This window comes from Nicotiana tomentosiformis, chromosome 9, assembly GCF_000390325.3.
Source record: "Nicotiana tomentosiformis chromosome 9, ASM39032v3, whole genome shotgun sequence".
NCBI classification, from domain to species: Eukaryota; Viridiplantae; Streptophyta; class Magnoliopsida; order Solanales; family Solanaceae; genus Nicotiana; species Nicotiana tomentosiformis.
In genome coordinates, this window is record NC_090820.1 from 13,235,118 (window position 1) to 13,369,427 (window position 134,310).

General features: G+C 37.8%; 8 protein-coding genes and 2 long non-coding RNA genes across 12 annotated transcripts; 3 read left to right on the forward strand and 7 right to left on the reverse strand.

Annotated features, from left to right (window-relative positions):
* Nucleotides 1-17,036: 17,036 nt before the first annotated feature.
* On the reverse strand, nucleotides 17,037-17,543 carry LOC138898404 (PRA1 family protein D-like). The gene has a single exon (XM_070184467.1). It carries the CDS (start codon nucleotides 17,541-17,543, stop codon nucleotides 17,037-17,039), a length of 507 nt encoding a protein of 168 aa, XP_070040568.1.
* Nucleotides 17,544-19,586: 2,043 nt separating this feature from the next.
* Nucleotides 19,587-29,812, reverse strand: LOC104107763 (phosphatidate cytidylyltransferase 1-like). Its single transcript, XM_009616647.4, has 12 exons — nucleotides 29,598-29,812; nucleotides 28,969-29,091; nucleotides 27,988-28,241; nucleotides 23,490-23,641; nucleotides 23,135-23,276; nucleotides 22,635-22,791; nucleotides 21,829-21,876; nucleotides 21,651-21,737; nucleotides 20,331-20,459; nucleotides 20,173-20,229; nucleotides 19,917-20,000; nucleotides 19,587-19,826 (listed from the first exon to the last, which is right to left on the reverse strand). Exons 2-12 carry the CDS (start codon nucleotides 29,035-29,037, stop codon nucleotides 19,737-19,739), a joined length of 1,269 nt encoding a protein of 422 aa, XP_009614942.1. The 5' UTR covers nucleotides 29,038-29,091; nucleotides 29,598-29,812; the 3' UTR covers nucleotides 19,587-19,736.
* Nucleotides 29,813-31,299: 1,487 nt separating this feature from the next.
* Nucleotides 31,300-35,438, reverse strand: LOC104107762 (uncharacterized). The gene is made up of 2 exons (XR_011411171.1): nucleotides 35,216-35,438; nucleotides 31,300-32,217 (listed from the first exon to the last, which is right to left on the reverse strand). It is a non-coding gene; the product is annotated as an uncharacterized lncRNA (long non-coding RNA).
* Nucleotides 35,439-38,148: 2,710 nt separating this feature from the next.
* LOC138891449 (DNA-directed RNA polymerase V subunit 7-like) lies at nucleotides 38,149-38,826 on the reverse strand. The gene has a single exon (XM_070184468.1). The coding sequence runs from the start codon at nucleotides 38,824-38,826 to the stop codon at nucleotides 38,149-38,151; it is 678 nt and encodes a 225-aa protein (XP_070040569.1).
* Nucleotides 38,827-44,796: 5,970 nt separating this feature from the next.
* On the forward strand, nucleotides 44,797-50,680 carry LOC104107761 (CRM-domain containing factor CFM3A, chloroplastic/mitochondrial). The gene is made up of 9 exons (XM_009616644.4): nucleotides 44,797-45,813; nucleotides 46,440-46,932; nucleotides 47,012-47,142; nucleotides 47,730-48,080; nucleotides 48,212-48,368; nucleotides 48,444-48,736; nucleotides 48,954-49,013; nucleotides 49,150-49,239; nucleotides 50,322-50,680. Exons 1-9 carry the CDS (start codon nucleotides 44,953-44,955, stop codon nucleotides 50,454-50,456), a joined length of 2,571 nt encoding a protein of 856 aa, XP_009614939.1. The 5' UTR covers nucleotides 44,797-44,952; the 3' UTR covers nucleotides 50,457-50,680.
* A 1,020-nt stretch (nucleotides 50,681-51,700) lies between these two features.
* Nucleotides 51,701-52,691, forward strand: LOC104107760 (uncharacterized). Its single transcript, XR_688854.4, has 4 exons — nucleotides 51,701-51,775; nucleotides 51,868-51,916; nucleotides 52,335-52,388; nucleotides 52,519-52,691. It is a non-coding gene; the product is annotated as an uncharacterized lncRNA (long non-coding RNA).
* Nucleotides 52,692-53,966: 1,275 nt separating this feature from the next.
* LOC104107759 (transcription factor bHLH92) lies at nucleotides 53,967-55,894 on the forward strand. Of its 2 annotated transcripts, none has more exons than XM_070186178.1 (3): nucleotides 53,967-54,328; nucleotides 54,863-55,160; nucleotides 55,206-55,747. In XM_070186178.1, exons 1-3 carry the CDS (start codon nucleotides 53,990-53,992, stop codon nucleotides 55,211-55,213), a joined length of 645 nt encoding a protein of 214 aa, XP_070042279.1. In that variant the 5' UTR covers nucleotides 53,967-53,989; the 3' UTR covers nucleotides 55,214-55,747. The 2 variants fall into 2 exon arrangements, with proteins under 2 accessions (XP_070042279.1, XP_009614938.1); XM_009616643.4 differs by having other exon boundaries at nucleotides 53,968-54,328; nucleotides 54,863-55,153; nucleotides 55,693-55,894.
* Nucleotides 55,895-56,653: 759 nt separating this feature from the next.
* LOC104107758 (small ribosomal subunit protein uS19) lies at nucleotides 56,654-59,548 on the reverse strand. The gene is made up of 4 exons (XM_070186180.1): nucleotides 59,349-59,548; nucleotides 59,084-59,229; nucleotides 58,361-58,418; nucleotides 56,654-57,171 (listed from the first exon to the last, which is right to left on the reverse strand). The coding sequence occupies exons 1-4, from the start codon at nucleotides 59,349-59,351 to the stop codon at nucleotides 56,923-56,925; spliced, it is 456 nt and encodes a 151-aa protein (XP_070042281.1). The 5' UTR covers nucleotides 59,352-59,548; the 3' UTR covers nucleotides 56,654-56,922.
* A 1,996-nt stretch (nucleotides 59,549-61,544) lies between these two features.
* On the reverse strand, nucleotides 61,545-62,503 carry LOC104107757 (histone H1-like). The gene is made up of 2 exons (XM_009616641.4): nucleotides 62,344-62,503; nucleotides 61,545-62,255 (listed from the first exon to the last, which is right to left on the reverse strand). Exons 1-2 carry the CDS (start codon nucleotides 62,410-62,412, stop codon nucleotides 61,746-61,748), a joined length of 579 nt encoding a protein of 192 aa, XP_009614936.1. The 5' UTR covers nucleotides 62,413-62,503; the 3' UTR covers nucleotides 61,545-61,745.
* A 60,563-nt stretch (nucleotides 62,504-123,066) lies between these two features.
* LOC104096366 (uncharacterized) lies at nucleotides 123,067-129,876 on the reverse strand. Of its 2 annotated transcripts, XM_009602730.4 has the most exons (7): nucleotides 129,622-129,875; nucleotides 127,445-127,905; nucleotides 127,018-127,176; nucleotides 124,671-126,648; nucleotides 124,233-124,348; nucleotides 124,004-124,116; nucleotides 123,067-123,422 (listed from the first exon to the last, which is right to left on the reverse strand). In XM_009602730.4, the coding sequence occupies exons 2-7, from the start codon at nucleotides 127,872-127,874 to the stop codon at nucleotides 123,315-123,317; spliced, it is 2,904 nt and encodes a 967-aa protein (XP_009601025.1). In that variant the 5' UTR covers nucleotides 127,875-127,905; nucleotides 129,622-129,875; the 3' UTR covers nucleotides 123,067-123,314. The 2 variants fall into 2 exon arrangements, with proteins under 2 accessions (XP_009601025.1, XP_070042335.1); XM_070186234.1 differs by lacking the exon at nucleotides 124,004-124,116 and having other exon boundaries at nucleotides 129,622-129,876.
* Nucleotides 129,877-134,310: the final 4,434 nt, after the last annotated feature.

The following is a 134,310-nucleotide window of genomic DNA, read 5'->3' on the forward strand; positions in this document are numbered from 1 at the left end:
AGGATAGTAAGAAAAGGCCCCTAAGGGTCCAAACAGCACTGGCACAAGGCCCAAAACATGGCATTCAGCCCAATTTACAGAAACTCTTTCTAAAACATATAAGTATCATATAGTTTCAACAAAATATGCAACTTTACAGTTGCTACGGGACGGACCAAGTCACAATCCCCAATAATGCACGCCCACACGCCTATCACCTAACACATGCGTAACCTCAAAATAGTAGAATAATACGAAATCCGGGGTTTCATACCCTCAGGACTAGATTTACAATCGTTACTTACCTCAAACCGGTCAAATCTCTACCCCGCAATGCTCTTGCCTATCGACTCGGCCTCCAAATGCTCCAAATCTATTCACAATCAGTACAATACCATCAGTATACGCTAATGGAATGACTTGCACAAGAAAGACTACCAATTTAGACCAAAAATCCGAAATTGGCTCAAACACGGCCCCCGGGTCCATGGGCCTACGTATCAAAATCCGACAAAATTTACAAAACTTGAAAGCCCATTCACTCGCGAGTCTAGTCATACCAAATTTACCAAAATCCAAAAATAAAATCCCCTTCAAAACCTCAAAATTCCATCTCAAGAACTCTAGTCATGCCAAATTTTCCCCAATTTTTCACCCCAAATCATAATTTAGATGATAAAAATCAAGATATAATCATGAAATTTAACCAAAACCAAGTGAGAAACACTTACCCCAATCAACTCCCTGAAAATCCCTTCAAAATCGCCTAAATCCGTGGTCTCTAGCTCAAAATATGAAAAATGAGTCCAAACCCTCGATTTTGGAATTTAACACTCCTGCCCAGATTTTCCTTAATCGCGATCGCGGAAATATCCTCACTATCGCTAAGCACAAAACGGCTGCTCCAAATATTTACTCTATGCGAACGCGGAATCTCCCATGCGAACGGGTGTAACTGCTTCCCAAACCTGCACGATCGCATCCTAACTCACACGATCGCGTAGAGCAATCACCTTGCCTCTTCACCAGCTCGATACCTCTACGCGAACGCGGCACTGTCCACGCGTTCGCGAAGCACAACTGCACACACGCATGCGATCGCGTCCCAAACCCTGCGATCGCATAGAACAACTCGCCTCTGCCCCCAAATACGCCTACGCGATCGCGGACCTACCCATGCGATCGCGTATAAGGAAACCAGAAAGTTCATACCACCAGATCAACCATTTTGCAAAGTCCAAAAACTATCGTTAACCATCTGAAACTCACCCGAGGCCCTCGAGACCTCAACCAAAAATACCAACAAGTCATATATCAACATAAAAACTTAGTCGAACCTTTGAATTACTCAAAACAATATCAAATTACCAAATTACCCTCGGATTCAAGCCTAAGAACTTCTAAACTTCCAAATTTGACATCCGATGCTGAAACCAACCAAACCACGTCCGAATGACCTCAAATTTTGCACACACGTCACAAAATGACACTACGAACCTACTCCAACTTCCGGAATTCCATTCCAAACCCGATATCAAATTTTTCACTGCCGACCGAAAATCGCCAAATTTCTAATTTCGCCAATTCAAGCCTAATTCTACCACGGACATCCAAATCACATTCCGAATGCACTCCTAAGTCCAAAATCACCTAACGGAGCTAACAGAACCATCATAATTCAAATCCGAGATCGTTTACACATAGGTCAACATCCGATTGACTTTTCCAACTTAAGGTTCTAAATAAGAGACTAAGTGTCTCATTCCACTCTGAAACTACTCCGGACCCGAACCAACTAACCCGGTATATCATAATATAACTTAAGAGCATAAAGGAAACAGAAATGGGGAAAACGGGGCAATAACTCCCGAAATGACCGGCCTGGTCGTTACATCCTCCCTCTCTTAAACAACAGTTCATCCTCGAACGGGCCTAGAAACATACCTGGAGTCTCGAATAGGCATGGATATCTGCTCCGCATCTCCCGCCCGGTCTCCCAGATGGCCTCCTCCACAGGCTGACCTCTCCACTGCACCTTCACCGAAGCTATATCCTTTGACCTCAACCTTCGAACCTGTCAATCCAAAATAGCCATCGGCTCCACATCATAAGTCATATCACCCTCCAACTGAACCGTGCTGAAATCCAAAACATGGGACGAATCTCCATTATACTTCCGGAGCATGAAAACATGAAACACTGGATTCACACACGACAAGCTGGGTGGAAAGGCAAGCTTATAAGCCACATCCCCTAACCTCTGAAGTACCTCAAAAGGCCCAATGAACCGAGGGCTCAACTTGCCCCTCTTCCCAAACCTCATAACACCCTTCATGGGTGATACCTTCAGCAAAACCTTCTCCCCAACCATGAAAGATACATCACGGACCTTCCTATCCGCATAAATCTTCTGCCTAGACTGCGCCGTGCGAAGCCGCTCCTGAATCAATTTCACCTTATCTAATGAATCAAGTCCATGGTGATCCGCTCCCATTTCCACTCTGGGATTTCTAATCTCTGAAGTAAGCCATCCGGTCTCTAATATTCGTACTTAACTTGATGACAGTTGAGATATCGAGCCACAAACCCAACTATATCCTTCTTCATCTACCTCCACCAATAATGCTGCCTCAAATCCTGGTACATCTTCGCGGCACCCAGATAGATGGAATACCGTGAGCTGTGGGCCTCCTCAAGAATCAACTCTCATAACCCATCTACATTAGGCACACATATACGACCATGCATCCTCAACACGCCGTCATCACCAATAGTCGCATCCCTAGCATCACCTCTATGAACCCTGTCTTGAAGAACGAGCAAGTGGGGGTGATCATACTAACGCTCCTTAATACGGTCAAAAAGAGAAGACTTGGAGACCACGCAAGCCAACACCTGACTCGGCTCTAAAATATCCAATCTCACAAGCTGGCCCGCTAAGGCCTGAACATCCAATGCCAAATGTCTCTCTACTACCGGAAGATATGCTAAACTCCCCAAAACTCTCTGCCCGGCGACTCAAAGCATCGGCCACCACATTGGCCTTTCACGGATGGTACAAAATAGTGATCTCATAGTCCTTAAGAAGCTCCAACCATCTTCGCTGACGCAAATTAAGATCCTTCTGCTTGAATAGATGTTGCAGACTCCGGTAATCAGTATAGATGTCACAATGAACCCCATACAAATAATGATGCCAAATCTTCAAGGCGTGAACAATGGTTGCCAACTCAAGATCATGGATATGATGGTTCTTCTCATGGGTCTTCAACTGGCGCGAGGCATAGGCAATCACCTTACCCTCTTACATCAAAACACAACCAATGCCTATTCTCGAGGCATCACAATACACGGTGTAAGAACCTGAAGCTGATGGCAGAACTAACACTGGAGTTATGATCAAAGCAATCTTGAGCTTCTGAAAGCTCTCCTCATACTCGTCCGACCACCTGAATGGAGTACCTTTTTGGGTCAATTTGGTCAAAGGCGATGCAATAGATGAAAATCCCCTCACAAAGCGACGGTAATAACCCGCCAAACCAAGGAAGCTCCTAATCTCCATGGCTGAGGATGGTCTAGGCAAACTCTGCACTGCCTCTATCTTCTTTGGATCCACCTGAATACCCTCACTGGACACCACGTGTCCTAAGAATGCAACTGAACTGAGCCAAAACTCACACTTGGAGAACTTTGCATAAAGCTTCTCCTCCCTCAATCTCTGTAATACAATCCTCAAATGCTGAGTGTGCTCCTCCTAGCTACAAGAGTACACCAGGATGTCATCAATGAATACAACAACGAATGAGTTCAGATAGGGCTGAAATACACTCTTCATCAAATGCATGAATACTGCTGGGGCATTGGTCATCCCAAAAGACATCACTAAGAACTCATAATGGCCATATCGGGTCCTGGAAGCTGTCTTAAGAATATCCGAATCCCGAATCTTCAGCTGGCGATAACCGGACCTCAAATCAATCTTGGAGAACACCCTCGCTCCCTGAAGCTTGTCAAATAAATCATCAATACGAGGCAAAGGATACTTGTTCTTGACTGTGACCTTGTTCAACTGCCTGTAATTAATACACATTCTCATGGAACCATCTTTTTTCTTCATAAATAGAACTAGTGCACCTCAAGGTGACACACTTGGCCGAATAAACCCCTTATCAAGGAGTTCCTGAAGTTTGTTCTTTCAATTCCTTCAACTCCACCGGTGCCATACGATACGGTGGAATAGAAATGGGCTGATTGCTCAGCACCAAATCGATACCGAAGTTAATATCCCTGTCGGGCGGCATGCCCGATAGGTCTGCAGGAAACATATCCGGAAAATCACGTACCACCGGAACAGAATCAATGTCAGGAGTCTCTACACTAACATCACTCAGAAAAGCCAAATAAGATAGGCAACCCTTCCCAACCATACGCTGAGCCTTCAAATATGAAATCACCCTACTTGGTACATAATCTACAGAACCGCTCCACTCAACCCTCGGAAATCCCGGCATAGCCAAAGTCACCGTCTTAGCATGACAATCTAGAACAACATGACATGGAGATAACTAATCCATACCCAATATCACATGAAAGTCAACTATACTAAGCAGCAAAAGGTCCACTTGGGTCTCCAGACCCCCAATAGTCACCACACATGACCGATATACGCGGTCCATAATAATAGTATCGCCCACAGGAGTAGATACATGAACAGATAAAACTAAAGACTCACGAGGCATATCCAAAAAATGGGCGAAATACGAGAAAACATATGAATACGTGGAACCAGGGTCGAATAATACTGAGGCATCTTTGTGACAAACTGAGACAATACCTATAATCACAGCATCTGAAGCAATAGCATCTGGTCTGGAAGGGAGGGCATAGAAACGGGCATGGCCACCCCCTGATCTGCCTCCCCCTCTAGGGCGACCCCTAGCTGACTGATCTCACCCCGAACTGGCTGGGCGGGTGGTGAAGTAACTGGTGCTGAAGTCGAAGGCTGACTCCTCTACTTAGATAGACCTCCATGACGACAAGGACACTGCCTCCACATATGCCCAAACTCCCCACACTCAAAATAACTCCCCGATAGTGGTGGTGAGAACTGAAGGGAGCCCCGAGCACCGGGATAACCAGTAGAAGAACCTGGCATAGAGGAGCCTTGAACTGGTGGAGCACGGGACAAACTCTGAACTGGAAGGGCACTAAGTGATGAGTGGCCCTGATGAGAACTGTGAGAACCATGGCCAGATAATGCACCACGGTGAAATGGCCGAGCTGACTGAGACAGTCTAAAATGACGACCTCTACCGTGCTGGAACTGACCCCCAAAAGGAGCACCGCTGAATCCATCTTGACCACGAGGCCTCTTGGCCTCCCTCTCAACCCTCTACTGACCGCGAACTATCTCAATCTGTCGAGCGATGTCGACAACCTCATCAAAAGTATCACCCAAAACCCCCTCTCTGATCATGAGCAATTGTAGCTGATAAATGAGACTATCAATAAACCTCATGATCCTCTCCCTGTCCGTGGGAACCAACCAGATAGCATGACGGGCCAACTCAGAGAATCGCATATCATACTGTGTCACAGACATATCACCCTGGCGAAGCCGCTCAAACTGTCTGCGCAGCTTCTCTCTGCGGGATTGAGGCACGAACTTCTCCAAAAAGACCACGGAGAACTGTTGCCAAGTAAGGGGTGTTGCGCCAACATGCCTACGCCTCTCGTAAGTCTCCCACAATCTGAGTGCAGCCCCGGAGAACTAAAAAGTAGTGAATGAGACCTCACAAGTCTCTAGAATACCAATAGTACGGAGTATCCTCTGACACCTGTCCAAGAAGTACTGAGCATCCTATCTCTCTTTTCCATTGAAAGGTGGTGACTAGAGTCTCCCAAACCTCTCCAACCTATGCTGATCATCCTCAGGCATAGCATGAACCACATAATCCTGTGCAACTGTAACCGGCTGGGCTGGTGGTGCCTCCGATGTCTGAAGTCCCTGAACAACCTGCTTGAGTGTGCGAACGACGGGAGTCTGAGTGCCTCCCCCGGCCTGAGATGTGGCTGCGGCCGTCGAGATAAAGACCGCCTGAGCAAGGCCGGTACACGATGTCAGAATCTGAGCTAGGGCCTCCTGAAGGCCTCGAATCACAATAGGCACAAGTGGTGCCTGAGCTGGTGCATCAACAACTGGAATCTAGTCCTGACCTGGGACAACTTGTGGATCTGCAGGTACTATCCCAGCTGATGTACGGGCTGCACCGCTGCCCCTACCACGGTCTCTACCGCGGCCTCGGCCTCTCGCGGCACTGACTGGTGGTATTGGTGGCTGGCCCTCCTGATCGGTAGCACGAGTCCTCACCATCTATGAGAGAATTAAATAACAGATGTTAAGTTACTAGAATCAACAGATTCGCACGACAATAATTCAAGAATGTGGAGTTTCCTAAAGGTTCTGCAGCCTCTCGAAGATAAGTACAGACGTCTCCTTACCGATCCGCAAGACTCTAATAAACTGCTCATGACTCGTGAGACCTATGTAACCTAGGCTCTGATACCAATCTGTCACGACCCAAACTAACCCATGTCGTGATGGCGCCTATCGTGGAACTAGGCAAGCCGACTCATTTCCAAAACAAACCGATATTTTTATTTCAAAGATAATTTCAATGTTATTTAACATAAAAACCTTCGTAAAGGAGTTCAAATCAAAACAAAAGTGCGAAAAAGAAAAGCCCGATATCGGGGTGTCACTAGTCATGAGAAGCTACTACTATTTGTCTGACAATGTCAAGACTAACATAGTATGAAAAATAGCTAAATACAACTAAAGGAAGATAAGAGGGAGAAGAGCAGGGACTGCGATTGCCAAGCAGCTACCTTGCTATTCCCGAAAAAAATTACAACCAGAATAATCAACAACTGCTACCGTGCACAGCTACACCTGGATGTGCACACAAGGTGCAGGGAGTAACGTGAGTACGCCAACTCAGTAAGTAATAACAATAAATAAAGACCGAGCAGTAGTGACGAACAATAAAGCATATCAAGTTCATATCACAAAAATTCAGTAAAGTACAGCATGCTTTAAAAATCAGTGTTTGAATCAAATCATCTCGTTTAAACCCGATTCCAGTAAAAATCATTTAAAGATAATTTCCAACAATTTTTCAAACAAAGGCTCAATGCAAAGGTGAGCAAAAATGATGAAATCATAAACAGTCCCTCGGACAAAACATCACTCATATACAGCCCCCCGGGCAAACCTCACAGTCACTCATGCCTCTCGGGCATACCTCACAATCACTCTTGCCACTCGGGCATACCTCACAATCACTCTTGCCACTCGGGCATACCTCACAATCACTCTTGCCACTCAGGCATACCTCATAATCACTCATGCCTCTCAGTCACTCAGAACTCGGTACTCGGCACTCGCACTCAGTAGGTACCTGCGCTCACTGGGGGGTGTACAGACTCCGGAGGGGCTCCTTTAGCCTAAGTGTTATATCAAGCCAAATCATGGCATAAATCACTCAGGCCCTCGGCCTATATCAAACATGTTACAGCGTGCAACCCAATCCTATAAATATCCTCACAAATCAGGCCCTCGGCCTCACTCTGTCATAAACCTCTCAAGCCACTCAGGCATTTCAGTAAAAACAGGGCATTCAGCCCAAAACAATATTTATGTGCATCAAAACAGAGTCATAAAACTGAGTTATACAGTAAACAAGTATAAACATGACTGAGTATAGATTTTCAATCGAAAACAGTGAGAGGATAGTAAGAAAAGGCCCCTAAGGGTCCAAACAGCACTGGCACAAGGCCCAAAACATGGCATTCAGCCCAATTTACAGAAACTCTTTCTAAAACATATAAGTATCATATAGTTTCAACAAAATATACAATTTTATAGTTGCTACGGGACGGACCAAGTCACAATCCCCAACAGTGCACGCCCACACGCCTGTCACCTAGCATGCGCGTTACCTCAAAGTAGTAGAATGATACGAAATCCGGTCAAATCTCTACCCCGCAATGCTCTTGCCTCTCGACTCGGCCTCCAAATGCTCCGAATCTATTCACAATCAGTACAATACCATAAGTATACGCTAATGGAATGACTTCCAAAGAAAGACTACCAATTGAGACCAAAAACCCAAAATTGGTTCAAACCCGGCCCCCGGGCCCACGTCTCGAAATCTGACAAAATTTACAAAACTTGAAAGCCCATTCACTCACGAGTCTAGTCATACCAAATTTACCAAAATCCAACAATAAAATCCCCTTCAAAACCTCAAAATTCCATCTCAAGAACTCTTTCACTTTTTCCCCAATTTTTCAACCCAAATCACAATTTAGATGATAAAAATCAAGATATAATCATGGAATTTAACCAAAACCAAGTGAGAAACACTTACCCCAATCAACTCCCTGAAAATCCCTTCAAATATCGCCTAAATCCGTGGTCTCTAGCTCAAAATATGAAAAATGAGTCCAAATCCTCGATTTTGGAATTTAACACTACTGTCCAGATTTCCCTTAATCGCGATCGCAGAAATATCCTCGCGATCGCGAAGCACAAACAGGCTGCTCCACATATTTACTCTATGAGAACGCGGAATCTCCCACGCGAACGCATATAACTGCTTCCCAAACCTACGCGATCGTATCCTAACTCACGCGATCGCGTAGAGCAATCACCTCGCCTCTTCACCAGCTCGATACCTCTACGCGAACGCGGTACTGTCCACGCGTTCGCGAAGCACAACTGCACACACACACGCGATTGCATCCCAAACCCTGCGATCACATAGAACAACTCGCCTCTACCCCCAAATAAGCCTACACGATCGCGGACCTACCCACGCGATCGTGTATAAGGAAACCAGAAAGTTCATACCAGCAGATCAACTATTTTGCAAAGTCCAAAAACTATCCGTTAACTATCTGAAACTCACCCGAGGCCCTCGGAACCTCAACCAAAAATACCAACAAGTTATATATCAACATACAAACTTAAACAAACCTTTGAATCTCTCAAAACAACATCAAATCACCAAATTACCCTCGGATTCAAGCCTAAGAACTTCTAAACTTCCAAATTCGACATTCGATGTCGAAACCAACCAAACCACGTCCGAATGATCTCAAATTTTGCACACAAATCACAAATGATACTACAAACCTACTCCAACTTTCGGAATTCCATTCCGACCCCGATATCAAATTTTTCACTGCCGACCGAAAATCGTCAAATTTTCAATTTCGCCAATTCAAGCCTAATTCTACCACGGACCTCCAAATCACATTCCGGATGCACTCCTAAGTCCAAAATCACCTAACGGAGCTAACGAAACCATCAGAATTAAAATCTGAGATTGTTTACACATAGGTCAACATCCGGTTGACTTTTCTAACTTAAGATTCTAAATAAGAGACTAAGTGTCTCATTTCACTCTGAAACCATTCCGGACCCGAACCAACTAACCCGGTATATCATAATATAGCTTAAAAGAATAAAGGAAATAGAAATGGGGGAAGCGGGGCTATAACTCCCGAAATGACCGGCCGGGTCGTTACACAAGGCAACAAGAATATCATAATTATTGCTCAGACGAATAAGAAAACACAAGTACAACCAATTAATCAAGTCCTTTAAATATAAATTCTTTCATCTATATATTTTTCAAATAAAAATTCTCAGGTTATAATACTTTTCAATAAATATATTTTCAAGTAAAAGTCACCATGTGGCACCTCATTTCACAATCATAAAAATTACGGGTCTCAACCCACTTTTATATTTTTTACGGTACCTCGTACCCATATTTCTATCACCATCACACGGATAACTCAGGTGTCAATAATAAAATCATCATTGTATATAAGATCCACATGATTAATTTATTTTCAATAAAGTAAGGTAAAAATCTTTAAATCAAGTAAGAAATCAACAAAAAGGTAAGTTTATTTTAGAAATTGTTTGAGTGAAGAAAATGACATTTTCATTAAAATAAAGCATCAAATAAACTACTGATTTGTATATAAAATTTATTAAATTAAAACATACTAAAAATTTTCTTTCACTTAAAACAACTCAATCATCAAAACAAGTACAACCCAAAAATACAATCCTCAAAGTCTCGTACAAAAAATTCAAGGTCAACACAATACATCAAGAAATACAAAACACTTAATATTAAATAAAATAATATATCACGGAGAACACAAGAATTTATAAATTACGAAAAAACAAAATAACCAAAGGCAAGTGCAGCCATAGAGAAATATCAACAAAAGGGCACTCCCGAGGTACCGCCTGGTAGTCTCAAATCATAAATAAATTCGCAAATATTTTATTTACTTATATCACCGCGGGAGCCTTTACATTAAATTTTAAAAAATATATTTTTTTCTCCCGAAATAGCATTCCGCGTTTTAGCCACCCTTATCACACCGCATGACTTCTAGTAGTTCCCCTACTAGCCACGCGTTTCAAGCCATCCTTATCTCATCGCATACGTTTCAACACCCTGACCTTATATCACCGCATGCCTTCTAGTAGTTCCCCTACTAGCTACGCGTTTCAATCTACCATTTTCTCACCGTATGCGTATCAATATCACGATATTTCACAAATCGCACCTCAAGTGCCCAAATATCATAGCATAATACAACTTGCACCTCAAGTGCCCAACTATTACAACATATCACAATTGCACATTAACTGCTCAAATATTACAATATATCACAAATTGCACATCAATTGCTCAAATATTATAACATATCACAAATTGTACATCAAGTGCTCGAATATTACAACATAAAAAAAATTCACAATAAGGAGCCACGACTCGATCATAATGTGTAGAATATCTTAACAAAATGTTCGGGAATGAACAAATCAACCGGATAATATTTTACAATTTGGCACTTTTTCTCAATATGATTCATGGCCTTTATAATTCAATACCAAATTTTCAACAATGTGAACTAAAAAGTAATTCATCTTATTAACTAAAATTTTCATTTAAATTATCTGTAGATAAAATCAATAATGAAAGTATTTTCCATAAAAATGGCAACTCAAACAAACACAGAGTTCACATAAAAGTCAAGTAGCAATCACACCAAATTATCATATAAAAACAACCTCGGCAAACAAGGAATGAGGCATGACAAATAAGGGATTTAATAAGTTACAACAATTTTCCAACTCAATACTTAAGGGCGTCTATGAATTTCAACCGATATAATTTGCACATATAAACCAAGTACGTATTTGTCACTTCGCGTACATGATTTTCAATTACACAATATGGCACACAAGACTCGATGCCTAAGGGGTAATTCCCCCACTCGAAGTTAGGCAAGACACTTACCTTTTTGAAGTTATGCCGATATTCCAAAATCGCCTTCTTGCTTGAATTGACCTCCGGACCGCTCAAATCTATCCAAATTAATTGTGTAACTTCATTAACATTCATCGGAAATAATTCCAGATAATAAAACGTCGACTTAAAAATTTATTCCAAAAAGTCAACGCATGGCCCGCCTCTCGGAACCCGACATAATTTTCATGAAATTCGAACGTCCATTCCGATACGAGTTCAACCATACCAATTTTATAGAATTCCAATAACAATTCGACCTCCAAATCTTAAATTTAAACCAAGAGGGTTTTCACAATTTTTCCAACTAAATTCACCGATTAAATGTTAAAAACAACCATGGATTCGGGTAATTTAACCAATATTGAGTTTAGAACACTTAACCCGTTGTTTTCTCTGAAAAACTCCCGAAAATCGCATCTTCCCGAGCTCCAATCTGTCAAAAATGGAAAATGGGACGAAGTCCCATTTTTAAAACATAATGTTTCTGCCCAGGCATCAAAGCATCGCGATCGCGGAAGAACGAATGCAATCGCGTAGAAGGAAAGTGGCTACTGCCCAAAAGGTGCTACGCGATCGCATACAGAGTTGTGCGATCGCGAAGAAGGAAAATCGGGTGCCCACGAACTGAGCTACACGGACGCGTGAAGAACCAGGCGAACGCGAATGAGGGAAAGGCATACTTACGCGTTCGCGGACAGAAGAATGCGAACGCGTAGAGGAAATGATCACCCGTCCCCAGCTCACAGTTTTTACTACGCGAACGCGAATGTGGAGCTGCGAACGCGAAGAAGGGAAAGGCAGACCTTCGCGATCTCGGATGGAGGCTCGCGAACGCGTAGAACAAATAATTCCTCCTCCCCAATAACACTTCATGAACGCGAAGGAGATGACGCGAACGCGATTAAGGAAACCATATGATAGATTCAACAGTTCAAAATAGAAGAAAATGACTTGTAGCCCATCCGAAACACACTCGAGGCCCTCGGGACCCCATCTAAACATACCAATAAGTTTCATAACCTAACACGGACTCGCTCGAGGCCTCAAATCACATCAAACATCATCAAAACGACGAATCGCACTTTAAATCAAAATCTATGAACTTCAACTTTCAAATTCTATATCTTGTGCCGAAACACATCAAATCAATCCGGAATGACTTCAAATTTTGCAGACAAGTCATGAATGACATAACGAAGCTATTCAAATTTTCAGAATCGGATTCTGACCCCGGTATCAAAAAGTCAACCCCGGTCAAACTTCCCAAAAAAATCATCTTTCGCCATTTCAAGCCAAATTCCTCTACAAACCTTCGAATAATTTTCCAGACACGCTCCTAAGTCCATAATCATCATACGGAGCTATTGACATCATCAAAATTCTATTCCGGAGTTGTTTGCTCAAAAGTCAACTCTCCGGTCAACTATTTCCATTTAAGCTTCTAAATAAGGATTGTTCTTTTCCTTAAATTCCGAATCTTCAGTAAATCAAACTCGACCACTCTCACGGGTCATAATACATATTGCGAAGCTACTCGAGACCTTAAGTTACTGAACGGGGCGTTAATTTTTAAAACGACAAGTCGGGTCGTTACACTTGATTTACCTTCGTATATTGTTTTTTATATTTTATGTTTTAAATAAAGACAAGGATTTAGACACTACACATGTGTTTAAAGGTGAAAAAGACTAAAACCTCAACCGTTTATGATTTATAAAATATCCTTTTAGATAGATATTTAGTTCTCAAATTACATTGCCAAGATCGTAAAATAAATTAAAAGCAGAATTTATTGCATATATTAGACAATCATGAATTTTCCATATCCCCATACACGTCATAATTAGATAGGATGACCAAAATTTTCCTAAAGTATATACACAGCTTAAATTACATACTTAAAGTATCAACAATGAACATCTTTAATGTTTTTAGAGGTGAACAACTCTCGTACGTGTGTTAACCACTATTACAAAACTAATGTCCCTTCTAATAACACGAAACAATTACAAGGTTAATTATCTTGTAATTGTTCACGTGGTTCACGTACCCTTCTTATTTTTTGCTCTCTTGTGGTTTAATCAAAGACGAGAATTTAGGCAAGTAACACGTGTGGTAAGATGAAAAAGAATATAGTCACAACGATTTATAAAATAACTTTTTAATAGATGTTTTTCATTTTTTCTTAACTACCTTGGCAAAGTGAAGAGAGTTAGTTGGCACTTACTAATTATGAATAATCGAGTCATAAGATATTTAAGTTATGAATTACATTATTAACATTGAGTATGAAATAAATAAATTAGTAACACATTTTATTGTGTGTGATGAACCAACCAAGAATTGACACGTCGACTATTTTGTGTCATAAGCGCTTTGAGTGGCTTACGTGATAAAATTTTGGTACGTATACATATCATTGCTTGTATATATTTTTCTCTTTCGCATATGCATTATTCTTGTATCAATCAAAATGGGATTGTAGTAATCAAGGATCATGATATATTTATTTTCAAATTACAATGCTAAGAACATGAATAAATTAATTAATAACAGTATACTTTGCATATATACCAACCAATAAAAAAATCCCATGTCAGCACTATTTTGTGTCATATGCGTCATAATTATTGGCTATATTAATGACAACAATTGCAAAGCATATACGAGTTTTTGACGGCAACATCTCTAAAGTATATATACAACTTAAGTTACATCCTTTAAGTATCCCATAAACAATAACCATAATTAATATTTTTAGAAGTGAACAACTCTCATACATTAGTTTAGTCAACCACTCTCACAAAATCAACGTCATATTTTGAAAATCAGAAAACTTGCACATGAAAATTCAAAATTAAACGTCCCTCCAAACATCATTATTCTTTATATTTTGGTGGTGAACGGGAGGATGAAGCTTGATCACTTCTAAAATCCATTACGAATGATTTTTTCTCTAGAGATACTTCATGTGCACATTCAAAAAGGATGTTTTTGGACAAGAATTCAAAGATCAATACTTGTAAATTTTTGTTCCCACCCGATGTTTATACCAAACGAAGCAATTTAACCATAATAGTTAAAAGCTAAAATGAAGTTTTATCATGGTTAACACTATAACACTAAAAAAAAGTTACAAAATAAGCTAGTATAACGAAAAACATTTAGTACATACACGCAAGAATGCTTGTATATAAATTTTTTGATATTTCTCTTTTCATACTAATCAAGTAGTTTAACAAAGACGTGCAGTGCATGTATTGTTCCTTAGTCGAATCAAAACTAGATTATTAGCCTGTTCAACCAAACTTTTGAAAAGTCAGTTAGTCTTGATTAATGACTAATATTGTTGAAAATTCTTGTATAATCCGTCAAATTAACTCTAAAAACATGTCGCAATCACCAAGTTTTTACGTTTGTCTTTACCCATTTTCAGCAAATAATATAACAGCGTACAATTTAGCAAATCAGACTTGGTTTTCTGTTATTTTGACTTTGCTCTTTATTCAGAAATCAAATTCATGGTGATAAAGCATAATCAGACTATAGTTCAGAAGGAAGTAACACAGTAATTTGATTCCATTTGCACGTAACTAAGTTACCAGCTAGAGGCTCAGCAAGTTAACAAACTCACAGTTCCAACTTCCAAGAAAAATCTCAAAACTACTCTCAGACAACTACCTTCATTCTAACGGCAATTTCCATTTCAAAATCACATTTTTCTCATAGTTAAGTTTCTGCTCAAAAAGAAAGTAATAAAGGATCAAGTCTAGGAGTCATTGCAGCCTAACGAGTTCAAGAAAAATCTTTATCTAATCAATCCAACAGTAGAAAGATGCGAATTAGCAACTGAAAGAAGCAATCTGAACACAAATCAGGCGTATTGGAAGACCAAATGTAGATCCAAAACCAGTGCATTTAACCTGGGAAAGTTTTTAGCAACAAGCTATCAAATAAAGAGAGAATTTATCAGTACCCTACAGAAGAAGGCTACCTTTAACCATGGATGATGGAAAACTTCAGATTAAGGTAAAAAGGTCCTCAACACCAGACAATTTTCGTATAAGAATTACCTTACCCAACAGAGCAAGTGAAGATGGGTCGACAAAGAAAGGGATATAAGAGCTCCATTGAGATAGAAGGGGTTTTCAAGCAATAAAAGCTAATATGTACTTTTGTACCAAAATTTACTTCAAGACTGCAGTGTCTTTTAATCAAAATGCTAGAAACACTTCCAAGTAAGTCACCAATTATTTGCAGTCTTTGACGTTCCAAACCAGGTGGGAATGGAAATAGATGCAGAACAGGTCCTTGAGGTTCCCAAACCAAACTTAAATCAGTTCACGCTTTGGCACTATAAAAACTGAGTTATCAAATAAAAAAGCAATAGGAAAATAGAAACCAAGCAGAATCACACCACGCATATACCTTTTTTAAAACAAGAAACAAACTATCCCACATTGCCTTCATCTTCATTCTGTACTCCCTCTCTAAACACAAGTCTTGATACCTACTATTTCTTTAACACAACTAGAGAAGAGTAAAAAATAAAGGGTTACGAACTAGTATAACATTGAAACAAATATACTACTCCTATAATTAACCCACTACCAAGAAAAAGCTAGAAAAAAACATGAACAGACCAAGCTTGTAGAACCAGTGAAACATAATACAGACAATATACGGCAATCAGACTTTATATAGAACTGGAAACCTAAACCTATACTACAAATCAACCAACTCTTAAATTGATAATCAACCAAGCTTTGATCACCAAACAATCATTCACGTCCACATCATGCACAAGAAAAAGCACAGAAACAGTTTTCATTGGCAATTCAACAATTCCAGTCCAAACTAACTCAATCTCACAATTGATCTCATTGAAGTATGTGAACCACCTCATCTAAAGATTAAGTTACTAGTAGAAAGAAGACACTTTAGATATTCATTTTAAATTTGCAATACACCTACTCAAGTGCAGGCATAATTGGTTACTTGGACCAAGCACATGCAAACATTTTTGTGGCAGTGAGACTTGAAACCAAAAACAATCACTATGCAGAATATGAAAAACAGCACCAGTTTATTTCCCAACATAGAATCCAACAAGAGACAAAAGGCCTCAGTCTTCAACAACCCGCATCTGGAAAGTGTCAACAAAACCAATTTCAACGGTTAAATAATACTAATTACACTACCAACTCATTTTTGGCTATACTCAACCATATCCCAATGAAAAAGAAAAGCCTAAATCGACATTGAAATTCAACAAATAGTACCATTCCCTCTTGGACTGGTATTGACCATCAAATCATCATTAATGGCAATGCAGCTACCACTTTAAATCCGAAAAAACACACTGTTTACCTCTAGCACAACAATAACAACAACAGTACGAGCTTTGCTCACATTGCCATTCCCAAGCCTGCGGTAGACTGACAGCCAGGTTAAAACTAGTTTACCTCTAGCACATAACAAGGAAATTCAACTACATCAAAGAAGTAAAATCCGCAATTGTTTCACAAATTCAACTCTCCACATTTCTAACGAATTCACCAAAACCAATTCCATCAATTTAACAATACTAGTTACATTACCCAACTCAAGTTTTCCCCTAAAATTCAAACAATATTGAATCATGAAAGTTCAAACAATAGTATAATCCCCTCTGGGACTTTCTGACAGCAAAGCACCATAAGGTGAATCTTCCTGATCTTCCGGAGCCCGAAGTGCACCATGAACACACAGAATCACAATCCCAAAGCCAATTGAAACGACAACATTCGTCCAAATCTTAAAAACCAGAAGCGCAACGACAGTCACCAAACTCAGAAACCCTAACACGAACCTATCATCAACATCGAAGCCAAAAAGATCCAACGGCTCATTACGGGAGAAGTAGAGGTAAATCCAACCGGCGAATATGGTTAGGAACAACACGAGTGAAATTGGACGGAGAATTAGGGTGATTAATAGGATAAAGAGGATGATTAGCACGTAATTACCGGCGAAATAACGGAGGTTTTTGTTGATCCGATATGTTGCGTCGGAGAAGGAGATTGGGAGGCTGAGGGCAGCGGTATCGATGAATAACGGCCACGGTCGAACGGTGACGGCGGCAATTGGTCCAGCGTCCGGCGGAGGAGAAGACATCGGGAAGTTTGATCTTCTTTTTTTCCGGGTCGGAAAATTCGAAGCTGATTCGGTAAATGAGGAATATAAGGTGAAGTAATTGGGTTTATAGGTGGAACCGTGGAAGTGGGGAACCAAGATTTATAGTTTTTCTACTGCCTTTCAGTTGTACCCCAAATATATTGCTAAATATCGATTTGACCCAAACATTCATTTGCTTCATACCCATTGTGCTCCTATATAGTTTGACGGGTATTTGAGTCAGTTTGCATGCATCTCGACTAATTTCGTGGGTTACTTATTTTACGGTATACTTACTACCTTCCAGGCAGGGGCGGAACTACAGTAGTGGGTGCGGGTTCGAGCGAACCCAGTGACTTTTTTTGGAACCCTATATTTGTATTAAAATATTTACTAAATCTATATAAATATATACTGCCGAACCTAGTAACAAAAGGGGTCTTGGTTCAACGGTAAGGGTTATGGGTTTGTTGGAAAAGATGGGAGTTCGATTCTCACTGAAAATAATATTTTATTTTAAAATTTAGAACCCAGACACTTCAAATCTTAGCTCCGCCTCTGCTTCCAGGGTTACTTATTTCACGGTATACTTACTATCTTCCACTAGCAAATGTACTGAGTAATTCTTGCCTATCATTTTTGCCTTCATTGGAATTCAAACCCGAGAGCTCGTAATTCTTGACCCACTTCATTGATCAGTATGCCATATGCTTGAGGTTAATGTGTTCGCTACTATAGTGTACTCTACGAGGGTAATAAAATACATTTGTTAAAGGATTACATTTCTCATGAAACTATTTTGATTAAATCATTTGTTTCTAAAGTGTATGCTCTATCATTTTGCAAGACTTCATCATATATGTCTACTAAGTTTAATTTTAGAACAGTTACCACAATTTTGAAAGCCTTCTTGTTCTTGTAAAACGAAATCAAAGTACTTTATCCACTCATTTGCTATCTTTCAACTCTTTAACATGACGTTGAACAACTTGGTTAGTCATACAATAACAGGTGTATTAGTTCACTTAGGGAACGTTTGGTTGGGAAGCAAGTTATTAATTATGCCGCGATTAGTTATTCAGGGATTGTTATCCCACTCTCGCATAGGAATAAAAATAACACTAAATATACCATAATTTTATTCCAACCAAACGAAGGATAAACTCATCTCAAATTTAATCTAGAAATTAATTATCCCTTATCCCTCATACCAAACGAACCCTTAGGAGATGAGACTACTAATTGCCAAATGTCAATCACTAAGCTGCAAATAATAGGTATATTTGTAGCTTGAATTGACTAAGTGCAGAATTAATGGCATGCTCTCTTAAGAAAAGGATGGATAAGTAAATTAATGAACTAATCTCCAATTATTTGAACCAGAACATGGTGAAGTGACAAAGATAGAACCTGCAAAGTTGAATATCTATAGGCACAACCATGGGCGGATCTAGAATTTTTATAATATGGGTGTACCACTAAATAAAGGAGAAAAAATAAAGTATACTATGTGAATTGATCTCTTTAAAGCATGAGTGTCAGCAGATAATATTATATCAATTCTAAAAAATATGTACATAAAATATCTAATTAGACGGAAAGACTATGGGTTCACGTACCCCATAAAATGGGCTATAAATCCGCCCCTGGGCACAACGCGAATTAAGAAGAGTTTTCTTAAGCTAAAAGAAGCATAACTTGGGAGCCTGAATGCAATCTTTTGAATCAATCAGTTATTAGTCTCAACTCCCAAGTATATGCCATAACATTATCTAGCTTTCTGCAGTTTTATAACAACAACAACCCAGTATAATCCCACTAGTGGGGTCTGGGGAGGGTAATATGTACGCAGACCTTACCCCTACCCTGGGATAGAGAGGCTGTTTCCAATAGACCCTCGGCTCCCTCCCTCCAAGAACTATCCACCTTGCTCTTGGGGTGACTCGAACTCACAACGTCTTGGTTGGAAGTGGAGGGTGCTCACCACTAGAGCAACCCACTCTTGCAGTTTCATAATCATGCCCTATAATTTGATCAATATAGTAGTCTGAACTACTAAATAATATAAGGAGAAAAACAAACCAAAAATACAAAGAGATATAGAGAGTGACAGAGGCACTGTACAGTGTGCAAAATGTCAACAGCAGCGACGCTAAACAAAAAAAAAAAAAAAAAAACATATACAATATGTGCTCAGGATTCTCCAAACATTTTCTCCTGGATGATTTGCCCAAGTTTCGAGTACAGATCTCGCTGCTCCTCAAAGCTCAGGTTCATTATTATCTGTATCATATAGAGTTCTAAGTATATCAGCTCAAACAGAAATACTTCTACAAGAAATTTACCGGACTTCATGTAACTTGAGCCACGTACCTGATCCAAGACCATCTCAATTGACAAATTCTGAGGCGCCACAAAAGACTGATGATAGATATATGCGAAAACAGCCATCACCATCTGCATGATCATACACATAAGAAGACACTCACTAACTCGATAATTCAGATCGCAACAAGAAAGCACTACTAACAGGCCAGAGTAGGAGGAGAAGTGAAGGAGAAATCTATCGGTCTATGGAAATTCTAATCGTACTAACAAGGTATAGAGAGCCATATTTCATTTAGCTCACCTGACAATCCATTCTATCTGTGATGCCACCATGTCCAGGTATACTATCACCAAAATCCTACAGCACAGAGAGAGAGAGAGGGAGATTAGATGACTGCAACATATTAGTAACGATCCCACGAGGGTAACTAAAAACAAGACGAAGTAATAACTTTGAACCTTAATCTTGAAGGCTCTCTTAAAGCCGCTAGCGAAAAAGCCTCCAAAAGGCGCTATGATTGATGCAAACAAGCCAAGCCACAAGGCATGCCATTGCACAGGCAAAACAGAGATCTCTCTCCAAGGGAACTGCAATAGTAAGAATTAGTGAAGTTGTTATGCCAATGATGGATTAACTAAAAAAGGATTTAAATTGACTTCAGAAAGGTTAATAATAACACAAGCATAACGAAGAAGAGGCAAATAACTTGAAATCAACTTTTTTTCAAAAGGATGAATCACCGGATAATCTCATGTTGAGTGTTAGGACAATCGAAATGAACCACTTGCAGTTTTATCTCATGAACCGCATTATTCAACGCTCAATATTTTAAGAAATTTTAAATCATTATGGTTGACATAAAACTAATCTACAGACTAAAGGCAGTTTCACAAATATTATACTTAAAGTTCATATATAATGTTAGTTATCACACACAACATCAAATTAACTTACGCTAAACGATAACTTGTACCCACTTTTATATTCAAAGCATGTCCAAAAAATTTGACCACCAGTGAGGACGTTCGTTGTGGTCAAAATCGTCTAAACAAGTTTTTGCTTCTAAAAATATGACACAAGTATAATACTCATATACCTCAAAGGATTTTTTAAGTAACAATGTCACATGATTAACAATGTGCACACCACCAACCTTGTTTCAAGCCCCAAACTGATAAAATTTTAGATCGCAACCTCTTCTGGTTTTTCTGTTAGCCTCTTATTTTATCTTCTTCTTTTTTTACATTGTTACCGGCTTTCTAGATTGTTAGGAAATGATTAGAAGTTTCATGTCGCCAAAATAATTAGCCATCTGCTACACTCTATCAAAGAAATGAACTATCTGCAAAGCACCACTCACATTTTTCTCCTTTCCCTTTTTTTTGGGGGGGCAGGAATGCACCAACCACAATTAATTAAAGCTAGTTCGCCTCCAAGAAATCCACAATCAATTACTGGCATTCAGTTTGATATTCCTGTGTTCGATTCTATGATTTGCCAATGGTAGTAGTTTTATGGTCTTCCGGACATTTAATTTAATTTTCATACCCTTCCAGATGGAGTAGCAGTTAAAAAGTAAAACCATTAGATCCATTTTTATAATAAAAGAATCACACTTTTCAGGTTGCCAAAGGAATGGCCTAATGGTTGAGGCATGGGAGTAACAACATGAAGATACAAGGTTTTACCAAAGTCACTAGAATAGTAAATATGCAAGTAGTAACAAAGCAACCAAAAAAAAACTTGAAATGTCGAAGTTTTGACGGAATTTCACTCACCCATGCAGGAAACCACTCAGGTACAGTAAAATAATCTGGTTTAAACAGTAGACCAGGATCACAATCAAGCCACCCAGCTGATAAATCCTGCATTAAACAATTTGGAATTTTAAGGTTTCCAAAACAGAGGAGCAAATCTCTCAAGCCAATTTGGAGAGACGTTACCCTAAAACATTACCTTCCTAGGGCATGTTAGCCACCTGAAGCGACCAAATATATTGGCAAGCTGCAAATTAGCACATAACAGAAAGTAATTAGCAAATTATTGCAAAAGGCATACACCCTTCTCAAATCATTGTTTTGAAGACAAATCTTTAGTAGGTGCGGGAAAAACACGAGAAGGGGAGAGAGTACATAGATAATTTGATGACAACACAATACAAGACATACAATCCATATGTTATATTTATGAGAGACTAACTAAACACTAACACGTAACACTATTGCTAATATTGTAACTCATTCACACTAACACGACCCCTGAAGTCAAGGTGAGAAATCCAACTTGAGTTAGCTTATTCTAAACATAAAAAGCAAATAGCTGTCTGAATGGTTGCGGGAAAACTTGCCCGAAAATTCTTAAAAATGTTCTAATCACAAGAATTTCACAGGGAAGTTAGGTCATAAAAATCTCTGTGGAAAAGTTGTTGCCATAACAATAGCCGAAGGGGCAATATAGAGGCTGTCTCGCCAGAACTGTTACTGAAAAGAGACGCGGTGCCAGAACAATCATAATTAATTAATTCTAACATTACAACAACCATCACTTTACCTTCTAACATTTGTATAGATACATATTTTGCAGAACCTAGAACAAATTTGAGCACAAGAAGTAAGTAGCATATTGTAAAAGATAGCGTTTATCTTAATAAGCTGACATAACAACATGCGAATAGGACCAATGTGCACCGTCATCAATTCATAAATTCCAAACTAGAGACAAGTCCATGAAATTTTTTTTTCCTGAAATACACAACAACTTACCAGAAATGCGGAGATAATGGTTGATACTGATGCCCCAATAAAGCCCTCCCAAGTTTTCTTGGGGGACAACTTGATCAAAGGAGTTCTTCCAAAGAAGAATCCAAAAATATAAGCAGTTATATCATTGATGACAATGAGTGATGCTGGAAGAAGGAACCTGCATTATAATAAACCTTTGTTTGAAGTTCTATATCCATGTCCAATTTTGTTGATCTTGTCAAAATGGCCAAAACATGTGGTATAATGTGGCAGTTCCAAAAACATAAAAGAAGCCCTCTATCTTTCGACTAGACATATGCACGCTGAGGAAAGAAATTAAAACCTGAAGTTGGTCCAAATGATTACTTCCCAAAGAGAACAAAAACAATTAGAAGAAGCGGAGGGCAGGGTAGTCTTCAAAGAATAGTTTCAGCAGTAAAATAACATAAAACCGGCAAGTGAAAGACTACTGAAACAGAAAATCCATTCAAAATGGAAGAAATAGATTTAAGCGGTCTTACCAGAAAATTCCCTCGAAAATATTGGCTACAGTGAAAGAGGACTGAGTAAATACTACAATCAGAATCATATGAGTCCAAGCGTACTGGCCAAATTGATACTTGTACCTCTTCTTCTTCAATGTCAAAATGAACCACATAAAACCTGATTTCAAATGAGAGGGAAAACAGTAAAACTCAACCAGCGGAAAAGGTAGTAATCCAGCAGTCAGTATCACAAAGTCATTCATATTATGAAAAAATAAGGAACAGTATACAGAACAATTTGTGATTTGATATGCCTTGGGTGTTGTTAAATGGAAAAGTGATTGTCGACATTGCAACATTGAGTGAGTACTATAAAATAGCCCGTACAAACCTGTGATATACAAGAAATAACACGTGACCATGTGATACTTGATAAATCTGCTAACAAGCTTGTATAAAAATTTGTCTGATGTAACCGTGTTGACTAGCCTCTGGCTCAGGATGCGTCCGTATACAAACAGCATTGCTGTAAAGAAAAAGTGCCTGGAAAGAATAATATAATAAGCAAAAACAGAAAAGAGAACCTGTAAACACTAAGATACTGCATCAATCTTGTAATATAAATACCCAAGCTTCTCAAACTACATTCTGCAGATATATATCACTAGTGAAGGGACTCAACAGAGGCAACCGTGAGCTCAAGTGATGCAAAGGCAACAGTAGATTTGCTTATCTAGTTTCCATAGCCTGACAGCTTGGAGGTTTCAGTCTGTGTATCACAGGCCAACTAAAATAGTCCCAAGTCCACATATGAACCAGATTAGCTAAACCAATATCAAGTAATTTCGAGAATTCCCTCTTTGTTCAAAATATACCTAACCTAGACCAGATACGAGTTCATTTCCACTTGTACCGGGTCCATCACGTGCAAGTCTGCACTTTGGACCTCACCACAGCTGGAAGCATATAATGTGGGTGACTTACTATTCAAGATAGCCATTCCGCGTGCTTCACCAAAGTTAGGCTTCATGTGCTTCACCCCTAAGGGGTCGTTTTGTATGATGTATAAGGAAAATAACCATGGTATAACTTTATCCAATGTTTGGTTTATATTTTGAATCATGTATAACTAATCCTTGTATAACTAATACACCAATTGGTTTACTATTTTATACCACCAACAGCATGGAATAACTAATCTATGTATAACTTATACATGGATAAACACCAAAAGGACAAAATTATCCTTGCCTTTTTCCTAGAAGCCAATGAAGGCCAAGCATCCAAGGGTATAATTGTAAACTACAACAACAACAACAAACGCAGTGCAATCCCACAAGGGTATAATTGCAAACTCATTGCTATTTTATTCAAATAAATAAATAAATATTTTAAATGATATCTTCTATATCCACTGTTAGTGCAATGAATAGAACACCCGTCAAGAAATAGTCCATGTATTACTAATCCCTACATAACTAATCCATGCACTATAATCCATGTATAACTTCTCTTTGTACCAAATGATCGCAGTATAGGATGAGCTTGGCTCTGAACCTGGCTTTGGACATCCCATACTGACCACTTTGTACTCCGATTAAGATTTTCTTTTTCCAAGTGCTCTCATTGGGAAGCTGCTACTCAATTTTTGAATTTTTTGACCCGTTAAACACGTCTCCCCTCCCCCTCTATTTTGTAATAACCAATGTGGAAAAGAGAATTGGCCTACAGCTATTCATCATCTTCAAGGGTACGGTGTTATGTCATAGATGCCAGACTTCCCGACATTCTGGCTGCATAGTGAAAATCTCCGACAACAACTTAGCAATGTTGTTAATCAACCCAAATTGGAACCTCGAAAATCAATTCCACAACTTCTATTTCAAATCTTGCCGGGCTCCAGTTGTATATCCACCGAACACATATCTTTGCCCATCTTAGATGCAACCGATGTCTAGATGCAGCATCCAACTCCAACATCCACCAGAAGAGTCACCAGTTGCTCTAAAACTTCATCGAACCAAAGATGAAGAGGTAGTTCCTAAGAGTCTAATCCAGGTGTAGTAGGAGTTCATCTCTTCCCCTAATATCCTACAACGGGACGAGGAAATAGCTGTCACAGAAGAGGAGGGCATGGATATTTGACTTTGATGGCACAATTAATCAAAATGGGAACAGAGTAGAGGCAGAACCAGTTCACTGATAGCTTGTGTTCTCCCAAGTGGCATTCACACACCTTAATATTTTCCGCTTTTAGTCTTAACGAAATTCGAACAGAAGAACATTCTGTTCTTATCTGACACTTAAACTCCTACTGAAAAACTTTCATGTCTGTTAGGCTCGTTTCCTAATTTCCGAGCAAGCTGGAATATCTGATGTAACATCACCAAATACTCCATCGGGCACCTTCGAAAGAAGAATTCACTTGTTTTAGAGAATCCTCCTCGACATTTCTCCATCTTTGCCACTTTAGGATAGCTTTCAGATGCAGAGATTTTGTTGGAAGGAAGATCAGCCAGACGTATCCTTCTTCAAGAACTTTTGAACATCCAAATTCAAGAAAGCTGCATTAAGGAAAATTTGGGATGATAGTCACAATTCTCATTTTCCCTTCAGTCGCAACTATTCGAAGGGATCTATCGAACTTATTGAAGCTTTAGAATGAGCAGTACTTCTATAGCTGGTCTTATTTCCTCCACCTTCTGCATAACTCTCCTGTGGCCTCAAGTTCTCAGACTGACTATACTGTATTTCAAATAATTGACAGACTTCGCCAATTGACCTCCCAAACAATCCATATGATTCCTTTCTAGCTCAAGTAAGTTCCATTCTCCATTCTGAAATTTGTGTTTAGTTTCAATTCAATCACCTTTCACACCACTATCTACTAGTTTTAAATTATAGGACGATTAAGTTCACTACTAGAAATCCGGTAAAAACCGACCAAAAAAACCACCAACGTTGGTCGGTAATGGCCAATAACCGACCAAAACGCGACCATTTACGTGTGGATGGTATTTTAGGGGTCGGAAAGGCATACCGACCAAACTTGGTCGGAAATTACCGACCAACTTTGGTCGGTCAATTAAATTCAAAAAAAAAACATTGCAAAAAAAACCGACCAAAGTTGGTCCGTATTTTAATTATGTAATCAAAAGATTTACTATCTGGGAATCGAACCGGAGTTTGTACTGTGGCAGGATACTATTCTACCACTAGACCATTGGTGCATTGTGTTTTAAGACTGTCTTTTATTTGATTTATACTCTTTAATTGTATTTTCGCACGAAATTAACCGACCAAAGTTGGTCGGTTTTATTAAAAAGTAAAATTACCGACCAAAGTTGGTCGGTTTTTTAAAATGACCAGCCGATTGGTCAGTTTTTTTAATATTAATTTTTATTTATTTTAATTGAAAAACCGACCAAAGTTGGTCGGTTTCTTGAAAAATAAATTTCGCGGGACTCAAAAATAGTTTCCCGCACTTTTGCGCCAAAGAAAACCGACCAAAGTTGGTCGGTTTCGTAAAAAAAAATTAAAAACAAATATTTTGTAAAACCGACCAACTTTGGTCGGTTTTTTGGTCGGTTTTTTGACCGACCAAAGTTGGTCGGTCGACCTTGGTCGGTTTTTGCCGAATTTCTAGTAGTGGTTGAAACAGAACCTTTCGCGGCCTTCCCCGAACTTCACATCGACTTCTCAAAAAGTTCACTCTTTCCGTTAATTTAAGTTTCAAATATTCACCAACTAGCTATCATCCTACAATACAACATTGGTTCTCGGCCAACAATACATCTGAAGCACAAATCCATCAATATCTTGAATGGAGTTCTCGAGAAGACGGATAAAATTTGGCAAACTAGAAACAGCAGTATATATCTATAGGGGGAAGAGCCACTCTTAAATAGTGTTCCTGGTGCTCTTCAAACCAGCAGCATGTTCCTCTTTCAAGCATTGGTGTCAATCTTAACGTGTATTCACAAGATGAGAAGAGATATCCTATGGAATAGAGCAAACAGGGCAACTCTCGATGGCCGGGGAAAATGCTATCAGAAACAGGAAGAACGGGGGTCTTGGGATTAAGAACTTGAAGTCCCATAATGAAAGTCTTCTTTTAAAATGGTATTGGAGATTCAAAAAGGATGAGAACGTATGGGGAAGATTATTGGCTGAAAAGCTCACTTTGGGTAATCCTCGGCTCACCAAAGAATCAACCGAACCTCATGGAATTTGGAAGCATATGCATTCTTATGGAGGCAAATTCACTGAAAATTATGGTTTTCTACTTGGCAATGGCAGGAAATTTAGATTTTGAGAGGATGCTTGGTTGAGTCTCTCATCTCTCAAAGCACAGTTTTCATGATATCTATAGTATTTCTTCTCTTCACAACACCATGATAGCTTATTTTTCCACTTCACTAGGATTATCTTTTCTTCCAAAGGAACTTAAGTGATTAGGAAGTTAAAAGGACATGTGATTTGTTAACATTGATCAGCAACTTCGCTCTAGATCAACCGAAATCAGATTCCTTCATTTGAAGAGGACAGACAAACGGTCTTTTTTCTGTGAGATCTTGTTACATACTCTTGATTTCTCACGACAAGAGTGGTACTTTTCCATCACAGAATGACTCGCATAATGCCCCTCTGAAAGTCTCCTGTTTCTCTTGGCCAGCGGCTAGGGAGGCATGCCTCACCCAGAACAACCTCCAAAAGAGGCTTTCAGATTTGCAGTCAATGTCCTTTATATGAAAACCACTCTGAAGATGTTATTCGCCTTTTTCTTCAATGCAAACTCACTTTTCAGTAAAATACATGGCCTTTAGAAGAAGTCCAATGGCAAAAGAAAATTTATCAGGAAAGCAAAATACAAGAATGATATTGCTCACCAATTTAATAGCCTGAAACCAGGAAGTTGCTTGTCTTCATGCGCTTTTCTAAGTAGATTGAACAACTCTTTTGCCATAAAGATTTGTATTACTACTACCATGGCCCAAATATAAAGATGCCCCATGTAAATGATGAAAGCAAAACCACCAATCATCCAGAGCGTTGAATATAGACGGATCAACATTGACCTATACTTGCTCCGATCGTCAACAAGCAAATGGGCTCCATTTGCTTTGGTAACCTCCTGAGGATCCTGAAATTTCAGGAAGAGGGAGAAAAAGAACTTCAGCAACAACTTCAGACACGTAGCATCTACAAGATTCCGAAAACCAAAATCTAGCATTTTCTAGTCGCAGAATTGAATAAGCAATAAATAATAGGAGTACTACTTATCCAAAAAAATAAGGAATCCCCCCTTTCCATTTTATATGACAAGACATTCCAAATTGTTTCACACCATCATACTGATAATGTTATTCTGCCGTCGATACCACTTTCACAATCTTCAAGAGTTGAAACATATTTAATTATTCAAATTTTAAATGTTAATGTGATGTTTTCCTATCAAACAACTTTTTTTTTATGACCGAGAAATCTGTCTGGAGCTGACCCTTTGGTCCGAGCCTACGAAACTCGGGAATGATGGACCTGCCCCTCTACCTGTCTCCACTTAAATACCTGAGTTAGTTCCCTTACTGCGGGGCTCGAACCTGACTATCAAACAAATTTTGAACCGCTACTTCATTAATTTTTTTCACTACCACTAATACAATACAAAAATCAAATTAACATCTTAAACTGTATATTCAGTCCATACCACTGCTTTTGTCAAAAGGCACATTAACTCTCAATGTCATTCCGTTATTCATCTACACTCTTTCATTCTTAAATTTAAGCGATTAAAACCGACTAAGAGCAACCAGAAAAAAAAATAGAAATGCATCCAGTCACTAAAAACACTGAAACAAAAGGAAAGTCACCTCATTTGATCCTCTGCGACGACGTAGTCGTGGTGTTCCTGGGGCACCCGAATTACTATCCTTTTGCATTACTTCAATATCAAATCTTTACTCCACTACTAATGCATGAATACTTACAGCCACCTAGAAAATTTCAAAAATAAATAATAAGAAGCTAATGTAGCTAGAAATAGCCAAAATCATGGAATTTAACAGAGAATATTACTATTCATATAGATTTATGATACACATAAAACTCAAAGATACAAATACATACAACATAATTTCAGTAACACCATTTCAGTAAGCATTGCCATCTTATGAAAACTGAAAAGTTCAAACCTTTATAAACCCCACATAATAAACTCAACTAAAAATTGCAATAACTCATAACCCTAATCAAGAAAAGTGGGGGAAAAAACTCAAACATAACAAAAAAATTGTATCTTGATTAAAAAAAGCTAACAATTTAGACAGTTTCAATCAAGAAATAACAACAAAATACTATTTTGCTAAAAGAGTCTTCTTCAATAAACGAAACAAACTTAACTTCTTTCAAATAAATAAGTTCAAAAATCATAAACAGACAGTGGAAAAAATAGCACAGCCAATTAAAATTTAAACATAATGAGAAATTAAAGAGAATATACCTGTGTTTGTGGGAGCAAAAATATGAAGTTTCTGAGTTATGGCTTTGTTTTTTGGTTAAATTTGGAGGGTAAATTTTTTGGAGTTATAACAGGAGAACTGAAATTTAGATTTTCGATAATTATAGAACAAGCTCTTGAATTTTCCTGATTATATGGGGCTTATAAAAACTATACTCCGTACTTAACAATAATTAAAAGATAAATAAATACCAAAAATATAAGTCCAAGAGTAGTGGCATCACTGTCTTTATTCTCATGCGTTCGATAAAAACAAAAAAGAAATTTAAAAAGCTTATGGTATTATATTGCACTCTTTGGCTTTTGTTTGCCAAAAGATATTCCTTAATAGAAACATAAACTATTTTTATTTCCTTTAAAAAAAAAAAGGGTCAAGGAACTGAAGAGTTTATTTATGTAAAATTTATGTAATTTCAAGCTAAATTTCAGATTTTCAGGAATACCCAATAGTTAAATCAAGAATATGCCTAAATCTAGAATATCTAAGTTAATTAATAGTAAATGTGTGATTAAGTATTAATGAGTCATTTGTTTAATATGCCAAAATTAATAATAGAAGCATCAGGGGGCAGAAATGTCAACATAAATACATAATATCTATCTGGAGCAATGAGTTAATGATAAACACTTGTCACTTTAGGAGCTTTTGGTTGCTAAAATTTCCAGCTAAACCAAATAACCAATAATAGAGGGATGTGCATTTTTATTTTATTTTTTTGGCATTCTATTTCTTTCCCTATCCTCTCTTTTCTATTTCCTTCTTATTTGTATTCATTACTTTCTCTTGTTTTTTTTCCCATCTTTTTTGGTTCCTTTCTTTTTTAGTGGTTTGTCATAGAAAAATGCCTTTAAAGCTTCTTCTAAAAGCTTCATTTTGAAAAGCTTTTACAGCTTGTTTGGATGGTTGTTACATATTGTGTTGTATCGTATTGTTACTTTAAATATAATGTTTGTTTTGATTGTTACTTAGATTTTATTGTATCGTATCGTTAAATCTATCGTTACGTAATGACTAAAAGTATCACTTTATGGAACGACGGATTTGGTGTGGCGGCATCGTTATCTTGCTTTTTCCTCTCATTTTGTCATTCTTTATTATTAAATAATCATATTTATCTTTTATCATACTTTTTTATATAATAATTCTACTACGTATCCTATTTTTCCTTAGTAGTATTGCAATTTTATTCTTCATATTATTGGTGTGTGACATCATGAAACAATGGCAAACAATACAAGCTATCCAAACATTGTATTTATTAAATAATACAATACAGTACAATATAGATTATGAAACGATATGTAACACCAATCCAAACAAGTTGTTAGAATAAGGTTATTAGCTCTTTTAGATGGCAATGGCATCTACCTTTCTCCATGGCAAAGAAAAGCATAAATTTCATAGTTGAAGTAGTCCACTAAATATGACTAAAATAGCACTAAAAGAAGAGGGAAAGCTCAGTTTTCAGTTATTTTACTCCAAATGCATTAGATGTTTTCACTTGATAATATTATCAACTTTTAAGACTTCACATTGTCAATGATTCCTTTATGCTTTTTAAAGGCTATGCTCTGCCATAAACACAAGTTTAGAATCTTGTAAAGGAAAGGAAAACAAAAGATGCTGGTGTGGCACTTCACATGCAAAAATATATATATATATATATATATATATATATATATATATATATATATATATATATATATATATATTAATAATTCATTAAGTTACAGCCAAAAATAGAAAATAATATGCTTCTAAGAGACATAAATACTTCCAAGATATCATTCTTTTGTTATGGTATCTCAGCCATTTTCATTTTTCCAACACATTCTCACCAAAAGCTGTAACTCTACCATTTACAATTATAATCTCACTGATAACTCATTCACCTCTAATAAGTAAATCAAACTATACAAAGTTTCCTCGTTTTCCTATTTTGATGTGGTAAGAGAAACTACTCTAACAATGCACTTTTCTCTTTTCCTTTACTATAAAGAAATTTACAGCTCTAAACCATCTAATCCATTCAGTGAAATTGGCCCAAGGCAATCACCTTCTATGCTTGCAAGAATGTTGAAATCCCTAGCAACAGCTCCATTGTTCCATCTCACAGCAAACACAACAAATCGGACAGCCACTTCGTTTTCAATCCTCGAGTGATCATCACATAAGAAGAATGGTTTCTCACCCGAAACATAGTTGTAATTTGGCATCTTTCGAACACTGAGATAAACAAACTTCATAGGTCCGCATTTCAGAAAGACTCCGTTGCTGACAACCTTGATAACAATACCAACCAAGACTTCCCCAGTTTTTGGTAAGAAGGAATGAAAACAGAAGGTTACTGGGAAAATGATGTACTCTGATAACTCCAACTTTCCATTGCCTATTTTTTCTTGGTACATCTTTCCATTGCCTATGCTCTTCACTTTTGTTATTCTGAGAAAGTATCCGCAATCTTCTGTAACTCTCGCACAAGCGAGGTGGTCCAAAAGATGCTTGATGACAACACTTCCCGGGACTTGTCCACTTTCTTTTATATCTTTCATCGGAACTACCACATAGAAGAGAATTTCGAGGTCGCACAGCATTGAGTCCCTACATTTCAAACACAAAATAAGATAACTAGGACAGAGAACAATGCTACAATAAATCAGCCACATTCCCTTGCCATTTCCCCTTTTTATTCTGCTGTAAGCATTTTGTGGGCGCACCAAACAGAATCATAATGTACAATGATGTAAATGGCCAGAGGCACAGGGAAGAGATCATGCCGCCTAGAGCAAAATGAGTCGCAACAAAGATTAAGTAAAGTTTATCGATATCTGTAAGCCCGAATCAATAAGTGCACCACACCTGGCTATTAAAATTTAAAAATAATATAAAGAATGACAAAATGCAGATATACAACAGCTAATAGACAGAAGGGAAATGCAAGACCAACAGATAGAGTTGTCTACTGCATAACCAATGCCTTAATCATGTAATCTGAATAATCAACAAGTACCTAAGTTGACACCCTAGTTAACTAATACTATGAGAACAACTATTATTAAAATGAAACAAAACAGCTATAGAGGAAAACAAGCAAATTGATAGGATAATTTGGCGTGTGGAAAGTAGAAGGAGCAGCCTTAAGGCCATCTACCATTCACAACAAGATTGGCATCTACCTTGGGGTAGGGAGTGAGTGGTAACCCTATGTAGAAAAAAACACATTTAGGAGATATAGTCATATAGAACTGTAAATTGCAAATAGGGGTGGCAAATTGCAAATAGGGGTGGCAAGCGGCCGGGGCAGGCTGGATATGGGCGGGTCGAAAACGGGTAACACAAAAATGGACAAAATAATCCGATCCGACCCATATTTAATACGGATAAAAAACGGGTTAACTGGCGGATATTATGGATATTATCCATGACTTCTTGAATATGATAACTTTTGGAAGAATTCCTAGTCTCCCAAACTTGAGCAACCTCCAATTTGAGACTTTACAAATGTAAAAATTAAACCCATTGGTTATCCATTTTCTAAGTGGATAATATGATTCTTATCCATATTTGACCCGTTTTTAAATAGTTCATTATCCAACCCACTTTTTAATGGATAATATGGGTGGATAAGTATTTTCTTTTAACCATTTTACCACCACTAATAGCAAATAAGATAGAGGAAATATCTAACTGTCGAATAAGAATCTTGCATGATAGACACGACATTCATCCAACCAGCATGCTCAAGAGAGCGTTCAAACAGGAGCTTACTTGAAGACAATGGGAGTCTGCTCAATAGAGATTGGGAATGTAAAATACAGCATGGTTGGAGCTAAGCAAATTGAGCAGCAGCGGCCTGGATAAATTAGCTAGCGAGTCAAGCAGAAAATTCGGTTTCTACCTCAAGGGATCTTTCGGAATTCCTAAAGTCTTTAGTGTAACTATTACCAGATTCTAGGTCTTTTGGACATCACAAGCTAACTAAAATAAAGAAAAAATGCTACCACTGGTTTCATGTTTCACCAACATATAAAATGGCCAAAAATGATTGTTCTGCCCTATCACTTCTTAGTTTTAAATTCTTGAGAACGCTAACTTGGAGAAAAAATTCAAGAAAGTTCAGATCTTCACTAACATACGAAGTAGTTACATACTTTTTTTATAAGGAAAGTATTTATATACTTTCTTTGTATTCATTTGATTTAAAATTTTCTTGCCTCCTCCAACAGTTTTATGAGAAGGTTGGAAGCTTTTGGGACAATAAGACCGAAATTTTTAAAAGTTGAGACATATCTGAATCTGATACAGTTTATGTCATTTAAGCAACATCAAACTATATCTTGAGAGATCAAATTCATCTACTTCAGCTCTTACAATTATAAGAAAGGGCACAATTAAACAGAAAAAGAAAAGTAGCTGACATGATATCCATCATTAAGCATTACATCTCTTAGCAAATACTCATCCAAATTAAGAAGAAAAGAGAACGCAATAAAGGACTGTGCTTTATTTCCTCTTATGATTTTATTTTCCTTTCTATTTTAAGGTATCATTACAGAGTTTCAGTGTAACAAGATACTTGTTCCTACAACCTATCCATAAGAACTAAAAGAAAAATCAAAATCAGTCTATTTCGAGATTTGGCCAACTTTGGATGAAACCTGATAAAACTTCTCTGGTGACACTGAATAGGATTGCAAATAATTCTAGCCTGGCAAATTTCCCCGACTCTCTATAGTCTTATATCTTTTCCTTATCGAAGCTTCTTAATGAAGCCCGCCATGAACTATGTAGATTCAAGCTATAATTCTCACTCAACGAGACCCACATTCTACATAATGAATTTCTACTTTTTTTAAAGAAAAAGACAAATGCACTTAATAATCTGAGCAGTGGCGAAGCTAGAAAATTCAATAAGGGTGTTCAATTTGAACACCTTTGCCAGTAGGCTATGCAAGGGTGTTCGAAGTCTATTTTTAATCAATAACAAGTAATATTTTACCTTATACGTAGTATAATTTTTCGGCGAGTTGACCACTTATGGATTTAGAATTCTAGCCTCTTTTAAGTTATTGAATTATAGCCCCTTTATACATATTAAATGTATTTCTTAAGAGAAATACAGAATTTAGACCAAAGTTACTGGGTTCGACCGAACTCGTATTTTGGTCTCTAGCTCCGCCCTGATGACATGTGTCTAGCACAATCCCGTAAGGTACTACATTTGCCATTGAATCAAAGCCCAAGAGGCATACATCCATAGAAAATTCTCATGACAAAAAGAGTACAACAGCCACATAAATGGACGTAATTCACGACTCACCCATTAAAACCTTCTAAAGAGAAGCAAAACCCAGAGTTGCAAAAGCACATCATTTCAAATGGAAGGAAAAAAAAAAAAACATCATGTAAAAGCGACAAAAAAAATAAACAAAAACTACCAAAAATGATGTTATGTAAAATGACCCTACAAAAGTCAACTATTTTATTTGTTTTACTGATCTCCGGCAATAACATTTGTAAATGGACAACGAAATCAAATCTCTAAAAAATTACAGAAATGGAATCACTGAAAACCAAAGATTAGTAAATGAATTCTTACCCAGAAAGAAGAAAACTTTGCAGTTGCTTTTTTGGGAGCTTTACGAAGAAGAACTATTGAAACAATTATGGAAATGAAAGGGAAGTATAGAGATGAAGAGTTGGTTATAGCAACTGTTGGGGTTGGGAATTGGGACGATTCGCTTACCGGGTACGACCAATTTTTCTGCCACTTCCCCAAAGTTGCAAACTTTGTAACCTCTTTCTATTTTCAAATATCATGTTTTTTGGGAGCCAAAAGCACTTTTTTAGAAATATAAATTTTTTCCATATTTAAGCAATAAGCTTTTTGGAACAGTTTTTCTGTTGTAATGTGGGCCCCTTTTGGTCATAGATTTTGTTTTAAAAAAATCTAAATTTTTTTGGGCTAATACATGTTTGTTTATAGATTTTATTCATATTTTGGCAAAATTTCAAATTTCAAAACCAGCTCAAGAACTATTTTTGGCCTAAAATATTACCGTTTGATTTTTTAAAAATCTTTCAAAAGTTACCGTAAACTTTTGTATTTTATAAAAAGATCCAATTTTTGTTAACATGACCCAACTAATCCATATCTACTCATTTTTTCATCATTAAACTCACGCGGCTTTGCCCTTCTCTATAAACAGAAGAAAACATTCGCCAAAATTATTGTGCCAATCTGTGGCAATCCACGACAAAGATAAAATTTGAAGGTAATTTACTAAAATCTGCTGATATTTGTATAATTTTTCTTCAAATTTGTTTCGCTTGTTTTGTGAATTTTGTTAGGATTTGTTTAACTTGTTTTGTATGAATTTTCTTTAGAGTTGTTGGATTTTTTTGATAGTTTTTAAAACTTATGGGTATAAGTCACATTTCACGTTTTTTCAAAAAAATATATATATGTTTTGAAAAATTATGTCCAAACATATTTTCATCTTCAAACCAAACTCCACCCAAATCAGATTTCTTAAAATAAATTTGGGAATCCCTGGCCAAACGCTAGCATAGTTTCTCACATATATGAAAGTAGGAAGTTAAACTTTTTAGGACAAAAATAACATTATTTATAATACCTTCTCCGTTCCAATTTATGTGATGTACTTTTTTTAGTGTGTCACGAATTATATATATTTTTTATTTAATAATATTCTAACTTTAAATATTTTTTACTTTATTATTAATGAGTAACTTATAAAACATAGAATATATGATTTATTTTAGACAATAAATTTAAAAATAATAATTTTTGACGGAGGGAATAATAGAAGTAGCTTTGTGTTGTAAGGCAAAAAAAAATCAAATTTTAGCTTCATCCCGTGAGTATATAAAATACAAAAATATCATTATTTATATTTATTTATAAAAATGCTCCTTATTGATTCAAAAGGGAAATCAAACCATTAACAATTATCTCATTCTCCTCCTTTTCTCCCCAACTCTTTTGTTCCGTAGATATCAAATAGAAGATGACACATTTTGATTAAATAAAGTTGAAAAGAATTATTCAAACCCTAAATAATAAATAATTAAGATCATTTTTAATATAAAATTAATTATAAAGTAAATCTATATATGTCATATCGTAATTAGACACTTAGAAACACTTTTAAAATAATATCGCAAAAGGGTCAGATTACCACTCTACTATGTGAAAAGGATCAAGTTTGCGCCTCATTATCTTTTTCATCTAAAATAACCCTGTTGTTTTAAAATTGAGTCAAATATACTCCTCCTCTGTTAAGATTATCCAAGATGGACTAAAATATACTCCTCCTCTGTTAAGATTATCCAAGATGGACTACCAATCCCACATGGCACAGACATTTTGGCCACGCGGCATGCCACCTCATTGCCCCAACCTATATTATCCCTCCCTTCTATCGGAAACAGCCTCTCTACCCCAGGGTAGGGGTAAGGTTTGGGTACACACTACCCTCCCCAGACCCCACTAGTGAGATTATACTGAATTGTTGTTGTAACCACAAGGCAAGAAACCAAATTTTCATACAACTCATAGTACTATTGTCAATCAAGATTGCATTTTTAAGACAAGCCCACCAAAAAGATCAAATTTTGTAATAATAGCACCGGCTAGCCGGTTTTTGGACTGGTAATTGAAAAATAACCAGCGTTTGCAAAGTCATTGAAAAATAGTCATTCTTTTGCTGCAACACGGAAAGTTCCAGCATAATATACTGGAGATTGGTCACCTGCGTATGAACTTCCAGCATATTATGCTGGAACTCCAGCACACGGAAAGTTCCAGCATAATATACTGGAGATTGGAGCACATGTGTATGAACTTACACCATATTATGTAGGACTAGTATATTATGCTGGAACTCCAATATATTATACTGGAAGTTCACATGTAAAAAATTCGAACTCCAATATATTATACTGGAATATTTTCCGAATTTTGAACAATGTTTTCGTTCAGATTTATCTTTACATGAAAAGTGGCTAAATTTCGATTACTTTTGAAACTATGGCTATTTTTCAAGTAAATCGGCCTATTTTTTACTTTCACCCTCAAATTTTGTGCTGAAAACAAGTCCAAAACATGGAATTTGTCTACTAAAGCTAGTGCTTCTAGCTTGTGTAGTTCTTGGTTAGGTAAATAGTATGAAATCCATAATGAAACTAAGCTAAAAATGCCCCCAAGTTGTGCTTAGTTATATGAATAATGGGGATACATCTGGTTCTTATTTTGAAGAAAGTAGTAGTGGTGGTAGTAGTACAATGGACAGAATTGTTGAGAAACTAAGGAAATTTGGGTATCTCAGCCATTTTCATTTCTTCAGTACATTCTTAGCAAAGCTGTAACACTGCCATTTAAAGTTATAATATCACTGATAACTCATCACATCCAATAAAACCTATACAAGGTTTCCTGTTTTCCTATTTTGATTTGGTAAGAGAAACCACTCCAACACTGCACTTTTCTTCTCCTTAACTACAAAGATTTTACAGCTCTACACCATCTAATCCATTCAATGAAATTGGCCCAAGGCAATCACCTGTTATGCTTGCAAGAACGTAGAAATCCCTACGATTATCATTCCATCTCACAGCAAACACCACAAATCGGACAGCCACTTCGTTTTCAATCCTCGAGTGATCATCACATAAGAAGAATGGGTTTTCACCCGAAACATAATTGTAATTTGGCATCTTTCGAACAGTGAGATAAACAAACTGCATAGGTCCACATTTCAGAATGACTCCATGGCTGAAAACTTTGTAGACAATACCGACCAAGACTTCCCCAGTTTTTGGTAAGAAGGAGCGAACACAGAAGGTTACTGGGAAAACGATGTATTTTATTGAGTACGTCAACTTTCCACTGTCTATTGTTTTTTGGTACATCTTTCCATTGCCTATGCTCTTCACTTTTGTTATTCTGAGAAAATATCCGCAATCTTCTGTAACCCTCACACGAGTGATGTAGTACAAAAGATGCTTGATGACAACACTTCCAGGGACTTCTCCACTTTCTTTTATATCTATATTAGGAACTAGAATATTGAAGAGAAGTTCAAAGTCGCACAGCATTGAGTCCCTACAGTTCAAATACGAAATAAGATAACTAAGACAGAGAACAATGCTACAATAAATCAGCCACATCGTCTTGCCGTTTTCCATTTTTTATTCTCCATTAAACATTATTTTTGCTCCCATACCCCAGGTGCGGGCGCACTAAACAGGATCATATTGTAACGATATAAATCACCACAGGCACGGGGAAGATCATGCCACAACTGAGTAGTAGGCTCTCTCAGAGACAAGTCAAATTTATCAACAATTATTAAAACGACTCTACTGGTGATAAAACAACAAGCATAATTATTATCCAAAAAGACACATCAACAAAACAACTATAAAGGAAACAAGCAATGGTACAATAGTTTGGTATGTGGAACGTAGAAGGAGCAGCCTTAAGACTGTCCACCATTGACAACAAGATTGGCATCTAACCCGAGGAAGAGAGTGGGTGGTAATGCAATGTAGAAAAAACACATTTAAGAGACATAGGACTGTAAATTGCAGTACAGAGATATAAATAAGACATAGGAACTAATCTTAACTGTTGAAAGAATCTTGCATGATTGGGAGACCATTCATCCAACCAGCATACTCAAGAGAGGCTTCGAGACAGTGGAAGTCTGCTCAATAGAGACTGGGAATGTAAAATACAGCGTGGTTGGACACAGGCAAACAGAGCAGCAGTCGGCCTGCCAAACTTGGCTCACGAGAGTCGAGCAGGAAATTCTGCTTGTACCTCAGTGGCTCAGTCACCGAGAGAACTTTTGGAGCTTTTAAAATAGGCCAGAGTTCTTCAGTTCAACTATGACCAGATTCTAGGTCTTTGGACCTCACAGCTAACCAGAATAAAGAAAAAACGCAACCGCTGGTTTCATGCCTCAGCCTCACCAACATGTACAGTGGCCAACCTTCTCAGTTCTTAATTCTTGAGAAAGCTAATTTGGAAATTTTTCAAGAAAGTCAACATCCCTACCAGTGTTATCAAAGGCGAAAAGGGCAAAACGCTTTAAGATTTGTTGGGGCTTTAAGCATAAATAAAGTGTGGCTTTTATTCAAGAAAAGCGCAAATGGAAAAAAAATTCAAATATGTATGTGTAGTTCGGGACTAATAATTATAAGTATGAATAACAAATATATGGATAAAGAAATTGAAAAAAGACGTATAATAAGTGAAATATCAATTGTTTCGTATAGTCTTTTCAGAATTACGCTCATTGAAGGAAAAGTATCCTTAGAGCCTTGATGACGACACTGAAGCGCCCCTTAAGCAACGCGAAGTGCTCAACATGTTTTGCGCCTCATTTCAGGGCAAGCACGCCTTAAGCGCGCCTTTGACAACACTGATCTCCACTAATAAAAGTATTTAATACTTTGTATGTATTCAGTTGGTAAGAACTTTCATCCCACCTCCCATGGTTTTAAAAGAAGGATAGAAACATTAGCGACGATGAGGTCGGAAATTATAGAAGTTGAGACATATATCTAAATATATGATATGCCTTTGCAAGCTGCAAAATCAAAATATACCTTGAGATACCAACTTCTTCATTTACTTCAGTTTTCATAGTTACAAGAGAGGACAAAATTAAATACGAAAACTAAGCAGCTGACATGATATCCATCATCAAGCATTATATCTTGGCCAGCTCAAGAAAATCTCTTGCACAACTTAGCAAATAACAGTCCAAATTAAGAAGATAAGAAAAGGCAGATGAAGAACTATGTTGTACTTCATCTTTTTATTTTCGTCTTCCTTTTTAAATTGGATACTTCAATTTAGTGTAATATGATGACGGGGAGAGAGAAAATAGTGGTTGGAGGAAAACGAAAGAGTAAAAACAATTTCTCAATAGTACCCTACTACTATGGAAAGAGGCATGGGCATTCAGAGCACAAAACAATCAATATAAACAAAAAAAGAAAGTAATACAAAAGGAACAACAACAACAACCCAGTATAATCCCACTAGTGGGGTCTGGGGAGGGTAGTGTGTACGCAGACCTTACCCCTACCCTGGGGTAGAGAGGCTGTTTCCGATAGACCCTCGGCTCCCTCCCTCCAAGAACTCCCCACCTTACTCTTGGGGTGACTCGAACTCACAACCTCTTGGTTAGAAGTGGAGGGTGCTCACCACTAGAGAAATTGGATGTGACTTTGAGACCTCATTCATTAACAAAAACTACAATGTTTTTGTTACAAACCAATAAAAAAACTGGTTCAACTTTTGATTATCAATATTTCTATGTTATTGAGCAGAGTTTAGCTAAGCTTATATCAGTCTAGCTTGAGCACAATTTGAAGTCGTTTAGTATTCTAGTCAAGATCAGTCATGCTAACTCGACTCAACTTAACATGATTACGCATCAACCCACATGATTATTGTGGTCCACAAGATACTGTAGCGACAAAATAGAAATAGTCTTAATATTCTTTTGGAAAGGTAGGCTGATTCATAATATTGCTACCGGTTGTGAACTATATTCCACTATATTGAAAATCTAATGTTAAATAGAAGGTGGAAAGACACTTTAAAAAAAGACATGCATTGTAGTCTTCGGCATTGAACCCGTATCGATTACATATAACACCATCTTATACTCCTAAAAACTTTTGATGAGTACTAATATCATTTCTTTTTCCCTGTTTTTCTGAGTTTAAAAGTTGATTTAATGAGGTCATCAAGAACATAAAATGTAACATCGTCTATTTGATTTCTTTCTTTATTTCAATCAGTACCTTGTTTGCATGTTGTAATTCATATATTTCTTATTGATCTCTGGTAAAATTGGAGAGAAGACACATTCTGCATAATAAGCCTGCCGTTTTGTTTTGTATCCTTTGCTCCCTCTAAAATACTTTGACAACAGAAGCACAGCACATAAATGCAAAGTTAGAATACAATTAGAAACATGTGGAGACTTGGCATCCCTGGTGCTCCTAAGCAGGCTAATTGGTTGGTAAGGAAGAATTTTGAATGCCATCTTGGGATTTCTATTTGTAGCCACTGTCTATCATATCTGGTTAGAAAGAAAAAGCCGTAGATTCAGCAAAGTCCTACAGTTACATATAGTGGGGCAAAAACATTGTAAATGGATGAGCTGTTTAGATAGGCTTAGCTGTTTTCCTTGTTTGTAGGTTTGGTTCTGTTTTGTTTAGCAGACCAACTTACGATACTTTTCTGTTGGTTATTTGAGGATCTAGCTCTAGAGTCTGATAAGCTGGTATGGATATATTGACACTTCCGTTAAATAAAAAATTTCATTTGACCAAAAAAATAGAACATATTAGTAACACTCCTACAGTCACAAACTACATTAGAGGCGAAATTAGGATTTGAACCTTATGGGTTCGAGATTATAATCTTTTTAAGTTATTGGGTTCTAAATTAATGATTTGTACATACTACCCCCGTTCCAGTTTATGTGAACATATTTCTTTTTTGGTCTGTTCCAAAAAGAATGATCCCTTTCTAAATTTGAAAATAATTTTGCTTAAACTTACAAATCTACCCTTAATGAGAAGCTTTTATAACCACACAAAAACTCTGGGGCCCTTTTTGAATTGTTTAGGACCACAAATTCCAAAAGTCTTCATTTTTTCTTAAACTTCGTGCCCAGTCAAACATGTTCACATAAATTGGAACGGAGGGAGAATTTATTGAATTTCTTAATACAAATACAGAGTTTGAACAAAAGCTATTGGGTTCAACCGAACCCACAAACAGCATTGTGGTTCCGCCCCTGACTACACATTCATGTTAAACTTTACCGGGTGAATAGACATACTGAAACCGTAAACAGAAATTCAACTAAAGGGCCATTGTGTACAAATAAGCATGGAGTATTTGCAGCCTTGCATCCAAATGACGCTCCACCCCAACTTAATTTCCATATTTCAGTTTTTGCCTACCAATTCGACATAATTTGAGAATCTCATCAGACATGATAATTTCATCATTTAGAAACTACTTTAGTCAAACTTAATTAAAACACAAGTCATTAATTCAGAGATCTCTTCAGTAATTCCAAAATTCAAATCGCGGGTTGATGGAAAATCATAGAAATTGTACCCAATCATCAACAGATTTCTTTTATAACCAAGAAATCTGGTGTTTTCAATTTGGATACTCCCCGGACAACAGGAGTACCCCGCTACCCTTCTCTACTTAAAAATACTAGACTTAATTCACCTTCAAGATTCAAACTCATGACATGTGTCCAACACACATCATGATGTCGTCAGGGGCGGATGTAGAGAACAAGTTATGGGTTCATCCAAACCCAGTAGCTTTAGCATAGACATTGTATATGCGTAAAAAGATTCACTAAACAAGTACAAGTAATAGATTTTGAACCGTTAAATCCAATGGCTTGTGGTACAATTTCGAACTCGAACCGATAAAAGTTCAAATTATGGATCTGCCTCTGCACACAGGAGTGTAGGTAGCTTTCAGGATACAGGTTCGGCAGAATACAGCAGTTTTGAAATTCTTTAAATATGTACAAAAATTTAATTTTGAACTCAGTTACTAACACTTATGGTCACTGTCCTAGAATCCAGAACTCATAAAGCTTAAATCTTGGATCCGCCTTTGTGTGTTGTACTACATTTGCCATACAAATTCTCATAACGAAAAGATTATAACAACCACATCAATCCACGTAAATCAAGACTCAGCCATTAAACCTTCTAAAGAGAAGCAAAACCCAAAAGCACATCATTGTAAATGGAAGAAAAAACGGAGACCCATCAATCAAAAGCCAACAAAAAATCAACAGAAAACTACAGAAGATGGATTTATTGAAGGAAAAAAAAAATTAGTATGAAATTCTTACCCAGAAAGAAGAAAACTTTGCACTGTTTTTTTGGGGGGGGGCTTTTCTAACAGGATTACAGGAGCTGCTGAGGATCCGCTTACTGGGTACTGCCCATTTCTCTGCAACTTATGTAACCTCTTTCTATTTTCAAACAAATGTCATGTTTTGCCAAATATTTGGGAGCCAGAAGCATCTTTTTTGATTTTCAAAATAGCAGAGATCTTATTGCCTGTTTGGCCTAGCGTTCTTCAAATCAAAAGGTACTTTTTTGCTTTAAAAAAAAGTACCTTTTTCAAAATCGACGAAAAATATATTTTTGAGTAACAAATAATTTTGGAGGAGCGGAAAAAATTAATTTCTCGTCAAAAATACTTTTAAAAAAAATATGCTTAGAAATACTTTTAAAAAATTTAATCAAATATTAATTATTGTTCAGAATTATTTTTCAAATTAATTAACCAAGCACAAAATTATTTTTCTCCAAAAATACTTTTGAAAGAAAATATTTTTCAAAATAAGTTAATTTTATAAGCCTGGTCAAACAAGTTACATGTTTGGCCAATCTTTAGAACCATACTTTCCCTGCTTCAATTTATGTGATGTGAGGGTGCTACAAATATTTATAACTTATTTTAGAATAAATTTAAAATTTTCTTTTCTTAAATTTTGTAACCAATCACATGAAATAAAATAAATGGAGTAATATGAGTAATTTTGTGATGTACGGAATAAACTACAAATTATAGCTTCTCCCTACAACTAGAATTACAAAACTAAAATTTTTAGACAAAATATCATTATATTAATATTTTGATTCAAAAGGAAAATCAATCTTTAAAGTTATTCCTTCTCCTTCTTTTACCATGGTTTTCCTTCTCACCAACTCTTTATACAGGCAAATCTCAAATAGAAGATGACATATTTTAATTAAATACAATTTGAAAATTAATTCAAATCTCTAAATAGTAAATAACTAAGATCATTTTTAAAATAATAGTATTAATTGTAAGATAAATCTATACATGGTTGTTTTCGCAATGTAACGCTTAGAAACAGTTTTTGTAAGAAAATTAATCAAACATAAATCGCGTTTCAAATAAAAAAGAAAATACAGTATCTAATAATTTGGCCAAAAACAAACCGCTCAAAAAACTCATGTTTATCGTAATGAATTTTAATACAATTTACTTATGAAGAAAAACGCCCCAACGAAAAAAAGAAACTATAGAAATCTTATTTATCACAGCCTGTTAAATCACTCACTGAGATAGATATTCTTTGAAAGAGCGAACAAACCCCACCCAAAACCCTCACATTCTCACTCTGGTTTTCTTTGTTTCTCAATCATTTCACATATAGATACATGTTAATGTATTATATATGTGTTTTTTATGCATAAAATTTGAGCATGGCTCTTGTCCCTAGCCACCAATTCTACCCAAGAACCACAAGGCTATCATTCCTCAGGTACAATTCAATTATTCCCTTCAAAAAATCAAATTTTCATACACTCCATGATAATATTGTCAATCAAGATTGCATTTTTAAGAAAACCCCACCAAAAATATCAAATTTTGTGCTGAAAAACAAGTCCAAAACATGGAATTTGTCTCCTAAAGCTAGTGCTTCTAATTTGTGTAGTTCTTGGTTAGGTAAATGGAATGAAACCCATAATGAAATTAAGCTAAAAAAGCCTCAAATTGTGCTTAGTTATAGGAATAATGGGGATACATCTGGTTCTGATTATGAAGAAAGTAGTGGTGGTGGTAGTAGTACAATGGACAGAATTGTTGAGAAATTGAAGAAATTTGGGTATGTTGATGAGGCTAAACAGAAGGATAAAAAGGTAATTAGAGATGTTGAAAAAGGGTCTATTGAGGATATATTTTTTGTTGAAGAAGGAATATTGCCAAATGTAAGAGGTGGGTTTTCGGAGGAATCTCCATTTGGTGATGAGAATGTGTTTGTTAAAGATGGTGTGGTTAAATTTCCATGGGAAAAGCCATTGGTGAAAGAAGAAGAGGGGATTAATTCGATGAGCAGTCGGAGTAGGACTCATTTGGCTGAGCTGACTCTTCCTGCTTCTGAGCTCAGAAGGTTGACAAATTTGGCTCTTAGGATAAAGAACAAGACGAGGATTAGCGGTGCTGGTGTTACGCAACAAGTTGTAGAAACCATTCGCGAGAAGTGGAACACATCGGAGGTTGTCCGGTTGAAAGTTGAAGGTGCTCCAGCACTAAATATGAAAAGAATGCATGAGATTCTAGAGGTTAGCCAACAGAGCTTTTTATTGAATGTTTCCTTGTATACCTCTGTTTAGTGTTTATTTGCTTCAGTCTGTGATGCTTTTTTTTTTTTTTTTTTGTGTGTCTGCTCCTTTTGAGCATTTAGCTCATGTTTCCTGTCCTTAATGAAGTGTAAATCATGTATGTAAGTGGATCACAAAGTTCCACTTTATTCTTGTATGCATCGCGGTTAAACAAATTGGTGAGAATGCTTTTTGGTTTTCCAGTAAAGGAGGAAAGAAAGTACTTCAAGTGATTTCTTAGTTGTTGGCGTACAGTTCAAACATATAGAGTTAGGCTATACCATTATAGCACATTAAACAGTAGTCTTTAGTTAATTGAATTATCTTGTATCCCTGTTGCATAGGCATATGTCTTTTATTTTGTACTGATTTTCCGCAGAGCGACATGTATAGTAGAATTGTTGATAGAACCTTTATGGATGCCATCTTTGAGATAAAACCGCTTGAGTGTATATTTACAATAATAGTCATCTCTTGACGAGCAAAGGGCTTAGTTTTTGGAGCATGTGGTTTCATATAATTCACAATGAATATTATCTTTCATTAGCTTTTAGCTTTTTTCTAATTCATGTTTTCTCACTATTCAGAGGAAAACTGGTGGACTGGTGATTTGGAGATCTGGCTCCTCTGTGGCTCTTTACAGAGGGGTCAGTTATGAGACTCCATCTGAGCGAATGAAGAAGAGGATAATGAGAAGAGATGAGATTCGTCATAAGAACTCTCCAATAGTTGATGATGAAAGTAATCAAAATCCTTCAGAAACCAGTCCTCGCAGTGATATGAATCCACTACGACCAGAATCTGCAAATACTTCTGAAGAGAACGGAAATATCGTGAGACAACCAGAAGTGAACTATGAAGATGAAGTAGACAAATTGTTGGATGGCCTGGGGCCTAGGTATACAGATTGGCCGGGAGCCGAGCCACTTCCTTTAGATGCAGATTTACTTCCAGGTTTAGTCCCCGGATATCAACCTCCGTACAGACTTCTCCCTTATGGGTTGAGATCTACTCTTGGGACGAAGGAGGCAACCGCTTTAAGAAGGCTTGCCAGAATTCTACCTCCACATTTTGCTTTAGGTAGGCAACACTGCACTTATCAAAGTCTTTTGGGCTGTCTCGAAATATGCTCTAAATATTATGTAATTCAAGTATTCAGGTAGAAGCAGGCAGCATCAAGGTTTGGCGTCAGCGATGATTAAGTTGTGGCAAAGAAGTTCAATTGCAAAGATTGCTATAAAACGTGGCGTCCAGCTTACTACAAGTGAAAGGATGGCTGAAGATATTAAGGTAATAAAAGAGTGTTTTGGTGTAATTCTGAATGCTATCAACAAAAAAGTGGTGTCAATGCCATGCCTTCTAGTTGGTATTCTACCGTCATATACTTGTTATTTACTTTCAAGTTGCACTTTGTTTGGTCCAACAGGTCTTATGGACAGTTATTGATTCAAACACAAGCCAAAATATCATTACAATCGAAAGGCAAAGGAATGGGGGAAAAAACTGACTTAAAATACACGTAGAATGAATGAATTATGCAATTTAGCTAAATCTCAATGTCTCAAAAGTACATATTGCAAAGGTATTGTCTCATAAACACATATTGCAATGGTATTGTGTGTTTGTCCAACCAAAAATGAGGCTGTTACAAGCAAACCTGGAAGATGATATGAAGATTATAGGGTTTTTTTAATTGAAAAAATGCCACTGGAGTGAATTGTTTTGTTCATACTGAGTTTAACGTTTTTCGGATATCTAATTAAGAGTCAGATATTTTCTGTCACAGGCCAAATATTTACTCTTTCTGTATTAACTGAATGTCGATAGCGTAGCAATGTAGCTTTACAATATCTATGTATAATTTGGTTTTGGTTCAGAAATTAACAGGGGGCATGCTACTCTCTAGAAACAAGGACTTCTTAGTATTTTATAGAGGCAAAGATTTTTTGTCACCAGAGGTTGCAGAAGCCTTGTTGGAGAAGGAGAGATTGGCAAAGACGTTGCAAGATGAAGAAGAGCAAGCTAGGCTACGAGCATCAGTCTCACTCACAGTAGGTGTTGCAATTAGTGATTCTTCAAGGACAGCTGGCACACTAGGAGAAACTTTGGATGCTGATGCTAGATGGGGGAAAAGGCTGGACGATAAGGACAAGGAAAATGTGATGAGAGAAGCAGAAATAGTAAGGCATGCTGACTTGGTCAGGAAGCTCGAAAAGAAGCTTGCATTTGTAAGTTCTGCAAATCAGGTTACTTTTATTAAAAGCATATTTTTACTGGAGATTCAAGAGTTCTCAATCTGTAATATCTTGGAGATTCAAGAGTCCAGTGAGAGACAATAAAGCGAAATGTACTTTTTCAGGCGGAAAGAAAGTTAGTGAAAGCTGAGCGTGTGTTGTCAAAGGTGGAGGAAACTTTAAATCCTTTGGATAGGCGTGCAGAGCCTGACAGCTTAACAGATGAGGAGAGATTTATGTTTCGGAAGCTTGGGCTAAGGATGAAAGCTTTCTTACTTTTGGGTAACATTCTTTCTCTGACTCAAGTTTTTTGTGCTTAACAAACAGAAAATGACATGGAAAGCTCTTTTTTTCCAGGTAGGCGTGGAATTTTTGATGGTACGGTGGAGAATATGCACTTGCACTGGAAGTACCGTGAATTGGTCAAAATCATGGTGAAGGCCAAGAATTTTGAGCAAGTATCAAAAATTGCATTAGCCCTTGAAGCCGAGAGTGGGGGCGTCTTGGTTTCAGTGGACAAAGTGTCCAAAGGATATGCTATAATTGTGTTCCGTGGTAAGGACTACAGTCGGCCACCTACTCTGAGGCCCAAAAACCTTTTAACCAAAAGAAAGGCACTGGCACGTTCAATAGAGCTTCAGAGACGTGAGGTACCTTCTTTGGCCTAATTCCTTAGTCTTGAAAAGGTTGTCTCTTTTTATGTGCCAAGTACACGTCATTTTCCTAATGATTGAAAAGCAATCGTCAGCGCATTCGGTTTATGTTGCTTGAGTCTGCTACTGCAAGAGTTGGTACATAGGTAATATATTTTAATATTTTGAAGAGATTTGTGCTGATTACAAGGCTTTGCTACTGCTTCTTTAACAGGCTCTTCTGAAGCATATTTCAACAGTTCAAACAAGAGTACAACAGCTTACAGCTGAAATTGTATGATCTCTTTGCTGCGCACATCTATTTCTAGCCATTCTTTCTTAAACTTAAATAGATCCTTATGTTAGTTGGTAACTTTTTATCTCATTTTGATTTGAGTTGAACCTTTTCTCCCATATGGTTGTGATGGTAGGAACAACTGGCTAGTGTGAAAGACTCTGGAGATGATGAACTATATGATAAGCTAGATTCCGCTTATTCTACTGAAGATGAGGATAGTGAGGTTAGTATCTCCATCTGGCATTTTATGTTCACTTGATTATGCAGTTTCTTTCTTCTTCTTTTTAGATTGCACATGGAATATCATTTCTGTTTCTCTTGGTCAAGGAGCAGTTCTAATGGCTGGAATTGTCTACTAGGCCATTATAATTTACAAGTAGGCCCGAATAACCTCGATTTTTCCTGTTGAAGCACTATTCTAGCTCAGGCCAAAACATGGCTTTAAATCAATGCCAACCTGGCTTAATCAAGCTAATAAATGCTGCCGCTATTGGGGCAAATGGGGTCCATTAGATAAGTGGCATGTGTCTTTTTTATCGATCAATCAATTACGCCTAAATTTCAAATTAGTTAGGGTAGAGCCGGTAGGTTGTATGGATCCTCTATATCCATCCCGCTCTCTTCGTGTCCAAGCATATATGTAGATGAATACATGCAGATTTTCTCGTTCATTGATGATTTTATCCTGAAGGGGAGCCTTGACGTAACCGGTAAAGTTGTTGCTATGTGACCAGGAGGTCACGGGTTCGAGCCGTAGAAATAGCCTCTTGCTGAAATGTTGGGTGAGGTTGCGTACAATATACCCTTGTGGTCCGGCCTTTCCCTGGACCCCGCGCGTAGAAGGAGCTTAGCACTAGGCTGCCCTTTGTTTTTATGATGATTTTATCCACATACAAACACAATGCAAAAACACCATGAAAATCTCCTTGCTAGCTTTGTTTTATTGCATCAGCCTATGATTTGCTATTGTTAATGGTAAAGGATAAGTTAAAAGGGTGGTCATGCAACTTCCTGCTTCACAATGCGCACAATAAAGATGCACCCTTTTCTTGTTTTTGACTCTTCATTATTATAGTTAAACCGAAGGGAAACATTGGCGTAGCTGGTAAAGTTGTTGTCATGTGACCAGGAGGTCACGGGTTCGAGCCGTGAAAATAGCCTCTCGTAGAAATGCAGGGTAAGGCTGCATACAATAGACTCTTATGGTCCGGCCTTCTCCGGACCCAACGCACAACGGGAGCTTAGTGCACCGGGCCGTCCCTTTTTATTATAATAGTTAAATCATCTAACTTGGTTCATTAACAGGAGGAAGGGGAGGAGACATACATAGAGGTTTATGACAGTGATATCGATGTTGTCAATCGTAGTGATGATACTCCACATCCAGAAACAGAGTTCCAACACCTTCATCAAAATGAATCACAAAGGGAGCTTGTTTGAGTAATACTGTTCTTGACCCTCCGAAGGCATGCTACAGTGATTAGTGCGAATGAGGGAGAAGAAGCTAAGATGCAGAATCTGATTGTTGATACTTTTAGCTCCAAAAGGAAAGGAGAGGCAATTTTATTGAACATCTCTGTACATATTTGTTAAGGAAATACAGCATTGTATACATTTACCATTCTTCTTTCTTATAATAGATAATTATGCTAGTATTAGTTTTATATTGCTAATGCTTTAGCTTTGGAAAAAGACTTCTTTTTTCTGAAATGATCAATAGTTCTTGAGGGGTTTCAAGATTTACCTGTAAAACTCTGAAGGAATGTAAGCAAAACTTAGAAAAGAATCTTTTGCAACAAAAAAAAATTATAGTATTAGATTCAAAATTATTTCAATTGATTTATTAGTCTTCCAACAATGGATTACTTGTATATTATCTAATGAGCATGGTTAATTTCCTAAACTACTGAAGCATCTGAAATTATGAGCATGGGTACCAATTGTCATCTATAAATGTCAAACTAATGTAAATACGGTAATTAAGTGATTTAATATGATAAAAATGTTTTAAATAAGCGTGTGATGGAAATCCATATGCAAATACATGTCATGCCTTTATTAGGTGTAAACACTTTTGTTTTTAGAGTGCACATATAACCATTTTCAGGGATACTATTTAGAGATTAGTCGGTACTTATTATGTTCTAAAATTTTAAACTGAAAATCTTAACTTAAGTACATTTTTGTCCGGAAAAACTAAACTAAAAAACTGAAATTCAGAATGCATTTGACTAATTCCTTAATAGCAACCCTTTAAAGTGGCTAACTGGTGTCATTTCTACCAACTTTACCCGTATTGGCATGTCTATTACGACCCAAGATTATTTTTGGACGGGTCGGATTAACCCATTAATCAACTCAATATTTGTCTAGACTTGACCCAAGTCCAACTCATATATTTGGCACTTTATGCGAGGTGTAATGTTTTTTAAAACTTTCTTCTCTTGCAAGTTACAGTAATTAATAAATCTATACTATAAAACTACAAACGTAGAAAAAACGATTGAGTTATCTTACTGGGAAATTTATTTCAAGCTTGCTGGCAGGTTAGGGTTTAGTTTTACCCTTATTCTTAACTCATCGCTAATATCTACATTTAAAGAAAAATAGATAAATTGTTTTATTTATTTATTTATTTTACTTCAATTTATTATTTTTGACATCTTTTTGGGGGGTTCTTTTTATTTATTTAATTTAGTTTTTTCAATTCTCAAGGAAGATAAGTGAAGCAATGTGTAAAATTATTGAAGAATTAGCAGGTAAAGCCTCTTTGTGCTAGTTTCCTCCTTTTAAAAAATAAATAAATAAATAAATAAATATTCTGCTTACTGGTAATATTTTGTTATATCAGTTGCAGGTGTCTTGTTTACTGGAGTTGCTGCTTTCATAAACAATTTTGAGTGAGTTTTTACATTTTGCTAATTATAATTAAAATGTATTGGTAGTGCATATTTGAATCTACTTAGTTGGTTTCGAGTTAATTCAGTTCATTTTATTCCTTTTATTTTTGGTAGATAAGAAAACGATAAAGTTGTTTTCATATGACATATAGGTTACGGATTCGAACCGTAGAATCAGTCATGAATATATACAGTGCGGGCCTTGTCCGGATCAATGCATGAGCTTCGTGCACCGGGCTATTCTTTATTTAAGAAAATCAATCATAGAGCAATTTCAATTCACTTAGACATATTTTCTTTCAGATGGGGATCTTTTAAATTTGAATATAATATATGTCTCTTTCATACACAATTTTAACTAATTTTCGTTGTAAATTTAATTAACATGTTGACCTTATTTTGTTCTGATTTATTACAGTATGAGAAAGGCATATGATAAAACCATGGGAAGGGCTCATAGAGAGTATACCACGTAAGTTGGCATATAATATGTATAATTTAATTTTAATTTTACTTTCTTCTATTGTGGTTGTTTACAAAAAGTTTTAAAAAAAAATCAATTCTATCAATTAAGCTATAATTTAATTAAAATATGTATGCAGGTGGATCAATGGTGAGGAAAAAGACTAGAGGAACACTGGCCAAGGACTAATACTGATTACCTTAATTCTAAGTAAATTAACGGGTTATGATTTGTATGTCGTAATGAACAACATAAATAATTCTTCTTTTTTCTTATTTTCGTGAAAGATTTATATAATATCGATTTTAAATCTAGCTAGAGTTAAAGAATGCTGAAATTTGTTTATTTTGTATTTATTTTAAAATTCTTCACATATTTATGCTGTGACTCGGAAGCAATTGACCCTTTTATTTAAGTTACTAACATAATAAATAAATATAAAAGGGAATAATAAACGTAAGTCCACTTTGGTAGACAAGTTCCAACATAACTACTACTCCTACTAGTATTGACCATATTCCACCCACTTTAATATAAATTACTCCCATCGTACTTTATGATGCCTTTTCTAATACTAGTGCTATTATTTCGTATAACAATTAACAAATATATTGTTTGTTCTGCTGTTTTACAATTCATAACTTTCAACTAATTATATAACTTCACTTATGAAATAAAGTATTTTAAAAAAAACTGGGAAAGACAAGTCTAACAATACCTCAGGTATTGTGTATATTTAAAAAGATAGTTCAGTACAAAAAGTATTTTGCGTTCACGTAGTGTCTCGGAAAGAGCCGCACCTCAAGGAATCTGAACGTAGACGGTTTACCTTAATGCAAGCATTGTGACTATTTTCACGGTTTGAACTCGTGACCTATAGGTCACACAGAGACAATTTTAATTTATCATTGCTCCAAGTGCTCTCTTCCATTGTGTATATTTAAAACCATAGGAAAAATATATTGCTCGCTAGAACTTAAAGAGAAGTACTATGTGTATTATCTCTAAATAGTATTAAAGTGTGTATTATCTCTAAATAGTATTAAAATGTGTATTATCTCTAAATAGTATTAAAGTAATATGCAAAAGTTAACTTGCTAGGAGTTTAAATTCTACATTCTTGAAAGTACTATATATTTTATTCGTAAAGATGTGGCTATTAGTACTATAAAATAAATCAGTGTGCAAAAAAAAAATACTAGATGATTTTTTTTTCATCTATGCAAGCCTTGATATATAGAGTTATAGTTAAGGTATTACTGGTGGGAGATGACAGATATTCCGTGAAATTAGTCAAGATGTTGTTGGTGGGAGGTGACATGTATCTCGTAAAATTAGTCGAGGTAAGTGCTGTGAAACCACTGTTATAAAAATAGATAGAACTATAAAATAAATCTTCCCACCAATAAACAAAAATATACAAGTAGCTAGAAGACTAGTTTTGACCAATTGAAGGAACTCTTCAAGTCAAAGTCCAAGGTACCATAACATTTGACCACATGTTAAATGTGAGTTTCATTTATTTTATGCTAAAATTCCTCCTCACCCTCTCAAACTCTGTCAAATATATAACCGTTAAACTAACTAAGTTTTAAAATTCCTGGCTAGTCATGGAAGAGTTCTTTCAAGTTCAATCTTCACAAGCCAATGGAGAGGTTTTGTGGTTTGAAAATGAAGCTTTTTTTGTAAATCAAAGTGCTTTTGTGAGTTTTAGAAACAAACCCATTGAAGGATTTGGAGTTTCTGGCTATGGAAATGTATCGGCGAATCATCGGAACATGAACAAGAGGATGATGGAGTTCTTGAAAAAGAGTTGGATTCCTAAAGTTGGAGAAGTGAAAATGGAAAAAGAGAAAGTGCATAAACATATGATTAAAGAGAGGATTAGAAGAGAAAAGCAAAAGCAAAGTTATTTGGCTTTGCATAAATTGCTCCCTATGGGAACCAAGGTTAGTACATTTCCATACATATATGTCATGGTTTGAGCTGTGGAAACGTAAGTAATGCTTGTATATCTTCATCGCATATTTGGGGTGCGGCTTTTTCTGGACTCTGCGTGAACACGTGATACTTTGTGCACCAAGTTGCCTTTTTAAATTTTAGTTCTATATTACATATATCTTGGTCCCAATATTTTTCTTCATTTTACTCGAGCATCCAATATCTAATACTCTCTACCAAAGAAAACTCCATTCCGGTGCTCAAACCGACGACCTCTGTATAGTTCTACTTAGTAATTTTCGCAAAAAAAATAAAGAAAGAAAAAATAGTCATATATTTTTACCACTCTTTTCATTGCAATTTGATCAAAAAATTTGTTTGAGGTCAAGTTGACAAGTTCCCAGAGTTACATTGGACTAGATTAATTTTTTTTTTTTACAAATAATTAGAATTTAGATATTCACAAACTAAATTATAACTGGTTCCTTTTCATTTAATGGAAAAATACATTTTAAAATATGATGAGCATGTTATGATTGCAGGGTGAGAAGAATGCTATAGTCCAAACAGCAGTAATGAGAATTCAAGAGCTGCAAAAATACAAGGAAAGTTTAAAGAAGAGAAATGATGAACTTCAGATGATTTTAGCAGAGGGTGAAAAGGAAGAATTTGAGAAGGCTAAAATCAAAGTAAAAGTTAATTATCCAATTTCTGGGGTAGATTCAATGCTAGAGGTTCTCAAGTGTTTGAAGAATTGTGGAACCAAAGCAAATGCCATGCAATCAAGTTTTTCTCAGCAAGAATTCTCCTCCATGCTAGAAATAGAAACTAAGGTAATTAGTGTACTTTTCTCCTTGTCACATGGAAGTATTGTTGTGTGTTAAGACCATTAATTTGAGTTATAGCTTAATAGATAAGTGTTTATCTTACATATTAGAGGAATAACGTTTGATTCTTGTCAAGTCTTATTGCAAATAACTTTTTAGTTGGAAGACATTGGCCCTTTTAGTGGAACTACATGGCTAGAATTCGAATTAATCTGATCAGTAAATTTTGGATAACAAATATTTAAAGGAAAAAATAACACCGACATAACTCAGTAGTTTTGGTCTTTTAAGACATCCACTTAATATGTATTAATAATTATCCAGAATCTAGTAAGTTATTTTTTCTAGAATTTAGAACTCATAAACTTAAAATTCTGACTCCGCCCCTGATGATATTCTCCTACTACGCGGGGGCTAGCTCCACCCACCCGCCAAAAAAGAAAAGAAGTTAGCTCTTGTTTCTTTTCCATATCTTTTTAAATGTTGGCTAAGATGTCTCTTTCATTGATTTAATCATGTGACTAATTATGGTCAATTTGTGATAGATTGGAGCAGCAGAGGTGGAAAAAACAGTGCAAAATACTCTATTTGAAACTGAAAGGAACTTTCGCGCACACCAGTTGCCAATGACTTGGTAACTTCAGCCACAGATTGATGCAACTTGTGATGTGAAAGAAAATTTTGATGTCTAAGGTTGACTAGTTCATATATATATATATACAAACAAAAACTTGTGATCTGGAAAAAGCACCTTCGTCTCTTCTTCCTTTCTTTTACCTTTCAATCTTCTTGTCTATTGTATATCAATTCATTGATTACAGACTTTAACAGAGAAAGTTAGAGATATTTGTAACTATAAAAATTTCTCATTAAGGATAACATATATACAGTCAGACCTCGCTATATAACAACAATTCAATATGTTATAATATATGTTCTTTATAACATCATTTTGTTATAACAACCAAAATATCCAGAACAAACGATGTTGTTATAGAGAGATCTGTATAAGATAAAGCAGAACTCTGAGAAATAAATAAACCAAAGAGCTAAACTTCCATTTCTAATTCCAGTCATATTAAGCCTTGTTACTAATATTCGTCGAGTAGACCATCTAGCAATTTATTCAGTACCACAAGTGCAACTTTGCAAATGAATTGGGAAAGATTCTTCTCTTTTTCTTTCCTTTCCTTTTCTTTTGTTTGATCTTCCTCGTCAAGCCATTCTAGGTTAAATAAACTGCTGAAATATTAGCAGCAATAAATCAAGCCTCGAGCATCATAATAGAGTATTCTGTCACTCATAAGCTGCAAGGAGATTTGGATTTAACATCAAGATAGACATATTTACAGCACTCAATGCACATATTTCGGTTACTTCGACTATATTATCACATATTTACAGCACTCAACTGCACATATTTCAGTTACTTCGACTATATTACTTGTCCAAATTTCAGGGACATCATTGGGATGGGCTCATACTCCTCAAATGAAGCAGTCGAGGTTGCAAGTCAAATATGAAGATATTCATGACAAAAATGCCGAATCCATTTTGATGTTTCAGGAAAACACTAGTCTTACAAACTAAACAGTAACACTTGGTCTCACATCAAAATTGTTGTAAGAAATAGCTCAGCCAAGGCTAGAACAGAGGCAAAAGTAGACATTGGCGCCCAAATCACTTGAGTTGTATGAACCTTGACAAATGAGTAGCACCAATACCAGATTTACCGAGCTTGACAGGATTATATGAGATAGAGAACTCAGCCAAGATCACTTGAGTGGTATAAACCTTGACGAGTGAGTAGCACCAATACCAGGTCTACCGTGCTTGACAGGCTTATATGAGATAGAAAACTCGGCCAGATAGTGGCCAATCATTTCAGGCTTGACTTCAATCTGATTGAAAGTCTTTCCATTATAAATTCCAATAACACTTCCAATCATTTCAGGAACGATAATCATGTTCCTCAGGTGAGTCTTGACAGGCTCTGGCTTTTCACCTGGTGGAGCCTCAAGTTTCTGCATAAAGATGCTGCTATGAGTAGGTGCAGGTGAAAGAATAAAGGCAATAAGAATACCTGCTGAGAGGAAACAAAGGCATCAACAAAAAGGTTGGCTCCAAGTTACATTTCAAGTAACTTGGAGCAGCATACTAGACACTGAATCCTCTAAAACCTACTAATACACGCTATCACTCATGGGTAATGAGTGTGCACACCTTAGTGCTTTGCCTACACTACTTAAGCGCAGCTTAAGCGAGGCCTTAAATGGCAATCATCAAAAAACACAGTACAACATTGGATATAAAAGCTCATGTTTGCCCACAACAAGACAATCTTTGTCTACATAAGCAATCAATCATAACACTAACAAACGTAGGTCAGGTTTTCAATAAAAAGATTGTTGGCTGCCTTTCATCCTAGTCACGTTATGCTCAACTCAGTTAACAGTCAACAGAGTTCAGAGCTAAGTTAGCTATTCCACTAATAAAGTCGGGCGATTGAAGTTAATATCGCACACCTACAATGCCTCAAATCCTAAACTTGAAACAAGAGATGAGATGAAGAATAATAAGATATTTTAACGCTTTAACCAGTAAGGCTGATGAAGATCTAAACTAAATTGTTTAGTAAATTCAACATTGTATCATTTCACCTTGAGTAAAGCATTCATCATACACTTAGAAGACCAAAATGTGAAATTTAACTTTCATTAACTACGCAGCTCAAACTTGGTGCTATAGGGGTCTTTGGGATGGGTACCAAAATTGATAAAATCAAATAACATGTAAACGGGCAAGATTGGAACAAGAACTAAAAAAACGCATGAATCATCTTACAATATATAAGCAAAAACCTTATCTTCACAACCTATGATGTTCATATAGGGTGTCAGTGTGCAGTGTGTCACTCAAGTGGTATAAAATATACCGACCCTCTGACAGATCAACCAAAGTACGCAATGTGTCGTGACCATTGTCAATTTGCTATAATGACCACAAATAGACTGTTCAGCATTGTAAAAGATGCCTCTCATAAAATACAAGTCATATAGCAAATGTTACAGAATCAATAGCGACCACAAGGCAAATAGAATATGGTTAACAGACTGATGCATCCATCACTTGAAAAACTGATGATGCTTTTTTATTAAAAAGAGCCAATGATAGCAAGGGGATAAAAAATGTAAAAGCAGAAAAATTGCATACCGCCTTTCGCAGCTTCTTGATCAGTGCCATCGGCTTCCTCTTCAAACCTCTCTGAAACCTGCAATAAATCAGCTGTAGCAAATCAGATCAGAAGTTCTAACAAAAACTGTCACAGATCCAACAGAGATATGTTCAGCATTGATATACAATTGTTTAACATGTATCAATGCAATTTTATGTCTAAGGACGAATTACTGTATGATCCAACCAAAGGTAATTAACTAAGTGTAAGTAGCGTGCTAAGTACTGCATTAAAATATAGCTTCAATCCATAAACCATACTGTACTCTCTTAGTCTCTTTATCCCATTTATATAACACCTTTACATTTCAAGATTCAATAAATTATTCCTTAAACCACGATTTTCTCAAACGTTTATGAAAGACTTTAAATTGCAAGGAAAAGCATTTTGTAATACCTTTTATCTAGTTTCCTAAATGTTTTTTTGGTCAAGTACTCTTTATAACTAAACTGAAAATTATTACTAGCTTAAAACGTCAATGATAAATCCATTAAACAAATAAACTCACTATCTTTAAATATTCTTAACATTTTTAAAATGCTATTAATTGTATAAATAACATTTTATAGTACTTTACTTTCATATAATAATCGAACTGTAAATCAAACACAGATTTGACATGTAGTATTTATAAATAAAACGAAAATTATAAAGGAAGATGAAATGAATTGATTAAAGAAAAAAATGGCAGAAAAAAAAACCTTCTACGAGGACGAGCATTGAAGAGCTTAACGAGCTCATCAGTGGACATATCGAGAAGAGCATCGAGATCCACGCCTCTGTAGCTAAACTTCTTAAACGTTCTCTTCTTTGGTTGTCCACTCGTCACATCGGCTTCAACGTCCGCCTGTTGAAACACAACACAACAAAAAACAAAGCAAAATTGAGAGGAAAGGAAAGGAAAACATCATAATAGGCATTGAGATAGCGAAATATGTAAAATTTTGAGGCGGCGGAGATCGTTACCATGGTTGTAGAGATGGAAATCAGCGACTTTCGTGGGCGGCGGAGATGGGGTCTGTAGGGGAATAGGGTTTTTTTGTGGGAGTAGGAAGAAGATTTGAACTAGGTTTATGGGTTTTGTGCTAAATGGTCTGTTTGATGGGTCTGGGCCTGAGACACTCGTCCAACATCAATGGCGCAAGTGCACGTATACCCAATTCTTAGTAATGCTATTAAGAGATTAGTCGATATTTATTTTATGCAGAAATTATGTAGAAATGACATCAGTTAGCCACTCTAAAGGATAATTATTTAAGAATTATCTAATACAACAACAATAACAATCCAGTATAATCTCACTAGTAGGGTCTGGGAGGGTAGTGTGTATGCAGACCTTACCCCTAACATGAGATAGAGAGACTGTTTCCAATAGAAACTCGGCATCCTTCCCTCCAAGAACTCCCCACCTTACTCTTGGGGTGACTCGAACTAACAACCTCTTAGTTGGAAGTGGAGGTTGCTTACCATCAGAGCAACCTCTCTTGTCAACTAAGAATTAGCTAATGCATCATGAATTTCAGTTTTTCAGTATAAATTTTCAAGACAAAAATGTCCTAAGTTGTCCTGAAATTAAGATTTTTAGATTAAAACTTTATGACAGAGTAAGTATTGGATAATCTCTAAATAGCATCCCTGAGAATGGCTATTTGTGCATGACACCAGGTAACCACTCTAAAGGATAGTTATTTAAGAATTAGTCAATGCGTCCTGAATTTTAATTTTTCAGTTCAAATTTTGAGGACAAAAATATTATGAGTTGTCCTCAAGTTAAGATTTTTAGTTTAAAATTTTAGAATAAAATAAGTACTGGCTAATCTCTAAATAACATCCCCGAGTGGCTATTTGTGCACTTGCCCCTTATTTTGTCCTGAAATTTAAACTAAAATTTTAATTTCAGGACAACTCAGGATATTTTTATCCAGAAAAATTAAACTGAAACTCATGACGCATTGGTTAATTCCTAAATAGCACCCATTTAGAGTAGCTACCCCGTGTTATTTCTACAACAAATCAATGGAAAAAGATTGTGGAATCTTTACACAAATAGTCTACCGAATTTATAGTTTTATTTTTTCTAGCCATATATTGATTTTACGCGATTATATACATATAGTTAGACTTCTTTATAGTAATAACTATCATGTAAAACAACATTCACTTTAACGATTAAGATTTCTTGGGAATCGTTTTTCATGTTATGTTATATTTTATGTTCTCTATAATAGCAGTTTGCTACAACACTCAAAAAAAATTCGGACAAATGAGTTCATTATAGAGATGTACGATTGTATTATGCATAGATTAAAAAGTTGATTCAAAATTTGAACCTAATGGCTTCCTAGCGATCTCTAATTAATATACAATAATAACCACGTAAAAGAACATAAATGATTTGGACAAAAGTGATACTTTCAGCTAGTAAATTTTATTTGGCTGGTATGTATATAAAAGGAAAAGGAAACAAAAGAGTGTCTGCTGGTGTTGTTTTGAGGGGGAAAACAAAAGTGAAGTTAAAAAGTGCACAATGAGATTCCAACCCTCTTAATTATACAGGAACATAGCTTACTGGATTTTAGTTTTTCCTTTGCCACTTAACCAACAATTGATTTTAGTTTTCAATACTAATATATGGTCGGAGTAATAAATATATTAAGTTTTAGAAAAATTACTATTTTTAGTAAGTTGTGAACGATTATTTAGATTAATTCTTAAAATATTGCTACTTGACGCCCAATTGAAATCAAGTCAGTATTACTATACCTAAAGTTTATACGTTAAGAGGTTTTGCAGGAGATTTACAAAGAGCATTTTCAGATTTTCCAAATCTCTTTTCTAATCAAATACCATATGACCAATTTTTTCATTTTTGTAAAGCATCTTCGTCAACCGCATTTTGCACGTAATTACACTTTTAATGGAGTTTTTTTAGAAGGTTTCAATGATTAAACTTTTATTGATTAACATGTCATACAAACAATCCTATTGAAATGTCAATCCAAAATTCATTTACCAATTGGGTATTCATTTTATTTTTCTGATATTAAATTAAAGTTCCGTATAATTGATTAATTAAGTGAAGTAGTAACAGTTGAAGTAACAATATTAAAAAAGAGTTTTGTCTCACTAAAAAAGAAAAATACGAACATTGTTCTTCATATCTTAAAAAAACATATTTGTTACTATTCAAACTTATATGACAATGAGCACAAGTCATACTCCTAAAACAAACCCTAACACAAGATAACAATCCTAAAAAACAACACCAAAAAAATTAAAATTGATAACACGAGATTAAAAAAAAAATGTACAGTGAGTCAACACCCATTTAACCTAAAATGACTAAAATACCCCTAACACCTTTCATTTCTTTGCTTTCTTAGCCGGTGACTTAATACTCTTCGGCTTCTTCACAACCTTCTTCGCCGGAGTTTTCTTCACTTTAGCAACCGCCGGTTTCTTCACCGGAGTTTTCTTCACTCTAGCAACCGCCGGTTTCTTCACCGGAGTTTTCTTCAGTTTCGCCGGAACAACAACAACCGTCTTCTTAGCTTTCTTCGCCGGCGCTGCTGCTTTGGCCTTCTTCACCACAACCTTCTTCGGAGCCACAGCTTTAGTCTTCGCAGCTCCGGCAGCGACGGCGGTCTTCTTTGGTTTCGCCGGAGCAGCTGGCTTAGCGGCGGCTGGGGCCAGCTTGAAAGAGCCCTTGATTTTTGTGAGTTTGCCGGAAGCAACAAGCTTCTTCAACTGAACTAAAAGCAATTTCCTGAAATTGGAAGGCAAATCCTTTTGCTTTTCCTCAATGAATTTCGCTATCGCCACTTGACTTGAACCAGTTCTCTCCTTTAACGCCACTATCGCTTCTGATATCATCTGTAAATTAAAAAACAGATTTAATTAACTGTTTAATTACAGTTCTCCTATATAAAAAAAAAAAAACAAAAACCGGTTATAAAATTACCTCAGCATAAGGTGGATGAGATCTGGGTTTCTTTGGGGCAGAAGTTTTCTTTGCAGCTGTAGACGCCATTGTAGTCTGTAGAACAAACAGAGTTTAATTTACGAAAATTGAATGCTATGTGCTAATTGCAACGAGAGAATGATGAATTTTGCTGAAAACATCGAATGCAATATAAAGGAAAATGGAGAGATCTTATTGGTTTAAAAAAGAATGACGCGGATCGATATATGAATGAGGAAATATGAGCGGTTGGATTATTAAATTAATCAACGGTTGAGATGAGCTCTGAGGTCTGTCACGCGGATCGAAAGAAATTTGCCTCTTTTTGTTTTTTTACTTTTTATCCCCACGAAAGAAGTAGGAGGTTTTGGTGTGTTGTTTGAAAAGGAATTGGAGGTTAAATATTTTGAATTATTGTTTTTTTATTTTGATGAGGTTTGAATCTTTATTTTAAAAAAAGGACTTAATTTACGTTTCTGTCAATTATTTATACTAGTCTTAGGCCCCGTTTGTCCATAAAAGAATTTTTTTTTAAAACAAATTCCAAAAATATATTTATCCATAAAAAATTAGAAGTTTTTGAAAAATTTTCGAAAATTATTTTCAGAATTTTCATAAAACTGCAACATTTTTTCAAGTGAAATGCATGTTCAACCATAATTTAAAATTTCAAATACCATTTTTCAACTTAACTCCAAATACTACTTTTTTAAAAAAATATATATAATTTTTATGTCCAAACGCCTACTTAGTGTACCCACTTTGTGCGTGTTCCTGATATTAATAAGAATAAGCTTTTATAACTAACATAAATATGATTCAAAAGATGTGTTTGTACTATAATATTAAAATTAAAAACATTACAACTTTCAAAATGATAAATATTAATTATGTTTAGGAGTTTGATCTACTCTAGTGATTCTTCCTTCAATTTATTATAGTACTTGTTTCATTATACAATAGTGTTAATAGAATGCGTTTGATTAGAAGGTTAAAAAACCATTCAACATTACATGAATACTTGGGTATGTGTATTGCGTGTATATTCCATGTTACTTATTATAAATTTTGGGTCTAATATTTTTTCAACAATTGAAAATTATTTAATCATATTGTCAAGATCCAAAACCAACTTATCGTGATGACGCATATCATAGTATTAGGCAAGCCAACTAATCAGACATTTCCAACACTTTAAAGCTTTGAAACATATTAAAACAGTTTAATTTAAAGAAAATCTTTTAAAACAAGATAGGGAGTCATCTCAATACATAATCTCTCCCAAAATTGGAGTGTCACCGAGTACATGAGCATCTACATAAAGATATAGTCTGGTACACCATCTAGAGATCTAAACAGAAACATAAAATGAAAGATTAGGGAGGAGATATGAGGAATACGACATCTCTATCTACATGCCAATGTACATGTTGTATGAAATGTACCACACTAGAAGCCTCGTGTACTCACACTCTCAGAATACTCAATCACTCAGTATTGTATGGCCAATCCAGCCCACGGAAGATCTATCATAGACCAACCTGCTATAGTAATTTCATAAACACCTAGCGAAGATATGGCAAACAAATAAAGTAACCCTATATATATATATATATATATATATATATATATATATATATATATATATATATATATATCGACTGACAGTCAGTCACTCAATATTGTATAAGGCCAATCCAGACCAGGAAAAAATACATCCCTAAATATAAATGATTCGGGCATGATCCATGCCGAGGGAAGATCCGTCCCTTAATATAAATCAACTGCGCTCACGGTGGGTGTGCAGACTCCGGATGGGCTCCTTCAGCCCAAGCGCTATAATAAGCCACATCCAGGCATAATAAATAAAATATAATGCGGTGTACAGTCTGATCCCATAATGTCACTCACAAGCAGGCCCTCTGCCTCACTCAATCATCAATCTCTCTAGTCTATCGGGTTCGCAGTACTCATACTAAGCAACCCTAATCAATGATACGAGATGTGACAATGTGCAATAACAAAGACTGATTTCTAGCATAATATACCTAAACATGATTTTTAGCATAAATTATAGCTCAAATGCTCTAACACATGGAGTATGATAAAAACATACAGTTAAGGCAGCTACAAAATTCCATGAATTCGACTAATTCACAGTTTATACGGTACACGCCAATATGTATATCACCTAGCACGTGCGTCACCTCAATCTCAATCGCATAATACGTAAATTCGATGTTTTGTACCCTCAAAACCAAGTTTAGAAGTGTTACTTACCTCAGACCGTACAAATATCTACTCCAACATGCCCCTTGCCTCGTGAAACGGTCTCTGAATGCCTCGAATCTATCCACAAACAAATCCGATACCAAAATCTAGCCTCGAATCAATTTCATAAGAAAATACTAAGCTCTTAATCAAAAGTCAAAAGGTCAACTCAAAAGTCGGCCCCCAGACCCACGTCTCAGAATTGGGTAAAAGTCATAAAATCCGAACACGCATTCAACCACAAGTCCAACCATACATTTTGAAAACACGAGACTCCCATCGCGAACACGAAGGAGGAAACCAAAACTGGACACCAGAAATTCTTCAGCAGTATTCCAAGTCCAAAATTGATCTGTTAACCATCTGAAACTCACTCGAGGCGAGGCCTCCGGGACCTCAACCAAACATACCATAAAGTCCTAAAATACGATAAGAACTTAGTCGAACCCCCAAATCACCTAAAACAACATCAAAAATATGAATCGCACCCCAATTCAAGCCTATTGAAACTAAGGAAATTCCAACTTCTACAAACGACGCTGAAACCTATCCAATCAAGTACGATCGACCCCACATTTTGCACACAAGTCACAAATGACACCACTGACCTACTTCAACTCCCGGAACTCCAATCCGAGCCTTGTAACCACAAAGTCCACTCTAGGTCAAACTTTCAAATTTCCAACTTTCGCTATTTCAAGCCTAATTCAACTATAGATCTCCAAATCACAATCCGGACACGCTCCTAAGTCCAAAATCACCCAACGGAGTTAACAGAACCATCAAAATTCCATTATGGAGTCGTTTACACATAAGTTAACACTGGGTCAACATTTTCAACTTAAGCTTCCAACTTTGAGACTAAGTGTCTCAATTCATTCCGAAATCTCTCCGGACCTGAACCGACTATCCCGACAAGTCACATAACAACTATAAAAGCACAAAATAAGCAGTAAATTGGGGGACGGGGCTACAATTCTCAAAACGATCGGGCGAGTCGTTACACATATTTTACTCAATTTTATGAGTACTTAAACGTGTATGCTAAAACTTGTACACTTATCCTATTAATACTTTAGTGGTCACATGTATCAAAACTAGAGAATTATTAATAGTCTTTATAAATATTTAGCTTGATTGTTATCTTATTTTATTTATGATTTCTTTCTAAAATACTTTATTTACATGCGATCAATTACATAAATACATCATTTTTCTATTTCTATCCCTACAAAATATTGATCAACCTTTTTACTCTTTTAAAATTAATTTCACGTTAAGAATTTGTCATTTAATTATTTTCTAATTTTTATGACCTTAAAATTAATTCCATTAGGCAATAATAATGGACAAAGAATTTGAGTGTACTTTCAATTCTAAGTGAATCAAATTGCTCTTTGAACTTCTAAAATCACGCCCACCTCTTACTTTTGTATGAATTATTATTAATGCTTCCCTGCCTTTTTATCAGAATCATATTTTACCAGGAATAAAAGTTGCAGGATCTACTAACCACCCCGGTTTCATTAAAAGAGCACGTTAATTTACTCTTTTTCAGATATATATATCCATGAACAGTAAGATAAAAAGAATCATAATTACTCCATGTTATATATATAATTCAAGTAAGGTAAGAATTTTATAAGGTAAATCACAATTACCCTAAAATTTAAGATACTTAGTTTAAATAAGGAAAGATTTAATAATTAAAATTATCGTCAATTCAAAGTCTTCTATATTGAGGAAATAATTGAATGACCATTTTATCAAATATGAAGTTATTTTTCAAACGGTAAAAAGACGAACGATATTTAGCTAAGGTACTTTATGATTTAGCAAACTTTGTGGTTAAGTCAAATGGCAAACTACTATAAAGCCACTTGGCATTTTAGGAAAATATTTATAATAACACCTAATTTAAATTGGAAGATAAGCTTTTTTTTAATTTAAATGGAAAGATAGTAAAAAAGATTCTTCTGGATCTAAATGGAAAGAGTGAGTATTTTTGGCTGAGTTTGCTTACAACAACAATTATCAGTCTAGCATCGAGATGGCTCCATTTGAGGCTTTATATGGTCGGCGATGTCATTCTCTCATCTGATGGTTTGAGCCCGACGAGGCTAAGTTATATGGTACTGATTTAGTGAAGGATGCCTTGAAAAAGGTAAAGTTGTTTCAAGAGCGACTTCGCACATCACAATTCAGACAGAAGAATTACGCGGATCAAAAGGCGCGTGATTTATCATTTATGGTGGGCGAGCAGGTCCTCTTGAAAGTCTCGCCGATAAAGGAAATCATGAGATTCGGGAAGAATGGCAAGTTTGGCCCAAGGTTTATAGGTCTATTTGAGGTGTTTAGACGAGTTGGGGAGGTTGCTTATGAGCTTACTTTGCCTCCCAGTCTATCGGGGGTCCATCCGATCTTCCACGTGTCTATGCTCCGGAAGTATCATGCCGACATGTCGCATGTGTTAGACTACATCACAGTCAGTTAGATGAGAGCCCGAGTTATAGGGAGGAGCCAGTTGCCATTGTTGACAGGCAGGTTCGCCAGTTGAGGTCCAAGAAGATTTGTGCAATAAAGGTTCAATGGATAGGTCAACCAGTTGAGGAGGCGACTTGGGAGATCGAGGAGTACATGCGAAGCAGATATCCACACTTATTCGGCACTCCATGTACGAATATAGACCCGTTCGAGGACGAACGTTTGTTTAAGAGGTGAGAAATGCAATGATCCGACTGGTCATTTTGCTTTCTAGATCCATGTTCCCCTGAATAACACTCATTGTATTTGACTTTACTATTTTATGACTTGCGGGGATGGTTAGTTCGGGTTTGGAAGGATTCAGGTTGAAATCGAAACACTTAGTTCCTTAATATTGGCTTAAAAAGGGTTAAGTTTGACTTGGGTCAAAATTTCTAGTAAACGACCTCGAAACCGAGATTTGGCAGCCTCAATAGATTCGTATGATGATTTTGGATTTTGACTCATGCCCGGATCGGGTTTTGGATGACCCGAGAGCGTTTCGGCGCTTAATATTGAAAGTTGGTGCATTGAAGGTTTTCGAGTTCTTTAAGTTTGGTTTGAAGTAGAATTTGGTGTTATCGAGGTCCGTTTGGGATTTCGAGCCTGAAAATAGTTTTGTATGGTGATTTAAGACTTGCACGCAAAATTTGGTGTCATTCCGAGTTGATTTGATAGGAATCGGATGCGCGGAAGTGTTTTTAGAAGTTTTGAATTTCATGATTTGATTCATGCATTTTGGCGTCCGATTTGTTATTTTAGATGTTATTTTGGTGTTTCGATCGTGCGGGTGAGGTCGTATGACGTTTTTAAACTTGTGTGGATGTTTGGTGTGGATCCCCGAGGGCTCCGGTGAGTTTCGAACGCGTTCGGAGGGATGGGAGGACTTCAGTTTTCTGGTTTTATTTTGTTGGTGCCTCAGGTATCGCAAATGCGAAACTTTGTTCGCATTTGCGAGGTTGGCTTCGCAATTGTGATGAAGCCTGGACGAGTCAGGACTCGCATTTGCGAGCTTTTCCTTTGCTTTTGCGATTAGCACCTCTTCGCATTTGCGAACATCCTGGTCGCATTTGCGACCCTGCAGCACCCGGAGTCTCTTATTTGCATCTATTTCTGTCTACTCATAGTTTAGTATTTTGTATATTCTACTAGTTGCTCATACACTTGTGACACCAGGTCTTGGAACACATACTATTAGTCTTTATGAATTTGGAGTATTTATGTCACTGTAGTTGCTCACTCATTAGCCTTCATTTTACTTTATTACATTGTTCTACTCCTCATTTTCTTAATAAATGAAATTCAACTACTTAAAAATTTTATTAAAAAGAGCAATTACATGATTAGTTCACCGTTGGCTTGCCTAGCAGCGACGTTGGGCGTCATCACGGCCTATAGGAGAAACTCGGTCGTGACAATGGAAGTTGCAAACAATGATATGAATAAGTTTAAGTTATCGGTAACGCAATAACATGGATAAATAATTAAATAAAAGAATAGAATAACATGTAAATAAATAATTTCAGTATAGAGATATATAGAAAAATAAGAATTATTTGATTTTTGAGAATAGAAAGTTTTTAAATAATAAAGAGATAAGTCATACTATATGGATAAGATACACGTATTTAAAAATATTTTAATAGATCAAATAAAATAAAAGGCATAGACAAATGCCATAATTCTAAAAAATAAATTTTAAAATATAAAAACATAATTTAAATTCTTATATAGTTAGTTTCGATAGAAAATTAAAGTCATTGGCATGCAATTGGATTCTCTTGCTCAATTAGCATTTCCGTTTTTAGAATCGAGATATGTGATAGATGTAGTTTGGATTAGAACAATTTTAAAGTGATTCTCAAAAAGATAATGGTCATGGGTATGTAGTTTGATTCGATCGATTGTAAAGTAACTCCAATAACTTGGAGTGGAGTTAAATCAATCATAAATGTACATAATAACAAGAGGAACTAATAGCAAGCTATATATCAATGTGTTTTGTGGGGATAATATTTTAAAATATGAAGCTACTCATATATCGTTTGAACAAACTGTCAATTGTATTACTTCACGGTGAAATTAGTTATCCAATCTTTTATAGTTTGTCTTATATCTAAGTTGTTTGAAAGTAATATATAGACTTTTTAGCTTTTTTCTGTGAATTGTAACAGTTGTTATGATAAATAGATATGAATGGAAGTATGGATTCTTCTTTGATGACTCGGGTATGGACTGTGATTTCTTAGTCCGTTATTAATATTTATATTCTCACAAATTATTTTGAGCCTATTGATTGAGCAGTTGTTTGAGTCGGTATATATGCGTAAATTACAATAAAATTGACTTAAATAAGGTAAATAAATAAAAGAATAAAATTACACTATTTGGGATTACTATTACATAAAATAACAACAACAATAACAACAACATCAATAACAACAACAACCCAGTAAAATCCCATTAATGGGGTCTGGGGAGGGTAGTGTGTACGTAGACCTTACCCCTACCCTGAAGGAGTAGAGAGACTGTTTTCGAAAGAGTCTCGGCTCAATAAAATAAAAAGACAAAAGGAGACAATATTAGTATCACCATGGAAATCATAGGTAAAATAAAAATAACATGAAATCCAGAAGAAAAATACAAAGCAAAAGCGATAGCTATTAAATATTTTCTGCACTGAAATGCGAAATAGTAAGACACAATATTGCCACTAGCTATCTTAGACAAAAACCATACTAGACTAGTCTCACAATGGCACGAAGTAAGGCAAGACTCAACTACCTCCTAACCTACAACCCTAATACTCGACCTCCACATCTTCCTATTAAGTGTCATGTCCTCAAAAATCTGAAGCATCTCCATATCCTGCCTGATCACCTCTCTCTAGTACTTCTTAGGCCGCCCTCTACCTCTTCTCGTGCCCTTCACAACCAGCCGCTCACACCTCCTTACCGGAGCATCTGGGCTTCTCCTCTGAACATGCCCAAACCATCTTAGCCTCGCTTCCCGCATCTTGTCATCAATGGGAGCCACGTGCACCTTCTCCCGAATAACATCATTCCTAATCTTATCTATCCTAGTGTGCCCGCACATCCACCTCAACATCCTTATCTCTGCTACTTTCTTCTTCTGAATATGTGAGTTCTTAACAGGCCAACACTCATCTATATACATCATAGCCGGTCTAACCACCGCTTTATAGAACTTACCTTTAAGTATCGGTGGCAGTCTCTTGTCGCACAGGACTCCATATGCTAACCTCTACTTCATCCATCCTACCCCAATAAGGTGTGTGACATCCTCGTCGATCTCCCCTCCCCCCTGGATAATCGATCCCAGGTACTTGAAGTTGCCTCTACTTGGGATGACCTGTGATTCAAGCCCCACATCTATGCCCACTCCCCCCCGGCTCAACGCTGAACTTACACTCCAGGTATTCCATCTTCGTCCTTATTACTATTACATAAAAGAAGGCGAATCACAAAAATTAAAGGTAAAATATATTTGATTAATTTTTCTTTTAGGACATATGCGTGGCAGAATAGAAATATTAAAATTACATTAAAGTTTGTTTAATTGATAAAATATTGATTCTTAAAAGATAAATTACTAAATAAAATTGAAACTCATGAAGTTGAAGAGTTTTATTGAACAATCCACTATATCATAAAGATATCATTTAAATTGTTAAAAGCAAAGTAACTTTAATTATATGGTTAAAATTGAAGTGGCATTTGAATTATTGAACAAGTTCCTATCCAACTGTTCATTTGCTAGTAACTCCCAAAAGTGAGAATATATTGATTGACGATTGTAACGATCCGACCGATTATTTTGAGAATTAGTGGCCCGTTCAGCGGCTTAAGGCCTCGAGCAGCTTCGTGTTATGTATTATGACTTGCGTGTGTGGTCGAGTTCAGTTTTCGGATGATTCAGGATCAATTTAAAAGAAGGATTCTTGTTTTAGAAACTTAAGCGGTAAGAGTTGACTAGAGTTTGAATTTTATGTAGACGACTCCGGAATAGAGTTTTGAGGGTTCCAATAGCTCTATATTGTGATTTTGGTCTTAGGAGCATGCCCTGATGTCAATTTGGAGGTCCGTAGGTCATTTCGGCATGAATTGGCGAAAGTTGAATTTTTTTGGGAAGATTTTGGAAAGTTTGACTCGGAGTTGACTTTATTGATGTCGGGGTTGAATCCAGGTTCTGAAAGTTGGAATAAGTTCGTACTGTCATTTTATGTCGTGTGTGCAAAATTTGAAGTCAATTGGAGTTAGTTTGGTATGAATCGACATTAGTTTTGGAATTTGAAAGTTCATAAGCTTTTTAGGCTTGAATTGATGCACAATTCATGATTTTATTGTTGTTATAGGCAATTTGAGGCTTCGAGCAAGTTCGTATCATATTTTGGGACTTGTTAGTATACTTGGTTGGGGTCCTATGGGGCTCGGATAAGTTTTAAATGGGTTTTCTAACGTGTTTGGTGTTTTGACATTGTTTTGAGCATTAGCATGTAATGATTCAAATGTTCATTTTTAGTTCTAGAGATCAAAATTCGATTTCGAGACTTCCGGAAGTTTGATAATGAATTATAGGAATGATCTGAAATATTTGGTCTAATTTCATCAAGTCGCGATTGGGTTTTTACCACGAAACATGAGTTAATTATGTAACGAGGAAAGTTGGTATCGCACGGAGCAAATGAGCTCTGAAGTGAGCTTCGATTGAACGACTAGGTTCATATTATTATGTCATGACCCAAAACTCTAACATGTCGTGATGGCGCCTATCGATGGTACTAGGCAAGCTGATTTTTCAAAATACTTCAAATATTTCACAAAATAAATCAAAAACTTGATATGACAGAGTTTTCATAAAGACATGAGTTAAACTCAAAATACAACGCGAAAAAATAGCCCCAAACATCGGGGTGCCACCAAGTCATGAGCATCTAAACAATCAGTCTAAGAAACATTGTCCACAAGAGTCTGTGTCTAAATGCCCATACAGAAAAGGAAGATAACAAGAAAGGAGAGACAAGGACCGTGAACGCCGACAGCTACCTCGTGAATCTCCGATACTCAACCGCGCACGAGATCAATGTCATCTATGACCGGATACACCTGGATCTACACATGAAGTACAGAGTGTAGCGTAAGTACAACCAACTCAGTAAGTAACAATAATAAATAAGGAACTGAAAGATAGTGACGAGTAACACAATTATAGTTCATTTTCAGTAATCCCAACAAGAAAGTAGACCAGCTTTGAAATTCGACAGTTTAAGTCAAATAAATTTATAAATGCCAAGTTCAAATAAAATCCTGATATAATATCCCTCAGAAGTTTCAAAACAATGACATATAACAACTATGTGCAACAATAATGGAAACAAATACTGCCTCTCATGGCAACAATCACTCGTTCTTTCTCAATAGCTCATCACTCGGCTCTCAGCCCTCAACACTCATACTCGATAGGTATCTGCGCTTACTAGGGGTGTACAGACTCCGGAGGGGCTCCTTCAGCCCAAGCGCTATATCGTTGCGGCGTGCATCCCGATCCCATAATATATAAATAGTTATAAGGCTCGTTGCGGTGTGTAACCCTATATATATATATATATATATATATATATATATATATATATATATATATATATATATATATATATATATATAGCCCTAAGGCACATTGCGACGTGCAACCCGATCCATATACATACAGCCTTCAGGCTCGTTGTGGCGTGCAACCCGATCTATATACATACAGCCTTTGGGCTCGTTGTGGCATGCAACCGGATCCATTGATATACATATAGCTCACAGCTCGGCAATCAGGCCCTAACTCAGTCACCAACCTCTCCAGTCTCTCATGCTCTCATAAATCATAAAGATCAGCCCAAACAGAAATAACATAGTGTATCAACAAGAATCAAGAAAAGACTGAGATATGATACGCAAGTAAAACCGTGACTAAGTACTTGACATCAATTAGCAAATAATTCAACAAGTACGCGACCTCTGCGGGTCCCAACAGTACCATCACATAGCCTAAGCATGATTTCTAACATAATTTGCAGTCAAATTTCTATAACACGGGGAGAGAATATAGCTAATAACAAGTTATTCAACTTTACAGTTCTACAGAACGGGCCAAGTCCCAATTCCTACAGTGCACGCCAACACGCATGTCACCTAGCATGTGTGTCACCTCCAAATCAATTACATAACACATAATTCGGGGTTTCATACCCTGAGGACCAAATTTAAAACTGTTACTTACCTCAATCCGAGCTAAATTCTACTCCAAAATGCCATTGCCTCGCGAATCGGCCTCCAAACGTCCCGAATCTAGCCACAAACAATACAATACAATACAATCAATACGGGCTAAAGGGATCAATTCCATAAGAGAAATACGAATTATAAGCAAAAAATCCGAAATAGGCTCACCCCTCCTCCCCCCCGGGCCCACATCTCGAAATCCGACGAAAGTCACAAAACCTGAAAGCCCATTTACTCACGAGTCTAACCATACCAAATTTATCAAAATCCGACACCATTTGATCATCCAAAACCCCAAAATTCACTCTCCAATTTCCCTAGCCCTAAACCCCAAAATCTCACCTCAAAAACTAACCAACTAGGTGTAAAATCAGTGGGGAAACACCATTATTGAAAATAAATGGACACAAGGAGCTTACCTCAGTAATCACTTTAAAATCCCACTAAAAACCATCCAAAATCCGAGTTCAAAATAGTGAAAATGGTGAAAAATCTCGAAATCTCACTTATATAGGTTCTGCCTAGGCCTTCCGCACCTGCGGCCATTTACCCGCATCTGCAGCTTCGCGGGTGCAAACAAGTCACCCGTTTCTGAAACTTTGATCTGTTATCCTTCAACATCAAATTTTGATCCGTTAACCACCCGAAATCAAGTCGAGCCCCCCTGGACCTCAACCCAACATACCAACAAGTCTTATAATCCAAAAGGAACTTAGCCGAATCCTCAAATCACCTCAAACAACCTCAAAACGCGAATTACACACGGATTCAAGCCTAATGAACTTCGAAATTTCCAAATTCTACAAACGACGCCGAAACCTATCAAATCATGTCTGATTGACCTTAAATTTTGCACACAAGTAATATTCAACATTACGGACCTATTCCAACTTCCGGAATCGGAATCCGACCCCGATATCAAAAAGTCCACTTCCGGTCAAAATCTCCAAAAATTCGACTTTCGCCATTTCAAGCCTAAATCGGCTACATACCTCAAATTCATAGTCCAGACACGCTTCTAAGTCCAAAATCACCCAACTGAGCTAACAGAACTGACAGAAATCCATTCTGGAGTTGTCTTCACACAGTTCCGACTACGGTCAAAATCCTAAGACTGAAGCATCAGTTTTAGGGATTATGTGTCCCAAAATACTCTGAAACCAAAAACAAGACCTCCCGGCAAGTCACATAAGCGTAAACAGATACGGGGAAAACATAAAATAGGGGATCGGGACTATTACTCTCAAAACAACCGGTCAGTTTGTTACATATTATTTGTAACTCATAGGAACAAGAATCGTCGAATTTCGAGTTCGTATGATGGAGTTGGGAATTAGGCTTTTAGCTGCCAGATTAATATTTATATTGGACAGTTTTTTTATAAGCTCATTTAAACATATTTGGAGCTATGGAACTCAGATTTGGGCGATTTTTGAGAGGATTTTTACCAAATGAATTTGGGTAAGTGTTCCCTACTCGTTTTTCATTATATTTCATGATTCCATGATTATTTTCATCCTTAATTAGTGAATAGAATAGAAGAAATTGGAAAAATTGTAAACTCTTTCAAAAATGTAAAATGAAGATTTGAAGGGCGATCCGTTATCGGAATTTAATAATTTTAGTATGGTTGAACTCGTATTGGAATGGGTGTTTAGATTTTATGAATTTTCATCGGGTTCTGGGATGCGGGCCCCGGGGTTGACTTTCGAGTTGAATTTTTAAAGTAAAATTTAAAATCAACGTTTTATTATCCGGAATCCTTCATGATAAATTCTAATGATGTTATGTAATTAATTTGGCCAAATTTGAGACGTCCGGAGGTTATTTCACGCGAGAAGGATATTTGGGAATATCAACCTAATTTCATTAAGGTAAGTGTCTTGTCTAACTTTATGTGGAAGAAACCACCCCTTAGGATTTGAGATGATTGTGTCATTCGTGTTATGTGAAGGTCGTGTACGCGAGGTGACGAGTGGGTACACGACCTATATATGGTATTTGACCGATTTGGACGGTTAGGCTTCCCTCATGTAATTAATTGTAGTTATCATTTCAAGACTATATCTGTTGTTGTTAGAATTGTTTGTACGTGCTTTACTTGAAATTGTTAGCACATGTTCCATCTTTGTTGTCAAGTTCACCCTTATATGCCAATTGTTGATTGTAATCACTTGTTGAATTCATGCTTTGTTTGCTACATACCTAAATTGTTAATTAATTCTCATAAATTGTGCCTTGGTTCATGGATTGTCATTTCCTTGCAATTTGATTTCGTGAGCTATCGTGTAGCCTTTTCCATCAGTTGTGACTTCCTTGTGTAGCCTCGTTATTCCTTTTGATTTTATGGAATACCGTAATTGGTTGTAAAATTGTTGCTTAATTGTGTTGCTTGAGGAGCGGGTTGCATGCCACACTATATGTGTTTAATATTTATAATGGGGAGCAGGTTGCACGCCGCAACATAAATGAAAATGACCAATGTTAAATGATAAATGATTATCATTGTGTGGGATCGGGTTGCACACCGCAACAAATATGATTAATGTTGTATGTGATCGGGTTGCACGCCGTAACATATATGATTATTATTATGTGAGATCGGGTTGTACGCCGCAACAAATAAACAAATATAATTAATGTTGTATGGGATCGGGTTGTACGCCGCAACATATATGATTATTATCGTGTGAGATCGGGTTGTACGCCACAACAAATAAATATATATGATTATTATCGTATGAGATCGGGTTGCACGTTGCAATAAATAAATAGATATGATTATTATTGTGTGGGATTGGGTTGCATGCCGCAACAAAATGAAGAAATATGAAATTATTGTGATATTAAGGTTAATTCCGATTGTGATTCTCATGATGCATTTCAAGCTAGGACGGTTACTGTGGTTTCTTAAATCACTTTATTTTATTTTGATCATAATTAATTAACTGTCAATATATTAAAAATGGAACAATATGGACTTCCTATGTGAGTGATGCATCATATGTGATATGTTAAGTTGCTAAAATTTGGCAGAATTAAATGAAAGAATTCTCAAGCTATTCCACTTGCAAGTCTTTCAAAATAAAACTCATATCTTGTTATGAGTTCTACTAATTTAAATAGTGATTTCATTTTTACTCCAATTGGTATTTCAAATTCACTCATTATCTTATTGTCATTCAATTTACGAAAAAATTGTTATTTTGTATTACCTTAATAAATTCCATATTTATCTCGTTAAAATCTGGTTGATGTCCTATTTTTGTATAAATACAATATTTTCATCGAATCTCGTATATTTCTAAATCAAATTCAATTGATATTCTATTTGCACAATCTCTCCACTATTTTACCTTATTTGAATCCTAAATTGGCTTAATAACTCATTTGATGCTTCAATGTATTAAATTTGGAAATGGTATTTAAGTGTGCTTAAATTATTCATTGGTCATCTTGGTTGATATTGATATGAAAACTATACACATGGTAGCATGAGGATTTTGCCATGCAAAAGTGATTCGGAAAGATGTGGGCACAAGATGTCACATGTGTAAGAATTGGAAGTTGTGAGTCATGATTTGAGATGTCGAGGAGTGATACCTCGGGCAATTTATGTTCAAATACATGCATTATTATCACGACCTCAAATTTCCCTCTGTAGGATGTCGTGATGGCACCTAGTCTCTGAGACTATGTAAGCCTATCAATTTGCGTAATAAATGAATGTTAAACTGAACTTCAATCTCAACACATGATATATGAATATAAAACTGCAAATCCATAATTACAACTCCCAAACTCGGTAGAAATAAGTCACAATCTTCTGAAAGAAAAAAACTTATTGTCTCTATACATCAGAGTCTAAAAAGAATAAGGATACAACATAATAAAGATAGAGGGGACTCCGAGGTTTGTGGACACTGACAGATATACCTTGAAGTCTCCACGTGTGGTCCAGCTCGCTGGTATCTAGTCTGGTAGGAAGAACCTAGATCTGCACAAAAAGATGTGCAGAGTGTAGTATGAGTACGCCACAACGGTACCAAGTAAGTGCCAAGCCTAACCTCGGTAGAGTAGTGACGAGGTCAGGTCATGGCCCTACTGGTTTGAAAGAAAAGTAAGGCACAAGATATAATAATATTTGAAATGACCGATAATTTAAATAACGAGAAACTTCAGAAAATAATAGCACAACAAACAGGGGTAAACAACAGGGGCGCTCTAGAGGAGCCGCCTCGTAGTCCCAAATCTAAATATGCAAGACAAGGGGATCTCCCGAGAAACCGCCTTGTAGTCCCAAAATAAATATACAGTACAGGGGGATCTCCTGAGGAACTGCCTCATAGTCCCAAAGTAAATATGTAGTACATGGGGATCTCCCAAGGACCGCCTCGTAGTCCCAAAGTAAATATGCATTACATGGGGATCTCCCGAGGACCACCTCGTAGTCCCAAAGTAAATATGCAGTACATGGGGATCTCCCGAGGAACCGCCTCGTAGTCCCAAAATAAATATGCAGTACATGGGGTCTCCCGAGTAAACGCCTCGTAGTCCTAAAGTACATATGCAGTAGATAACCGAACCGAAGGAACACCGAATTTACAGCAAGAAAACTTATAGTTAAATATTTAATTCAAATAAAGGGAAACACGTAATTCAACTAAGCATGTTGCACAAACTGCAAGTAAGAGTTAAGGCACATATACATGCGATACTAGGCTAATCACGATCACTATATATGCTAAGGCAACTCAGATAAGGAATTTAAATAGAAGACAACTCAGCAAGAATCAAAATTTCCACAATTAGCCCGTGTACGCACTCGTCACCTCGCGTACACGACGCTCATATATCACAAATTGTTACAATAGTACCAATTTCTAAGGGGATTTCCTCCACACAAGGTTAGACAAGTCACTTACCTCAAATCTCGCTCAATTAATTGATGCGGGTGCCTTTCCCTGGATTTTTCGACTCCGAATGGCCCAAATTTAGCCAAAAGCAATTACATAATATGAATACAACTACAATAAACTAATTTAAATCATAAATCTATGACTTTAGCAAAGAATCAAAAAATCACCCCAAAAAGTCGAACGAGCCCACGTCACGGAATCGGGTAAACGTCACAAATTATGAACACCCATTCGACCACGAGTCCAACCATGCCATTTTTACCAAAATCCGATACCAAATCGCCACTCAAATTCCCAATTTATACTCTCCAATTCCCTAGCCTCAAACTCCCAAATTACACCTTAAATACACACTAACTAGGTGGAAAAATTAATGGAGAAACAAGATTATTGATAAAAAAATAAGTACAAGAGACTTACCTCAAGAAATCCCTCAAAAATGCTCTCACAAATCGCCAAAACCCGAGCTCAAAATGTCCAAAATGATAAAAATCCCGAACCCTTGAATTAATAGAGTCTGCCTAGGACTTTCGCTTATGCAGATCACTTGACCGCATTTGCGGTCCCGATATTGCAAAAAATGCACCGCTTGTGCGGTTAACCACTGGAGTTGGGCCTCCGCTTCTGCGGTCTTCACCCTCGCATCTGCACAACTGCAGGTCCAGAACTCACCATCGCATCTGCGCACCCTCCGCATCTGCGCCCATCTTCTCGCTTCTGCAGGGGCCATGACCGTATCTGCGGGCTCAGCTAGACAGTCCTAATTCTGCTTCTGCGGCTCGAAGGCCGCTTCTGCAGTGCCGCATCCACGTCCCAAAATGCGCTGGTGCGATTACACCAGATATATCAAAGCTTCAGCTATGCTCCAAGTCAAATTCTTTATCTGTTAACTATCCGAAAACCACCCGTGGCCCCCGGTGCGTCAATCGAATATACCAACAAGTCCTAAAATATCAGACGAACTTAGTCGAGCCTTTAAATCATATCAAACAACGCTAAAAACACGAATTGTGCATCGATTCAAGCCTAATGAACTTTAAAACTTTAAACTTCTACATCTGACGCCGAAACCTATCAAATCAAGTCCGATTGACCTCAAATTTTGTGCACAAGTCATAATTGACATTACGGACTTACTCCAACTTTCAGAATCGGAATCCGACCCCGATATCAAAAAGTCCACTCCCAGTCAAACTTCCCAAAAATCATCCCATTTTTCAACTTTCGCCAATTAACGCTAAAATGACCTACAAACCTCCAATTCAACATCTGAACATGCTCCTAAGACCAAAATCATCCTACGGAGCTATTGGAACAGTCAAAAATCCATTCTGGAGTCATCTTCATACAAATCAAACTACAGTCAATTCCTACGACTTAAACATCAAATTTAGGGACTGTGTGTCCCATTTTATTCCGAAACTAAAAACAAATCCTCCTGAAAAGTCACATAACCACAAAATTAAATAGAGGGAGCAGTAAATAGGGGTTTGGGGCTAATACTCTCAAAACGACCGGCTGAGTCTTTACATCCTTCCTCTCTTTAAACAAATGTTCATCCTCAAACGAGTATAGAGACATACCTGAATTGGTGAAAAATGAGGATAACTGCTGCGCATACCATGCTCGGTCTCCCAAGTCGCCTCCTCGAACGGATGACCCATACACTGAACTTTCACTGAAGCAATGTTCTTTGACTTCAACTTTCGAACGTGCCTGTCCAAAATGGCCACTGACTCCTCAACATATGATAGATCCCTGTCCAACTGGACTGAGCTGAAGTCTAACATATTATATGGATCACCGTGATACTTTCGGAGCATGGAAACATGGAACACTGGATGAACTGTAGAGAGACTAGGTGGTAGTGCAAGTCTGTAAGCCACATCTCTAACCCTCTCAAGAATCTCAAAAGGCCCGATATACCTTGGACTCAACTTGCCCTTCTTTACAAACCTCATAACACCATTCATGGGCGAAACCCGGAGCAAGACCGCTCCTTAACTATGAATGCAACGTCACGAACCTTCCGATCCGCATAACTCTTCTGCTTGGACCGGGCTGTACGAAGTCGATCCTAAATCAATTTATCTTTTTCCAGGGCATCCTGAACCAAATCTGTACCCATTAGTCTAGCCTCACCCGGCTCAAACCAACCCACTGGAGACCGGCACCGTATACTATACAAAACCTCATACGGTGCAATCTGAATGCTCGACTGATAATTGTTGTTGTAGGCAAACTTTGCAAGTGGCAAGAACTGATCCCAAGCACTCCCAAAATCAATCAATAACACACGCACGAAGCATATCCTCCAATATCTGAATGGTGCACTCGGACTTTCCGTCCGTCTGAGGGTGAAATATTGTACCCAACTTCACACGAGTACCCAACTCAAGTTGTACGGCTCTCCAGAACCGTGATGTAAACTGCGTACCCCGGTCAGAGATGATAGATACATGTACGCCATGGAGCTTGACAATCTCGCAGATGTAAACCTGAGCCAGCTGCTCAGAATAGTAAGTAATAACCACAAGAATGAAATAAGCTGACGTGGTTAATCTATCCACACTCACCCAAACTGCATCGAACTTTCTCTGATTCCGCAGGAGCCCAACAACCAAATCCAAAGTGATTCGCTCCCATTTCCACTCTGGAATCTCTAACTTCTAAAGTAATCCACCTGGTCGTTGATGCTCATACTTCACCTACTGACAATTTAAGCACTGAGCCACATATTCCACTATGTACTTCTTTATCCGCCTCTACCAATAGTGCTGCCTCAAATTATGATACATCTTCGCGGCACCTGGGTGAATGGAGTACTGTGAACTATGTGCCTCCTGAAGAATCAACTCACACAAACCATCTACATTAGGCACACATAGTCTGCCCTGCATCCGTAATACACTGTCATCTCTAATAGTGACTTCTTTGGCATCATCGTGCTGAACTATGTCCTTAAGGACAAGCAGATAGGGGTCATCATACTGACGCTCTCTGATACGATTATAAAGAAAATACTGAGAAACCACGCAAGCCAAAACCTAGTTCGGCTCGGAAACATCCAATCTGACAAACTGGTTGGCCAAGGCCTAAACATCCAAGGCTAAAGGCCTCTCTGCTACTAGTAGATATGCTAAGCTGCCCAAACTCTCCGCCTTGCGACACAAGGCATCGGTCGCCACATTGGCCTTCCCGGGATGATAGAGAATAGTGATGTCATAATCCTTAAGCAACTCCAACCATCTCCGTTGCCGTAAGTTAAGATCCTTCTGTTTAAACAGATGTTATAGACTCCGGTGATCGGTGAAAACTTCACAAGGAACACCATACAAATAGTGTTTCCATATCTTCAAGGCATGAACAATAGCTGCTAACTCAAGGTCGTGGACAGGATAATTCTTCTCATGTACCTTCAACTGTCTGGACGCGTAGGCAATCACCCTACTGTCTTGCATCAACACCGTACCGAGACCAATGCGCAACGCATCACAATACACCGTATAGGACCCCGATCTAGTAGGCAACACTAACACTGGGGCTGTAGTCAAAGCAGTCTTGAGCTTTTGAAAGCTCTCTTCACAATCCTCGGTCCACCTGAACAGAGCACCCTTCTGGGTCAATCTGGTCATAGGTGCTACAATAGACGAGAAACCCTCTACAAATCGACGGTAATACTCCGCCAAACCAAGAAAACTCTGGATCTTCGTAGCTGAGGATGGTCTAGGCCAACTCTGCACTGCTTCAATCTTCTTCAGATCTACCTTGATCCCCTTACTCGATACTACATGGTCCAAAAATGCCACTGAATCTAGCCAGAATTCACACTTCAAAAATTTTGCATATAACTTCTCCTCCCTCAAGGTCTGAAGCGCAGTCCTCAGGTGCTGCTCATGATCCTCCTGACTCTGGGAGTATACCATAATGTTGTCAATAAACACTATGACGAAGGAGTCAAGATATGGCTGAAATATACTGTTCATCAAGTGCATGATTGTCACTGGGGCATTGGTCAGCCCAAAAGACATCACAAGAAACTCGTAATGACCATACCGAGTCTTAAAAGCAGTCTTCGGGATATCCGGCTCCCGAATCTTTAACTAATGATAGCATGAACGCAAGTTGATCTTAGAGAACACTTGGCACCCTGAAGTTGATCAAATAAGTCATCAATACATGGCAATGGGTACATGTTCTTTACTGTAACCTTGTTCAACTGGCCATAATCAATACACATCCGCATAGAACCATCCTTCTTCTTTACAAACAGGACAGGAGCACCCCAAGGTGACACACTAGGCCGAATGAATTTCTTATCGAGCAACTATTGTAACTGTTCCTTTAATTCTTTCATTTCTGCTGGGGCCATTCGATAAGGTGGAATAGAAATGGGCTGAGTGCCCGGTAACAAATCAATGCCAAAGTCAATATCTCTGTCGGGCGGCATACCCGGAAGATCTGCCGGATAAACATCTGCAAAATCCCTCACTACCGGAACTGACTCGACGGTAGGAGTATAAACACTAACATCCCTCACATAGGCCAAATACGCATCACACCCTTTCTCAATCATTCGTTGAACCTTAAGAAATGAGACAACCCTGCTAGGAACATGATCTAAGGTACCTATCAACTCTAGCCGCGGTAGACCTGACATAGCCAACATCACCGTCTTGGCGTGATAATTAAGGATAGCGTGATAGGGCGACAACCAGTCTATGCCCAAAATAAGATCAAAATCCACCATACTGAGCAATAATAAATCAGCTCTGGTCTCAAAACCACTAAAAACAATTAAACACGACCGATACACACAGTCAATAACAATAGAATCACCCACGGGTGTAGACACATAGACAGGTGAACTCAGAGAATCACGGGATATACCCAAATATGAAGAAAAATAAGATGACACATAGGAATAAGTGGACCCTAGATCAAATAAGACTGATGTATCTCAATGACATACCGGAAAAATACATGTGATGACAGAATCAGATGCAACTGCCTCCGTCCTAACAGGAAGGGCATAATATCTGGCATGGCCTCCCCCTCTAGGGCGACCTCTACCTCTAGTTGGTTTGTGCATATGGGGTGGTAGTTGGTGCTGTAACCATAGCCTGAGGAATGGTGGAGCACGCGGTGCCTGGGAAATATGTGAAGGTGCACCTCTCCTAAATCGAGGCCAATCCATCACCACATGACGAGTGTCACCACACTCAAAACAAGCTCTCGGAGAGTGTGGCTATTGTGACTAGCTCGAACTTGATCGACTGGATTGACCACTGAAAGCACCCCGTACAGGAGGCACACTAGACACTAGCGGTGCATAATAAGGATCCTGGGGCCTAGTAGTGGCCGGAGTACCACTGGAGGCTGGAAGGACTAAATGAACAGGGCGACCCATATAACCCTTGCCCTGACGAGATGTCATTAGGCACAAGCACTACTATAAGTGCCAGACTCTCGAGACCTCTCTCTCTCTCCTCTCTATCCCGAGTCAGCATACCCTCTAACCTCCTAACAATGCCCACTACCTACTGGTAAGAAATATCCATCTCCAACTCTCGGGCCATGATCAATCTGATATTGGGGTTGATCCCTTCAATAAACCGATGAACCCTCTCTCGAACAGTAGCAACGATGGCCGGTGCATGCCTAGCCAAATCACTGAATCGTACCGCATACTATGACACGGTCATAGAACCCTAGCACAACTGCTCAAACTTTGCGTGCCAAGTATCTCTGAGACTTTGGGGAACATACTCCCTCAAGAACATATCTGAGAACTGGGTCCAAGTGAGTGAAGCTGCCTCAGCCAGACTATCCAACTCGTATGCGCGCCACCACTGATAGGTTGCTCCTCTAAGTTGGAACGTAGTGAAAAAAACCTTACTAGTCTCTGCAACACCCATAGTACGGAAGGATATGGTGGCACTCCTAAAGGAAACCCTAGGCATCCTCTGACGCCAAGCCACTGAAAGTAGGAGGGTGGTACTTCTTGTACCTCTCGAGCCTGAGTTACTCCGTCTTAGAAACTGTTGTCCTAACCTCGGACTGAACTGGAGCTATCGACTGCATCGGTATGATCTCTAGATCCTGGTCTACTTGAACCCGCTGCTTTGGGGTACCGACAATGGGAGTCTGTGCTCCTCTCTCAGTCTCAGATGTGGCAGGAGCAAGCAATATCAATCCTGCCTGAGCCAAGGTGCTGAACATGCTCAGAAACTGGGCTAGAGTTTCCTGGAGAGATGGTGTAGTAACATGCATCTTAGGTGTCTGCCCTCCAACTAGAGCTACTGGTGGCTCTTTTGTAGCCGCTCGTACGGGTGCTCTGGCTGCACCATGTGGACGTCCTCGAGCTCTACCCCGACCCGGCCTCTCGCGGCTCTAGCAAGGGGCGCGAGTGTCTGGTCAACTGATCTAGCTGTACGTGTCCTCACCATCCATGAGAGAATAAAAAGTCAGATATTTTAGAATCTGAGGTAAATAATCTAGCACGATAAATAATCAAAGAAGTTAAGTTTTTCCTAACAGTTCCATAGCCTCCTGAAGATAAGTACAAACGTCTCCGTACTGATCCGCGAGACTCCACTAAACTTGCTTGTGACTCATAACACCTATGAACCTAGAGCTCTGATACCAACTTGCCACGACTCCAAATTTCTCTCTGAATGATGTCGTGATGGCACCAAGTCTCTGAGACTATGTAAGCCTAACAATTTTTAGAATAAATGAATGATAAACTGAACTCCAATCTCAACACATGATATATGAATATAAAACTACAAATCCATAATTACAACTCCCAAAACACGGTAGAAATAAGTCACAAGCTTCTTAGATAAAATACTAATTGTCTTTATACATCAGAGTCTAAAGTGAATAAGGAAACAACATAATAAGAATAAAGGGGGACTCCGAGGTTTGCGGACTCTGGCAGATATACCTTGAAGTCTGCACGTGCGGTCCAACTCACTAGTATCTAGTCTGGTAGGAAGAACCTGGATCTACACAAACAATATACAAAGTGTAGTATGAGTACGCCCCAACGGTACCCAGTAAGTGCCAAACTTAACCTCAGTAGAGTAGTGACGAGGTCAGGTCCAGGCCCTACCGGTTTGAAAGAAAGTAAGGCAGATGATATAATAATATTTGAAATGACTGAGAATTTAAATAACGAGAAAATTTAGAAAATAATAGCACAACAAACAGAGTTAAATAACATGGGCTCTCCCGAGGAACCGCCTCGTAGTCCCAAATGTAAATATGCAAGACATGGGGGATCTCCCGAGGAACTGCCTCGCAGTCCCAAAATAAATATGCAGTACAAGGGGATCTCCCGAGGAACCGCCTCGTAGTCCTAAAGTAAGTACGCAATAGATAACCGAACCAAAGGAACAACGAATTTACAGCAAGAAAACTTACAGTTAAGGATTTAATTCAAATCCAGGGAAACAAGTAATTCAACCAAGCATGTTGCACAAACTGCAAGTAAGAGTTAAGGCACATAGACATGCGATACTAGGATAATCATGATCACTACATATGCTAAGGCAACTCAGTTAAGGAATTTAAAAAGAAGACAACTCAGCAACAACCAGAATTCCCACAATAAGCTTGTTTACGCACTCGTCACCTCGCGTACACGGCACTCACATATCACAGTTTTTTACAACAGTACCAAATCCTAAGGAGATTTCCCCCACACAATGTTAGACAAGTCACTTACCTCAAATCTCGCTCAATCAATCGATAAGGGTGCCTTTACCTCAATTTTTCGACTCCGAATGGCCCAAATTTAGTCAAAAGTAATTACATAACATTAATACAACTACAAGAAACTAATTTAAATCATAAATCTACGACTTTAGCAAAGAATCAAAAAATCACCCCAAAAAGTCGAACGAGCCCACGTCACGGAATCGGGTAAACGTCACAAATTATGAACACCCATTCGACCACGACTCCAACCTGCCATTTTTACCAAAATCCGATACCAAATCGCCCCTCAAATCCCCAATTTATACTCTCCAATTTCCTAATCTCAAACTCCCAAATTACACCTTAAATACATACTAACTAGGTGGAAAAATTAATGGGGAAACAAGATTATTGATAAAAAAAATAAGTACAAGAGACTTACCTCAAGAAATTCCTCGAAAATGCTCTCACCAATCACCAAAACCCGAGCTCAAAATGTCCAAAATGATAAAAATCCTGAACCCTTGAATTAATAGAGTCTGCCCAGGACTTCCGCTTCTGCGGATCACATGACCGCATTTGCGGTTCCGATTTTGCGAAAAATGCACCGCTTTTGCGGTTAACCACTGGAGTTGGGCCTCCGCTTCTGCGGTCTTCACCCTCGCATCTGCACAATCGCAGGTCCAGAACTCACCATCACATCTACACCCATCTTCTCACTTCTGCGAGCTCACATTTGCGGGTAGAGGTAAGCATATTTCGGTCAGACCGAACCGAAAATATTTTTATTTTGGTTTCGGTTATTTGATTTTTTCGGTTCGATTTTCGATTATTAATTTATTTAGTTCAGTTAATCGAAAAACCGAATTATTAGCATATAGATTCTTTAAGTTATATATAGGCTAAGCCCATAGGTAATACATTAATACTATTAGGTCCAATCCATCAAAGACCCAGCCCAATTAAGTAAGTCCATCAGCTTCCCAATCTTAAAGACTTTTACTCTATTAAAACTTCCATAACATATATGATAGTATACCGGGAGGATTTCACACAAAATTTTAATTTACACTATTTTGAATTTTATGATCCATAATAGTGTGCAAAATTTAGTCTATTTTTTTTAATAAACACAGTATTTCTAAGAAGTCTGAAGTTTTGAAAAACAACAACAATTCACCAGTCCTATTATTACATAGAAGGAGCCCAATATGATAATGTTCAATCCGAAAATCGATTCGAAATAAACCGAACCGAAATTAGAAAACCAAACTGAACCGAACATATTTTAGTTCGATTTCTGTTACTACTTTTACAAAACCGAAAACCAAATAACCGAACCGAATTTTTTCAAACCGAATTGAACCGACCGAACACCCACCCCTATCTGCAGGGCCATGACCGCATCTACAGGCTCAGCTGGACTGTCCTAATTCCGCTTTGCAGTGCCGCACCTGTGGCCCAAAATATGCAGGTGTGATTATACCAGATACATCAAAGCTTCAACTATGCTCCAAGTCAAATTTTTGATCCATTAACCATCTGAAAACCACCCTAGGCCCCCGTGGCCTCAACCGAATATACCAATAAGTTCTAAAATATCATATAAACTTAGTCAAGCCTTTAAATCACATCAAACAATGCTGAAAACATGAATTGCGCATCGATTCAAGCCTAATAAACTTTAAAACTTCAAACTTCTACATTTGACGCTGAAACCTATCAAACCAAGTCCGATTTGACCTCAAATTTTGCACACAAGTCATAATTGGCGTTACGGACCTACTTCAACTTTCGGAATCGGAATCCGACTGCGATATCAAAAAGTTCACTCCCAGTCAAACTTCCCAAAAATCATCCCATTTTCTAATTTTCGTCAATTAAAGCTAAAATGACGTCCGGACCTCCAATTCAACATCCGAATATGCTCCTAAGACCAAAATTACCCTATAGAGCTATTGGAACCGTCGAAACTTCATTCCAGAGTCGTCTTCATACAAATCAAACTATGGACGATTCCTACGACTCAAACCTCTAATATAGGGACTATGTATCCCATTTCACTCCGAAACCAAAAATAAATCTTCCCGGCAAGTCACGTAACTACAAAATAAAATAGAGGGAGCAATAAATATGGGTCAGGGGCTAATACTCTCAAAATGACCGACCGGGTCTTTACAAGTATAAATAATTTAATTGATTGATTCAACATATGATTCCTTACTTGAACCCATTCATATGTCATTTGTACTCTGATTATGTTGTTGCTTAATTACTTGATTGTTTTCTCGTTGCCATCCGTGTTCTCTTTGTTCTCATTATTGATTTGAATTGGAATTTCTTCTGTTATTGGCCTTACATTGATATTCTTTCCTTGTTAGCTTTATGTAGTAACATTTTGTACATGTTTATATGTCTGGTAGGTGTCTTGACCTGACCTCGTCACTACTATACCGAGGTTAGGCTTGATACTTTCTGGGTACCGATGTGGTATACTCATGCTACCCTTCTGCACATTTTTGTGCAGATTCAAGTGCCTCAGAGTCGTTGATATTCTTGTTATTTGATCGGGCATTTCTGTGGAGACTCAAGGTACACCTGTTGTCGTGTTCGCAGGCTTTAAAGTCACCTTCTGATATTTTCTTTGCACTGTTTGATTCTACCGGTTGTATTTAGAGATTTTCTAGTAAACTCTGTAGAGCTTTTGACTTGTACTACCGGTTTTGGGAATGTAGGAAATTTCTATTTCATATTTAATAATCGTTGGTTGAGTTGCCACTAATTCAGTAAGTGTTAGGCTTACCTAGTTCCTAAGACTAAGTGTCATCACGACATCCTACAGAGAGAAATTTGGGTTGTGTCAACGATAAATTGTCATGTATGTATATATTAGTTTGTCTTTTCAACATTAAAACACTGAAGGTAATAAATTATGTAACTTAGGTTGGTAGAAGTCAATGTTGTTGTGAGAGAGATGCTTTTGTTGAGCTAATAATAGAATATATATATTTAATTTAAATTAAGATATTATTAAATGTATTTTTATTATTTATTTTTAAATCATATTACATTTTTATTACAGACAATATGTGAGGCTATAACATTTGAGTTTCTGCCAATAGTTATTTACATATATACTTTTTTTTATTAATTTAATGGGATCAAAATATTATCCGCACATCGTGCGGGTAATAATACTAGTTAGGAATTAGGAGTAGAACTTGAATTAATTTGTTTAAAGTGAGTTTTAATAGTTGGTCTTGAAAACCAAACAACCTAGTAATTACACAATTATGTAATTACGACGACTTGTTTGTTTGTTATAGTGTAATTACATATTTACTATTTGATTGTACAAGTATAAATACACAGTTAAATTAAATTTTAAATGAAGTAATTATCAAAACTTAAAAGTTAATATAATAAATATATGCCTATAAATTTTTGTAAGTATAAATGATATTATATTTGGTATTTAAGATGTATATTTTTTTCGCAAATATACATTAATTAGTAATCATATATTTATAACTAATATTATAAAATTAATTTATATATATTCTAATTAATAATATTTAGTTTAGATACTTACAAAAACTAAAAACATATGTTTTGTAAGAACATCATGGAATTCATGTTTGATAAAATAAATTAATATTTATAAATATAATGTCATAACATTATTCAAATGTTTGACAAAATTAGTCTATCAATATTAACTAAAAAAATGAACAACATGCAATGTGAGCCAATACTACTAAAACAAGTAAATTGGAACCATGACTATAACACAATTTTTAAATAAATAAAAAATTGTTTAGCATATTTCAAATTCCAACATAATAAAAGTAGGTTCCACTACAACTTAAGATTAGGAAACATAATAAGTTTATAACCATATTCAACAACAAAATCCCACTTTAATTGCATCACTCATTATGTCACGACCCAATTTTTCCTCCGTTTGGGTATCGTGATGGCACATAGTCTTAGGGACTAGGTAAGCCTAACATTAATTGAAACAACAACATTATTTAAATAACATCTATCAATATGAAATAGAAATCTCTTAAAAATTTACAATTCTCAAAACTGGTAGTACAAGTCATAAGCTCTACAGGGTTTGCTACAATTTCCAACTACAACTGTTTGAATTAAAGTAAACAGTATGAATACAAATCAGAAGGTGACTCTGAAGCATGCGAACGCAGCAACAAGTTTACCTTGAGTCTCCACAGCAACAGTCCACACACCTAGCTAACGAACAAATACCTGGATCTACACAAGAATATACAAAAGTGTAGAATGAGTATACCACAGCGGTGCCCACTAAGTATCAAGACTAACTTCGGTGGAGTAGTGATGAGGAACAGTTAAGATACCCACTGGTCTAATAAACTTGTAACGACCCGACCAGTCGTTTTGAGTATTACAACCTTGCTTCCTCCTTTACTCCTCAAATTGTACTTTACAATTGTTGTGTGAATTGCCGGGGTATATGGTTCGGGTCCGGTGAGATTTTGAAATAAATTGGAACACTTAGTTCCAAGGTTTAAAGCGTAAGTTAAAATAACCAGATGTCGACTTATGTATAAACGACCCCGGAATGGAGTTTTAATGATTCCAATAGCTCCGTATGGTAATTTTGGACTTAGGAGCGTGTCCGGTAAATTATTTGGAGGTCCGTAGTCGAATTTGGCTTGAATTGCCGAAAGTTAAATTTTTGGGAAGTTTGACCGGGGGTTGACTTTTTGATATCGAGGTCGGAATCCGATTCTGAAAATTGGAATAGGTATGTAATGTGAAATGTGACTTGTGTGCAAAATTTGAGGTCAATCGGACGTGATTTGATAGGTTCCAGAGTCGTTTGTAGAAATTAAAATTTTCAAAGTTCATTAGGCTTGAATTGGGGTGTAATTCATGGTTTTAGCGTTGTTTTAGGTGATTTGAGGGTTTGACTAAGTTCGTATGATATTTTAGGACTTGTTGGTATATTTGGTTAAGGTCCTGAGGGGCTCGAGTGAGTTTCGGATGGTTAATGAGTTGGATTTTGGACTTGGAACTCTGCTAGAATTTTTCTGATGCACCATCTGGTTTCCTTCATCGCGTTCGCGAGTTGAGCCTCACATTCGCAAAGAGGAATTTGTGGCAGGCAGGATTTACTCTTCGCGTTCGCGAAGGGGTCTCGCGTTCGCGAAGAGAAGCTGGGTTGTGCATCGCGTTCGCGTATGGGGTATCATATTCGCAAAGGGAAATATAGTGGGCATGGGTTTTTGCCTTCGCTTTCGCGAAGAAGGGCTCTGTAAAATATCGCGTTTGTGAAGAACAAATGTTGGGAATCACATTTTGTGCTTCGCGAACGCGAGGGACCTGTCGCGTTCGCGAAAAAGAAAGGTCTGGACAGAAAGTTTAAGTTCAGAAATGGGACTTCGTCCCATTTTTCATTTTTAACGATTTGGAGCTCGGTGGCGATTTTTAGAGGAAACAACGGGGTAAGTGTTCTTAACTCAATATTGGTTAAATTACCCGAATCCATGGTTATTTTTAGCATTTAATTGGTGAATTAAGTTGGAAAAGTTTGAAAACCCTCTTAGTTTAAATTGAGGATTTGAAGGCCGAGTTGTGGTCGTATTTGAGTAATTTTGGTATGGTTGGACTCGTGGTTGAATGGGGGTTCGGATTTTGTAATTTTTACCGAATTCCGAAACGTGGGCCCCACTTGTGATATTTGGGGCGCAATTTTGGATTTTAGGAAAATATTAGTATTTTGATATGGAATTAATTCCTATAATTTTTGTGGGCTGAATCAAATTATTTTGACTAGATTCGAGCCGTTTGGAAGTTGATACGCGCATAATGGGATTTCTGGAGCATTGTTTAGCTTGCTCGGCATTGGATTTGGCTTGTTCGAGGTAAGTAACTCTTTTAATCTTGGAGTTGAGGGTATGAACCCTGAATATATGTATTTTGTGAATTGTTGGGAGGTGACACACATGCTAGGTGACGGGCGTGTGGGCGTGCACTATAGAAATTGTGACATAATTGTTTCTGTGGAATTTTATAGTTAAATGACCTAGGCATTTTTCCATGCGGTTTTATGTGTTAAAGAAATTGAGCTGAAAAGCATATTAAAAATCATGTTGAGGCTATGTGCCAGTGTTATTGGGACCCACAAAGGCCATATTGCTGTGAATTATTGTGTTAAATTGAAAATTCATACTTAGTCATATTCATTTTATTGCATACATAACTCAGTTTTATGACTCTATTTGATGCATATAAATGTTTTGGGCCGAATGCCGTGTTTTACTGAAATGCCCGAGTGGCTTGAGAGGTTTATGACTGAGTGACGCCGAGGGCCTGATTTGTGAGGATGAGTGTGGATCGGGGCTTCCCGCCTGCTGCATACTTTATTATTATGGCACGTGAGTTGTCCGTGCAGATTATAGTATTTGGGCTGAAGGAGCCCCTCCGGAGTCTGTACACACACCAGTGAGCGCAGGTACCTACTGAGTGCGAGTGCCGAGTGCTGAGTGATTGGGAGGCATGAGTGATTGTGAGGTATGCCCGAGTGGAAAGAGTGATTGTGAGGTATGCCCGAGTAGCAAAAGTGATTGTGAGGTATGCCCGAGTGGCACGGGTGATTGTGAGGTATGCCCAAGTGGCACGAGTGACTGTTAGGTTTGCTCGAGGGTCTGTATATGAGTGATGTTCTGCCCGAGGGGCTGTTTATGATTTTATCAGTGAATTGCATCGCATTGGCATGTACACATGACATATAGGCATAGAGATGTATTTTTTCTCATGCTGTACAACATCACATCATTCATGATTTCTCACACATTTTTGACAGATGGACATAGTGATGCATTTGTTTTACACGGGTTATCCGAAAGGAAAATGAAACATATTATTTATTATTGAGAAGACCTTTGGAGAAATTTATTGTTTTCAAACTATTAATATTATTGGCAATCGGCAAACGATTAGGGTTTTCACTGATGTATTTGAAAGAAAGAACTACTATTTTTTTTAAAAAAATCATAACTTGGCTGAGTATTTTATCCCTGAGTTACTTCTGGTATTATTTGCTTTATGTTGTTATGAATTGTTGTGGACTATTGGTTTTGGACCCGACCTTGGTGGAAGCTCGTCACTACTTTCAACCTACGGTTAGGTTTGTTACTTACTCAGTACATGGGGTCGGTTGTACTGATACTACACTTCTGCACATTGCGTACAGATGCTGGCTACTATTGTTGCTGTGCCCGATGGTTGCGGGATTTGAAGATGTACCTGCGTTCCCGTTGTAGCTGCCTCTTGTTCAGGGTAGCCTTGGATTTATAAAAGCTCTATTTATGTATTATTCAAACAGACTATGTATTTATTTCATTTCCGCTTTGTATACTCTATTCTTAGAAACTCATGATTTGTACTACCAGTTCTTGGGGGATGTATAAGATTAAGATGTTTATTCACTTAAATTACTTTAATAATTGTTATTGGAATTGGATAATTGAAAATTAGCTTACCTAACGGGTTGAGTTAGGTGCCATCACGACTAGTGGGATTTTGGGTCGTAACAAAACTGAACAGGTATAAGTATATGAATAACATAAGTATGATGCCTACATAAAGACTATGCAATATGACTCGCAATACAGTAATGGAAATAAAGAAGGAAACAACAAGTATCACCGGAATATCATGAAAATGACACAGAAAAGTGAATGGAACACAACCTAAATCCGGAATCACAAATACAGCAAGGACAAGTAAAAACTCCGCAACTACAACCGCTTTTACATAAGGTTTTAGTCAACAATTCCACGAGGTACCGAACCTCGGATAAATCACAACTCACGGGTCTCAATACCTGAACCCTAACACTTGGCATCATGTGCCCTCATAATATCTCATAACCGCAGTGACGACTCATGTGTCAATAAAGCCATTCTCACGTAGAAGGCAAGTAAACAAAGGTGAACATCTATGCTCAATAATATCAAGAACACCTCTTATCCGATAAGCGTGCTTAACTGCGTGTATACTTGTGCAAGTGTCCTAATATAGTCCATATCAGCAAATAAGCATAAGGAAAAAGAACGGACAACACGTAGAATATTTTCTCACAACTTTCACAAGATAAAGCTCACACAGTTACGTATATCACTACACAAATATCAACAACAAAAATGCACCCAGGTCACAAATTATCATAAATCAATCCCTGACACAGCCCACCTTGTCTCGCCACATGTGCAATAATAAAGTAAGTGCCCACCTTATCTGGCCACACGTGCATAATAATGTTCCTACCTTGTCTCGCCACATGCGCAACCCACATATACATATATATCCCGCCTTGTCATGCCGCATGTGTAAATATCAACAGTGACAATAGCACGACAGAAACCTTGTGCAATCTCATAACAACAACCGCATAACAGAAACCTCGTGCATCACAATAATAACAATCGCATGGCAGAAACCTCGTGTATCACCACAACAAGTACAACAACAACAATGGCAATAATACAAAGTACGACAAGTAAATCAACTCAAGAACTTTAAATCACAAGAAATGGTAGAACCAATTCACAAGGAATAACCACAGTAAAGAATGCTAGGCGTAAAGAGAACAACTCAACAAGGGAAAACTAATATGTGGCAATGATCCCACAACATACATTTCAATAATAGGGAAACTAACACGAGTCAAATAATTCCAAATAAAACCAATCGACTAAGATATAGAATATCTAAACTTCTTTTAAGGTTGAGAATTTACGAAGGATATTCAACAATTCAATTAAGAATAAGCAGCGGAAAGATAATCATAACCTCAATTAAGACTGAACAATTATAGGATGAGATAATAATAATTCCAAATAAAGATAAGCAGTTATGAAACGATAGCATGACAATAGAAAAGGTAAAATCTTCAGTTAAGTCAAATAAGAGTCAAATAGGCAATAAAAGTGAATCCTGAAGCAATTAATTCTAATTAAAGCATGTAGAGGTGAAGCTAGCAAATAGAAACTTAATCATATCAAGAACAACTTCATACTCAGTGAATATAAGGACCTAAGAACCATAAAAGGCCAACTTTCCACAAATAAGTCCGAGCACGCACTCGTCACATTGCGTACATCGACTATAATCAATATAGAAGACTCAAATCCTAAGGGGAAATCCCCCACACAAGATTAGGCAATATACTTACCTCGAACCAAGCTCAATCGATCAGTAACAATTCCTTGACCACGAATATTTGACTCTGAATGGCCCAAATCTATCCAAAATTAATGACATTCCATAAATACAACTATAAGGAATTAATCTAATTAATGAAATCAAAGCTAAAATAAGAACTTAAAAAATCGTCCCAAAAAGTCTCCTCGGGCCCACGTCTCAGAATCGGGTAAAAGTCACAAAATATGAATACCCATTCACTCACGAGTCCACTCGTACCAAAATTAATCAATTCCGATCACAACTCGACCTTCAAATCCTCTAATTGTGGTTTATGAAGTTTCTACATTTTTCCCAAATTTCCATCTCAAAGTACTAATTAAATGATAAAATCGGTGATATATTCATTTATATTAACCAAATCCGAGTTAGAATCACTTACCCGATGGATTTCTTGAAAAGCCCACGAAAAATCATCTCAAACCGAGCTCCCAAAGTCCAAAAATAAATAATAACCTAAATCTCAGATATATAGCACATCCTCTAAACTCCCAATGTGCGGTCTGCACAATTCAATGTGCGGCCGCACATCCTAGCTTCTGCGGTCGCACAAAAATTATGCGGCCACACTCTTGGTGACTACACTGCTAGGATTTAGTATTTTGGCTATAACTTTCTCTAGAGATGTCCAAATTATTACTTATTTACTTTTATGGAAACTAGACACAAAGGGCTACAACTTTCGTTTTTGAATCATCTCAAAATTCCTCATAGATCAAAAAATATAAGCTTCTGAAGTCGTACCAGCGAATCTGAGAGTTCCTGAATGCGGCCGCACACAAAATTGTGTGGCCCGCACACTCTTCTGCGGACTGAAGTGAGGCCGCATACAAAATTATGCGATCCACACAATTTCCCTGAGGTCCGCACTTCCCTTTTTGCCTCAGCACTCCCAAAATGTGCGGTCCGCACTTTTAAAGGCCCCCACAACAATATTTGAGTGCCGAAAAGTCCGTACTCGCTCAAAACTCACCCCGAAACTCACCCGAGGCCCCCGAAACCTCCACCAAACATACCAACCAATCCTAAAATACCATACAAACTTAGTCGAGACCTCAAATCACATCAAACAACGCTCACGAATCATCCTCAGATTCAAACTTAAAGAACTTGAAACTTCCAAATTCGACAACCGTTGCCGAAACCAACCAAACCACATCCGATTGACCCCAAATTTTGCACACAAGTCAAAATCAATATTACGGACCTACTCCAACTTTTGGAATAAGAATCCGACCCCGATATCAAAAATTTCACTACCGGTCCAAAACTCCAAAAAATCGACTTTCACCATTTCAAGCCTAATTGAGCTACGGACCTCCAAAATACAATCCTAACACTCCCCTAAGCCCAAAATTACCTAACGGAGCTAACGAAATCGACAAAATTCTATTCCGGAGCCGTCTTTATACTGTTTCGACTACGGTCCAAATTCTAAGACTTAAACTCCCATTTAGGGACTAAGTGTCCCAAAACACTCCAAAAACCAAAACGAAATCTCCCGGCAAGTCATAATAGCAAAAAATATATACGAGGAAAGTAGTTAATAGGGGATCAGGGCTATTACTCTCAAAACGACCGGTCGAGTCGTTACACATTATATGCCAAGTTTGTTAATGACTCATTATTTCTAATATTAGGAGGTGTAGTTTCAAAAAATAAAATAATAAAATAAATAAATAATAAAATATAAGCAATTATATGGTATCACAAGAAGTCAAGGTAGAGAAATAAAAGATAAATAATGTACAAAGAAAAATATATTTTAAATTTTTTTTAAAAAAGGTGAAAATAAAATTTAAAATTTTAAAAAATAGAAATAAAAAGTTATAAAGAAAATAAATTAAAATAAAAACAAAAAGAAAAGAAACTAAAAAGCAATCTTATAATTACACAATGTAATTACCACTAATTCTCACCCTCCAATTATACTGAATTCCGTGCCGACCAAGTAATTACTTGGTCAAACAAATATGTCAAGCTGTGTAATTATACCCACCCAATTTTAATTCCTAGGTGGCTTTTCAAACAGGCTCTAAATTAAACTAGGTTTTGTTTAATGTGATTTCCGACTAAACCGAGTCAATTTTCTTCTTTTTATTGGTCCGTCCTTTTTTTTTTTTTTTTTTAAATAATCTACAACTTTTTTGTTATAAAAGAATAGATTTAGGGGTTGTTGAAAGGTTAAGAGGGTTATTCTAGTATAAAATTTGAAATTAAATTAGTTGAGAGTATTAATTAAAATTGAAATAAGCTTTTATATATATATATATATATATATATATATATATATATATATATATATATATATATATATATATATATATAAAGTTAATGTACAACAATATATATTTGTCAATTATTATTTTTAAAAAGTGACTATACTCCCCCTCGGGATAGTGATAAGGTCTGCCTACGCACTACCCTCCCCAGATCCTACTAGTAGAATTTCATTGAGTCGTTGTTGTGACTATACTATGGAGAAATCCAAAAAATAAGTACTATTTTCAGTTTACATCATTTGAAGTTTACTAAGTTTACTTAAGAAGAAAAAGAAGAATAAAACACTTTGGGATTTGTGGTTTTAGGCATTTGAAGTTTAAGCAAACATGGAGCATAACCGTTAAAACAAGTATCTATAAAAGAGCCTTTATTCTAATTCACTGTTCAAGCATTGGAAGAATAATCACAAATCTTAAAGGAAAAAAATAAAAGAACAATCACAATGAGTACCTTCGTACATATATGAATCTTTGGTTTCAAAACACTAGGGGTTTATCTTTTGTATGAATTTATTGATTGATGTTTCTTTCTTGAGAGTATTTTATTGGGAGCCTGATACTGATGAGGATATAGTCGACATGATGATTATTTTAAAATAAAATTGGCTGAATACATACACAACCCCTCAAACTTGTCTCATATTTCCACCTAGACACTTATATTGAGACTTGTACCTATTAGTCACTCGATCTCTATTAAAACTGTACCTATTAAACACCTTACAAATAATATACTGGAGATATAAAATGCGTGGATTACACACTGCTGATGTAGAGAAAATCACCAATCACAGAAGGACACATCAGAAGGAAAAAAGGAAAAAAAAGAAGAAAAACATGGAGACCATTGTCTCCTTCACGCCACCGAACTCCTCCATTGTAGTCACCCACTGAACTCCACCTTCAAAATACACACAACACCATCAAATTTCTCTATCTTCCATTTCAAATATCATAACAAGAAAGGGTACACGATTATTTTTGGTAGCTTTCCTTGTATTAATCTTGTTTAAGTCATGGTTCCAAGTTTGATTTTAAGCCTTTAATTACCGGTTGACTAAAAAATTAATCTGAAATGTTATTGAGATAGAATTTCGATTTGTAACACTGTGGTTATGAATTTGGAGGTGAAAACTTTCAAGAAAAAAAAACCTTCAGTGTCGGAAATTTGAGTTGAAGATTCGAATGGTAGAAATTCATTCAGAAATTAAATTGAAGCTGAAAAAATTGATTGGAGCTTTTTCTTGCCTTGAAATCGAGATATGTGCTGATTTTGGAAGGCTTGGGGACCTATATATTCGGAAAAATTTCATTGTCCATATCGAGCTATAGTCAGCTATTGTCGGTATTTAGCGATGGCTCCGGTAAAGGTTCTCCTGTAGCGCTTTAGTGCTTCCACTACAATCATCTGCTAAGACAGAGAGGATAAAAATTAAGGTAGAAGGGTTAGGGTAGTGTTTGATATGGTATGAAAGTAGTGGTGCTAATGGTATGTGATGATGCCGGTGGTGTAGTTGGTGGCGAATGGAGAGGCAAAAAAAATAATAATTAAGAAAGTAAAAGTTATGGCATTCCACTATAACGACCCGATCAGTCGTTTTGAGTATATTATAATCTCGTTCCCCCATTTACTGCTCAATTTATACCTTATAATTTATTTATGACTTAACGGATTAGTTGGTTCAGGTCAGGAAGGATTTCAGAATAAAATGAGATACATAGTCTCATAATTGAAAACGTAAGTTGGAAAAGTTGACCGGATGTGGACTTATATGAAAACGACCTCAGATTTGAATTCTGATGATTCCAATAGCTCCGTATGGTGATTTTGGACTTAGGAGCATGTTCGGAAAATTATTTGGAGGTCCGTAGTAGAATTTAGCTTGAAATGACGAAAGTTAAATTTTTGGTAAGTTTGAACCGGGGTGGGGGTAGGGGTGGGGGTGGGGTGGGGTGATTTTTTGATATCGAGATCGAAATCCGATTCTGAAAATTGAAATAGCTTCGTTATGTCATTTATGACTTGTGTGCAAAATTTGAAGTCATCCCGAATTGATTTGATGTGTTTCGGCACAAGATGTAGAATTTGAAAGTTCAAAGTTCATCGATTTTTAATTGAGGTGTGATTCATCATTTTGATGTTGTTAGGTGTGATTGAGGCCTTGCGTAGGTCCGCATTATGTTATGGGACTTGTTGATAAATTTAGTTGAAGTCCCGAGGGTCTCGGGTGAGTTTTGGATGGTTAACAGATCAATTTTTGAATTTGGAAAACTGCTGAAGCTCAAGCCTTCTAGTCTAATCGCACCTGCGGAACAGTGGTCGCAGGTGCGAGCTTGCAAGTGCGAGCTGGGGTGTGCTGAAGGGAGGTGCGCAGGTGTATAAGGAACTTTGCAGATGCGGACTCGCACCTGTGCGAGAAGGAACGCAGAAGCGGCGCCTGGGCTGGGGATTTTAGAGCGTAGATGCGGAAGGCATCTCGCACATGCGGACTCGCACCTGTGCGTGGGTGATCGCAAAAGCGAGAATTTCGCATAAGCGAGGGAAAAATCCGCAGAAGCGGTTTCACAACAGCGGTTAAAGATTCCGCAGGTGCGGAACCTCTGGACAATGTTCAAAAATAGAGGGTTCCGTGATTTTCTAATTTTTTGGACATTCCAAACACGGGTTGAGGAGATTTTTGAGCGAGAAATCACGGAAAACATTTGAGGTAAGTCTCTTCATATCCTTTCCACTCCATAATATTAAAGTATCATTGAATAATCCAACTAGATTACATATTTTTGAGGTGTAAATTGGGGATTTAAAAATAAGATTTAAAGATTTGGAGGTTAAGTTGAGGTTGGATTTTGGTAAAATTGGTATGGTTAGACTCGTGGTTGAATGAGCTTTCGGATTTAGTAACTTTTGTCGGGTTCCGAGACGTGGGTCCCACGGGCAATTTTTGAGCTACATTTAGGATTTTTATGAAAAATTAGCATTTTATTATGGAATTAATTCTAATAAATTTTATTGACTGAAACTAATTATTTGTGACTAGATTCGAGGTATTCGGAGGCCGATTTGTGAGGCAAAGGCATAGCAGAGTAAAGAATTTCACGTTTTGAGGTAAGTAACAGTTTTAAATCTGGTCCTGAGGGTATGAAACCTCGGAATTTGTTATCATGTGATTACTCTGGAGGTGACGCACATGCTAGGTTTCGGGTGTGTGGGAGTGCACCGAGGGGATTGTGACTTGATCCGTCCCGTGAGACCGTAAAGTTGAATAACTTGTTGCTAGCTATATGCTCTCTATGTGTTGTAGAAATTTGACTAGAAATCATGTTTAGGCTATATGTTGGTACTGTTGGGACCCACAGAGGTCGTGTACATGTTGAACTATCTACTTAATTGTTGTTTGCCCTTAGTCACAGTTTACTTGATTATTTTATCTCAGTCTCTATTGTTCATTATTGATGCATCATATCATTGTTGTTTGGGCTGTTTTCATGATTTCTGAGAGCTCGAGAGACTGGAGAGATTTGTGATTGAGCAAGGCCGAGGGTCTGATTATGAGATATATTATTATAGCACGTGAGTTGTCCGTGCAGCACGTGAGTTGTTCGTACAGATCCATATATTATATTATAGCATGTGAGTTGTCCGTGCGGATCTAGATATTTATACTATGGCACGTGAGTTGTCCATGCAACACGTGAGTTGTCCGTGCAGATTATAACGCTTGGGCTGTAAGAGCCCCTCCGGAGTCTGAACACCTCTAGTGAGCGCGGGTACCCATTGAGTGTGAGTGGTGAGGGCTGAGAGCCGAGTGGTTGAGTTGTTGTGACGAGTTGAGTGACTATTGCCCTGAGAGGTTGTACTTACTTTTCATTTGTTGTTGCACTTAATTGCTATCTGTCATTGTTGTGAAATTCTCTGAAAGATTCTTATATCCGGATTACATGAACTTGAACTTTATAAAATTGATTTGACTTAAATTCTTTGCTGGAATCACTGAAAGTGAACTATAACTGTGTAGCTCGTCATTATCTTCAGTTCCGTAGTTGTTATTGTTACTTGCTGAGTTGGTTGTACTCATGCTACACCCTACACTTCGTGTGCAGATCCAGGTATTTCCGGACATAGCTAGTGTTAATTCTCTCGCACAATTGATTTTTCGGAGATTCAGAGATAGCTACCGTGTTTCGCACACCTTGCCTCTCCTTCCTTACCTTCTTATTTACTGCATTTAGTCTCAGACTATTACGAGCTGTATTTCCAGACTTGTATTCATATTAGATGCTCATGGACTAAGTGACATCGAGTTTTGGGAGTGTTTATATATGTATTTGTGAATTTTCTTTCGCTGAATATAATCATTTTATTTTTAAACATAAAAGAAATGGGAGTTTATTGGGATTTTTTGCTTGTCTAGTATTGAGATAGGCGCCATCACGACAGGCAAAATTTTGGGTCGTAATAAGTTGGTATTAGAGCTCTAGGTTACATAGGTCTCATAAGTCATGAGCAGGTTTAGTAGAGTCTTGCGTATCGGTACAGAGACATCTGTACTTATCTTCGAGAGGTTGCCGAACCCTTAGGAAAATTTCACTTTCTTGTATTCTATCGTGTGGAATTGATTTTTCTTGAACATAACTCTTTTAATTCCTTCCACGCATTCGTATGCGCACATGAGCACTCGGTATCAGTTGTGCATCGCCGACTTGTGGTTCCATGAATGATGTTTGAGATGTGTATTCCATGTTCTGGTGATGGGCCAGTCTGGAGGACTTGAATCTAGGTTTAGACTGTAGCTTAGGCTCGGTAGCTTCTGTTGTAACCTGTACCTTTGGACTCATATATCCGGTAATGTCCCTATGAGTGGAATTTGTGGCTCGATGAAAGGTAGAATGGCTTGTGATGAGTATGATGTAACTGCAGGATGTGTTAAGACGATTTGAATGTGACGAGAAGTGTTTCCTTGAAACGTAAAGGAAGGCCATTGGGTGCTTTATTTTTGTTTTGATGTGACGTACAATCTCGAGTGCGAATGTTTTGAAAAATCTTGCATGTTGTTAAATTGTGGGACAAATTAAATTCCCATGTCTTGTCAATGAGTTTGGACTCAAGAAGAGTAAGTGATTGTGTAGTAATTATGGTTGCGAATGGGTATTTCTAATGTTGATGGCTCGAAAAAGATGATCTTTGAAGAGGCTTAGAGTCGGTAACATTTTATTGGTTCAAGTGCGACAGAGATGCATTTTGATTTGATGCAACAGTTGGGCAGCAAAGTGTGAGGGAAGACATGATGGGAAGTGTTTCGCGATGGTTAGAGTACTAGCAGGTCAAGTAGGAGAAGTAGAGGTTGAGAAGTTGCTTGGAGGAGATAGTTTAACCGAAGTAAGAGTGGCAGATTAGCATATGGATTTTGTGGTAGGGTAGTCGTGTGCCTTGAGAAAGTGTAGAACGGTTTGGAATCGGCAGAAAGGAGTTTGTTTACTACATACTTTATTTGGAGTGATGGTTACTGTACGAAGTAAGATTGAATACGGCAGAAAGGAGTTTGTTTGAAATGAAGAGGGATGCGAAGATCTGATTATCGTTTCTGGCGCAATATGACTTGAGTTCGGAAGGTATTGTTGAACTTTCGGTTAAAGTCAATAGGGAAAGTGCAGACTTATACAAATGGTGGGTGAGCATGAGGTCAAGAGAATTTACTGATTACGTGGTCGTTGCACCTAGTGCAGCGTCTTTGGAAGATGTCGGTAAGGAAATTTCGCAGGTGGGTTATCTCCTGTGAGCAGTTAGCGGTGACGTGATGTTGATGAAGCTTCTGCGAGGAATATTACTTGCTACCCGGTAAGAGGTCGATTGTGTGACTGTGGCTGGTAATGCAGAATGTTCATGAAAAACTTAACAAAAGACTTCGAGAAGTTTGGTGTGTTAACAGTGCGAGATCATGGTAATTGAGAAGGAGAAATCTGTCACGACCCAAAACTAACCCCTGTCGTGATGGCGCCTATCGTGGAACTAGGCAAGCCGATTCATTTTCAAAACAAACCAATATTTTTATTTTAAAGATAATTCCAAGGTTATTTAACATAAAACCTCCATTTAAAGAGTTCAAATCAAAAGAAAAACAGAAGTGCAGAAAAGAAAAGCCCGACATCGGGGTGTCACTAGTCATGAGCATATACTACAATCTGTCTAACAATATCAAGGCTAACTCAGCCCGAAAAATAGCTAAATACAACTAGAGCAAGATAAGAGGGAGAAGAGCAGGGGTTGCGATTGCCAAACAGCTACATTGTTATCTCCAAGAAAATCTGCAACCAGAATACTCAATAACCGCTACCGTGTCCAGCTACACCTGGATCTGCACACAAGGTGCAGGTAGTAACGTGAGTACGCCAACTCAATAAGTAATAACAATAAGTAAAAATTGAGCAGTAGTGACGAGCATTAAAGTATATAACGTTCATATCAGGAAATCTTAGTAAAATACCACATGCTTTTAAAATCAGGATTTGAATCAAACATCTTTTTAAAACCCAGTTCCAGTAAAAATCATTTTAAAGACATTTTTTCCCAATAGTTTTTCAAACAAAGGCTCAATGCAAAGGTGAGCAAAAATGATGAAATCATAAATAGCCCCTCGGGCAAAACATCACTCATATAAGGCCCCTCGGACAACCCTCACAGTCACTCGTGCCACTCGGGCATACCTCACAATCACTCTTGCTACTCGGGCATACCTCACAATCACTCTTGCCACTCGGGCATACCTCACAATCACTCTTGCCACTCGGGCATACCTCACAATCACTCTTGCCTCCCAGTCACTCAACACTCGACACTCGCACTCAGTAGGTACCTGCGCTCACTGGGGGTGTGTACAGACTCCGGAGGGGCTCCTTCAGCCCAAGCGTTATAATCTGCACGGACAACTCACGTGTGATAATAATAAAGTATGCTGCAGGCGGGCAACACCGATCCACACTCATCCTCACAAATCAGGCCCTCGGCCTCACTCAGTCATAAGTATGCTGCAGGCGGGCAGCCCTGATCCACACTCATCCTCACAAATCAGGCCCTCGGCCTCACTCAGTCATAAGTATGCTGCAGGCGGGCAACCCCGATCCACACTCATCCTCACAGATCAGGCCACTCGGGCATTTTAGTAAAACAGGGCATTCGGCCCAAAACATTTATGTGCATCAAAATAGAGTCATAAAACTGAGTTATGCGATAAACAAGTATAAACATGACTGAGTATAGATTTTCAATCGAAAACAATGAGAGGATGGTAAGAAATAGCCCCTAAGGGTCCAAACACCATTGACGCAAGGCCCAAACATGGCATTCAGCCCAATTTACAGAAATTCTTTCTAAAACATATAAGTATCAAATGGATTCAACAAAGTATGCAACTTGACAGTTGCTACGGGACGGACCAAGTCACAAATCCCCAACAGTGCACGCCCATACGCCCATCACCTAGCATGTGCGTCACTTCAAAATAATAGAATGATACAAAAATCCGGGGTTTCATACCCTTAGGACTAGATTTACAATTGTTACTTACCTCAAACCGGTCAAATCTCTACCCCGCAATGCTCTTGCCTCTGGACTCGGCCTCCAAATTCTCCAAATCTATTCACAATCACTTTAATACCATCAATATACACTAATGGAATGAATTCCACAAGAAAAGCTTCAAATTTATACCAAAACCCGAAATCGGCTCAAACCCGGTCCCCGAGCCCACATCTCGAAATCTGACAAATTTTACAAAACTATAAAGCTCATTCACTCACGAGTCTAACCATACCAAATTCATCAAAATCCGACATCGTTTGGTCCTTCAACTCCTTAAATTACTCTCCAAAAATTCCAAGCCCTAACCCTCATTTTTACTAATTACCATGATTAAAACAATAGGAATTCGCCATATATACAAGTATTAGGGCTCAATTAACTTACCTCAACGAAATCCCCTTGGTTCCCTCTTCAACCCCCTCCAAAAGCTCCAAAAATCGAGTTGAAATTGTGAAGAATGACCAAAATTCGCGAAGGGTTCTATTTAAGGATTCTGCCCAGGTTTTGCGCACCTGCGGCCATTTTCTCGCACCTGCGCTTCCGCATCTGCGGACCCCTTCCTCGCACCTGCGGATTCGCATCTGCGGTCCCAGGTGTGCATCTGCGAAACCAGTCCAAACGCCTCATCTCCGCATCTGCGCTCAAGGCCTCGCACCTGCGGGCTCGCAGATGCGACCAATTCTTCGCACCTGCTTTCCCAGCCTTGACCCAGCGTCTCCCGCACCTGCGCACTCCCCACGCGCACGAGCGGCCTCGCACCTGCGACCCTTTCTTCCGCATGTGCAACAGCTCCAGCTACAATTTCCAACTTCAACAAATCCGTTAACCACCCGGAATCAATCCGAGGCCCTCGGGACCTCAACCAAAAATACCAACAAGTCATATATCAAAATACCAACTTATTCGAACCTTCGAATCACTCAAAACAACATCAAATCATCAAATTACCGTCGGATTCAAGCCTAAGAACTTCTAAATTTCCAAATTCAGCAACCGATGCCAAAACCAACCAAACCACGTCCGAATGACCTCAAATTTTACACACACGTCACAAATGACACTACGAACCTACTCCAACTTTCGGAATTCCATTCCGACCCTGATATCAAATTTTCCAGTGCCGACTGAAATCGTCAAATTTCCAATTCTGCCATTTCAAGCCTGATTCTATCACGGACCTCCAAATCACATTCTGGATGCACTCCTAAGTCCCAAATCACCTAACGGATCTAACAGAACCATCGTAATTCAAATCCGAGATTGTTTACACATAGGTCAATATCTAGTTGACTTTTCCAACTTAAGTTTCTACTTAAGAGACTAAGTGTCTCAATTCACTCTGAAACCACTCCGGTCCCGAACCAACTAACCCGATATAATATAATACAGCTGAATAACACAAAAGAAGTATAAATGGAGAAAACGAGGCTATAACTCTCGAAACGACCGGCCGGGTCGTTACATCCTCCCCCTCTTAAATATTTGTTCGTCCTTGAACTAGTCTAGAAACATACCTGGAGTCTCGAATAGGCATGGATATCTGCTCCGCATTTCCTGCTCGGTCTCCCAGGTGGCCTCCTCCACAGGCTGACCTCTCCATTGCACCTTCACTGAAGCTATATCCTTTGACCTCAACCTTCGAACCTGTTGATCCAAAATAGCAAACGGGCCCACATCATAAGTCATATCACCCTCCAACTGAACCGTGCTGAAATCCAAAATATGGGACGGATCTCCAATATACTTTCGGAGCATGGAAACATGAAACACTAGATGCACACTCGACAAGTTGGGTGGCAAGGCAAGCTTATAAGCCACCTCCCCTATTCTCTGAAGCACCTCAAAAGGCCCAATGAACCGGGGGATCAACTTGCCCCTCTTCCCAAACCTCATAACACCCTTCACGGGTGATACCTTCAGCAAAACCTTCTCCCCAACCATAAAACACACATCACGGACCTTCCTATCCGCGTAGCTCTTCTGCCTGGACTGCGCCGTGCGAAGCCGCTCCTGAATCACTTTTACTTTATCTAATGCGTCTGGACCAAGTCCGTACCTAAGATCCTAGCCTCACTCGGCTCAAACCATCCAACCGGAGATCGACACCTCCTCACATATAAAGCCTCGTACGGAGCCATTTGAATACTCGACTGATAACTGTTGTTATATGCAAACTCCGCGAGTGGCAGAAACTGATCCCATGAACCCCCAAAGTCAATGACACAAGCACACAACATGTCCTCCAATATCTGAATAGTGCGCTCGGACTCCCCATCCGTCTGAGGGTGAAAAGTTATGCTCAACTCAATCTGAGTACCCAACTCTCCCTGCACGGCCCTCCAACACTGCGATGTGAACTGAGTACCCCTATCTGAAATGATGGAAACTGGGACACCAGGTAGGCGAACGATCTCTCGGATGTAAATCTCAGCCAACCGCTCTGAAGAGTAAGTAGTACCAACTGGAATGAAGTGCGTGGACTTGGTCAGCCGATCCACAATAACCCAAATAGCGTCTAACTTCCTCGAAGTCCGTGGAAGCCCAACTACAAAGTCCATAGTGATCCTCTCCCACTTTCACTCTGGGATCTCTAACCTCTGAAGCAATCCACCCGGTCTCTGATGCTCATACTTAACCTGCTGATAGTTTAGACACCGAGCCACAAACCTAACTATATCCTTATTCATTCGCCTTCACCAATAGTGCTGCCTCAAATCCTGGTACATCTTCGCGGCACCCGGATGGATGGAATACCGCGAGCTATGGGCCTCCTCAAGAATCAGCTCTCGAAGCCCATCTATATTAGGCACACATATCCGGCCCTGCATTCTCAGCACCCCGTCATCACCAATAGTCACATCCCTAGCATCACTTCTCCGAACCCTGTCCTGAAGAACGAGCAAGAGAGGGTCATCATATTGACGCTCCCTGATACGGTCATAAAGAGAAGACCTGGAGGCCACACAAGCCAATACCCGACTAGGCTCCGAAATATCCAATCTGACAAGCTGGCCCGCTAAGGCCTGAACATCTAATGCCAAGGTCTCTCTGCAGCTGGAAGATATGCTAAACTCCCCAAACTCTCTGCCCGGTGACTCAAAGCATCGGCCATAACATTGGCCTTCCCCGGATGGTACAAAATAGTGATATCATAGTCCTTAAGAAGCTCCAACTATCTCCGCTGACGCAAATTAAGATCCTTCTACTTTAACAGATACTGCAGACTCCGGTGATCTGTGTAGATCTCACAATGAACCCCATACAAATAATGATGCCAAATCTTCAAGGCGTGAACAATGGCTGCTAACTCAAGATCATGGATAGGATAGTTCTTCTCATGGGTATTCAACTGGCACGAGGCATAGGCAATCACCCTACCTTCCTGCATCAAAACACAACCAATGCCTATCCTCGAGGCATCACAATACACGGTGTAAGAATCTGAAGCTGATGGCAGAACTAACACTGGAGCTGTGGTCAAAGCAGTCTTAAGCTTCTGAAAGCTCTCCTCACATTCATCCGACCACCTGAATGGAGCACCTTTTTGGGTTAATTTGGTCAAGGGCGATGCAATAGATGAAAATCCCTCCACAAAGCGACGGTAGTAACCCGCCAAACCAAGAAAACTCCTAATCTCCGTGGCTGAAGACGGTCTGGGCCAACTCTACACCGCCTCTATCTTCTTTGGATCCACCTGAATACCCTCACTGGACACCACGTGCCCCAAGAATGCTACTGAACTGAGCCAAAACTCACATTTAGAGAACTTTGCATAAAGCTTCTCATCCCTCAATCTCTGCAATACAACCCTCAAATGCTGAGCGTGCTCTTCCTGGCTACGGGAGTACACCAGGATGTCGTCAATGAATACAACGACGAATGAGTCCAGATAGGGCTGGAATACACTGTTCATCAAATGCATGAACGTTGCTGGGCATTGGTCAGCCTAAAAGACATCACCAGAAACTCATAATGGCCATATCGGGTCCTGAAAGCTGTTTTAAGAATATCTGAATCCCGAATCTTCAGCTGGTGATAACCGGACCTCAAATCGATCTTGGAGAACACCCTCACTCCCTGAAGCTGGTCGAATAAATCATCAATACGAGGCAAAGGATACTTGTTCTTGACTGTGACCTTGTTCAACTGCCTATAATCAATATACATTCTCATGGAACTATCCTTCTTTTTCACAAATAGAACGGGTGCACCCCAAGGTGACACACTAGGCCAAATAAACCCCTTATCGAGGAGTTCCTGAAGCTGTTCTTTCAATTTCTTCAACTCCACTGGTGCCATACGATACGGTGGAATAGAAATGGGCTGAGTGCGGCACCAAATCAATACCAAAGTCAATATCCCTATCAGGCGGCATGCACGGTAGGTCTGCAGGAAATATATCCAGAAAATCACGTACTACCGGAACATAATCAATGACGGGGGCCTCTGCACTAACATCCCTCACAAAAGCCAAATAAGATAGGCAACCCTTCTCAACCATGCGCTGAGCCTTCAAATATGAAATCACCATACTTGGTACATAATCTATAGAACCGCTCCACTCAACCTTCGGAATTCCCGACATACCCAACGTCACCATCTTAGCGTGACAATCTAGAACAGCATGACATGGATATAACCAATCCATACCCAATATCACATCAAAGTCAATCATACTGAGCAACAATTGATCTACTCGGGTCTCCAGACCCCCAATAGTCACCACACATGACCGATATACGCAGTCCACAATAATAGTATCGCCCACAAGAATAGATACATGTACAGATGAAACTAAGGACTCACGGGGCATATCCAGAAAATGGGAGAAATATGAGAAAACATATGAATACGTGGAACCAGGGTCAAATAATACTGAGGCATCTCTGGGGCAAACTGAGACAATACCTGCAATCACAACATCTGTAGTAATAGCATCTTGTCTGGTAGGGAGAGCATAGAAACGGGCCTGACCACCCCGTGATCTGCCTCCCCCTCTAGGGCAACCCCTAGCTGACTGACCTCCACCCTGAGCTGACTGGGCGGGTGGTGAGATAGTTGGTGCTGTAGTCGGAGGCTGACTCCTCTGCTGGGATGGATCTCCATGATAACGAGGACACTGCCTCCAAATATGCCCAAGCTCCCCACACACAAAATAACTCCCTGGTGCTGGCGGCGGAAATTGAAGGGAACCCCTAGCACCGGATGACTGGTAGAAGAACCTGGCATGGAAGAGCCCTGAACAAGTGAAGCACGGGATGAACTCTGAACTGGAAGGGCACGAAGTGATGAGTGGCCCTGATGAGAATTATGAGAACCATGGCCAGATGATGCACCCCGATGAAATGGCCGAGCTGACTGAGCCTGTCTAAAATGACTACCTCTATCGTGCTGGAACTGACCCCCAAAAGGAGCACCGTTGAATCCACCCTGACCACGAGGCCTATTGGCCTCCTGCTCAACCCTCTCCTGACCGCGAACCATATCAATCTGCCGAGCAATGTCGGCAACCTCATCAAAGGTAGCACCCGAAACCCGTTCCCTGGTCATGAGCAACTGTAGCTGATAAGTGAGGCCATCAATAAACCTCATGATCCTCTCTCTGTCCATGGGAACCAACCAGATAGCATGACGGTCCAACTTAGAGAATCGCATCTCATACTGCATCACAGACATATCACCCTGGCGGAGCCACTCAAACTATCTACGCAACTCCTCTCTGCGGGATCGAGGCACGAACTTCTCCAAAAAGACCCCGGAGAACTGCTGCCAAGTAAGGGGTGCTGTGCCAACATGCCTACGCCTCTCGTAAGTCTCCCACCAGCTGAGTGCAGCCCCAAAAAACTGAAAGGTAGTGAATGAGACCCCACAAGTCTCCAAAATACTAGCAGTACGGAGTATCCTCTGACACCTGTCCAAAATGTCCTGAGCATCCTCTCTCTCTGTACCACTGAAAGGTGGTGGCTGAAGTCTCCCAAACCTCTCCAACCTACGTTGATCATCCTCAGGAATAGCAGAAACCACATAATCCTGAGCAACAACAACCGGCTGGGCTGGTGGTGCCTCCGGTGTCTGAAGTCCCTGAATAACCTGCTCGGGTGTGCGAGCGACGGGAGTCTCAGTGCCTCACCTGGCCTGAGAAGTGGTTGCGGCCGTCAAAATAGAGACCGCCTGAGCAAGGCCAGTACACACTGTCAGAATCTGAGCTAGGGCCTCCTGAAGGCCTGGAATCACAATAGGCACAAGTGGTGCCTAAACTGGTGCATCAACAACTGGAACTTGGTCCTGATCTAGGACAACCGGTGGATCTGTAGGTACTGCCTCAACTACTGTACGGGCTGTACCTCTGCCCCTACCATGGCCTCTACCGCAGCCTCGGCCTCTCGCAGCCCTGGCTGGTGGTACTGGTGGCTAGCCCTCCTGACCGGTAGTACGAGTCCTCACCATTTGTGAGAGAATGAAACAACAAATGTTTAGTTATTAGAATCAACAGATTCGCACGACAAGAATTCAAGAATGTGGAGTTTCCTAAAGGTTCTGCAGCCTCTCGAAGATAAGTACAGACGTCTCCGTACCGATCCGCAAGACTCTACTAAACCCGCTCATGACTCGTGAGACCTATGTAACCTAGGCTCTGATACCAATCTGTCACGACCCAAAACTAACCCCTATCGTGATGGCGCCTATTGTGGAACTAGGCAGGCCGACTCATTTTCAAAACAAACCAATATTTTCATTTTAAAGATAATTCCAAGGTTATTTAACATAAAACCTCCATTTAAAGAGTTCAAATCAAAAGAAAAATAGTATTGCGGAAAAGAAAAGCCCGACATCAGGGTGTCACTAGTCATGAGCATATACTACAATCTGTCTAACAATATCAAGGCTAACTCAGCCCGAAAAATAGCTAATACAACTAAAAAAAGATAAGAGGGAGAAGAGCAGGGGCTGCGATTGCCAAACAGCTACTTTGCTATCTCCAAGAAAATCTGCAACCAGAACACTCAATAACCGCTACCGTGTCCAGCTACACCTGGATCTGCACACAAGATGCAGGGAGTAACGTGAGTACGCTAACTCAGTAAGTAATAATAATAAATAAAGATTGAGCAGTAGTGACGAGCATTAAAGCATATAACATTCATATCAGGAAATCTCAGGAAAATACCACATGCTTTTAAAATCAGGATTTGAATCAAACATCTCGTTTAAACCCAGTTCCAGTAAAAATCATTTTAAAGACATTTTTTTCCCAACAGTTTTTCAAACAAAGGCTCAATGCAAATGTGAGAAAAAATGATGAAATCATAAACAGCCCATCGGGCAACCCTCACAGTCACTCGTGCCACTCGGGCATACCTCACAATCACTCTTACCACTCGGGGATACCTCGCAATAACTCTTGCCACTCGGGCATGCCTCACAATCACTCATGCCTCCCAGTCACTCAGCACTCGGCACTCGCACTCAGTAGGTAACGCGCTCACTAGGGGTGTGTACAGACTTCGGAGAGGCTCCTTCAGCCCAAGCAATATAATCTGTACCGATAACTCACTTGCGATAATAATAAAGTATGCTGCAGGCGGTTAGCCCTGATCCACACTCATCCTCACAAATCAGGCCCTCGGCCTCACTCAGTCATAAGTATGCTGCAGGCGGGCAGCCCCAATCCACACTCATCCTCACAAATCAGGCCCTCGGCCTCACTCAGTCATAAGTATGCTGCAGGCGGGCAACCCCGATCCACACTCATCCTCACAAATCAGGCCACTCAGGCATTTCAGTAAAATAGGGCATTCGGCCCCAAACATTTATGTGCATCAAAATAGAGTCATAAAACTGAGTTATGCGATAAACAAGTATAAACATGATTGAGTATAGATTTTCAATCGAAAACAATGAGAGGATGGTAAGAAATAGCCCCTAAGGGTCCAAACACCATTGATGCAAGGCCCAAACATGGCATTCAGCCTAATTTACAGAAATTCTTTTTAAAACATATAAGTATCAAATGGATTCAACAAAGTATGCAACTTTACAGTTGCTACGGGACGGACCAAGTCACAAATCCCCAACAGTGTACACCCATACGCCTATCACCTAGCATGTGCATCACTTCAAAATAATAGAATGATACAAAAATCCGGGGTTTCATACCCTTAGGACTAGATTTACAATCGTTACTTACCTCAAACCGGTCAAATCTCTACCCCGCAATGCTCTTGCCTCTGGACCCGGCCTCCAAATTCTCCAAATCTATTCACAATAAGTATAATACCATCAATATACACTAATGGAATGAATTCCACAAGAAAAGCTTCAAATTTAGACCAAAACCCGAAATCGACTCAAACCCGGCCCCCGGGCCCACATCTCGAAATTCGAAAATTTTTACAAAACTAGAAAGCTCATTCACTCACGAGTCTAACCATACCAAATTCATCAAAATCCGACATCGTTTAGTCCTTTAACTCCTTAAATTATTCTCCAAAAATTTCAAGCCCTAACCCCTCATTTTCACTAATTACCATGATTAAAACAATGGGAATTAGCCATATATACAAGTATTAGGGCTCAAGTAACATACCTCAACAAAATCCCCTTGATTCCCTCTTCAAACGCCTCCAAAAGCTCCAAAAGCTGAGTTGAAATTGTGAAGAATGACCAAAATTCGCGAAGGGTTCTATTTAAGGATTCTGCCTAGGTTTTGCGCACCTGCGACCATTTTCTCGCACCTGCGCTTCCGCATCTGCGGACACCGGTGCGCACCTACGCAACTCACTTAATCACACAGATTCTGCATCTACGGACCCCTTCCTCGCACCTGCGGAGTTGCATCTACGGTCCCAGGTGCGCATCTGCGAAACGAGTCCAAACGCCTCATCTTCGCATCTGCGCTCAAGGCCTCGCACCTGCGGGCTCGCAGATGCGGCCAATTCTTCGCACCTACTTTCCTAGCCTTGGCCCAGCGTCTCCCGCACCTGTGCACTCCCCACGCGCACCAGCGGCCTCGCACCTGCAACCCTTTCTTCCGCAGGTGCGGAAATAGCAGAGGCAGCAGCTCCAGCTGCAATTTCCAACTTCAACAAATTCGTTAACCACCCGGAATCACCCCGAGGCCCTCGGGACCTCAACCAAAAATACCAACAAGTCATATATCAATATACCAACTTAGTCGAACCTTCGAATCGCTCAAAACAACATCAAATCATCAAATTACCGTCGGATTCAAGCCTAAGAACTTCTAAATTTCTAAATTCGGCAACCGATGCCAAAACCAACCAAACCGCGTCCGAATGACCTAAAATTTTTCACACACGTCAAAAATGACACTATGAACCTACTCCAACTTCCTGAATTCCATTCCGACCCCGATATCAAATTTTCCACTGCCGACTGAAATCGTCAAATTTCTAATTTCGCCAATTCAAGCCTAATTCTATCACGGACCTCCAAATCATATTCCGGACAAACACCTAAGTCCAAAATCACCTAACGGAGCTAACAGAAATATCAGAATTCAAATCCGAGATTGTTTACACATATGTCAACATCCGGTTGACTTTTCCAACTTAAGTTTCTACTTAAGAGACTAAGTATCTCAATTCACTCTGAAACCACTCCGGTCCCGAACCAACTAGCCTGATATAATATAATATAGCTGAATAATACAAAAGAAGTAGAAATGGGAAAAACGGGGCTATAACTCTCGAAACAACCGGCCGGGTCGTTACAAAATCCTTGTGGGATTCTAAGTTTATATAAGTGTAGTTTAAAGCTAAGTGGGGAGCCTGATATTGACAATTTTATTTCTTGGTTATGTGTTAAATTTTAGTTTTTTTTGGAGTCATACTTGTGGATCAGTTATGACTTGCAGAGATGGAAATTGAGAATGATTGTAGTAAGGAAATTCCTGAATACGAGTTACATTGCACTTTATGAAAATATAAAAATTATGGAATGATTAAGTTGTTATTTTGAAGGATGTAGTGCACACGAAGTATGAATTTGATTGGTCGTGTTAAGGCAGGGTTACTTATTTGAGTGTTGATTGTACTAAAGGAGCACATGTCTTTCTGCCCGTTTGGGGCGGAGTAAATTGGATTTGATCAGAGTGGATGACTTTCGAGAGGGTTCTAATGGATTCAAAATGTATATGTGGAAATTGAAAATTTTTCGAATTCGTATATCACTAGAATCAATTACTAACATTTGATAGTATCGGGACGTGCAGTAATTCTGTTTGACTATGGATTCTATATTTCAGTATAAGAAAGGATAGAGGAATAATTTTAAATTCGCATAAGGTATTTTCAGAGTGAGTGTTACGGTTGGGGTATTTATGAAGGTGCTTAAAAAGAATACAATGGCTTATGGGCCTTAGGGCGGTGTGGTTTTATGTTAGAATGTCTTGTAATGAGACTTGGGTAAGGATCATAGTGTTCTGACAAAGAGAAGTGTCAACTTGAGGGTTATTCAGAAGAAACTCTAAGAAAAATAGGATAACTGGATAGTAGTCTAGACCAACATGGTAATGGTATGCTCGGTTATTTTGGGTAATTATGATGTGGTGAGACTTTACAAATGTTTTGGTGGCAATATTCTTGGGTTTGGGGACCTGCGTGGCTTGGTTGAGTCATAGGAATTTAGTTCTGGTATCTTAGTTGTGTGCAAGTGGATTTCAAAGTGTTCATGATGGTTTCTATCATGGTTTGAGCCAGATATGTTCTACCGGCACGAGGAACATGTTGTATATTGTGATTTTCTCCTGTTTGGGAGCAAGAGGAAGGTTTCTAACTAACCGGGTAGGTGAATTACTGGTGACTCAAAGTTGATAATAAAATTATCGTGCTTGTCACATGATGACATGATAGATGTGGTGTGTTGTGCGGGATTAAGATTTGCAGGTACAAGGTGGCAGTTCATTCTTGAAAGAAAGATCACGAATTTTGGATAGAATGGTCAATTTTAGATAATTAGATGAATGTTATAACTGCTCAGTAATCCCTGAGAAGGGTGCGCATTTCAAAAGGTGCATTATGTTTTGACTTACGAATGTTCATTGGTATTGCAATACTCACATGGTTGATAGACTGTTGATATTCAAATTATTGCTACGTGGCACGGAAGAATTAAGAAAGTATTCCTTATGGGAAGATCGTGAATGAAAGATGTGTTAGTCATTCTAGTGCTGGAGTTAGGATCAATTACGGTGATTTATGTGTTTGATGAATTAGGAGACTATGAGTTCTCAGAAGTATATTGTTTTGGGTTGTGGCATGTTTGAGGTAAGTATTTTATTTTAACTCAGTGGAGTCACTAGTTGCGTTAATTATTTGTGATAGCTACGCGCCATAAGTGGGCATATATGTGAGGTTTGAGCCAATGTGCGGGCATCAGGGCAAAAATGCTTAGGCTATGATATGCCTAGAGTTGACTGTTAAGATTAAAGTTATAACGTTTCCTGTATTCGTACCTTTATTGAGAACTATATGGCCATACTTGAGGTTACAAAGAAGATGATTCCCTAATTAAACGGGGTAGTTACTAATTATGCGTTATAATTGCCGATTTGAAGTGTGATAGCAGACTTTGCACATGCTTACACTATGGCGTGCTATTTATACCAGTCCAGGAGCATGAGAATCTTATTTCATTATCATATATAAGTGTACTTGTTTAATTGTTCCTATATGATATGCTGGGACTGGAGGCTTGTGACCATGCCAGGCGATTCATATTATTGGCACGTGAGCTGTCCGTGTCGTGTGTGGGAATTCTATTTCTATAATAATTTATATGATCTACTAATTCCCTTCCTCTACAAGTATGCACATGCACATACGGTTATCCTCTTCACGAAATTTGAGGAGTTGGTTGTAACATTGTGGTTATGGCGATGCCTGTTGAACTTGCAATACGGTTCTCTTCTTTGAGACATCTCCCATATTTGGGTACACGGATTGCGCAGTTGCGGCTTGAGTTATATTGATGTGGCATGTCTGTGGGATAGTTGTGTTTAATAAAATAAGGTTATTGGACCTAAAAAGGGTACTATCATGTTTGATTACGGTATATTCGGGAGGATACTTTTGAAAGTCGGCTTAGAAAGTGATTATGGTTCTCGTTGGGGTGAGAGAGCTCCATGATTTGTTGCTCTGATAAGGAGTCATGAGGTTTCTGCATGTTTCTTTTTTCTTTTTATCAACAATGTACGAAGGTTTTGGAATGAGGGTTGGCTTGATATGAGGTTTTATACTAGTACTTGCCAACTACTTGGTTGGTTTTGAGTAGTTACGGTGATCAGAAATGGTGTTATGAGTATGCGAGTTGTGTAGTATGTTATGCGATTATATCTGGGATTATGGTTATGGCCGAATACATCTTGTTCAGGCTTATACAATGTGTAGATGTGAGATTCGAGTCTTGAAAGGAATTCTGGATGTTAGAAATTTGGCTCCAAGGTTTTAGGCTAAGGTTAAATTAATAATTTTCAGTTATGTTGCGTGGTCAGGTCTATATAGAATAGGGTGACATGAGATCACCCCCGGGTACGTGCGCGGTAAGATGGAATAGTAATGTGGTGGCTTGGAAACAACTCCTGGCACGTTCGAGGACGAACGCGTGTTTAAGTGGGGGAGAATGTAACGACCTGGCCGGTCGTTTTGAGTATTATAACCTCGTCCCCCCATTTACTGCTCAATTTATGCCTTGCAATTTATTTATTACTTAACGGGTTAGTTGGTTCGGGTCGGGAAGGATTTCGGAGTGAAACAAGACACTTAGTCTCATAATTGAAAACTTAAGTTGGAAAAGTTGACCAGATATGGACTTATATGCAAACGACCTCAGATTTGAATTCTGATGATTCCAATAGCTTCGTATGGTGATTTTGGACTTAGGAGCGTGTTCGAAAAATTATTTGGAGGTTCGTAGTGAAATTTGGCTTGAAATGCCGGAAGTTAAATTTTTGGAAAGTTTGACCTGGGGGTTGACGTGGGGGTGGGGATGGGGTGACTTTTTGATATCGAGGTCGGAATCCGATTCTGGAAATTGAAATAGCTTCGTTATGTCATTTATGACTTGTGTACAAAATTTGAATTCATTCCGGATTGATTTGATGTGTTTCGGCACAAGATGTAGAATTTGAAAGTTCAAAGTTCATCGATTTTTAATTGAGATGTGATTCATCATTTTGATGTTGTTAGGTGTGATTGAGGCCTCGAGTAGGTCCATATTATATTATGAGACTTGTTGGTAAATTCAGTTGAAGTCCCGAGGGTCTCGGGTGAGTTTCGGATGCTTAACAGATTAATTTTTGAATTTGGAAGACTGCTGGAGCTGAAGCCTCTGGTGTAATCACACCTGCAAAAAAGTGGTCGCAGGTGTGAGCTCGCAAGTGCGAGCTGGGGTGTGCTGAAGCGAGGTGCGCAGGTGCAGAAGGAACTTCGCAGATGCGGACTCGCACCTGCGCGAGAAGGAACGTAGAAGCGGCGTCTGGGCTAGGATTTTAGAGCGCAGATGCGGAAGGCATCTCGCAGGTGTGGACTCACACCTGTGTGGGGGTGATCGCATAAGCGAGGGAAAAATTTGCAGAAGCGGTCGCGCAACAGCGATTAGAGATTCTGCAGGTGCGGACCCTCTAGACAGTGTACAAAAAACAGAGGGTTCCGTGATTTTCTAATTTTTGGACATTCCAAACACGGGTTGAGGCGATTTTTGAGCGAGAAATCACGGAAAAATTTGAGATAAGTCCCTTGAGATCCTTTCCACTCCATAATATTGAAGTATCATCGAATAATCCGACTAGATTGCATATTTTTTAGGTGTAAATTGGGGATTTGAACATAAGATTTAAAGATTTGGAGGTCAAGTTGAGGTCGAATTTTGGTAAAATTAGTATGGTTAGACTCGTGGTTGAATGAGTTTTCGGATTTAGTAACTTTTGTAGGGTTCCGAGACGTGGTCTCCACAGGCGAATTTTGAGCTAAATTTTGGATTTTAATGAAAAATTAGCATTTTCTTATGAAATTAATTCCAATAAATTTTATTGACTGAAACAAAATATTTATGACTAGATTCGAGGTATTCGGAGGCCGATTTTCGAGGCAAAGGCATAGCAGAGTGAAGAATTTCACATTTTGAGGTAAGTAACAATTTTAAATCTGGTCCTGAGGGTATGAAACCCCGGAATTTGTTATCATATGATTACTCTGGAGGTGACGCACATGCTAGGTTACGGGTGTGTGAGAGTGCACCGAGGAGATTGTGACTTGATCCGTCCCGTGAGACCGTAAATTTGAATAACTTGTTGTTAGCTATATGCTCTCTATGTGTTATAGAAATTTGACTAGAAATCATGTTTAGGCTATATATTTGTACTGTCGGGACCCACAGAGGTCGTGTACATGTTGAACTATCTGCTTAATTGTTGTTTTCCCTCAGTCACAGTTTACTTGATTATTTTATCTCAGTCTCTATTATTCATTATTGATGCATCATATCATTGTTGTTTGGGCTGATTTCATGATTTCTAAGAGCCCCAGAGACTGGAGATATTTGTGATTGAGCAAGGCCGAGGGCCTAATTGTGAGATATATTATTATAGCACGTGAATTGTCCGTACGGATCCAGATATTATATTATAGCACGTGAGTTGTTCGTGAGGATCCAGATATTTATATTATGGCACGTGAGTTGTCCGTGCAACATGTGAGTTATCCGTGCAGATTATAGCGCTTGGGATGTAGGAGCCCCTCCGGAGTCTGAACACCCCCAGTGAGCGCGGGTACCCATTGAGTGTGAGTGTTGAGGGCTGAGAGCCGAGTGGTTGAGTTGTTGTGACAAGTTGGGTGACTGTTGCCCTGAGAAACTGTACTTACTTTTCATTTGTTGTTGTACTTAATTGCTATATGTCATTGTTGTGAAATTCTCTGAAAGATTCTTATATCCGAATTACATGAACTTGAACTTTATAAAATTGATTTGACTTTAACTGCTGGATTTGAAAGCATGTCTATTCTTTGTTGGAATTATTAAAAGTGAACTATAACTGTGTAGCTCGTCATTATCTTCAGTTCCTTAGTTATTATTATTACTTGCTGAGTTAGTTATACTCATGCTACACCCTGCACTTTATGTGTAGATCCAGGTATTTTCGGACATAGCGGGTGCTAATTCTCTCGCACAATTGATTTTTCGGAGATTCAAAGGTAGCTGCCGTGTTTCGCAGACCTTGCCTCTCATTCCCTACCTTCTTATTTACTGCATTTAGTCTCAGACTATTACGGGCCATATTTTCAAACTTGTATTCATAGTAGATGCTCATGTACTCAGTGACACCGGGTTTTGAGAGTGTTTATATATGTATTAGTGAATTTTCTTCCACAGAATTTAATCATTTTGTTTTTAAACATAAAAGATATGAGAGTTTATTGAGATTGTCGGCTTGCCTAGTATTGAAATAGACGCCATCACAACAGGTGAGATTTTGGGTCGTGACATCCACGCTCCAAAAATCTGTGTTATGCACGTACTGTGCCACCTCAGCAAATTATGCCTAATAAGAGAGTTTTAATAGATATTAAGTGTCCAATTGATACAAGCTTTAGTTTAAGTGTCTAGTTAGAAATATGAGACAAGTTTGAGGGGCTGCATATGTATTCAACCAATAAAATTTCTACAATCTTCTGAAGTGCAATCCAAATTTTGCAGTCCATCAAGTTGAATCTCAGCAAGTCTAATATTCTTGGAGGGTCTAATGCCAGATCAATCATGAGCTACAAGATCACTCTTCAAAGAATCACAAACGGGCCTATATGTCAAAATACAAAATAAGTTAAGCAAACAAATATTTCGGAAGACCTGAAGGATCCTGAATGAATTTTTATCGAAATTTTGAAACTCCTTAAATAAGCGAAAAATTAGTCCGAGGTACAATAATTGAGGGTATAGTGCATGCATAATACGCGCTATATATGTAGCGCGTATTATGCGTGCGCTACACCCTCAATTATTGGTGAGTTAGTAAAGTTCAAATCAATTATTTGTGGGTCATTAAAGTTTACATATAGCGCATGCAACTCATGCGCTATACCTTAACGGACAAACATGCCGTTAAGGTATAGTGCATTGAGGAAATACGTTATATATAAATTGGTGTTCAATTATTTTTTTTCACCTATTTTTGTGCTTTGAATCCAAAAAAGTAACACTTTGATTCCGGACTCCGTTCTTTGGTTACCAATTTCTTGGTTTTTACGTAGCAGGAGGAGCAGGACCAAGTTCTTCAGGTTAAAGTCACTGGTGACGTGTCTTCAGTCCCCAAGAATGAACTTGTTAACTATTTCCAACAATTTGGTGAAGTGAGAGACATTTCTTATATACTTCATCTTTTATGTGCATTGATTTGATTGATATTTCTTTGTTTATTTTGCAGGGACACCATGAAGCAATAGAAGACTACATTCAAAATGGAAGTCATGAACCACATACTGATGAAGATATGGTGTGAATATTTAATGTTTTTAATTTTTGAAATTTGTTTTAGATTTGTGAGCACAACTTTATTGAAAATTTAATAGGTTGGACTTTTCTTTGATCAAGATTTTTTCCCTCACATATTAACTTTTTCATAGGATAATATACTTTCTTTCTTTTAGACATTTTGATATCAAAAAATTATCTATAATAGAACGCAGCCGATAAAAAAATAATAATTTTATATTGATTAATGTACACTACAAAATCCAATCAGAATTACTACTACTTGGTTTATAGCTTAGTATAAGTAGTCTTTTATTATCAGACAAATAATAAAAACAAAAAGAACTGTTAAATGGCAAGCTAAAATGCAAACTAATGGTTTGGATTTATAAAACAAGATGTCGATGTGTTTTATGTCAACTTATTTATAACGGTAGTATTCGAGTCATTTTGAATGCATCTCCACCGTTCACCTAAAAGATATGTAATATTTTAGAAAATATTCAAGGTTAATGAATGTTATTTAAAATTCTCAATCACCTAATAATTTTTTAATTTTTACCACAATGAAAAAGGAAGAATATAATCAATATATTTGGGTCTTTCATGTATCTACTCAGGGATTATTAGTATTACACCTTAAATTCATTATAACAGGATAAACCATATTACGCCTTAAATCATGGTATAAATTAATCCTCATATTGCTTATATCGAGAACATATGTCCAAGCAAATACCATTCATTATATCCGTAACAATTCCTATATTATCATTTATCGAGTAAATAATCCCTACATTATATCCTCAGCATAACTAGACCGCAAACCAAATGGACCCAAATTATTCGTGGAAAATAAAAGAAGGCTTGTGAAGAAAAGTAATCTTTCACGAAATACTCCATGATGCATTGCTGGCCCATTACACAACAAGGAACACTTTTCTTCCTTTGTCATTCAACAAAATCATAACATTATAAGGGAGATTAGCATAATCTACCCACAAGAAACATCAAAATATCAGTTAATCAGTAAAGGGGAAAAGGAAAATTGTCACACGTCCGGCCGGACCACAAGGGTTTATTGTACTTAGCATTAACCTGTATTTTTACGACTCGAACACGTGACATCCTAATCACATGGCATCAATTTTACCAGTTACTAGTAAAAGGAAAAAATTTTTGTCACACGTCCTTATCTCGAATGTGAGAAAGGCACAAAGAAAGACAGAAATTTAAACTTGTCGACAAGTTACTTGGTATAAAAAAGGTAGCCCGGTGCACTAAGCTCCCGCTATGTGCATTTCCGCAAGAGGCTAATTCCACGGCTCGAACCTATGACCTCCTGATCACATGACAACAATTTTACTAGTTACGTCAAAGCTCCCTTTTTTTTCCTTCTTTCCTACTTCAAACAATGTCTCATGTTATTTAACATTTCATTGCCTTGTGATCACAAACAAATTCATCTATATACAAAAGATGAACACTAAAAAAATAATTCTCAATCTCACATGTCTAGAATGTCAAATAAAAAGAACAAAGAATTTTGTGAAATAGCACCCAAAATCTTATTTACAAGATGGTGGAATAGCTCATATCTTGGTCTGGTGTAACACTTTTGGACAAACCAAACTCGGTACTAATGTGTTGCTGTGACGGGTTCTTAGAACCCTAGTTTCAGGCGCTCCTCGAGCTTTAGTCTTAAATCTTCTTCTGCAGGAAACTTCCCACCACTTTCCAACATTTTGCGCCACCAAGTAGTTAGTTCATCCTGTAAAGAATTAGAAACGAATTTCATATTTAGAGTAAGTGAATTCAAAGTGGCTGCACTTTATTAGCGCACATAAAAGAGTCAAGTAAAAACAACACCAGGACAATTAGATGCAACATCAAATTAGCATAATCATGCAGCCAAGTAAGCAACTGAATATGGTGTTTCCTGCAAACATGTTATTTAATCTTTACATTTAAAAGTGATTAATTCCCTAAAGAGAAGAAGAAAAACGAAGTACTTAACATGATAATAGCCTCACTTTCATCATTTGATGCAGGGTATGGGTAACCCGGTGCACTAAGCTTTCGCTATGCGCGGGGACCGTGAAAGGACCGGACCACAAGGGTCTATTGTACACAGCCTTACCTTGCATTTCTGCAAGAGGCTGTTTGATGCAGGGTATAGCTTTCCAAATAAAAAGATAGAACAGAAATGGTTAACTAAGCATGAAAATAACCTTAGCTTTCCCTATGTCTAGTTGAATTAGGAACCATCATTTGATTGCCCAGAAAACAAAAACTATCATCGACAGCTCCATAAAAAATCTCTGTATAACGGGTAACTATAAAGTATATTACCTCCAAAAAGTCTTGGTTGGAGACATACTGGCTTCCCACAAAACACTCGACTCCACAGACATTTACTGATATGCGTTTCCTAGAATCTCTCTCAGATTTTTCTCCTTTTACACCTACGGATTCCAGAAAAGGAAGGTTATTGACAAGCGTAAAAAAACAAAGATAACAATCCGTTCTGCATTGAAAGGCAGGGAAAAAGTTTGTAACGAAAACTATAATGAAAGCTTACCAGTTATGCATGCAACATAGTATCCTGTACCTCCTCGCCCTGCTTCCCACTTCCCTAATCGTAAACGCAGGAAAAGCCCATCCAAATGTGATAGTGAAGCATTGGAGTTCACCCATCTAAGGAAACCAAAATTCAAAACGTAATTAGACTGAAAAAATCAATAGGTATATATGTAACAGAGCAACACTAGCAGTAAAGAATGCCAAATAAATTAAATTGGGACAAGAAGTGAAGCTTTAGAACCTCTATTGCCCAAACGAAAAGTCATATATTAGCCGAGTTTTGATAATAGACCGATAATGCTTATGCAAAATCTTATGTATGCCACCGCATCTAACTCTAGCCTATCTATTTTGTGGAAGCTTTACCTAAATCTACATCTAAAGAAATAACAAACTTGACATTAATATACTAACTTGCATAACATGCTTTGCTTACTTGAGAATATCCACACGAGACAATCGGAGACCCCTGATGACATCAAAAATTCCTTTGGGGACATCTGTTGTTATCTCCTTACTAACAAGATTGGAAGAAATTTTACTTTCTTTTAAACTGTTCTCCACAGGATCAGAAATTCTCTTTTTCTGAATTTGATTGGAACCAGAAGTTCTTGCAAACCAAAGCTGATTTTTACTGTGATAAGCATGATTAGCAAGTTCGATCCGTTGACTCTGCTTTATTTCGAGAAGGCTAGATGAACATTCATTGCCTGTGAAGAGCTGCAAATTATCATTCCTGTTCCGGTTTGGAGATGATGTTGGGCAGGAAATAGCCCAATGATCAATTTGAAAACATCTAATGCACAGACAAGTAGATTCCTCAGCCCCATTATAGGCCCTGATGTTTCTAGTAAGAACTTCCAACTCAGACTCCGTCACCTCTGAACAGTTGCGTAAGTCGTGGCCGCTTCTGCCGCAGAAGAAACAAGTTGTTCTTGTGTAACTGTACTCACCTCTAGTTGAAGAAGGTAGTATGTGTTTAAGGGCATCCAATCTCCTGGCAAATAGAGAGGCCAGCGCCTCGGATTTCTTGAACTTGGCGGAAGGTATAATAGGATGTATATTACTCTGATTGATCTCTTTTGAGCTGGCTGCAACATCATCGTCTTCGTCTCCAGACGAAGTCTCCCTTGCGCCTGAGATTTGGTGTTCAATCACACAATCAACACTCGTTTGAGCTTGAGGATTAGGCCTTCTGCATTCCGTGGAACATGTTAGTGTTTCATGTGCAGTTGGCTTGGGATTATCTGCGCTCAGAACAGTAGTCCCGGGAGTCCTATTTGAGAATCTAGTTATCCACAGACTATGAAGAGACTGATTTCTGTTAGGCGTGCCATAAACTGTGTCGCGTTCAGATGAATGACAGGTATTGTTTTCCTCACCAATGCCGGTTTTAAGTCTAGACAATGAGTCCGTGGAGTTCAGCTCATCATTTGCTTTGCTACATGCAATGTCACTCGAAGCTTTGTTTTCTGCTGAAGCAGTCACCTTGTCCCCCCCATGGCACGATATCGGAGGAACTTCAATGAGGACGTTGTTATCTTTCGGTGTTTCTTTTTCAGTTACTTTCAAGGTAGGACAATACAGCGACTGAAATACAGTTTGAAACCCCATAGACCTGCTAATCGGATCATGATCTTTGTCATACATAACAATTTCTTGATTATTAGTCTCTTTTCCTTGATTTTCCTCATCATTATTAGGAGTGAAGGTAAGAGCGAGAGTAGGAGATTCTTTAAGATTGGACTTAGAGAAGCCTTTTACCATGTTCGATATCCAAGTCATGAAAGAGCTATTACGCGCAACTGTCGATTCTGCCGCAGAATCTCTATGCACATGCGTTCTGATTCTTTTACTTCCAACGAAAGATTGCTGCTCAAAGTTCCACCGTTTCTTACCCTTTGGGATTAACCCTGTACCGTTGCAGCTTTCTACGCTTTCATGGCTATCTTCCTCACCATTCGACATCTTGCTGTTGACATTTCCTTCGGATAAGGCTTTCCCTTTCCCTTTCCTTCTATAAGACGACGACCTGCTATATGTCGGAGAAGCTTCAAGAGGAACAGAACTGTCCCTAAGAAGTTGCTCCTCCTTCTGATCACAAGTCTCCTTAACCCCTGGGAGATGTACATCATTCTCCGCTATGCATTCTGCTGGCGGACTGGTAGTATAGGAGTTCTTTTTTCTGTTTCTACTATCTTCTTCTACAGCAAATTCTAGTCTTTCGTCCGCTTCCGAGTCTTTGACAGTAGGAATTAAAGCATGACTGCTAACCAAAACATCTCCGTCTCTGCGCTTATCATTAGCAGAAATTCCTTGATTCGTTTTCTCTGCTAGAGGTTTAGTAGTTCCTGTATCAAGCTTGGAATCGGCTCCATGTTGCAGAGATCTCTCTGTTCCTAAATCTCCCTGACCTGCATCAAACAAAGTGATCTAATAAGACACATGTTATGAAATGAGAATGTCGCCATCCTTTCGTCAGCCCACTAAATCAACATCGTGGAAGGTAACGCTCCTCAATCATAACATAACAGAACATCATTAAGGCTTCTTTTTATTCATTTTTGGCCCGTCTGCTGAAAATAATTACGGGCGCTAGCCCAAATATACAAAACATATACATTTTGCTGGCTATTATTTTTTAGGGTTGCCCAAAAATGCAATTTTCCCTTAAGGAATTTATGTATAGGAGATACTCCGCAGCTTAGACACAGAACACATATCTGAATGCTTCTGTGTAACACGGTCTAATAATAACGTGAGGTTCGGGTAGTAGACTACACCTGCATGATTTTCAGAACTTTCAACCGTCTGAGGGATCTGGATATCTTGACTAATGCAAAAGCCCTTCTCGGTATTCTTCAAACTTTCCGCATCTTGATTAGTGCCTAAAGTATCGACTCCATCAGCAGTGTTCATTATCTTCACTTGGCTGCTGCACCCTGTCGGAAGACTGTTTACTCAGCGTTTAACAATAAAGAGAATAAACACGAGCAACAACAACAACAACAATAACACAACATATCCAGTATAATCCCACATGGTGGGGTATGGAGAGGGTAATGTGTACACAAACCTTGCTCCTACCTTGTGGAGATAGAGATGCTGCTTTCAGTAGACCCTCAGAATAAACACGAGCAACACTAGATAAATATTGCTAGTAAAGATATGTATAAGGCAATAGCTAAATGACTAAGATGATAGCCTTACCTACTTCATTTCCGCATTTTGATCCCATAACGTTGGTCTCATAAGCTAGACTATGTTTGTCATCAACTACTCCATCCAAAAGAAACCTTTCCGGAGAAACGATTGTTCTTTCATTAACAGCATTTTCATCATAAGTCCCCTTAAATCTGCCGCTTTGTGATGGTGGAGAAATCACATTGCTTAGTCCCACATTCCACAGAAGAACAGGTTTTTTGTCGGCTAATCTGCTATCAGCACATTTCAGGCTCAAACCTTTGTGAGGGGACCAAACTAATTCAGATAGGGGATCAGATGCTGCAAATGCCATGTCGACCATTGAGCTTGCATTTACACCTGCACCCGAATCATCTTCCGTCTTTGTCTTAACATTATGAGTGGTGCAACCTACAGCAAGTCCTAAATCAATATCATCGTCATTGCTGTTTGTCATCAGCAAGGAAGACTACAGCCTATAAGGAAGCCTGAAAAAAAAGAACATCTCGAAATATTTCAGTCACTAGCAAAGATCAGTGCAAAACAACTAAATAATTTTTTCTGGACATGAGACTAATAAAACTATGGTGATACATTTATGATAAGCTCAATTGCTCTTCTGAATTATTTTTAAACTATGTTACATAACAGTCAACAATAATGTCGGATTTCTTGATATAACCCCCGTCATTCCCACACAAGGGAAAAGGAAAAAGAAAAAAAAAAGGGCAGCCGGTGTACTAAACTCCCGCTACGTGCGAGGTCCGGGGAAGGGCCGGACCACAAGGGTCTATTGTATGCAGTCTTACCCTGCATTTCTACAAGAAACGGTTTCCACAGCTCAAACCCGTGACCTCCTGATCAGATAACAACAACTTTACCACAACTTTACCGGTTACGCCAAGCTTCCCCTTCGGAAAAAGAAAAAAGAAATTACATTAAAAAAATTTCTCCCTCTCTTTCTTCAAGGAAGATTGAGAGTAAGTATTATGTATCATATCCAAATAAAAAACTAGCAAGCCTCCTAGGGATATGCTACAATAATGGTGCATTATTTATTTATTTATTATACTTAGATTCAGCTGAGATTGGCACCCAGATTCTTGGATCTACAGCTATAGAGCTTTCTTTTTGAGCAATTAATATATCGAAGTACAAAGTCTACACCTCTCATGAACTAATATTTCTACTAACTACCACGGAAGAGTGTGGTACGTCAGATAGAACCTTCTACCTTTAATCAGAAATCTCGACTTCAAGCCTTAAGAATAGAAAACAATTTAGTACATAGCTCTTCGCCCCTCAATGGGCCTACTCAGCGCGAATAGCGTATCAGTATAGACTCCATTGGGTAAAGAGAGCTTTATCCCCTCGGTGGGTCTACCCGATGCGAATTCTGAATTAGTCATGACAGTAGACTTCGAGTATCGAATGATTAAACCAATAAAGAAAAAACCTTCCATGATAACTATACCCCCACTACACACCCACCCAAACCCTTCTCTCCCTCATCACCAGCAGGCGAAGCTATGTGTGGCAAAAAATGATCAACTGAACACCCTTCGCGGACTTTGAACACCCTTATTGAATTTTCTGACTTCGCCACTCACCACTAGAAAAACAGATCATCTCCCAAAACTTCAGAATTAATGTTTTTAAAATTTAAAAACTGTAAACAAAATAGAAAAAGGATCAGTTAAAGATAGTTAAGTTTAGACTTCAGAATTCAGAAAAATTACTAGACATTCCAGCTGCTAATTAGCTCTGATTAATTACCGTCACATATATCAAAAACCAGTGATCTAGTTCCTGCATAATGATGCTACTACCAGCAAAAAATAAGATAAAACATTCAACAAAAATTAGGAAGATTGGCACTTTAGCAAGTTTCACAAATTATAAACTGCAGAAAAAAGAAAGAAAATATATACAAAGCAGACCTTGATCCAAGAACTTTTTAACTACTTTAAGACCATGCTTAAACTTTCTTCTAGAAAGCATAATTCAAATATATTAAGAAATATTCTAAAAGTTTCAAGTAACTAAAAAACCCAAGATTCCGACTTAACCATCACGTTAATTAATTAATATATTATCACCACTAAGCATGAGAAAGTGGGTAATTAATTAAGAAAACATAACAAGTACCAAAAATAAAATATTTACACTTTTATTAGTTAAGCAAATCAAAAAACACCACGTACTGTTTTCTCCAAAAATCCATAGCAGCCTCTTTTTATTTCTCCCAAAAAAAATCACAACTTTATCATTTCTTCAATTTTCATTCATTTTTGCAGGTAATTTTACTTGCAAAGAGAAAACTAGTATATTCAGAGTAGTATGTTTTTTCTCAAGGGAGAGAAGAAGAAATTGAGACACAAACAAATTGCAAAAATGGCCATGTTTAAGAATTTGGGTATATACATGTTTGTAGAAGAAGGAACCAAAGCTCTCAAAACTGAAAAGTCCAAAAGCAGTACATAAAGTCATAAACTTTATTGACTAGTGGTTGAGATAATGCGACGTGGACTGTTCCTTGCCAGTTGCTCTCAACAACAAGAATATAATATTCATATATTTCATTTTAAAAAGAATTTTTAAAATTTATAATTTAAAACAAGCTACAAAAATTTATGTAACTATTAATTATCTCATTAAAGATAAAGTAAAAATTTTAAAAAAATAAAATTACTTTTTATGTGACAATATTTTCTTTTTAGTCTGATTTTAAATAGAAAAAATAGTTCTACATTTGAATATAATTTAATTTATGCTATCTATTTACTTCTTAATAATAAGCATTTATTGCAACACAGATGTTATGGTATGGTTAAGATCATAAGTTTCAAAAATCTTATAATCATTTTATATATATATTATAATATATTTAAGATCACACGTTTCAAAAGTTCTTTTATTTCAAATTTGGTGCTTGTTTCACTCATAAATTAAGACAGAGGAAATACTAATGTGTCTTGCTAATTAAGAAAATTACACATTCTATGTTTAGAAATAATTTTACTTTATCCTTGTTCAGATAATTTATAACTATAAAAATATCATAAGGCCACTATTTTTAAACGTTTTCTTTTCTTTATTAAATTTCGTGGGCAGCTATCAAACACGTGAAACAAAAATATTTTACTTGTTCGAAAGGAAAAGAAAAAAGAAAATGGAAGCAGGAGTTTGTCAATGTTGTGTGATACAAAATTCAAAGTTTTTTGCGTGAGGAATAGTACACACACAAATGACTTCGTATTTGCAGCCATAAAAAAATCATTAAATAATTGCCATTTTTGTAATGTTTAAGTAGCAACGTGGGGTCAAAAGAGAAAAAAGAATGGCCACTTTTGGAATTGGAATAGTTTTTTAACCACTTAATCAAAGTACAAATAAAATAGTAGAAAATAAGATTGCATGCTTCATTGGGAAATAATTAATGGTTTGAATTATATCACCTTTTAATAAGTACTTTGTTTGATACAAATGTTAAGCATAGTGATAAATACTTATTTATTCTTAATCAAGGAATTTGAGTTCAAACTCTATTTATGAAATCACTTTTGCTAGAGAACACTTTATTTTCAGTATAAATTTTTTTGACTTGAATCGAAATTTAGTCCGATTTTACCGTGAGTATCGAACAATAGAAAAATCAAGAAAAGGTACTTTATTTGATGGGATATGAAAGTGTCATAGTGGTGAACATGGAATTTTGGAATTCTTTATTTATTCTCCTTTTTTATGGAAAAGGGCATGACTTTGGACTAACATTCAACAAAAACAAATGATTGCAAATAATAAAATATTATTAGAAAACATTCGCTAATTAGTCGAATAACAATAATATAAAATTAGAGATTACGTGATCAGTTTTGGAATATGTTGACTATTTAAAGATTTGGTTCTCGTAGAGATTCTAGGGATGGGAGAATTAAATTAAATAATAATTTTCGAAGTGGATGTAATCACTAAAAAATTATTTGGACCTCACTAGCATCCTATCCATTATAATAGCAGAATTTGATAGGAGATTTAGATTTACTTGCATTACTTATTGGGACTCGGTGTTTATATCAAATACAAATAATTTAACCTGAATAATAGAAAATCAAATCGAAAATATATATTATAATTATAGTTAAGTGATAAATATGTCAAAAGTTAAAACATATGTCTTGTGAATTAGTGTAAATATTAAGTGGAGAGAAATTTTTACCTCTATTATTCTAGTTTTTTTAAATAAAATATATTCCCAACTCTTAAATGGCGAATAAGATATTTGTGAAAACTCATTTTCATGGATTTAATTCAAATATATTCACGTGTATTAACAAAAAAAATGGTTGAGATATGTAGTCAGAGAGAAAAGAAGTGAGGAGTGAAATGGTCAATTAAAATTCAATGAGTATTTTGTGTTAAGTCCAATTTCCAAGGCTGTTAATGACAATACCTACCTAAAATTCTGTTAAAAATCTTATTGCAATAGACATTCACAATACTTCAATTTTAGTTCTACAATGAGATATTTCAATCAAAATGAAACACTCATCAAAAAGAAAAAAACATCTAATTTTGGTTCAAATTAGTTTTCTCAAGAAATATTGTTCACATAAAAGTAATCTTATAAATGTCAAAATATTAACTTGTTCTAATTGAAAGTGGTGCTATAGTTAGAGATTGATGAGAGGGAAATTTTTGCTTAAAACTCGATTTTCAAAAGTTGATTCTTTTGTTCTCGCTTAATTTTAAAAAAATTCAGTGTCGAAATACAAATTTAGAGAGAAATTATTTATTTAAACTTTTTTGAGAAAATATTCTTGAAGAACACCCGAGTCAATAATTATAACTTACATCTGGATCGTTTAATTATTTCCAATAAAATTCAAAAATTCACTCTATTCTTTAGTATAAACATTATTTTTGGTTTTTGAACTTTTTAGGAAAAGCTTAAGAGCTTGTTATATATCAAAATGAAAGGTCTAAAGTTGCATAGCATGTGAACATCATATCCGTTTCATTTTCATAAAATAGCTGATTGATAAGGTTTAAATGACTTAAAACAAGTAGGAAAATTACAAGTAGGCCTAAATGTTACTCTTTAAAATGACATGAAAAATCCCTATGATTGTTTTTATGGTAAGAAGTCAAATTTAGGCATCTAAAGAGGGGACCTTTAGCAATAAAAGAAAGAATTGATAGCAATTTGACACAATTGAAAGCTACAGGTCAAGTGGTCAATGTTAATCCAAAATTATGGGACCAAAAGTGGGGTCTATATTTAAACAAATAAATCCATAGTTATTTAAGGCTTCTGGCCCAATAAGGATAATTTCACTATGTTGAGTTTTGGCGCCTTCCACCATATCCTAGTATTATTTTTACACACATATTCTTAATGTATGCAAAAATGTGGACCTGCGTAAATACAAGATATTTTGTACACCTAGCTGTCTTTTATTCATAGTTTTCGCATGTCACCAAGTAGTATAAAGGAATCAATGCGCGCGATTCTCCATTTTTAACGGGAAGACTCAGGGTTGAGTTATAGGAATAGAGAAACTCTTGATATTAGTATTTTTCCTTAGTAAATCCTGAATGGTTAAATTTGAATTAATCGGGTTAGTAAGTTTTCAGATACTGAATGCATAAAACACAAAAGAAAAAGAAGGTATAGTGTATGTATGTGTGTCTATATCCATTTCATTCTTCATGTTCGTAGGTTATTTTTCATATGACACTATTATTATTTAGAGAATCAAATAATTCTTTCTTCGATTATGATATTTCCCAAATATTTTTAATATTCTTAATAAATTATGATTTATTATATTGTCATTGCAAAGTTTGCTTTGAGAATTGGATATTTTAATCTTCACGTTCGTCATTACTTTCCATGAGTATAGATATCATATAACTTTGTCCACAAAATTTGGACAGATGTAAAGAAAATTACCTACTGATTTGCTTTATTGAACCTAAGACATCATCCAAGACTTGTATCATTTGATGATACCATATAAATCGTTAGAAACATGTGAAGTGTATGGCTAACCCAATAATAAAAGTTTCGTAAAGGGACTGAAGCAGGCTACCATGAGATAAAAGATCTTATTTCTAAAGAGAGACTTCATGATTTTATATCCATTTCATTAACCATTAGGCCAAACATTTTGCCATTCTTTTTTTTCAAATAAAGTAAGTATATTTTATTTTATTGTTGAAGGAAGAAGCAATTTTTTTTTCTTCTTTTTCTCTGCTTTGATTTAGGTGGTCCATTTACCAAAAGTGTTGTGGTGGAGTGGTAAGTACTCTTTTATCCTTAACTAGAGGTCTCGGGTTCGAGTCACTAGGTATGGAGTCACCTTTGTTAGGGAGCACTTTATCCCCCAATGTGGGACTTTCCGATGCGAATCCGGATTTAGTCGGCCCCAATGTGGGTACTGGACAAGGGTGGAAAACAAAAAAAAAAAAAGGAGGTCCATTTCAAGCTTTTATCCATAGAGACAAGAGGAGAGTTGAGCCATGAATTTGCATAATATAGAAAGGGTCCAAAATATTAGAGAGTAAGTCATTTCGTCATAAAGACCCCTTGTTTGGGTATTGTGACAGCCTGAGAAGCCATGCTATCCTCCCATACTATCTTTGGATGCAGTAAAATGTAATTTTTTTTTTTGTTTTTTGTTTTGTTTTCCAACAGTTTTTCGTCGCATTACCTCCACCTTAATTAGAATTTGTGACGCGTAAGATCTATTAAAAAGGGAAGCGCTCCCCGTCATAATTTTTTTAATTCGCAGTAAAAAGGGTTGAATCATCCCAGTACCTTCTCTAAGGATAATGTAGTAGTGAATACAGGGCACATACACTTTTTTAGAATCAAACTATATTTTCTA

What these genes read in the sequence shown, in the direction of transcription:
- LOC138891449 (XM_070184468.1), bottom strand. Translation starts at nt 38,826, where the DNA reads ATGGAAAACGGCAAGACGATGTGGCTGATTTATTGTAGCATTGTTCTC.
- LOC104107757 (XM_009616641.4), bottom strand. Translation starts at nt 62,412, where the DNA reads ATGGCGTCTACAGCTGCAAAGAAAACTTCTGCCCCAAAGAAACCCAGA. An exon ending in CTCATCCACCTTATGCTGAG is followed by an intron (nt 62,256 to 62,343) that starts GTAATTTTATAA and finishes TTTAATTTACAG; the next exon opens with ATGATATCAGAAGCGATAGT.
- LOC104107758 (XM_070186180.1), bottom strand. An exon ending in AATGCTCGTCCTCGTAGAAG is followed by an intron (nt 58,419 to 59,083) that starts GTTTTTTTTTCT and finishes GATTTATTGCAG; the next exon opens with GTTTCAGAGAGGTTTGAAGA. An exon ending in TCAAGAAGCTGCGAAAGGCG is followed by an intron (nt 57,172 to 58,360) that starts GTATGCAATTTT and finishes ATCTTTATGCAG; the next exon opens with AAACTTGAGGCTCCACCAGG.
- LOC104096366 (XM_009602730.4), bottom strand. Translation starts at nt 127,874, where the DNA reads ATGACAAACAGCAATGACGATGATATTGATTTAGGACTTGCTGTAGGT. An exon ending in AAAATGCGGAAATGAAGTAG is followed by an intron (nt 127,177 to 127,444) that starts GTAAGGCTATCA and finishes GTCTTCCGACAG; the next exon opens with GGTGCAGCAGCCAAGTGAAG. An exon ending in AAGTTCTGAAAATCATGCAG is followed by an intron (nt 126,649 to 127,017) that starts GTGTAGTCTACT and finishes TGTTTGATGCAG; the next exon opens with GTCAGGGAGATTTAGGAACA.
- LOC138898404 (XM_070184467.1), bottom strand. Translation starts at nt 17,543, where the DNA reads ATGTCTTCTCCTCCGCCGGACGCTGGACCAATTGCCGCCGTCACCGTT.
- LOC104107759 (XM_009616643.4), top strand. Translation starts at nt 53,990, where the DNA reads ATGGAAGAGTTCTTTCAAGTTCAATCTTCACAAGCCAATGGAGAGGTT. An exon ending in TGCTCCCTATGGGAACCAAG is followed by an intron (nt 54,329 to 54,862) that starts GTTAGTACATTT and finishes TTATGATTGCAG; the next exon opens with GGTGAGAAGAATGCTATAGT. An exon ending in TGCTAGAAATAGAAACTAAG is followed by an intron (nt 55,154 to 55,692) that starts GTAATTAGTGTA and finishes AATTTGTGATAG; the next exon opens with ATTGGAGCAGCAGAGGTGGA.
- LOC104107763 (XM_009616647.4), bottom strand. Translation starts at nt 29,037, where the DNA reads ATGCAAAAGGATAGTAATTCGGGTGCCCCAGGAACACCACGACTACGT. An exon ending in CTGAGTGGTTTCCTGCATGG is followed by an intron (nt 20,460 to 21,650) that starts GTGAGTGAAATT and finishes TTACTATTGCAG; the next exon opens with TTCCCTTGGAGAGAGATCTC. An exon ending in TTGAGATGGTCTTGGATCAG is followed by an intron (nt 19,827 to 19,916) that starts GTACGTGGCTCA and finishes TATATGATACAG; the next exon opens with ATAATAATGAACCTGAGCTT.
- LOC104107761 (XM_009616644.4), top strand. Translation starts at nt 44,953, where the DNA reads ATGGCTCTTGTCCCTAGCCACCAATTCTACCCAAGAACCACAAGGCTA. An exon ending in GAATGCATGAGATTCTAGAG is followed by an intron (nt 45,814 to 46,439) that starts GTTAGCCAACAG and finishes CTCACTATTCAG; the next exon opens with AGGAAAACTGGTGGACTGGT. An exon ending in CTGAAGATGAGGATAGTGAG is followed by an intron (nt 49,240 to 50,321) that starts GTTAGTATCTCC and finishes GTTCATTAACAG; the next exon opens with GAGGAAGGGGAGGAGACATA.